The sequence below is a fragment of the Chelonoidis abingdonii genome, chromosome 19 (assembly GCF_003597395.2).
Source record: "Chelonoidis abingdonii isolate Lonesome George chromosome 19, CheloAbing_2.0, whole genome shotgun sequence".
Classification (NCBI taxonomy): Eukaryota; Metazoa; Chordata; order Testudines; family Testudinidae; genus Chelonoidis; species Chelonoidis abingdonii.
Genome location: NC_133787.1, coordinates 13228973 through 13373151, shown reverse-complemented (window position 1 = coordinate 13373151; position 144179 = coordinate 13228973). Strand labels below are relative to the sequence as shown.

Below are 144179 nucleotides of genomic sequence, written 5' to 3'. Positions count from 1 at the left end.
CAGAGCGGGTGCCCCCCCTCCCTCTGAGCGCAGGGCAGTCGGCCTCCCCCAGGCACAGGGCAGGCAGCCCCAGTGCCTCCTGCCCCGAGTGCTGGGTGGTGTGGCCCCAGTGCCGGGCAGCCTGAGCCCTCCCTCTCCTCCCCACCTCAAGTCCCAGCTGCCCTAGTCACAGCACACTGCCCTGAAAGAGGAGCAGCATGCCTGGGCTGGGGCCAAGGGAGAAGGGCAAGCCAGGAAGGGGTTCAAGGAGGAGTGTGGGTGGGGCCACACCGGGCTGTTTGGGGAGCCACAGCCTTCCCCAGTCTATGTGATATGCAGTCCATGGGCTTATAGATGGTAGTAATAAGCAATAAATTCAATGTCTCTGGTCAGTCCATCATTGTTAGTATGTAGCAAAGTTATGAATTTAAGCTTCCAAGTTCATCTTTTGAGGGTGTTCCTTCCACTCCCTCTTGAGTTTGAGGAGTTCCTGTTGCATGTAGTTCCCTCAAAGGGCCAGATGGGCCATTTGCTGGATGCTGGAGGGTTCTTGCAGGAGGCTTGTCCAGCCTAGCTCTTGTTCTCCCTGCTGCTCTGGCAGCTTCCGGTAGAGTGTATGACCGTGGTGCTGCTGCTGCTTTGCTATTGGCCTGGCTTTCTAGAATGTTATATGGGTGGGCTGCCAACATTTTTCCTGAGGAATGCAAGTGAGGGAAGGGAAATGGCAATTTTTAACAGTTTATAACTCAGCCAAACCTGAACAGAATTTCAGGGGACAAGAAGGCTAGAGACATGCCTTGACTTTCAAAGGCTTGTTGCAAAGAATGGAAGTCTTAGAGGTTCTCAGGTAAAGGTTGTACGAATCTTAAATGTTAGGCAGTCTAAATATAGGATCACTACCAGTTCCCCCTGTATTTCAGGAAAAAGCAACGTTGCAAAAAAACCAATAACTCGTTAATTTCACAAAAAAGCCTTCCAAACTTAAAGCTTGATAGAGTTCTAATGTCTATTTTTTATGTGTTTGTTTTTAGGGTCTTGCTTAGAGTACGAATGCTGTATTACTTAAAACAAGAAGTCATTGGTAATGAATGCCAGAAAGTGTTTGATGGAGTTGATGCCAGGTGAACTATACTGAAGTTTTTTTGCTTGTTTTTAAATGTAAACTATTAAGTAAAAATACCTCATAGGGAAAAACAAAAAATATTTACAATTTTTGCCCATGAAAATATTGTTTCTGTTGTATTTACCTTTTTATCATTACCAATTCTAAGTTTTAGGAAATATAAATATATTTAGGACAAATACAAATTCACCTGATTTTATACTCTGTCAGCAGGATTCCCATGCTTCTTAGTGATAGAATTCAGATAATGGGTCTCTTTTTACTCTCATTGAAGGTAATGACAAAAATTTCATTGGTTTCAGTGCTATGAAAAGCAATTTATATGCTTTAATTTAGCTGCAAATTACCAAAGCTCTCAGTCCTCAGTGGAAAAATTGTCATTTTCATTCATGTTGCACTATTTATGATTTATGTGTCTGTCAGTGCTTCTTTTTTTTTTTTAATTTCTTGGAATGCCAGCTTACAGATATTTTTGTAAAAGAGAGTGTGGCCTATGTACTCTGAGTCTTTTAACCAACATGAAAGCTGTGAATAAAATGATGTTTAGGTTTTTGATCAGAGGCTAGTTTTTGTATGTTTGGACATGTAATATTATTGCTGCTTTCTATTAAAAATTGAAGTATAAAATGTGGAATAACAAAGACAAATTAAATTTCATCCTTCCTTGTGTAGATTTATGTTTGTTTTATTGGTGAATTTTTCAGTGAAGTTGATGTTTGGGTACCTGAGCCAGAGCATTCTGAGGTCCCTGCAGAATGGTGGGATGCAGATGCAGATAAATCCCTCCTAATTGGAGTTTTTAAGCATGGTAAGTAATAAGGATGACTAAAAATATTTTTCCCCTGACACAAACCTTTCCTTTTGTTTCCTTTTATGCATTCTTTTAAAAATCACTTGTATGTTATTGCTTCTTCCCATTCAGGCTATGAAAAGTACAACACTATTAGAGCAGATCCTGTACTCTGTTTCTTGGAAAGGGTGGGCAAACCAGATGAGAAAGCAGTCGCTGCTGAACAAAGAGCAAACGATTACATTGATGGGTATGAATGTTTCAGTTTTGTTACAAGCTATTAGATGTAAACTGAACTAAACTTATACACTGGGCCTGATTCTCTTCTCACACTGTTTTTACACTAGTGTAAGTTGATTGATGTAAATGGCATTATTTCTGGTGTATTCCAGTGTAAGTGAAGAGAAAATCAGGCCCAGTGTATTTTATAGCCCAATATTTAGACAGGGGAGTTCACTGGTAACATAAAAACTTAGGTTATCCATGTAGCAGTGATAGTGCTTTGCATTGGTATATGAGAGATGTGACTTTGATTCCTCAGTACAAAAGCCAGCAGAAATTGGGAGTGCTACCACATTAGTCAGCTTTTCCTCTGGAGGCCAGAAATGTCCAGTGTTGCTAAACAGCAACCACTTCAAATCAATTTGAGTAGCACTGATAACTTCCAAAGAGTAGTAGTAGTTCATTTTTCATGAGACAGAGGGTAGATGGCCAAAATTTAGGGCCACAGATAGAAGACCTCTTGGAAAGAGGGAAAATGTTGAAGCCATAGTTCCTGTTGTAATGTTTTTTCCCCTCCAAAGTACAGTGACTGAGATTTCCCAGTAGAAAATTAACCAGAGAATAAATCCTTCTTGATTTAGAATTGCTTTGCGTAATATAAATAGAATAGGTCCTTTTAAAAAAGTATTGAAATAGATTATTTTGCTGTGTTGAACTTTTAACAGAGATGTAGAAGATCCAGAATATAAACCAGCCCCAGCAATGTTTAAAGATGATATGGAGGTATGGTATGCATCTGTTTTTAGTTCTTTCTATCATAATGAACAGTTACTTCTAACTTCATGGAGCTAGTTGTTTTAACATTTTTAATATTTCTTATAAGTCTCATAGAAGTCTTTTAAAAAGTATTTTTGTGTGATCCCTTCATATTAAAGATGCTTAATAGCCAATTGTCTGTAACATACTATTATTCTTATTTTACTTTTATTAGTTATCTACCTAAGGTGTGTGTTGTTTAACTACGTCTCTGATGGATTCATATTTTTGATTTATTTCAAATCTTGGGTTTTTTAGGATGATGCTTCATCACCAGGAGATCTAGTAATAGCTGACGGAGGTAAAGTACATTAAATTTAATATATGATTGTTGTTATTAATGTATAGTATTCTGTCATGCTGGACTACATTATATCTTGATGCAACCCTGCTTTGGGGGTAATGCAGAACCTGAGGCTCCATCAATACTTGACTTGTTTCTTTGATTTTGTTTGATTTTCTTTTAATGTAGATGGTCAGATAATGGAAGGAGACAAAATTTATTGGCCCACTCAGTCTGCTTTAACAACACGTCTGCGCCGCCTAATAACAGCCTACCAACGGACTAGTAAGAACAGGCAGGCCCAGCAAATCCAACCAGCGTTTCCAGTTCAGGCCACTGTGATGCAGCCTCCATATGAAGAAGCTGCTCTAAATCCAAAAATGGCAGCCAAGATTGAAAGGCAACAAAGGTTTGTGCAAAGTAAAAGTATTCAGTTTAAACGTGTGAGCCTATAGAAACTCAAAAAGACTTCAATTTTTTTAAAAGCTGTGGTCACTAATTGTCACAGGTGATAATATTAAGAACATTACTAAATGTCCAAACTTGATTGATGTGTTTTTTTTCTTTCTGTTACCAACCAAGATGGACAAGAAGAGAAGAAGCTGATTTTTACAGGGTTGTATCCACATTTGGAGTGGTGTTTGATCCTGACGGGGGTCGATTTGACTGGACAAAATTTAGAGCCATGGCTAGGCTACATAAGAAAACTGATGAGAGTTTAGAGAAGTACTTGTATGCATTTATGTCTATGTGCAGGAGAGTCTGTCGCCTTCCCTCAAAAGAAGGTATGTATCGTAGGAAAATAGAGTACAGTATGTTTTAACAATATTTTTTGTGTCATGTAGTCGATACTGATCAGACAAAATATTGTTTGTTTCCTCTTTCTGAAAAGCCACAACTCTGTCTGCTTCCCAAAATTTTATTAGAGGAGAAGAAAATAGGGAAAGTCTAATGTGGAACATGAGGTCAATGTTTTGTGGGACTTGGGTGTTAACTGGTTAGTGTCACCTGCTTCTAATCTGCACTACAAGGTTTTGTTTGCCAGATACTCCCATTTGTTTTATTTTTGTACAGAACTTGTAGACCCAACCATTTTTATCCAACCAATTACAGAGGAGCGTGCTTCTCGGACCTTATATCGCATTGAACTCCTGAGGAAGGTACGAGAACAGGCCCTCCGACATCCACAGCTGTTTGAACGCTTGAAACTTTGTCAGCCAAATCCAGACTTGCCAGTCTGGTGGGAGTGTGGGACTCATGACAGGGATTTACTTATTGGAGCTGCTAAACATGGGGTTAGCAGAACAGACTATCACATTCTTCGTGATCCTGAACTCTCGTTTATGTCTGCCCAGAGGAATTACAGTCAGAATAAAGTGGCACTATCAAGGAATTCTACTCCACTTTTACACCAGTATCAGATGGCATTGTCTGCGTCTCCTCTTACACCTCAGTCAAGATTGCCGGATACTAAAGGGAATGCTCTTGAGAATACAAAACTTAAAAATGAAAACCTTAAAGAGGACCCTCAGTCATCTGAAGAGGAATCTATGTCTACTGAGGAAACACGGACAATGATGAAATCTGAACCTTTGAGCCCCAAAAATGGCACACCATTACAGACTACAGACCACAAACCTGGTATGAAGAGTGAAAATGACAGGCGTATGGTTGCAGCAAGGACAGAGCCCCTTACACCAAACCCTGCTTCCAAAAAACAGAGAGTCAACGAAAGAGGGTCAGACTCTAGTTCCGATTCTGACTCTGATTCAGACAGATCATCCTGTTCTTCCAGGTCATCTTCATCGTCCTCTTCCTCTTCCTCTTCTTGTTCACGCTCCCGAACAGGATCCAGCTCTTCATCCTCCTCCTCTTGTTCTTCAGCATCCTCTTCCTCTTCATCATCATCATCTTCATCATCATCGTCATCGTCGTCATCTGAAGAGAGTGACAGTGATGATGAAGAGGCACAAAAGCGAGGTAAGTGGCAAAAGTCTTATTGCTACATCATAATTTAAAAAGTAAAAATACTGAATATTGAAAAACATATAAAAGACGTAGGAATAAGAGAATACGTAGTAAAAGCAAATACTCTACACTTCCCATCACTTCCTACCAAGGCCTCCATCGATTCAGTGAGTCATGTTGACTGATTCCATAGAAAACTATGTTCAGCATTCAACTCAGATGTAGGAGGAAGGATGAATTGTCAGAATTTCTGCAAAAATGTTTCTTTCCCTCTTTCCCATTTCTTTTCTTTCCTCCCATATTTAGGTTCTTTTGGTGCCTCTTCTCTTTTTCCCTCCTCATTCATCCCTTGTCCCACATTACTGCACCACTCCTAGGTATCTCTTGGAAACTCATAGACCTACAATCTGCCAAAGATCATTAAGAGTAATTTGAGGTACTGTCTCAGCACCCACCTACAGGCATGACGGGACCAGTCTTAGTTACCAAACTTAGATATCTAGAGCAACAGATCCTCCTTTTATAAAATCTCCCTTATGTTTCTGTGCCTCCTGTTCCTTCCTTTTGTTTCCCCAGCACTCTATTTGTCTCTTCTTTACCTCATCTTAAAGTATTTCCTGAAGCAGCAAAGTATCATGCCACATAGTGCTTTCCCAACCGCAGAAAGATTTGCGACAATAAGAACTGTATTCTGCCAAAGTGTTAGCTCAAAGATTGTCATGACAGGAATTAGACAATGCGGGGAGCATGATTCTCAACGTCTTGAACTCAATTCAACTGTTTTACTGTTAAGAATTTAACCCTCTGCTCTGTGTTCTGTGATGGAGAGAAAAATACATTAAAAGTGCTAATATTTAGATTGATTTCCACTATCAGTGGTGATCATTAATTTTCTGGCAGTAGAGTTGGGTTGTGTGGGTTAGGAGAGAGTTCCCACCACTAAAGGTAAGGTTTAGGCTGCAACATCAAGGGTCAGTTATGAAGTTAGGTGCAAATATGTGATTTGTTACTATGGGATATTAGCATATTATATAAGTGGTGTATGCTCATTCATTTCATAGATTCTAGGCCTGGAAGGGACCTCGGGAGGTCATCGTGTCCAGTCCCTTGCCCTCATGGCAGGACCAAATACTGTCTAGACCATCCCAGATAGACATTTATCTAACCTACTCTTAAATATCTCCAGAGATGGAGATTCCACAACCTCCCTGGGCAGGCTATTCTAGTATTTAACCACCCTGACAGTTAGGAACTTTTTCCTAATGTCCTACCTAAACCTCACTTACTGCAGTTTAAGTCCATTGCTTCTTGTTCTGTCCTTAGAGGCTAAGGTGAACAAGTTTTCTCCCTCCTCCTTATGACACCCTTTTAGATACCTGAAAACTGCTATCATGTCCCCTCTTAGTCTTCTCTTTTCCAAACTAAACAAACCCAATTCTTTCAGCCTTCCTTCATAGGTCATGTTCTCTAGACCTTTAATCATTCTTGTTGCTCTTCTCTGGACCCTCTCCAATTTCTCCACATCTTTCTTGAAATGCAGTGCCCAGAAATGGAGACACTATTCCAGTTGAGGCCTAACCAGCGCAGAGTAGAGTGAAAGAATGACTTCTTGTGTCTTGCTTACAACACACCTGTTAATGCATCCCAGAATCATGTTTGCGTTTTTCGCAAGAGTATCACACTGTTGACTCATGTTTAGCTTGTGGTCCACTATAACTCCTAGATCCCTTTCTGCCATACTCCTTCCTAGACAGTCTCTTCCCATTCTGTATGTATGAAACTGATTGTTCTTTCCTAAGTGGAGCACTTTGCATTTGTCTGTATTAAACTTCATCCTGTTCACATCAGACCATTTCTCCAATTTGTCCAGATCATTTTGAATTACCCTGTCCTCCAAAGCAGTTGCAATCCCTCCCAGTTTGGTATCATCTGCAAACTTAATAAGCGTACTTTCTATGGCAGTATCTAAGTCATTGATGAAGATATTGAACAGAGCTGGTCCCAAAACAGAACCCTACTTGTTACACCTTTCCAGCAGGATTGGGAACCATTTACCATACTCAGAGAGTACTTATTATCCAGCCAGTTATGCACCCACCTTATAGTAGCCCCATCTAAGTTGCCTAGTTTATTGATAAGAATATCATGCAAGACTGTATCAAATGCCTTACTAAAGTCTAGGTATACTACATCCACCGCTTCTCCTTTATCCACAAGACTCGTTACCCTATCAAAGAAAGCTATCAGATTAGTTTGACATGACTTGTTCTTTACAAATCCATGCTAGCTATTCCCTATCAGCTTACCACCTTCCAAGTGTTTGCAGATAATTTCCTTAATTACTTTCTCCATTGTCTTCTCTGGCACAGAAGTTAAACTAACTGGGTTGTAGTTTCCTGGGTTGTTTTTATTTCCTTTTTTATAAATGGGCACAATATTTGCCCTTTTCCAGTCTTCTCGAATATCTCCTATCTCCCATGATTTTCCAAAGATAATAGCTAGAGGCTCAGATACCTCCTCTATTAGCTCCTTGAGTATTCTAGGATGAATTTCGTCAGGCCCTGGTGACTTGCAGGCAGCTAACTTTTCTAAGTGATTTTTAGCTTGTTTTTTTTTTTTATTTTATCTTCCAAACCTTCCCCCTTCCCATTAGCATTCACTATGTTAGGCATTCCTTCAGACTTCTCGGTGAAGACAGAAACAACGAAGTCATGGAGCATCTCTGCCATCTCCAAGTTTCCTGTTACTTTTTCTCTCTCCTCACTGAGCAGTGGGCCTACCCTATCCTTGATCTTCCTCTTGCTTCTAATATATTGATACGGATGGGTTCTCTCAAAGCCGTATTGGAGGGAGGCCACGCCGCAGGGAACCAGGAATTTTCATGGTGTTATACAAACATCAGCCCACAGAAGCCACCTGGCTCACATGGCAGGAGTGCTGCATATTTGCTGTCTATTGCTCTGACCCAGAAACATGACCTGTACCTGCTGAAGCAATATTTTGAATGACAAAGATCGCAATCTCTTGGTCAGAACTTCCCCAGACTTTCCAAACATGAATCCCTGAGAAGGGAGAATGGGAAATAAAAGAGCTGAATTATATGTGCTGGGCTGTACAGTCATATTTAGAACAACATGATGTAAATGTGATGAGATTTCAACTGTTCAGCCACACAGTTTACAGAACCTACGCAGTGTTTTGGGATATGGTTTCACATGTTAGTTTAAAACTGGTGAAAGGTACTACACACATTCCTGGAAACTGAAGTTTCATCGTATTGCCCCACCCACATGCTTCCGCAGCCAGCTGCAGAGGTCGGTAGTGGAGTCACCTTCCCTGCTTACTCATTACTTAGCCACACTACTCACTCTACTATCTAATAGTGCCGACTGTGCCAGTGTTTTTTGTAACGTACACACCAGTGTAATGGAACTGGGCTGTGGCCAAACGCATTCTCCATAGGAGACAGAAAGGTCATCAGCACCTTTCTGGCATTGCTGCCCAGGACTGCTTTGTAACTGGCAATCTGGAAGGGTAAGGCTCCGTATTCCATACCAGCCACTTGAGTCATTCAGTGTCTTGGCTCTGGAAGAGTTTATAAGAAACATAGTGAATGCAACTTTGTATTATGTCCCCAATATAGCCTCTCAATGAGATCTGAAAATCTTAACCATAATGTGTGTGACCAGATATTCAGCTTTGACTTTTCAATGTAGTGAAGTTTACCTGGATTATGTGTGTTACTAAGCTGATCACTGCCAGTACAAGATATATTAGAGAAAGCAATGTGATGTTTTTGCCCCCTTTTTTTTTTTTGCATTCACTGACAAATTTTCAAGCATTTTTGCACCGCTATTCATACTTTAAAACTATTCAGAAAATATAAACAAGAATGTGGATTAGTGTAGGACCTAGGAACAAATAAGATAGAATTTTCAAAATCAGCTATGTGGCTTGGGAGCACTAGGTCCATGGTGGGTTTTTTCCATAGGATTTGTGTTTCTGTGTTGTTTAGGTACCTTTGAAAATCTCACCCATAGCAAATCTATTGATACATTTTATGTGGTAAAAATCTTGACTATGGTATGTATTTGACTTAGCAACCTGAGGCTTAACAGTCAACTAGATGGCATGTCTCTGAAGCATTGTAACATCAGAAGTAAATCAGCTAGTCATCACTCTCACCCTCCAGTTCATTTGCATACTCAATTCTGTTGGTCAAAATGAGTCAGCAAATGAAAGTGGCAGTCAGAACTAAGAGAGTTGGGGTGGCATAGGAGTTCAGGACTGGAATAGAGGGGCTGTTCTAGATCAATGGTTCTCAAACTTATTGCACACTCCTTCTTTGTGTCTGTAGCAGTTTATCTCCCCCCGGACCCCATCTCTCTCTAGCCACTCAGCTCTGAAGGCAGAGCAGAGAGCAGCAGCTGCTGGTCAGGCATCCAGCTCTGAAGGCAGCGCCCCCACCAGCAGCAGTGAAGACGTAAGGGTGGCATGGTATGATATTGTCATTGTTCTGCGCTGCTGCCTTCAGAACTGAGCCTTTAGTCAGCAGCCGCCCAGCTCTGAAGGAAGAGCTGCTGCCGGCAGCAGTGCAGAAGTAAGGATGGCATGGTATGATATTGTCATTCTTATTTCTCTGCTGTTGCTGGAGGCAGTGCTGCCTGGCAGGCATCCGCAGCTCTCTGGCCACCTAGCTCTGAATGAGTACAGTCATTCTCCCCGCCCCCCCCCCAGCTTCTCATGTTCCCTCCCACCCCGAATATATTCCATGCTCTCATCCCAGTTTGAAAACCTCTGTTCTAAATCAGGAGCTATATTGGCTGAGTAGGAATGAGATGAGGTTTGCACTGTGGTTCTCTCCACACTATGCCTAGCTCAGGCAAGATCATTTACCTTTGCCTACTTAAAACTGTCTTAGTAGAATCTCTCTGCCTTGGCTGTCAAGGAGGGAGATGACTAAAGTAAACAGGTTAGTGTTCAGGTTTAAGGCTAGAGTTAGAGTTACTGAGTGAGTAACCTCTGATGTTACAATGCTCCTGTGCCTGCAGGACCAAATAGGCATTGTCAAGGGGATGCTCTTGATAAGAAACTGATAAAGGAGACGAGGAGGAGTGGCGTAGACAATTTAACAATAAAATTTAGGTTTAGTGTCAGTACCCTGTAAAATTGCTGCAGGTTCAGGTAATAGGGACTGTGTTCCTGCCCTTTCCACCTCCTGCCAGTTTAGCCTATGTGACCAATGATGTGTATGACTTTCTAGTTGTAAAATGTTAGCGAGGGAGTGTAAATCAGTCTGTCTGACTTTCTGTTGCTGTTTAATTAGAAATTTCCATTTTAAAGATTTGGTAACTGCTGGAAAGTTCTCTTAACTTCAATGCGATTCATTATGCACCATCTCTTTAATATGTTTTTTTTTCATGCGTAGTACACCATTTATAGCACCTTTTGTGTAGCTGTCCTATATATTGCACACCTGACAGAAACTAGTATTTTAGACCTATCTATTGTGTTCAAACTGTTTTTGAGAAGACAATATTTGTAACAAATGCCTCACTATTTAGTGATTTTAATCTTGGTTACTAAACCATTTTTAATACTTCCATTATTTCTATAATCCCAGGATTTTCTTGCTTAGCAACTGCACCATTTTGCATGAAAACAATACTTCAGTTGATGGAAGGGATAGCCAAAACACTTCTACCTCCACGCTACTTACAGGGCTTTCTAGAGCAGTAAAAGCGGCAGAGAATCCTGTGGCACCTTATAGACTAACAGATGTTATGGAGCATGAGCTTTCATGGGTGAATACCCACTTCGTCAGATGCATGACATGCATCTGATGAAGTGGGTATTCACCCACGAAAGCTCATGCTCCAAAACGTCTGTTAGTCTATAAGGTGCCACAGGATTCTTTGCTGCTTTTACAGATCCAGACTAACACGGCTACCTCTCTGATACTCTAGAGCAGTGTTTCTCTCAACCTTTTTGATACCCGGGACCTTTCTGCTGCCTTCCTAAACTGTGTCAGGGAGATCTGAGTGACTGGTGCTGGTCCACAGACAGGTGATTGAGAAACACTGCTCTAGGGGAAGAAAGTGTTCAGCAGGCTCTACATTTTGGACCTGCATGGAAGGGACGGAGGGAATATAGGAAAAATGGGTTACATATCTGTTCGAAATAGAGAGGTTTTTGGTAGTCCCAAGCATTCAAAATCCATTTCAGTATTTTGAAGTATTAGTATTTTGAAGTATTAGTAGAGATGAGATTTGACATGGATGTTATGAGTTATCTTTTGTTATCTAGTGCATTTTCATCCTTGTATTGCGGCTGCTTGGTGCTGTGCCACAAGCAGATTCTGGGTGCAAAGCCAGTTTAGGCAACATGAGATGATATCCCCTCAGTCTTTCTTGCACAGAGGGATCGTGTGGTGTTGTGGAGCTAGGTTAGTCGTTAATTGTGTTTAGAGAAAGGAGACTTTGCTAGGACTGAACTACACCTGGTGGATTCCAAGCTACCTTGTCAGTCCATTGGTACTATTGGCAGGTGGTACAATTTACAGCGTCTTTCAGACTGTGCTGAATTATGCTTGGGACCATCCTGATGCACATCTGGCCCAGGATCAGGGAGTGACTGGGGGGAGGGCTCAGCGGAGAGGCAAACTGTGGCCCTCTACCACAGAAAACTTGTAATATTTTAGCAAATAAGTGGGGTAGCATTCTTTATCAATATTTTATTATTAGATTGATAATGGAAACACTTTTTTGTAGAAAGTAGTGTGTTGTGACACTCATGCTTTTTCTACAAAAATAAAAAACCACACCTATCCATCCTCCGTAACTTAAGCACGTAGTGCACAGCTAAAATATATGATATTAACTGATTTAAAGCAATGAAAATGTCCATCTTTCGCTTTCACTTATGTACATAATTGTAAACTTGCATTTTATGTTACACATAAGTTTTAGTCTTGCAGAATTATCTGACATTGCTCTCGCATCTGTACTCTTTCCTACGCAGCATTGGCTGTTAGTTTAAAAATATGTCTGGCCTTGCTACAAGGAAGTTTATACTGTGCAAACACAGAGACATCATATCCCTGATTTTCTTCTTCTGTTGGAGATGGTCTGGAAGAGGAAAGAAATGAAAAAATGGAGGTTGGAATGTGGGGAAAATAGGTGAGGGTCGGGGAGAAGAAGAAACAATGGAATGTTAGTTGAAAAGAAACTGATCTTAAAAATGCATGTTTAAAATGGTAATATTATGTAGACACATCATTTAAAAAAAATGTTGGGGAGGCAAATGGAGCCTTCTACAGCCCATCTAATAATTGAAATGGACCACATATAAAAAGTAATATCCCCTCAATAGATTTACCACACTCTGGTGACAACCGCTTTGCTGTCCTTGCTTACCTTTCTATTTAAAAATGAAATTGATTTATTGTCTTGAATTCACATTTCATTTCACTTCAAAATGAAATGTGTGTGTTCTAAAAAGTACACAAGGGATTTCATATTAGACTTTAGCAAGTAACCTGTTTTGAAATATCTGAATACTTCACATGTTAAGCTCTAGAAAAGAGAATAGGAATATAGTTATGTACAGAGTAATAGTAGTTCACAAGTCACATAGAAGAGCCTCAGCACTGCTAATTTAAAAATCAGCCTTCCATATTCTCAAAGTAAAAATTTCATTTTTTATTAGTATTCAAATTTTTCTTTCCAAACCTTTACATACTTTGTGGAGCATCCTAAAAAAAAATTAGCTATATTTTTCTATACAGCTTCAAGTTATATGTAATACTTTTATTTAGCAGAAGGAACCCCTCACATCAAAGCATATGATGAAGAGAGTGTAGCCTCTCTGAGCACCACACAAGATGAGACCCAGGACTGTTTCCAGTTGAACAACGGGACGCCAAATTCCAACTATCTTTTGCAAGGTGGATATATGTTGGCTGCATCATATTGGCCAAAGGTAAGTTTGTAATACCATTTTCAAGCGCAAATGTGATAGCTGGGTCATTTTTCTTGGGGGTTGATGAGTTAAAATAGCAAGCTGGGGGTAAATCCTATTGTGACTATGCCAATATGACATTTTGGGTTTTGACTCAGACCAGTCAGGTTATGTCACTGCCTGGTCTGGAACTCTGGATGTCTTAAATGCTATGCTGCTGTGACTTATAGCCCTGATGCCAACAACCGGCATACACAGGGTGACACCAAGACCCTCCCTGTCCTGTATTTTCTACAAAACGTCTGCCATGTAGTGCCCAGCCCTCTCACCAAAAACTTAGAGTAGTTAGTTTGCTGCTCCCTTCAAGAGACAGTACCCAAAAGCTTATTACCTTAACTGGGGTTAACACACTGAGTTGATGTATAGTATAAATAAAACAGGTTTATTAAACAAGTAAACAAAGTAAAAATATGCTTCTAAAATTAAAACTTAATTTCAACAAGTTGCAATCTTTGCTTAAGCAGTTTTCTTGTCTGTATTCAGTTCCCAGAGACTTCAGACTGCTTGGTTAAAGGATCTACCATGCTGTGATTTCAAGAGCTTTGGCCCTTTTAGTCTCTCATGTAACAGAAGGCAAAATGGCTTTCTCTCTTTATATCTTCCCAAAGTTCAGTGATGCTGCTTCAAGAGGCAGGAGGGCTTTGGGAGTGGGGGGTGCACTCTCCATACCCCATTGACATTAAGTGGTCATCTTTCCCCACTTGCTCTCCTAATAGCTTTGTTTACCATACATGTAAATGTGCTTTTCTTTATCTTTGGTCACAACTTGCTTAATTTACACCAGAAACACATTCAGGTTAAACACACTCAGTTAAAGCTCAGGCGCAACATCTGTAGCTTCCCTTAAAGGTATCCCTGTTACTGAAATCTGCAGAGCAGCACCCTGGCACGTTGTACACGCCTTCTCTAGATACTGTGTACAAGGTGTGAACAACTATGACTGATGCAAACCTACCCTGCCTAGAGAAGTGATAGGTTATGTCATAGGTTTCTAGGCACCTGCCTCCTTAGAGAGACAGCTTGTGAATCACCAGTTCTGCACTACACATAGGGACAATCCCTGGAAGAAGGAGGATGGGTAGTAACAGGAGTTCTTTGAGAGATCTTTTCCCTATATATAGTGCACTACCTGCCCTTTTTCCCCGCTCCCTAGTCTCCTACTGGGAACTGGCAGTAGAGAAGGAGCTGAGATGCTGGCAGTCTGGCAATCTCCCCCTTTTATTGTCTTGATGCGGTTCACAAGAAGAGCAGAGGCACATGGGTGGATCAGATGGACAGTTCTAGGTAAAAATCTATAGTTTTTGGAGTGCTTGCTCATGTCCATTCCATATTAGGGGTGTGTGCTTGCTAAATGCACCAGTGCCAGAAGTTTTTCCCTTAGCAGTATCTGTAGGGCACCGGCTCTGGTGCCCTCTGCTGTGGCACCCGCATAGCGTGGTATAAAGGGCACTGCTGGCTCCCCCCACCCTGAGTTCCTTCTTGCTGCCAGTCACGGTGCTGGAACTTCTCCTGCTTCAGCCAGCTTTCACTTAGTTCAGTGTGTCTCATGAACGTTTCTTTTTAAAATAGTTGTATATGGTTTAGTATTTACCCTTAGTATTAGTTCTCGTTAGTTGGTCCCGGATGGGACTCAGCCCAGGGACTGATCGCCAGGCTTAAAACCATGCGATCGTTGTAAGTGGGCTCATGCCCATCAGCGACCCACAGGTTAGCTGTTAAGGTGTCTAGGGAAAGGACACATAAGTGACAAGTGTTTCATCTGTAAGTCGTTCAAACCCAAAACGAAAAAGAGACAAATCCATCTCAGGTCACTGCTGATGGGGTCAGCACTGACCCCGGCACCGGAGCAGAGGTCCAACTTGGCCCGAGCACCACAGCATTAGTATGGAGCACCCTGTCAATGCCATCTACAAGCTGGCACCGATCCCTCTCTTCAGCCAAGAAGCCCAAGAGGTCTGCAAGAGGAAGATCTCCCACTTTCCGTAGAGAAAGGAGAGGGCTGGAGGAAAGCCAAGACATGCTGGGTGGCTCAAACCTCCATCAGGGAGTTGGGCCCCTGCTCATGTTGAGCGATCAAGCCCCTCCCATACTATGCCTGCCACACCGGATGGTGATGAGGGCCTCCACCAACTCGAAGTCCCATCAGCGCCCGAGTCCCTGCAGGCAGTGCAGGAATTCCTGATGCTACTGGTGCCGCCCACACCAGCTCTGACGGTACCCAAGCCCAGAAGTAAACCTGCCTCATTCTGAGTGTCCCAGCTTCAGCAGTTCCATTCCCCATTGCAGGGGACATCCCGCCAGCACTTGCCTGCACGGAGTCATCATGCCTTGGACTTAGGGCAGGCTCAGAGAAGCCCTCTTTGGTCTCTAGACCCTGGGCACTGACAGCAGGATTCGAGGCGTGCCTCACCAGTCAGCTGACACAGATCTGTGGAGACCCATGTCCCTTGGCATGAGTGTCAATACCGACCCATCGGGTCTCCCAACGACTCGGCCACCAGTCCTGCAACTGATCAGTGGAATGGGGTCACCGGTCACCCGCCCACTGGCACCTGTCACCAAGATGTGAATCTCCTCGACTGGGGAGATTCTATTGATGACCAGGCCACTCCAACTCCCGGTCCCGCTCTAGATCCCAGTACAGTCAAGTAGCGTGAGGCGTAGATCGCTGGTCTACCGACGCAGATCCGCCAAACAGCGAAGATCCCTGGGGTCCTGTGGGAGGAACTCATCCCGACTGAACAGGTCAGCGTTGAGGCACATAGCAGGCATGGTGAGGAGGAGGGCTAGCCAATCATGGTCACTCCGCAGTGTCATTACAACTCTGGTGCTGATCAGGAGTCCCTGGTAACACAGTCTTAGAGTAAAATTTCATTGTATTTGTTAAAGGCATGGACTATATTACAAAAAATAGCTATTGGTTTCTTAATATGCAGTGGTAAAGATCTCATTCACTGGAGGCAGGCATGGATTGGATTGAGGCTTGAAAATATGCAGCCAGATTGGAAGCTTCTGATCAAGGCATTGTTTTCAGTAGTCAGGCGGTTTAGGGAGAGCCTGAAAGGGAACTTCATGACAAAGGAAGAGACAAAAAGGATGGGGGAGCTCAAAAGATAGAGGTTAGTATTTGTATCTGAAATTCAGGACCTTTTAATCTCCACTACATTATCAGTTGGTCCAGAGACATTTATACCGAACACATCACCGGACACTGCCAATACCACACTGAGTAATTGAGACAGCCGACCAGGGAAATAACCCACTTCCTTTCCTGAGGGACCAAGGGACGGACCCCACCCATGTACCTATCCGCTCCACTGATACTGACTTGGACTCCTTATTCATTGCACTGACTGCAGGGACTCCTTATTCATTCCATGGGTGGCGAACTGGAGCCCACTTATTCACTGACATTTTAAAAACCCTTGCACCCCAATCTGGGTCTGTGCCAGTTATGCAATATGTATGTATCTTTTCATCCTTGCAAACGGTATCCTTAACCCCCCATAACCCAAGCCTGACCCCAGATGTACAGTACTTTCCCCCTCAACCTGTGTATATTTCATTTCAAACATTTACTTTAATAAAATTTTTAAATCCGTTATCAGTTTAATGTCTGATAAGTCCTCTATCTGAGGACTATATATTAAATGGATTTTTGGAACAGGGAGATGGAATAGGCGCTTGCTGCATCCACTCCACGAATATCATGAATATTTTTCTTAAAAACTTTGATTTCAATGTTCATGATTTTCAATTTTTAAGAGCACCTCTTGAACTCTTAAACGATCTAACTTTAATAGGGAAGGTGGAAGGCCCATTTATGGACACCCACAAATAGAGGCATAACAAAACAACCAATCATTTTTGAAAATGTAGGCCCTTGTTCTGAGTATAGTGGTGGAGAACACAATCAAGATTAGGAGAGAACTGTAAAGAGCATTTTATATATTGGGCAGTTTTAATGTTCACATATCTTGGACAAATATGTATGCGCTAACAGTATCCGCAAACTTTATGGATTTTATTTTTATATTAGAGAGCTTCTAAAAGTGCCCCCTACATTTTATTTGGGGAATTCAGCATGTATTGCTTAAGGTCTAAGTACATTCTTGACTTTGCAGTGGGACTGTTTGTGTGTTTAAAATTAAATATGTGCTTAGTGCTCTGCCGGCTTGGGACCTAAGGTATTTGAATCTGGAACAGAACAGATTCAAACATGACAAGAGGAACTGTGAATAAGAGCATGCACATTTATTTTTATATTTGTGGTTATTTATTATATTATTGTGGCATCTACATGCCACAGCCTAAATAGGATCCCATTAAGCTAGGCACTGCACAAATATATGTTAGGTGATAGCCCAAATGGTCATGGCCAAAAATCTGCAAACACTTCTGCACTGTTTCATTTTACTGTCCACAGTATTCCCATTAAAATTAATGGGACTACTTGTGTGAGTAAAGCAAAGCATGGGGTTAAGTATTTGCAGGAGCAGGACCTAAATAGACAAGATACACAGAGAGTGGAAGAAAGGAAGTATCATTGTCCACATTTTGCAAATGGTTATGTGAGGTATACAGAGATTATGTGATTTATCTAAAGTCACATAGGAAAATGTGTTGTAGAGCCAGGAATCGAACCAGATCTTGAGTACAAGTCCAATGACTTAACCATAAGATCATCCTTTCTCTTCTTTGTAGAAGAGGAAGATTTCTGAATGGCATAATGTATAGATTTGATAAGCAGTTCCTTTGTAAAAAAAAAAAAAAAAAAAAAATGTCTTGTTTTTTCTAGGATCGAGTTATGATTAATCGACTAGACAGCATTTGTCAAACAGTGTTGAAAGGTAAATGGCCTTCAGCAAGAAGAAGTTATGACAGCAATACAGTAGCATCTTTCTACACAACCAAACTTCTGGACAGCCCGGGTGCAGCTGCAGACTACAGTGAACCTAGTGCACCAACACCCCCACCTGCAGGTGTTAAGGAAGAACATGATCAATCGCCACAGATGCCAAAGGTGAAGAAGCATGTACGAGAAAAGGAGTTTACAGTGAAAATCAATGACGTATGTTTATTTTTATTGCCCTAGGACCTGATTGCGATTGCGGTGTGCGGCATGCTTTACCTGCAAGTGGCTGCCTGCTCTCACTCTTACTTTCTTTGCACATTAGTTTACGGGTATTTGGATATGTTTCTTTTGGGCATTGAGCAATTCTAAATTTGCATATCCTGCGAGAGGGATCGTTGCTGAATGTATGTCCCTCTTGAAACTTCTGAAATCCTGCTGTTCAGATGCTTCCTCAAATGGCATGTTTTATGCAGTTTCTAATAATCTGGTTAGTTGCATAAATAATAGGTGTTTCCAGTGAGTTCGGCTTTTTTTGAACGTTTTAGCATGCCCTACTCAAATTAGCACTTTATAATTTCGTGTACTTTTTAAAAAGATTACAGATAAATTCTGAGTTTCACATACATACTAGAGGTGTCTAAAATACCCATTTCCTATATTTGTAATTTGAGAGTTGTTGATAATAAACACAAATGGATGCGAACGCTGTTCTAGTAATTGGATTTGCATAGGATGAGATTAAGGAAGTAGATAGATGTTCAGTGTCTGAATTTTTCAGTTAAGATATTAATTTATTCACAATTTGTGTTCATAAAGGTGGTCCTGTAAAATTTCTGGTTAGATTGGTTACTTGGAAGAAAAGCAAGGCTTGATTAAAGTTTTGTGTGATCTCATTTTCTCTCAACTCTTCTGGAATAGATGCGTTTTATGCAAGAATCCTGAACTTCTAACTCTGGCATTTGTTTAACAGGAAGGTGGTTTGAAATTGACTTTTCAGAAGCAGGGGTTTTCTCAGAAAAGGCTATTTGAAAGTGAAGAAGGCACGTTAGGACAGCAGCAATACCTGGCTCGGCTATGTGAGCTCCAGAATGCTTCAGAGACCAGCCTTGTCAATTTTCCAAAATCCTTACCAGAATCAGGTAAACATTATGACTTATAATAGTGTCAATTTACATAATGCTCCCTGGTCACACAAATCTCTTTGTAGGGAAATAGACAAAGAGCCATTATATTTTGTCTGCCATTTTCTATCTGTGTTAATTTTCTGTGCATTCTTTGTAATCTGTCTCCTGTGTCTGAGGCATCAAACAGTCAAGTATAGTAATATACAGGTCTGTCTCATCTTACGCTGGGGTTACGTTCCACGGTCAGTGCGTAAAGCAAAAACTGCGTATAGTCAAAATGACCCTTGAAAATCCCTTAAATCATCCATAAAGTACAATTTTGTGTATACAACCCTGTACAGTACTATGTATTGTATACAGCAATGTACAGTACAGTATATAATAAAGACTACATATGCAAAATATAATTTTACAGTATTTTTAATAACAATAGAGAGTCAGAAGAATGACAGAATAAAAAATGAAAACAGTACAGTGCAGTATTGTAAACCTGAACAGTCACCAGTCATCCTGGATATCTTGCTAGTCTTGTATTGTACACACTCCAATGATTAGTCTTCCTCTTCCCCTGACAACACTATATTTGAGTCGTCAAGGCTTGATGTCGATCCAGGAGATGGTGGGCCAGGCTTGGTGATGGAGAGCGAGTCGTAGACGAAGTGGTTGGCTCTGGTTCAGCTTGAGAAGTTGATCATGTGGGCTCTGCTGCTGCTGGTTGTTTTTTCTTTAAAAACATGGTGATTGGCAACTATTGCTGTTGTCTCTTGAGCTCCTCAAACATTTCTTGGTACGGTCTCAGATCATCCGTAATACTACGTGTGATTTTGAGGCTTCGTTCCATAGAAGGATCTTATTCAGAAATGAAATCATTCAAAGTGTTTCGCTGTCTGGAAAATTTATGAAGATTCCAAGTTACTGGCACTTCCTGTTCATCATTATCTTTGTCTTCTGTAGACGATTTTATCAGTTCCTCTAACTCTTCGTTAGCCAATGTTTCTCTATTGCCCTCAATTAATTCCTCAATATCTTCCTTGAGGATGTTGATGAAGCCATCACCACCCGGTTTCCTGGACATCTGAACAATGAGTTGCACTTCTTTGTCAATGGTCGGGGAAACCCTTAAAATCATTCACGCAGTCTTCCCATAGGTTTCGCCAACACGCATTGACTGTTTCAGGCTTGATTGCATCCATTGCCTGTTTAATATAAGTGATGCAATCAGCAATGTTAAAGGACTTCCAACACTCCATCACATTAACATTGAGATCAGCATCCACAGCGGTAAGGATCCGTGAAAATGTAAATCTCGTGTACATGGCCTTGAAACAGCTAATGACACCTTGGTTGAGAGGATGGAGGTGGTATTGGGGGGGAGAAAGACAACTTCAACATCGTTATGCGCAAACTGGAGTGCCGCAGGGTGGCCAGAAGCATTGTGTATGATCAGCAAGACTTTAAAGTCAAGTCCTTTCTCTTCAAGGTACTGCTTGACCTCCAGAATGAAACACTTGTGGAACCAATCCAGAAATAATGCTGCCATCACCCAAGCCTTTTTATTTGATTGCCAGAACACAGGCAGGCGATTTTTGTTCTTGCTAGTTAGGGCATGGGGATTTGCAGCCCTGTAGAGCAGTGCCCAGCTAGATTGCCACAAAACAACACAGTCACACTGTCTTTAGTTGCTTTGAAGCCAGGGGCTTGTCTTTCTGATTTTGAAATGTAAGTGTGGGTGGGCATTTTTTCCAAGAGCCCAGTCTCGTCAGCATTAAAAACTTGTTCTGGAAGATAGCCCCTTTCCTCTATGATTTTCTTTAATTGTTTGGGGTAGGCTTTTGCTGTGTCCTCATTGGCAGATGTAGCTTCACCAGTAGTCTGCACATTTTTGAGGTTGAAGCAGTTCCTAAAACTGTTAAGCCAACCTTGGCTGGCTTTGAATTCCTTCTTATCAGAAGGCTGTCCCTCTTCGGCGGGAGGTTTGAACAGCACATAGATGCTAAGAGCCTTTTCTCGCAACATGTTGCCATTGATAGGCACACGATTATGATTCATGTCTTCCAGCCATAAGTTTAATGCCTTTTCAGTCTTCACTAAAGTCTTATCACGCACTCGGCTCGTCACCTTAGCAATTACTGGAGCATTTGATGCCATGGCTTGACGAATTTCTGTCCTCTCAAATCTTGATGGCACAGATGCTAGATTCGTTGCGGCCGTATTTGCATGCCACGTTGGCGATGGACATACCGTCTCTCTAAGTCCAGCATAACCAATTTTTCCTCCAGCGTTGGAACGAATCGCTGTTTCTTCGGTTGAGCACCAGATGAAGTAAGTGCCTTGCATTTAGGGGCCATGTTATACAGTACGAAAAATACGTACTGTCCCAGTACAGGCACTGTAGAATCTCACTGAGAACGGCGAGATGCACACAATATGAGAGGCACAGGGGGACTGAGTACTGTAGTGGGAACAGCAGATTCGTTTCTCCCATCTCACACTCATTCCGGGGCAGACACACTATTTAAACTGTTGTGGGTTTTTTGGATTTTTTTGCCAATTCTCCAGGGTTATTATAGGGGAAACCCTTATCACAGGCCTAAAGACGTGCTGTTGCTGTCAAGTCCCCCCATAAACTATTTTAGTGGGAACAGCAGATATGCGTCTCACGCTGGTGGAATCGCCCACACTTTTTCCCCCCCGACCGTGCAAAGCTGAAATCGCGCATGTTAAATGCGTGTAATATGTGACAGACCAGTAGAGACAGTTTTGTGCTGTATTACTGTGATCCTTAATAATATTCTGAACAAAACTGTATTATAGTTCAATCAGAAGTATGTATTACAGCTAGAAAGTAGCCTCTGATCTGGACCCTCGATTTTTTGTAACAAGGAATGTTTAGATTTAGGTATTTGTTTTGGATCTATTTCTAATTATAGCTATGAAAGTCATTAAGTTCCAGAGATTAATTACACCGGGGGGGGGGAGGGCATTCCTTTTATACTTTTGAAATTTACCTCTCCATTTCATTGGATGCCTTCTAGTTCTTGTGATGGTGTCATGATTTCTTTGGTGCCGCTATGGTCTCATTGTGGTAAACTGATGGATGTTTAGCCTAGTAATTGTCAATAGCTTTATTATATAAATATGTATTCAGAAAATGTCTAAAAGGGATATTATTTATCCTGTACATTACAATAGCTTCTTAAGAACTTAATGTAAGTGTGTGTGTGTGTGTGTGTAATAGTAACCCAGTAAGCCGTAATGTCTTATGAAGACATTATAATCTCTCATGTATACCTGAGTTATGCATGTGAGTAAACTTTATGAAAAATAATATCCGTAAACATGAAGTAGACACAATATTTAAGATGGTCATAATATTGACCAATTCTTTACAACATTTTTAAAATCTAAGCTTGAGTTACAGCAATTCCAAAATATATCTTTAAATTTATGTAGAATAGAAGTTTATTGAAATCATTTTGTTGAATACAAGCTACATAAAAATACAGAAGTAGAAACTTGGTATGTCAAATTTCAACTTAAAACAGGATAATACATCTAAGAGCCTTAAGCGTATTAAATATGTATGACAGTGTTGTCAACTTGTGCAATATTTGGGATCTTTAAGGGTTCTCATTAATGTCTTATTTTTTCTTCAATCTTGCAAATTTTTGCCCTCATCTAAAATGGCTGCCATATCCCATTACCATCTGGATCTGAAGGCAAAAGCTTCCCTTGGCAAGATGGATTATATATCCATTTGACCTTATCAGATGAAAGTGAGGCTGCCCTTAGCAAAGATAGATACCATCCTATTGGTTTCCAATGACTATGAAGCCAGGCTATGCTCAGGGAAGATAGTGTCCCATTAGTCACTGAGGGCCAGGCAAATATAGAGGTGTTAGGAATGGGACTGTAGGGACTATAAGGGAATGGAGTGTGTTAGGGAACTGGACAGGGCACTATGAATCAAAGGAGTGTGAGAAGCAGAATACAGATGGGATGGGCTACTAGGGAATGTTGGGATCAGGAGGCCATCTGAGGGGTGGCAGGAAGATATGAAGGCAAAATGAGAGGAGCTGAAAGAGTGCAGAGGAATGTGGTTTGAAAGAGAATGTGATGGGTAAGAAACTGAGGGAGGGAGAAATATGAGTGGGAGTGAATGTAGGTGACAGTAGATTGTGGGGAAACATGCAGAAAGAATGTGATTGGAGCAGCTGCCTATCCTGTTTAGTTAAGGACTGGATAGAATGGAATTGCCACATGCCCCCCAAGAGGTCAATAGAAGGTAAGCGGAGTTCCCTCTAATCAGTGAAAAAAGATGCTGCATTTTTGTGTGTATTTAAGGTTGCATTTTGATCCTAAGATGACCATATACACAGTGTGCATGGGCAGCTCCCCCGTAAAGGTGAAAAATCAAGACAGGTGAAAAACAGTGGTTTAAAACAAATACACACACACACAAAAAAAACCCCAAACCCACCATGTTTTTAAGTCAGTCTTAAGACATTATTTTGGAAGATGGTGTAGTCTCTCATATTTTGAATGTTGAGCTTGTCAATACCTTGATGGAGACTCTTAAATGGGTACAACTTTCTAGGAATTTAAGTCCAAAACATGTTACCTTAAAATTGGTTCAGTATGTTGGTGAATGATATTTATGTATAGAATACTTATTTAAGAACACTTGCTTTCCTTTTTTCAACATCACTAATTTGGGTGATACTTCACAAATGGTTGTGTCTTTCCTGCTGGCTTTGGAGCGGTTGTCTGCTAAAAACACTGTTCTGAGCTAATCATGGTCAGGGTAACAGCACTGAATAATGTTGGTTCACAAATAAAGAAATAAAATGCACCGACAGTTTCTTCTGTACTAGAAAATTAAATTTAATCATTTGGAGTTAAAAGATCTTTCCCTTATACAATGGAGATGGAAAAATAGTTGATAGTTTTATTTTAATAGTACTAGCAGCTGCAACTATGATGTATTGATCCTTTTTGTTTTTCTGTACTTGTTACAGGGTCTCTTCAGCAGTTAGATCAGTAGTCCCCAACATGGTGCCCGTGGGCGCCATGGCACCCACTGGGGCATTTATGTGTGCCCACCTAGTGCCCAGCAGGGGAGAGAAGCCGGGTCCCCGCACCTGCCAGGGACAAAGAACTCCGGGGCTGCAGGTTGCAGGCGCCGGTGTTCTCGGTCCCCAACAGGCACGGGGCCGCAACTTAAACCGGAGAGAAACCACGGCCCTGCGCCTGTCAGGGACAGAGAACTCTGGGGCTGCAGGCTTCATTCTATGTTAAAATAAGAATAATAAATATTTTTGGACCAGCAGTTCAACAACGTTTTACTTTTTAAAATAAGTAAGATGAAAACTATTTGATATGTATTTTGTGAAAACTCCTTAATTTTTCTTACAAGTAGATAAAAAAGAGCAAATTTACGTGGTAAGGTGAAAGTAATTGCCGAATAATTTAATTAATACCTTTTATATGTAAAATTACCCTTTTTATCTTATGGATTCATATATTATGTAATAGTAAATATGATGGGTTTTGTATTATTTAATGTACAAATACAAAATAAGCCTTGAAAAATTGTTGGTGCCCGCCACACTCTTCTGAAAACATGAATGTGCTACTGGCCACAAAAAGGTTGGGGACCACTGAGTTAGATGATTTTTTGTTTATATGTGGGAATTATCTTTAAACTACTCTATTTCAAATTATGGAACTTTTTTATTGAATGTGTTCCTGATTATAAACGGAACACACCTTTGACTCATTAATTATATTGAATTATTAATTTGATAGGTGCTTCCAATCAGTTAACAGCTAATGCTAATGGAGTCATAGTCGACAGCCAACCTGTAGTCAAAAAGAGGAGAGGAAGGAGGAAGAATGTAGAAGGAGTTGACATTCTCTTTATAAATAGAAATAAACCACCTAATCATGTAAGTAAATGTGATTCTGTATCCAAAATAAAAGATCCATTTTACTTCATTGAGCTTATTGTGCTGTGAGCAAATAATTGCTAAACTTTAGCATTCAAATTATTTAATCTGGAATTACTCAGTATAAGTTTATAATTAAGGTCCTTCTTAACTTGCAATATTGTGAAAATTGCAGATTCTGCAATATTACACTTCCACTGCAATTTTGACAGTGGGAACCCCAGCTCGTTCTGTCAGCCCCAGGCGGACGACAGCGGGAGCCACCACTCTAAGCCATGAGTGGCTGAAAGTGGAAAATCGTAGAAAAGTAATAATGGACTTTATTACTGCAAATAATAAGGTCCATTATTACTTTTCTGCAATTTTCCATGGCTTGTTCACAATTTTTTGATGATCATCTCACAATTCAAGTATTGCCTTACTTAGAATCTTTTAAATGTGAACTGGAAAGGTTTTTTATTAAAAACAAACAAAAAGCCACATCTATAATATTGCTTAATTACAATATGGAAAATTACATATAGCTCTTTTTCAGATTGTAATTGGCTGTGTGTTTAACTAAATTGGAGACCACCTACAAATTCTTTGTAACATTCATTTTCCAATGTATTGCATATTTCTCAGAACATTTTGTCTTTCTACAGGTTAGTCCAGGCATTAACACCTCGCAAATTGCTCCAGTAATAAACCCAACGCTTCCTTATGCTCAGTCCCAAGGTCTACTTGATGCAGAAAGCCCAGTTCCTGTTATTAACCTGAAAGATGGAACAAGACTTGCAGGGGATGATGCACCAAAAAGGAAGGATTTAGAAAAATGGCTTAAGGAACATCCTGGTTATGTTGAAGATTTGGGAGCTTTTATTCCTGTGAGTATTCTTTTGAACTCTGCTGTACCTAAATAGTGAGTCTCATTCTGCCTCTGCATACTGTATTTAAACTTATAATATATGCCACATGGGATTCCTTATTCTCTTCTCTTTTTTTTTTCTTCTTCTTCCCCTTCTTTATTTTCACTTTATTTGAAGAGGAGGTAGATCGGGATGGTCTCTTCATTTCTATCTTTCTTCTTCCCATCTCCATGCAATTTGTACACTAAGGCCAGTCCATGAATATAGCATTTAATCACTAATAAAAAATAATCAATAGCAAGATGCATTATCTGTTTGCCATTTTTTATATGGAGACTAACCAATTTCAAATATTTCTTTAATGAAAATTAGGAAAAAGTATTTTTGTGATGTTTCATTAGTTATAAATGACACTGGAAATAGATGTGTGTGCATTTTCACAATTATTCAAGAAGAGTAAGTTGGTTACAATGGGATAAATGTCATAGGGACCTATATTCTAAATGCTTAGTAGAGTCAAACGTGAAATGGATTTGCTATTCCCACTTTGATACTTCTGAGCTTCTGATCTACTGACCCATAAATCTGTACAGAACAGACATTTATGGGATTAAAACCAAAAATTTTCTGTTCTGTAAAAGTGTTTTAATATGCAGTAATATTGGGTAAACTGGTATACCCGGATGTAAAGTACTCCTGAAAATTGTAACTTTATCAGTACAAAAGGGGAAGCAAGAAATTATGAGCTTGAAATGGAATTGTTTGTGTACGTTTTGTCTTGCACTGGGTGTATATAAATTTAGTTACATTTTGAACTAAATTCTAATATTTCAGTTTAAGAATAATTTCAAATAACTATTAGAAGCTAAATAACTAAAAGGAAGCATCAGTATTCTCCAGCTACCGGTATCATAGCCTCTCAGCCACTTTTTCTCCTCTTCTTCGTGATTGGTTTGTGTCCGGCCTGTCCATTTTGTCCGTGCACTCTTGGTAAACCTGTCAGGGTATTAGGAGGTTGAGGGTGCTCTTTTTATTCAGAACGACTAAGTATATTAATACAGTCTATTGTAAATATTTCATTTTTATTCCAGTATCTTGCCTGTGCACGTTAAACAATGTGTTTTTTAACTAGCTTAATAGTCAAGTCTTCAGAATGCTGAATGCTGATTGGTTGATAAATAACAAAAGTGCCCCTTAATTATCTACATGCCCCTCAGGTGCAGACTCTTCAGGGAAAGTCATATCTAACAAATACTTTGTCTTACAAAGTTATGATCTTGACTAACTATGGCATTCTGTTGTTGTTGTTAATCCTGCTGTATTAGAATAAATATGTATTACATGTGCTTCTGTCATTATTGCTCTAGTCACGAGTCTAATCCAAATCTGACTTCAGCCAAATGCTATTTCCAGGTTTTTTGTTCAAATAGTAAAATTAAGCAGTCCATACACTCATAAATTAAACATCTTGGCTTATGTCATTTTTACGGTAATACTTAAAAACAGTCAGTGACTGTATGGGACAGCAAAGGTAGTAAAAACTCTGCAGCTGTGCCTCCTATTCTGGTCCCTATATGCTGCTCTGATGAAGTATTTGGACTGGGGAACAATTTCCCCAGCACAGGTGCATCAGAGGTCCAATATAAGTGTCACTAGTGGTCCCTTTAGCAACTTCCAGCTGGAGGGACATCTCAAGCAGGTTGGTGAGAGTCCATAGTGATGATCACTGCAGAGGTGTTGTGCTGTGGTGCAGTCTGTAGGCCATCTTGAGGAGTCTTCCACAAGTTAGTACAGAACTTACCATTCATCTTCAAGTGATGGTCTATGTGTATTCCACACATGGGTATGCATGTGCCTGAGTACAGAATATTTTGCAAGCATTGTCTGCTGGGCTGTATATGCTCTGTCGTTCTACTCGTGCTCTGAACTGGGGGCATGAAACAGCGTGGTCCAGTGCTTCCTCAGGTCCTTCTTACCACTGGATGGTCTAAGTAGAAATATTTGATATCTTCAGATCCTTCCTATTGTATCACTTCTGTAAATATATTTTAAATAGTTTTAGTATTTTTCTCATATAGTATAGTTAGTTATTTTCTGTTCCCCTCTACCCCTCCCAAGAAGGCTCACATCTCAGCCAAGTTTCCCCCTCGAACTCATGAGGGTTGGGAACTGAGACTTAGGAAACACCTGATGGAGAAGACTATGAGACGCCAATCAGATCCAGGTCAGAGACACCCATTCACCAACAATACATCAGTCTCATCAAGCATAAGTTCAGGAATGGAGGCGAAGACTTCTAAGCCGCTTCCTATGAGATTAAAGGGATAGGAAAAAATTGTCTTCTTTGAGGACTGCTTTGAAGAGAAAGGAGCCCTCCCTGACCCTGTCAAAGTCAGAAGAGCCTGCACACATAGGCATCAAGGACTTAAGCCCGAGTAAATCTCAGCAGGTGAAAGAGGCATACTGGGATCCGCTGATTCTAGCGTCAGTTCCTATGGCGAAGGCTCAAGACAAACAGAGCAGACATGGTGCCTAAAGCACATGATCCAGATGAGATCAGACTTCCACTGTAACTAGGGAAATTCCTGTTCCAGTGGCTCCATCAGTGAACACTCCCTACAACTCCTGATGGTCTGAGATCTTTTGTCTCCATGGAGGACATTTTTGCTCTCCCCTATCATCCACCCCTCCTGTTGAGATCATCTTTATCTCAGGACATTGTCACTCTAGAGGAAGAGACTATCCCAAGGATACAGAGTAATTCCCCCTTCCCAACCTGTCTGCCTTGGTGTGCAGCCATCAGTATTATCAGCAGTCCAGGATCCAATCTTTTTCTTACGCATACCCCTGATTGAGAACCACTGGTCTAGAGGAACACAGCCATTATTATGAGGAGAAATTTGTGGTTATGATCTTCAGATTTCCCTAGATAGGTACAGACTACCATCCAGGATCTGCCCTTTGATACGATCAGTCTGTTTCATGAGGAGATAGATAAATCTCTGTTTCCTCAAGGACTCCAAGACAACTCTTCACTCTCTGGCATCTCTGTACCCATGCCCCCAAGAGAGAACTTCACAGACAGAAGTATAAGGTGAGACTGCCTTCCCAGCTCTTTTATCATCAATGTCCTCAGGCCACTGAAAGACAGAAGATTTATAGGCCTAGGAATACAATCTCTACAACATCTCACTCTAACCCATAGTCCAAGAGTTTCTTTTGATGAGACTGTAGAGACTCCCACATACCTTTTATTGTTGCCACATCATTCCTCTCCTCAGATTTTTGGAGGCCACCTTACCCATTTTGCTGGCAACCGGAGGGCCCTAGATGCCAACAAATGCATACTGGAAATTATTCACAGCAACTATCTGATTGAGTTTCTAGCTACTCCTATGCACAAAGCCCCTTCACAGTTCCTTTTCAGGGACCATTCTCATGAGATGGTTTTCTGACAGGAAGTGGACTCAACTTCTCCTTTGGTGAGCCAAAGAAGAGGTTCCACCTAAATGTCAAGGGAGGGGACTCTACTCCCCTTACTTTTTGATCCCCAGAAAGAATGAGGGATGGAGGCCCATTCTCAACCTACGACGACTGAACTTATTCATCCGAAAGCTAAAATTCTTCTTCGAGTGCTTGCTCATATCCATTCCAGTTAGGTGTGCGCGCACCGCGTGCACGTTCGTCGGAGAAACTTTTACACTAGCAACACTCGGTGGGCCGGCAGGTCGCCCCCTAGAGTGGCGCCGCTATGGCGCCTGATATATACCCCTGCCGGCCCGTCCGCTCCTCAGTTCCTTCTTACCGCCCGTGTCGGTCGTTGGAACAGTGGAGCGCAGCTTAGCTGACCACCTCCCTAGCGATTTGCTCGTTGTATAGGTTTTTCGTGTACGTAGTTTTTTTTAACCTTATTACTGTATGACATAGTTATAGTTCGTGTATATAGTTAAAGAGGATCGGGGGTTCGCCCCTTCTCCTCCCCCGGCACCGGGGCCCATGCCCGGTTCACCAGGCTTCAAACCCTGCACGGCCTGCTGTCAGCCGATGCCCACAGGAGATCCGCACGACTCCTGTTTAAAAAGTGCCTCGGCGAGGCCCATCTTTCGGACAAGTGCCGTATTTGTAAGACGTTCAAGCCCTGGACTAAAAAAGAGCGGGACTTTCGCCTGAAGCAACTTTTGATGGAGGCAGTTCTAACTCCTCCATCCTCGGCACCGACTCCGGCACCGGGAACAAGTGCGTCTTCTGCTCCAGCACCAGTGAAGACTCCTTGGCACCACCCGTCACTGGCCCAATCCTCCGGCCGCGCCGCTCGCTCTCCCCGAGGAGCAAGAAGCACAAGGCTCCTGTGGTACCGCAGTCAGAGCGCAGCTCCACGTCGGACCGCCCGGCACCGCCAACTGCCGTGGCACCGCTTGTCTCTGCACTGTCGATTCCGGTCTCTCAGGAGCCGTTGAGTCTGGTGCCTACCAGCTCCCCAGCCCGTGCTGTGGTAGAGCTTGTCATACTGTCCACGCCGGAGACCTTCTCCATGGCGCGGGACCTCATTGCTCCCACAGAGCCTGAGTTTCCCTAACCCCCGGCACCACCGGTGCGGGTCATCCAGTCGCTGGGCAAACCTGCCATGGTGCAACCATCTTCTCCGGGCACCACGGAGCACCATCGGTCTCGATCAGGATCCTGTGATCGCTCTCGGCCCCGACACTGCTCCCGATCCCAGCGCCGCTCGCAGTCCTGGTACCATTCTCCATCCCGGTACCGGTCGCACTCGCGGCACCGCTCGAGATCCAGGTCCCCATCGTACCATCGGCACCACTCCAGATCTCGGCAACGCTGCACCTCTCGTAACCGATCCAGGCATGACGATGTTCGGCACCGGTCGACCTCCCGGCACCGTGCTGGTCGTAGGTCCCGGTCCCGCTCTCAACATCGCCACGGTTCCCAGTACCATTCCCGGTACCGCGCAGGGAGCAATGCTACGGACACATAGACCTGGGCCAGTGTACTTCAACCCCCCCTTGGCCATCCCATCATCCGTCCGCCTCTTCGTATGCGGACAGCGCCTCTTATGGGGGTTCGGACACTCAAGTCCATCAGGACCACAGACCACCCCAGTGGTCTTTTTGGACACCCTGGGTCTACCACCAAGCCCCAGGCGAACCAATGGGCCCATCATGCTCTGGTCATTCGGAGCACCGAGTACCTGAGGCCACTGTCAGCAGACCTCCCCCCGCTGATACGGAGGCAAGCGCTGCACAGGCTCCAGAACAACAGGATGTTCTGGAGATGGAGGCCTACGAGGACGAGGCATCAGTCCAGGACCTGCTCATCCCAGGGTTGTCGTCATCATCTTCCCCGGATGAGGCGGTAGCAGGCACATCGTCATCAGAGCCTCCCCCGATTGATCTGTGAGCGCACCAAGATCTTCTGCGGCGCGTTGCCCAAAATATCAGCCTTCCCATAGAGGAAGTCCCTGAGGTGGAGGACCCAGTGGTTAGCATCCTATCAGCGGAAACGCCTACCGGAGTGGCCCTCCCCTTTATCAGGTCGATCCAAGCCAGAGCAGACACCATCTGGCAGTCCCCGGCTTCCATTCCACTGACAGCCAGGGGTGTAGAAAGAAAATACATGGTGCCCTCTAAAGGGTACGAATACCTTTACGTGCACCCTGCCCCTTGCTCGTTGGTGGTACAATCGGTCAACGAAAGGGAGCGCCACGGCCAGCAAGCCCCTGCACCGAAATCTAGAGAGGCCAAGCGCACGGACTTGTTGGGCCGAAAAATCTACTCTGCCGGAGGGCTTCAGCTCCGCGTGGCGAGCCAGAAAACCCTCTTAAGCCGATACTCCTATAACACCTGGGAGGCGGTCGGCAAGTTTACTGAGTTGGTCCCTCAGGACTCCCGTCAGGAGTTCACAGCCCTACTAGAGGAGGGGAAAAGGGTTGCAAGAACCTCATTGCAAGCTTCACTAGATTCCGCAGATTCGGCGGCTAGAACTGTTGCCTCTGGCATAGCCATGCGGCGCATATCCTGGTTGCAGGTGTCCGGCCCACCGCCAGAACTGCAATATACCATACAGGACTTGCCATTCGATGGACAAGGTCTTTTCTCGCAGAAGATGGATCCCAGATTGAAGAATCTGAAGGACAACCGAGTTATCATGCGTTCACTCGGAATGCATACCCCTCAGACTCGGAGACGGTCATTCCGTTCCCAACCCCAGCGCCCTTACCCTCCACCTCGGCCGAGACAGGATTTTGCCCGTAGGAGAGGTCGTACCACCTGCAGACAGCAGTCGGGACCTCCAGCGGGCAACAATTCCGGTCCCGCAAAGCCATCATCGGGACCTAAAACAAATTTTTGAAGGTGCGCCCTAGAGCAGCGTACCAGTTCCCCCTTCAGATCCGTTCCAGTTTTCCAACCGCCTTTCCTCGTTCCTTCCGGCGTGGTCCCACTTGACTTTGGATCGTTGGGTCCTTTGTACGGTGGAACTTGGATACCGTCTTCAGTTTATTTCTCCGCCTCCCTCCCACCCTTCCTCCTCCCCGTCCCTCTTCAGGGACCCCTCTCACGAGCAACTCCTCATGCAAGAGGTTCACAAGCTCCTATCAATCGGGGCTATAGAGGAGGTACCAGAGGAGTTAAAGGGCAAGGGGGTTTATTCCCGATATTTCCTGATCCCCAAGGCAAAAGGGGGCTTCCGGCCCATCCTCGACCTATGCGGACTGAACAAGTTCATCAAGAAGTTCAAGTTTCGCATGGTGTCCCTGGGGACCATCATCCCCTCCCTGGATCCCGGCAATTGGTACGCCGCTCTCGACTTGAAGGACACACATTTCCATATTGCGATTTACTCCCCGCACGGGAGGTATCTGCGCTTTGTGGTGAATCGGGTTCACTACCAGTTTACCGTCCTTTGGTCTTTCGTCAGCCCCTCGGGTCTTCACAAAATGTATGGCAGTCGTCACCGCTTCACTACGCCGTCGTCGAATACGTGTTTTTCCTTACCTCGATGACTGGCTTATCAGAGGGACCTCTGAGGCTCAAGTCATCAGCCATGTCGAGACCATCAGGGAGCTATTTACACGTCTAGGCCTGATCATCAATCTGGACAAGTCCACCCTGGTGCCCACGCAAAAAATAGAATTTATCGGGGCAGTGCTGGACTCCAACCTTGCAACAGCCAGTTTGCCCCCGCACCGGTTTCAGGCCATAGTCTCCCTTGTCCAAAGTCTTCAGAGGTTTCCAACTACCTCGGCCCGTACTTGCCTCGCTCTCTTGGGCCACATGGCTGCATGTGTTTTCGTGAAAAAACATGCCAGACTGCGGATGCGCCTGCTTCAAACCTGGCTCGCTTCTGTCTATCGGCCGAACAGGGATGCCTTAGACATTATTCTGACGGTCACGCCGAAAGTTCTGAGCTCCCTCGATTGGTGGAAGAGATCGTCCCAAGTGTGTGCGCCCCCTCGATCTAGCTGGAAGAGATCAGTCCGTCGCCGTGTGCTGCCGGGCCGTCAGCCCTTTCATCCTTTAATCGTCCCAGCCCTCCCGCATCCCTAAGCACCGCCGAGTCTCGCGCTTGGCGCTCGGGCGCGCTCCACCATAGCGCCTAGCATACGTACCTCGAGGCTGTTGGTCAACCCGGGGATGCTGACGACTTCATATTCAGATGTCCTGAGAGGCTTGCAGAGCGGTGATTTCGCCTGGCGTGGGCAAGTATGCTCATCGACCGGTCTACGACGGACCGTTGTGGTTGCTAGTATTCACGGACAAACAGTCAACTGGCTATTGCTACATACATCAACAAGCAAAGGCGGAGAACGCAATGTCGTCTCCCTTGTGCTTGGAGTAATCCGCACTGTGGGACATCGTGTAGCCAATCCATAAGACCTGGTGGCCTCCTTTCTCACGGGGCATACGCACACACGCTCGCAGATCGCACGTCTGCAGAGGTCCTTCCTCTCACACGAATGGTCATACGCGGCGATCGGACGTTCTCCATTCGATCTTCCGGAGGTGAGGGTTTCCCCCAAATTGATCCTGTTTGTGATCGCAAGCACGAACCGAAAAGGCCAGGTGTTCTGTCCCATACAGGGTCAGCGTCCCCCGGGCTCCCTGTTGGACCGCGTTCAATGATTCCGTTGGATGGGACCAACCAGCTGTTATGCTTTTCCACCCGTTATTCCCTCGCTCACACAAGTCCTGCTCAAGATCCGCAGGGGACAAAAATCCGCCTTATCCTAGATAATGCGCCATGCTGGTCGTATGCAGCAGGGTACTCCATGCTGCTCGACCCTGTCCCTGTCGCGGGATCCATCCCCACTGGCTGGCTATGGGGCGACTTGGATCACTGCAGGACCTTCGGTCAGCGCTACATCACCCAGGACCTACAGTCCCCTCCACCTGACAGCATGCTCTTGTCTGGTTAGGCCAGTCAGAGTTGAGTCTGTTACCTGCCGCGAGTACAACAGGTGTTTCTAAGGAAGCAGAAACCCTCCACCAGCGCACTCGACATATCCTTGCATAATGGGAATGCGCTTCATGCCACTTGGTGTGCCCAACCACGGCCAACGTGTTCGGTTTTGTTATCATCTCTTTTTTTTTTCCAGGTCACTAATCCCTGGACTATCTATAAGTCTTCTCAAAGTAACAGGGTTGGCAATCTCCACTTGCGAAGTCCCACTTGGCGGCCATTATCCTTTGCACCTGGGTTAAGCCTGGCCAGATGCCATTATTCCCACTCTGTTTACCAGGTTCTTCAAGGCTCGTGGACGCGGTGGCTATACCCACTCAGGTCAACCACCTACCCCTACCTGGACCTGAGCTTGGTTTTTAAACAGGCGCATTGGGCCCCTCCTTTGAGGCCTTCTGGCCCGTATGTTCGCTACTGTACCTGTCCTTGGAAAACAGCTGTTCCTAGTCGCTGTTACCTCGGCTAGACGAGTCTACGGAACTTCATGCACTGACTGTGGATCCTTCCATATACTGGTTCCATATGACACGGTACAGCTGTGACCTCAGCCGGCCTTCCTGCCACATGTCTCTCCAGCCTTTCATGTGAACCAAGAACATTTTTCTGCAGTCTTCTTTCGCAAGAGGACGCGGACTCATCGGACTGACGGCAAGTAACCAGCTCCATGAGCGCTGGATGTCGGAGGGCTCCTCGCGATTCGTCCTTCGAGGAGGACCAAGCATTCCGACACTGCACTTGCAAGCTGTCTTTGACGTGCGGCGCAGAAATGAGAAAGGTGAGGCATTTCTCCGCACAGCGCAGTTGCGTCTTGGGTCATGTCGTGTATGTCGATCCTTGCTTGACTTGGCCCTCAAGATCCAGCTTGTCGTGCATCAACGCTCTACTGTGAGGCGGGCTAGAGCCTCATCTGCTGCCTGTCTTGGCCCATGTATCCTATACAGAGATTTCTGACGCTGACCACCTGGTCTTCTGCCCACGACTATTGCAACCGATTGACGCTATTGCAGTCCAACATATTCCAGAGAAGACGATGCCGCCTTCAAGCTCAGCGGATCTTACATCCCGCGACGTCCTCGCCTCTGACCCCACCCCTAGCAGTAAGGCCTTGGGAATCAACCTAACTGAGAATGGAGATAGAGCAAAGCGCACTCGAGGAAGAAAGAATTGGTCTACTCACCTATTGTAACTGTTCTTCGAAGGATGTGTTGCTCACCGGCCCTCCTTCCCACGTCGAGTAGCCGGCAAGAAGGGAACCTGAGGACGGAGGGCTGCAGGGTATATACAGGGCGCCACAAGAAGCGCACAGGGGGCGACCTGCCGGCCCACCGAGTGTTGCTAGGGTAAAAGTTTCTCCGACGAACATGCACGTGGCGCGCGCACACCTAACTGGAATGGATATGAGCAACACATCTCGAAGAACAACAGTTACAAAGGTGAGTAACCGTCTTTTCTGCAGAGTTGCCTTGGCATCAATAATTCCATCCCTGGAGGAGGGCACATGGTTTGTAGCTGTCCTATGCAAATGTATCAGTCTTCCATGAGATGTTCTCCCACCGCTCAGAAGGTTCCTAAGGTTCCTCTTTGATCAAAACCATTACCAATTCAGAGTCCTCCCCTTTGGGCTAGCCGTGCAGCACCCAGGGTGTTTATAAAGCTTTTCAGTAGTGGTGCTAGCTTGAATGAAGAGAAGGGGATTCACCATCTTTCCATACCTCGATAATTGGCTTCTGATGAGCAGATCTTATGAAGAAGTCTTGAGGGCAGCCTGAATCCTGCTCAGTCTACTGCCTTTCTTAGGTGTTTTCATTAACTACAAGAAATCCATATTAACCCCCCACAAGTTCCATAAATTTCATAGGGGTGACATTGTATTTGGCCAAAGCAAGAACTTATCTACTTCCGAAGAGGTTTCAGGCTGGAGGAGTTCTACACCAAGTCACTATCAAACCCCAGACCTCAATCAATTCAGAATTTGCCTTTCCCTCCTCAGCCACATGACACCGTGCACACACATGATGTCATTTGCCAGGCTTCATCTTTGTTATCTTCAAGCCTGGTTCCTCTCTGTGTACTCACCAGAGAGAGAGAATATCAACAAGGAGGTGGAAGTTCCATCCAAGGTTTTGGACTCTGTCATCTGGTGGACAAAGCCAAAGTTCAGGAGGAATCCCTTTCTTCACACTGACTCCCAAGGCAGTCATCTTCACTGATATGTGCCTCTTAGGTTGGGATGCTCATATGGGTGATCATACAGCACAGGGCCTCTGGATCCTTAGGGAGTCCAGAATGCATGAATTTACTAGAACTCAAGGAGTTCATTCAGCCCGCTATGCCTTCCTCCCACTTATCTGATCCTGGCATGTCCAAGTAATGTTGGACAATAGGATAACTATATTCTGTATTGTGATGGGGCAAGGCCAGATGACTATAGAAAAGTATTGGGAGATAGATATATTAGCCCCAGGTTAAACAAATCCCTGGTACCAGGATAAGTAAATGGCAGCTGTTCCAGGTCAATTAAGACATCTGGGGCCAATTAAGAGCTTTCTAGAAGGCAGGGAGGATGCTGGGTTAATTGGGATGCCTGAAGCCAATCAGGGGATGGCTGAAACTAGTTAAAAAGCCTCCTAGTTAGTCAGGTGGGCGCGCATGTCAGGAGCTGTGAGAAGTTCCGCTTTTGGAGAGACTGAACTGTACACACCATATCAAGCACAAGGAAGAAGGCTCTGAGATAAGGGTGAAGTGGAGACTGCTGTGGGGAAGTAGCCCAGGAAATTGTGTGTGTCCTGTTCCTAAAAGGTCAGCTACAATAGCTGATACTATTAGGGTCCCTGGGCTGGAGCCCGGAGTAGAGGATGGGCCTGGGCTCCCCCCCTTTGCCTCCCTGATTAATTACTGAGATTGGGAGACAACAGAGACTGTGCAAGGGAGGATAGCTTCTCCTAACCTCCCTCACTGGCTTATGATGAAAATGGCTCAGTAGACTGTGACCCTTGTCTCTAGAGAGAGAATGGTTAAGTGGAGTGTCACAGTGAGCCTCTGAGGCTAACGAAATCAGTCAGGAAATGCAGGACCCACGGAGACAAGGACAGAGCTTTGTCACAATATATAAAAGTAATGGGGAAACAAGATCCTCTTTCCACTTTGTATAGAGACACTCAATCTTTGGAACTGGTGCATTAGCCATTACGTACCCCAGTCAGGCGTATATTTACCAGGGGTGCAGAATTCCCTAGCAGACATCTCGGCAAACATTTTTCTGCTACTCTGAATGGGAAAGTCACAATTTGGTTCCCTTCACGCAATGGGAAGTGCCATCCTTGAACCTTTTTGCCTCACACGTGACCAAAAACATCCCCCAGAGTGGCCCTGGGCAAGGTCTCATTGGGAGCTTCTCAGCTGCTATTATGGAAGGATCTATGCCATTCCTCCCATTCCATTAATACCACAGGTTCTTTAGAAAATCTCTCAAGACAGAGCTCAAATCATCCTTATTGTGCCCAACTAGATGATCACAATGGTCCCTTTGGCCTGGGAATCTGTGAATCTATATAAAACTGGCTGAGACAGTTCTGGTTTACAGATCTACTGAAGTTCTCAGCTCAGCCACCATAAACATCTGCCCGTTTCCAGGCCTTCTAACACAACACAACAAGGGCATTTTCAGGCACCCTGGTCCAGAACCACTGCAGATCATAGCCTGGTATTTGAATGGGCATCAAATTTAGAGTGCTCACGTTCCAGAATGGTGCAATCTATCTTTTATGAAGCAGAAAAGACTCTACTAAGATGTGTTATTCAGCCTAATGGAAGCATTTCTCCATTTGGGCTCAGCAACACCAGAACTGGCTGGAATCCCTGCTATCCTGGAATATTTTCTTACTTATTAGTCTCCAGGTCTCACTTTCAGTTCCTTCTTGGAGCATTTAGCAGCAATCAGTGCTTTTCATCCTCTGGCAGATAACCACATGATCTTCACTCATTCTGTCACAACTCGCTTTTTGAAGGGGATTCTTAGATCCTTTCCACTGTTGGTGAAGTTTGCACCTCAGTGGGACCTCAATTTTGTTCTGTCATTTCTCATCAGCCTCCCCTCGAGCCTCTGGCCACATGCTCTATGATCCACCTGTCTATGAAGTTGGCCTTTCTAATCACTATAACTTCAGTCAGAAGATTCAGTGAGCTGTGGGACTTATGGTAGATCCGCCGTATACTGACCGCTCTAAAGAAAAAGTCTCATTGCATCCCACCCCAAATACATCTCTAAAGAAGTTTCTGAGTTTCGTTTGAGTCATACCACCCACTTATGGCTGTTTTCCCCCCAAACTACATGCCTCAGATGAAATGAGGAGGCTGCATTCTCTGGATGTCCGAAGGGCATTGGCCTTTTACCTACAAAGAACAAAAGACATTAGAAAGACATCTAAACTATTTGTTTCCACAGCAAAGAGATCATGGGGTCAAGCTGTATGTGTTTAGAGATTTTCTAAATGGATTTCTAATTGTATTATCCTTTGTGTTATCAACTAGCTCATATTTCCCCCTCTTCCCAGAGGGAGTGAGGGCTCATTGTACTAAAGCTCAAGGAAGCTCTGCTACATCTCTAAAACTGTCTCTACCCTGCCAGTAGGCTGATACCTAGTAGAGATATGTAGGGCAGTTACTGGGAGCTCCTTGCATACCTTCACTATGTATTATGCTTTGGTCCTGTCATGGTATAATTTCCCACTCTGAACCTTAGCATCCAAAAGATGGGGTACCAGCATGAATTCCTCTAAGCTTAATTACCAGCTTAGAACCTGTAGCGCTGCCACCAACCAGGAATTCCAGTGCCTGGTACACTCTGGTCCCCCCAAAAGCCTTGCCTGGGGAACCCAAGACCCAGACCTCTGGATCTAACACAAGAAAGAAAACCCTTTCCCCACATTGCCTCTCCCAGGCCCCCCCCCTGCCCCCGGGTTACCCTGGAAAATCACTGTGATTCAAACTCCTTGAATCTTAAACAGAGAGGAATGCACCTTCCCCTCCTTCTCTCCCCACCTCCAGGCTCTCCCTGAGAGAGGACAGTAATTAGCCTTTTCTCCCCTTCCCTCCTTTCTCCCCACCAATTCCCTGGTGATCAGACCCATCCCTTGGGGTTCACAGCAGAATAAAAAAAACCAATCGAATCTTAAACAAGAAACTTTTAATTAAAGAGAGAAAAACAGTAAAATATCTTTGTAAATTTAAAATGGATAGGTACAGGGTCTTTTCAGCTGTAGAACACTGGGAATACCCTCCCAGCCTAAGTATACAAGTACAAATTAAAATCCTTTCAGCAAAATACAAATTTGAACTCCTTCCAGCCAAATGCACAATTAAACTCCTTCCAGCCAAATGCACATTTGCAAATAAAGAAAACAGACATAAGTCTAACTCGCCTTATCTACTTAGTACTCACTATTCTGAACTTATAAGAGCCTGTATCGGAGAGTTTGGAGAGAAACCTGGTTGCACTTCTGGTCACTCTCAGAACCCAGAGGGAACAACCACCAAATTCTAACAGCACACACAGAAACTTCCCTCCCTCCAGATTTGAAAGTATCCTGTCCCCTGATTGGTCCTCTGGTCAGGTGACCGCCAGGTTTACTGAACTTGTTAAGCCTTTACAGTCAAAAGAGACATAAAGTACTTCTGTTCTATTAACTCTTACTTATCTGTTTATGACAGGTCCATCTTCTCTGGCAGATACAGCTGTGAGGATATCAGTATTACAGTCAGCTATCACTTCTTCCTCACACCCAACATCCATTTGAGTACTGCTTGTTAATCTCCCACCTGTGGAATACACATAGGGACCATCACTCGAAGAAGAAATGCATATTACTTATCTGTAACTGAAGTTCTTCAAAATGTGCGGTCCCTATCTGCATTCCACTCCCACTCTCTGTCCCTTCTGCTCTGGATATTTTGGATTTGAGGTAAGAGTAGGAACTGGAGAGGCATTGGTCCAGACCGCCCTTTATGCCCTCGGTTCGAAGCACAAGGAGAGACATCGCACATGTGCAGGTTAAAAGATGCTGCTTATGAAAAATTCTTGACTTAGGCATGTGGTGTGCATGTGTATCCATGTGTGGAACACAGATCACACATCTCAAAGAGCCTCCTGTTTCATTTAAGTCTCCTCAGTTTTCCTTTTCCTGTTGTCCTTTCCACCACTCTCCTCCCCCAGCAAACTAGCAACTGGGAGTGACCGGTTAGTGTTTCATACTCATTACATCCCAATGAATGCTGCTAATCTACTGTATGTTGACCAGCTGATAAGTAAATGTATAATTGGGAAGAATTAACTAAGTGTGTTGATACATTTTAAAAGAACGTAGTCTGATTGTCCAGAATTCTATACTGAGATTTTCAGAGTAGTGCAGGGGATTTGACCGTGCACTGCTTTGAGATGGTCTCAGTTTTTAAAATCAGGAGATAACAGCTGTACAGTAACTCCTCACTTAATGTTGTCCTGGTTAATGTTGTTTCATTGTTACATTGCTGATCAATTAGAGAACATGCTCGTTTAAAGTTGTGCAGTGCTCCCGTCATTTGGCAGCTGCCTGCTTTGTCCACTGCTTGGAGAAAAAGCAGCCTGTTGCAGCTGGCTTGTGGGAGCTTGGAACCAGGGTGGACTGGCAGCCCCTCCATCAGCTCCTCGCTCCTCTAAGTTCCCTGTGCAGCAGCCACCCAGCAGGCTATCAATTGCCGGGCAGTTCAGCTGTCCCTCCCCCCTCTGCCTTGGAGCTGTTCCCAGGAGCCTCCTGCTTGCTGTGCAAGGAGAAGGAAGAGGGGTGCTAATGTCAGGGTGTCCCTCTTGCCGCTCCTGCCCCGCACACCTTTACTCTATTTCCACAGAACGGGGAGGACATGACAGGGCTCAGGACAGAGGGAGCTGGCTGGCCACAGCTGCTGTCTCAACTTGCTGCTCTACTTTAAAAGGCAGTATACTTAGAGTGGGATCAGCATACTTAAAGGGACATTGTGCATGTCTCTCTCTCTCACACGCACACACACACACACACGGTGTGTGTGAGTGTGTGTGTCTCTCTCTGCCATGCTGTCTCCCTTCCCTCCATTCTTGCTGCCTTGTAGAGTGTGAAGCTACATTAACAACAATGCATTAACCCTTGAGGCTCAGCCGAGTGCTAGTTCATCGTTTAGCAGTAAGGTATTCCCTGGGAAATATCCAACCCTCTTCCACCCTCTAACTTCACCTCCTCAACCAAGCTTCATAATCATCATTGCTGTGTACAGTATTAAATTGTTTGTTTAAAACTTATACTGTGTGTGTGTCTTTTGTCTGGCGAAAAATTTTACCCTGGAACCTAACCCCCCCATTTACATTAATTCTTATGGGGAAATTGGATTCGCTTAACATTGTTTCGCTTAAAGTCGCATTTTTCAGGAGTTACTGTACAAGATAAGACTGCTTGTGATGTTGAAAATATGAAAAGATTGACCTTAAAATGAGCGGGTGGCTCATAAGAATAAATAAACAAGTCCACTTTCTCAGCACTTTTGTAAGTAGTTTTATTAGAAAACTAAGATTATTAATTCATTTTTAAATCCCTCTGAAACAGAGAATGCAGCTTCATGATGGGAGGCCCAAACAAAAAAGGCACCGTTGTCGAAACCCTAATAAACTGGATGTTAATAGTCTCACTGGTGAAGAACGTGTTCAGCTGATCAATAGAAGAAATGCTAGAAAGGTAATCCTATTACTGTGTCCACTCACATTCCTTAATGATCGTGTTGAGAATTACACTTTCAGCAAGTTTACTGTAACTTTCTTAATAAAGGGTTTGCTAACTTCTCCAAAGGAAACACTTGAAAAATGCCCCCTTGAAGTTTTTGCCTTGGTTTACGTACACTTCTTTGGATGACTCTAGTTAAATAGCCACAAACACCAGAAATACTAAACTTCACACATACCTTCTTTTACATCATCTACTTTCAAGGTTTTTAAAATTAATTCAGTAGGTTATCTTGCACTGAGACTGGCCAATAGACTTGCTCAGATTTGTCACCTATTTCTGTGTTCAGTCTGCCAACCTGCATTCTGATTCACCAACATACCCATTATGAGTCAGGTTGGCAGGTTTCGTAGCAGGGTAAAGGGAGCTGTTCTGGGGGAGAGATGTGGCTTGGGGTAGGGATGTGGAATCGCAGGCAGATGGATCAGGGTTTGGGAAGGGCATGAAGGAATTGAGCTGGGCTTTGGGGAAGGGTAATGTGCAGGGAAATAGAGTGAATAACACTTCTGCATGTCGGAGTGAGCTTGGGGTGGTGGGCATGAGTGTGGTTTTGAGTCTGAACAGTGTACCCAAAGCAGCATTGCTGTAGGGAGTCCTTTAAGTGCTGTTTCATCAATGCACAGACACTCAGCTCTTCTGGTACTTCAGCCTTGGCAGTCCAGCACACCAAACAGCAGTGCCAGGAAAATGGAGCTATGCTGCACATACATCAATATTTATCAGTCAAGGGCTCCTAGTGGCTCTGTGCTTCTGTGTAGGAGAATGAGGGAGCAGCACCAGGAAGACTTTCAAGCACCAATTCCTCAAAAGCACTGGTCTCTGAAGCCTCTTCTGTGGCCTGAGGACCCCCAGGCAAAACACTCTTGTGCACCTAAAATCCTCAAACCTCCTTGCCCTTGCTAGCCACTCACTTCCCCATGCCCAATTTTTAGGCCCTCTGATACTGCCAACTCATTCATAAAGCTGCCTGGATGGAGTGCAGGATTCAGGAAGGCCTGGGTATGTGATTTTTTTTGTGCAAGGAGGAAGGGGATATCTAAAATGAGGGAATCCCCACGTGTCCATACCAAGGCCTGTACCAGCATTGGAAGGACTCCCCTAAGCTCCCCAGTGCACTGAGGTAGCAGCCCCAGGAGGAGCCAGTGCCGGTGCTTTGACACAAATACACTATGTTCTCCCATGGTGGTATCCCAAGGAGCTGAGCCAACAGCACTAGGGAATCCTATCAAAGGTCGTTGTCCCAGTGCAGAGACATTTGAGCTCCCCCCGCCACAAGCTGCCTGTACAGTGATACTCCCTCTTTGCTGCAAGGAGATTCACCACTGTAAACTGCCTGCCCCATTACCTTCTGTGTTCCCAATCACTATCCTGCCCCAACATCCCCAATCAGCTGGCTCATTTCTTCTCTTCTCTTTTTTTGGTTCTCTCAGTTGTCCATGTGGCAGCCCCATGGGGAGCTAAGGAGCAGAGGCAGATTTCTGTTTTGTGGGGCCCTGGACCAGAACAAGTGCCCCCTTCTCTTCCCCCCTCCCCCCCCCCCCTCCAGCACTGTGGGAGAAAGAGTCGGAGCACAGGGGCTTGCCAGTCCCCCCACCCACCCACCCAGCACTCCTGCTGGGGAGCAGAGGAAGCCCCTGCATCCCAACCCCACTCCCCAGCAGGAGTGCTGGGTGGGCCAAGCAAGTTGGAGTGGAGGGACACTCCAATTGGCCGGGGCCCCTAGGCACAGGCCCCTTTGGCCCAGTGCCTAATCCACCACTGCTAAGGAGGGATGAAGAGCTGGTTAGAGAAGGTCTGGCAGTTAACAGAGATGTGGAGGACATGGAGAGTGTGAATTAAAAATGAGGCTTGAGCTGAAAGGAGCTTGAGTGGAGAAAAACAAAGAGGAAGCGCTCCTCTTCCCTCTCCTTCCTTTCATTCAGCTCTGTCCTAGGTCAAACCCTATTTCTCCCCTTCCATGTCATGATGAGGTGTAAAAAAGGGGAATTGATGACAGGGATTTTTAATGATTTACTGCTTATTTCCTTGCTTTTTATGGGTTGCATTGATGGTATATGCTGTTTAGAAACCTTAACTCAGAATTAAAGTTTGATTTTTGTGTGTGTGGGGAACTATAGGACAATAAATAAATTACCCTGTCAGACAGAGCAGCTCTTATTAGACAAAAAGGGTACCTCTTGAAAAGCAGATTCAGTGGTGATAGAGTAGAACTGATTCACCCACCAAAAGGTAAACAATTTTTAATAAACAAAAGGAGTATGAATTTTCCTTTTAAAACTTTGACACCTGTTTTCATATATTCATTATTAGTGTGACACCATCCCATTTCAGTACATTTGTAAAATGAACCCTGGCATTTATACTAAATCTTACATTAGTAAGGTTGTCAGATATTGAAAAAGTTGCTACGTATATGTGAGTTTAGTGGCTGCTGATGTCTGGAACAGATTTATAGAATGCCAATTCTATTCCATCCTGACAGAAACTAATGACAAATCTGGAGTGCTGTTTGGCTTTCTAATGCTGTCAGGTTATATCTGATTTTTTGAAAAAGACATAAATGAAACCAGAGTATCAAATCAGGAAAATCCAAAGCAATCTTTTTATTTTTTAGGTGGGAGGTGCTTTTGCTCCACCACTGAAAGACTTGTGCAGATTCTTGAAAGAAAATCCAGAGTATGGAGTAGCTCCTGAATGGGGAGATGTTGTGAAACAGTCTGTGAGTATTTATAGGATGAACAATGTCATGATCTATGATGTGAAGTCTGCTTGCCTTTTTTTTTTTTTTTTTTAAACGAGGCAGACTGATACTAGCATTGGTTTCAGGTACTAAAGTCAGGCAACTGTTGTTTAATGTACCTTTGGACGCTCTTAGGAAAATCTACCTGCCTACCCATGATATCTACTTATCTATCCTTTGCCACAATGATGAAGCTAATTACAAAATTAAAATTTTAATTGGCTATCAAAATAAAATTACTTGTCCTGGGAGAATGAGCAAGTAGAATTTTTGAGGATTGATTTAATTGTACTAGGTACCTAAATTAAGAGCCAACTATTTATTAAAATAGCTATTATGTTCTGCATTTTATTTTCTAGTAAAAGTTCAATTGTTTGGGGTGTCATACATCTGTCCTTGTAGAATAAAAAATGTGTTTAATATTTACAGCTCTACAGTGAGCAGGCTTTTAAAGTAGAGATCATAATCTAGACTTAGAGCAAAATTTTCTGAATTGCTTATGTCTCATGTTCAAACATGACTTGTCTCTTTTGAAAATCAGACTTAGGCTTCTGACTCAGTTGGCACTTCAGAAAATTGTACTCTAGTGTCTTGTGCCCTCTAATTCTCAGGAGCATAGTTTGTGCTGCTCTGGCATCACCTGTGCTGTTTCTTCTGTTTGGCTCTCCACTCTGTATGTGCTACTAGAATTGTGTGACAGAAGGAACATGCTCCCCACTGGCACGGGAGCAGATTAATGCCAATAGCAAGATGCATCTAATGTGTAGTTTTTCCCAGGTTAGGACTTAGGAATGTAGCTCTAAGAATATATATTTATTGCAGCCCCTTCTGCATTGTAAACCAGATTTTAATATACAGTTTGAAAAATTGAATTTGTAGTGATTTGTGGTCACACAGTTTGCATTCAGATTTGCAGATCAAATAATTGTGCATGTTCCAACCTGATTTGCTAAATGTAGACTTTTGTGCACACACAGGTGTACGCAAAAATTTGTGACCACAATTTCTGAGGCCACTTACAAATTTTCCCCTTTCTATAGAACTTGTAGGAAATAGCCAAATCTCATGGGGCATGTGGTACAGAAAAAGGAAACTACAAGGATGTTTTTATTTCTGTAATGAAAAAACAAACCCAAAAAACAAATCCTGTTATCTGTAAAAAGTGACAATCTGTTATGAGTGCAGTAGATCAGGATAACACAGATGGTTTTATTTGAGGTTTGTACCCCAGTAAGTTGAAAGGGAAAATTTCATTTAATTATTGATGCTGTTTTTTGACTGCAGGCTTAGCAAAACAGTATGCATATATTTTCATTGTGAAAACTGTATAACTGATTCATCTGTCCTTTGTTTTATTGGGATGAGTACTTTAAAAACAAAAAAAACAAAAAAAAAACCACCCCCACCATCCCCCCACCTATGGAGACACAGCTGTAAACCCATCCTCCTTTATCTCCATGCAAATAAAAGTGGCTAGAGGTCCAGGCCTCAAAATGTTAGATAATAAAATCCTGCTCTGGGGAACTTTTTTTCCCCATCCACTTCTCATGTCCACATAGAGATGAAGATAATTTCTGGTGGTAATCCTGTGAAGTCTGTATACCCACCTGCCAGAACTGATAGGGATTGTACAACATTTGCTGTACACAGTCAGCCTCAGGCAGAGGATTGCAGGTTTTTTATTTATTTATTTAACAACATTTTAGGCTTCTGCAGTTAATCATAAGTACTATAGTATTTAAAAATAGTATCTTCTTTCTTAACTCATCCTTATGTTTATTGAAAATTCTGAGCACTTGCTTTAGTGACAAAGTAATTTTTACTGGTTTTTTTTTTTTTTCTTGTTGATATAACAGGGCCAGTACAGCTAACAGTGAACTAGATTCTATTCTGGTTAATATGCCAACAGAATTGTAAAGTTCCAGTTGCAGGACTAGGTTCTTCCCTCTTTTATACCCAGGTACCTCTATGAAGGGCAGTGAAGTATCACAGCAGTAACGAGGAGCAGAACTGGTGACAATGGTTATGAAGATATAAATGAGAATAGAATTTGCCCTGTAGATATTTTTTTTTCATGATGATCCTGAAAGCAGAAAGAATAGAGCTTGATTTTCAAATCCTTGGTTGAATAGGAGGGCTGACAGTTTTAGTTTTTTTGTTTTTTTTTAATTAAGGGATCTTGTATACTGAGCAAATTTTAGATTGAGTTATAATAAAAATTGAATCCTGTGGTGCCATTTTTATAGTCAGTCTTCAAGACAGAACTGTACTTCAAAAAGAACACCAGAGCACAATTAGAGTCCTATCTTTACCACTAGATAGGATTTACATAGATAGTAGAACACCACTCCTAGGTCACAAGAGAAGATTTTAAGTGTCTTTATTTGGACTTTCAGTCTTTAGCAGCTTGTGTGAAATGTGAAGAAACATTAAAATGTTCACAGATCATGGCTCCACATGAAAATGCACAATTATTTTTCCTATTAAATTTGATAGCTCTGTTATCTTTTAGTCACAGTAACTAGGCATTTTTTAAAAAAATCAAATGAATGATTGGAATCTGGAAATTAAACTAAAATCTGTTGAAAGATCCTAAATCCATACTAGATTTTAAATCTTAAATTCAGATTGCTTAGCCCAAATCCTACAATAAACCCTGTTAGGATGATCCTCTGGGCCTGTGGAGAGCCTCATTAAAGGTAGTAGGGATCAGTGTGGGTACAGAGGACTATTCAGGGTTACAGGGCTCATTGCAGGATTGAGGCTTGAATGAGGTACCTTTGCGAAGTGACAGCGCAGATCGGTCACAAACTTTCAGGGAGTTGTCTGGTTAATCAAACTGCTGTGCTAAATTTAGTTAAACAATGGTTTTTGGAACTATTCTTGAGTATTTAATTTTTAATCAACATAGCTTTAACCTTATTTTCCTGTAGTGGCATTCATTTTCATATATTAATATAGAATGTATCTGTTTCAGGGATTTCTTCCTGAAGGTATGTTTGACCGTATTCTCACTGGGCCTGTTGTACGAGAAGAAGTAAGCAGGAGGGGGAGACGGCCTAAAAGTGAGATTGCCAAGGCAACAGCTGCAGCAGCAGCTGCAACAGCAGCAAATGTTTCGGTCAACCCTTTGCTAGCCAATGGAATACTTCCAGGAGTGGATCTATCGACTCTTCAGGCCTTACAACAAAATCTGCAAAACTTGCAATCGCTGCAAGTAACGGCAAGAGTAATGGGAATGCCTGCTGGACTAACTACTGGAGGAGAAGCTAAGAATATGGCTGCCATGTTCCCCATGCTACTGTCAGGAATGGCTGGATTACCAAACTTGCTGGGTATGGGGGGACTCCTAACAAAGTCTACAGAATCTGTTTCAGAGGAGAAAAAGGGAAATGACTCAAAAGAGCCAGATGTAAAGAAAGAAAGGACAGAAAACCAACATGCTAATAATGGTGGTGAAGACTCTGTGTCAAGTTCTCCCTCTACGTCCTCTGCTGCTGCCAACTCCTTAGCTCTTAACCCGTTACTTTTGTCTAATATACTTTATCCAGGGATGCTTCTCACTCCAGGCCTTAATCTTCATATCCCAGCATTGTCCCAATCCAATATTTTCGATGTACAGAACACTGAAAACAATGAGACAGGCTCAGCCAAGCCTATAGAAGAAAAGGAGGAAAATTCTAGGATTAGAGATCAGGAAGACAAAGGGGGAACAGAGCCAAGTTCTCATAATGAAAACAGCACAGATGAGAGTTCAGAGAAAGCAGATGCTTCATCTGGATCTGACAGTACATCCTCTTCATCTGAGGATTCAGATTCTAGTGATGAAGACTGACCCCAGACTATGTACTTAAATTATGAACTGATTTTGATTTTATTCTTTAATTATTTCATTGTAAATAACCCAGTGTTGAGCGCATCAAATGATTTATTGACTGAACTTTCAGTATTTGTTTAGAAGTGCAAACTGCTTTCAGAGATGTTTTGCATGTAATATTTCTTGAAGTTCATAAGTTTCTGAACTTGTATGTACTATCAATACACAATGGTGTAAAATTACAACAAATGGCATAATTTTGTTGGGAGGTTATTTTATGAAAATAATGCTCAGTAAGAGCTGTATATTTAATATATTTGCAGTGAACACAGAATATTTTAGGCATATTATTGATTTAATTTGAATATAGTTTTACAGCCTCCTTGACACTTATAATTTACAGATCAAAACTCAGCAATAATTTGGGCAGCTAATGAATGTCATGAAAGCTGTAGAATCTACATCACCATCCATTGCTTTAATTACATGAAAATGCTGTAGTGTTGCGATGCACTGCTGATGTTTCCAATTCAGGTACAAGTGTGTTTAGAAGGAGGAAAAAAGTTTCCCAATCAGTCAGTTAAACTGGCTATCTGTTACCTCAGCTGAGTTAGTTTAGGAAGTTTACATTGGTTTCTATACTTGTTTTCAGGTTTTGTTTTGTTTTTAAACACACCCTCTATGATATCATGTTAATCTGGCAAGAGATAGGACTGTTTTTTCTCATCAGAAGCATTCTCTTTGGTAACAGTAAAGGGAGGTTGGCTCAAAATAGTCCTATCTCATTCTACTTTGGCACCGCAGAGACCTATTTAGTTTAAAGCTTAAAAAGTTTTGGGCTCCCTCCACAGAAATACAGTGTCCTGATTGAGGAGTAGTATCCCCAAAACTCAGAAAAGGCAAACTCTCATGAAGTGCCACTGAAAAGACCTTTCAACACTGCATACTTCATGTAAAAAAATGTTTGTTTGCTTTGTTTGTGTAGATTTTTATTTGTGTTTTATGTAACAAAGCCTCCTGGGATTACCCGATAATAACGGTAAAGAAGAATATTGATAGTTTAAACTCATTTTGAGTTTAGACTTCTCTACAGGTTTAAATATGACTAATTGTTATGATGAAATGTTACCCAAAATCATTCTTGAGGATTTAGTTTATATATTATGCTGAGTTGCCCAATTTAAAATTTAAAAAAGCACTTTGAATAGTAAAGACAGATAAGTTATTCCTGTAAACAACAACAGGGCATAAGACATCTGTTCAAATCCAAATCCTTAGAACCCTTTACTGTATAAAATCAGTCTAATATTTGATGGGTGATATGATTCCTCTTTCTGCTGAAGCTGCTATTACTCTGACATGGTAGAGGCCCAGATTCACACTTACATGTTTGAACTGAGATTTCGATTGACTTTAGTTATCTCATTTGTGGTCCAAGAATAGAGAAGTGCTCAGAGAGAATAGATACAGGTACTAGTAGAAGTCATTGAAAAAGCTTTTCAAAGGGTAAATTTAAAAAAATTGTATATTTTGATATAGTTCTGTTGCTCGCTTGTATAGTAAACAAGACTGTTTTTTACCAAGAACTTTTCCAATACATTATACGTTTCTATGTGCAAAATAATTAACCCCATGATTAGAAGCAGTATTACATGTAATTACACAATTATATAAGTACCATTTGGATTGTGCTGGTTACTGTATTTTCCCACAATAATATTCTGATTTTTGGCCTTTCATTACAGTGTCTTAGCAATAGTGAAAATTAAAACCTGCCAAGAGAAGGGTGTAGCAATTCTTCATCATGAAGGGATGTATTGCATATTTAATATTTTTGCCCTTTGTAATGTAGCACTTCTGTTTAACTAGGATGCATCTATGAAATAGCCAAAGTTTTTCAAACACAGTTATTAACTTAGTTTGCTGATGGCGTATTTCAACAACATCCTCATCCCACAAAAGAAATACTAAATCTTGTGGCTAAAACCTAATTTATATCAAATTTATTAAATAAAGTATTTTCCTAATTATGGTCAAGTGAGTTTGCTTACCGTTCTAGTGATTCTCTTTCTATGTAATAAGGCAATTACAGTTTAAAATAATTAAGGCTGATAAAGACTTCAACATAATGTATTGGATTTATTTTTAATCATTATCAATTGGAAGAGGAAAAATATGTCCCACTATCAGCTAAACAATATGCAAATATGGTTGTATAAAGTTAAGGGTTGTAAGGAAACTTCAGTAGATTTACACTAATACTGAGGTTACAGTTAAAAGGATATCCAAGGTGATGATAAAGTGTGTGTTGGTAGTTACTAAAAGAACTTTAGCTATTACTGCCTTGTATTTCTATCCCTTGTTTCAGGCTTCATGATACAAGTCTTAGTCCAGTTTTTCTTTTGGACATTTGCAATATTTGCCAGTTGTGTTCTGTGTAGTCTGAATTTGCTTTCTGTAGTTGAACAAGCGTCTTAAAAAGTCATTTGTAATTTATTGAATTACTTTCTATGATGTTCTATAGAGGAAATGGAAGTTTAATTATTTTTTATTAAACATATTCTTTGACTACCCATGATGTCAGCCTTGATACATGAAAATAATTTTTAACATGAATACAGATTAAATTTATACCTGTGAGCAGTGTAGGTGAAGCTATTAGTAAAATTCCAAGGTGTTAAAACACACACTAAGATGTGTTACAAAATACAAAACTTGAAGATATTCAAAGTTAAGAATTCAGGTCAAGGTCATGTATCTGTTTTGATATAACTACATACAAATTCAGTGAATTAGTTAATGGAACTTCCTGGTGTTCTTCCTGGGTTTCGGAGAGAATCCATTCCAGCCTATTTCCTGTAGCATTTATATGGGTATTGTGCTGCTTTTACCAGTGTTATTCAGATACAGTATTATAACAAGATAACTTGCTAAACCAAAGAACAATTAAATTAAAAAACAAGGTTATTTTACACAAAATAAGGTTATTTTAAAACATGACATCCTGCACAGCCAGGAGAGGGCACTAGATAACTTTATGAATCTTAATCTCTAATTTTTATGAAAATCTGAAGGGAAAATAACAGCCAATTATACTGAAAATAAATCTCTGATCCTATAAACAAAATAAACCATTACTTGCCACACAATCTTTGAAATATGCCACCTGATAGCTATTGCTAGGAAAGAGGAGATTGTCAAGGTTTAGGCCCAAAATTTGATTTGCTTTAAAGTAATTTATTTCTAGTATTTTATCATAGTAAAACATTGGGTCAGAAGGTGGATATGGCTGGGAGTGCCATAATGCCCATCGAAATCCGTTCATCAATCTGTTTTGCTTTTTATATCCTGTTACCTTTTAAGTGCTTGTCTAAATCTTTTGATTACATTGGCAGCTGCAAATATTATTGCTACTTTTAGTTGAAGCCACTTAGGATAAATATATTTTTCCTGTACGCTCCCTGGTTGTCTGCGCCTTCTTGTTTCAGTCTGCCTCCCACTGTTAGGTCAGTGGCATCCATCTTATCTATTCTCATCTGAATCTTACCTTCAGGTCTTGAGTGTGCTTTCTGTTACTCCTTTTTCAGATGAATGTATACTAGATTCACTTAGCCTGTCATTGTCCTATTTTAAATTTGGAGATCCGGCAGAATCTCTGATAGCTTTGTTTTTATTTCAGAGGGCTCGTTTGAGAAGAAATGGTCATACATTTCAAAGCAGCAGATTACAAAGCATATATATAATTTTCTTTGCCATATCATCTTTGGATGTAATCCTTTCAGATCTCTCACAAGGTAAACTGTAAATGGATCAGTATTTGAAAGAGATTTCAAAGGAATATACAGATTTTGTAGCCCTGGGGTTCTCAAACTGGGGATTGGGACCCCTCAGGGGGTTGCGAGGTTATTACATGGGGGGTGGGTCACGAGCTGTCAGCCTCCACGCCAAACCCTGATTTGCCTCCAACATTTATAACGGTGTTAAATGTATGAAAAAGTGTTTTTAATGTACAAGGAGGGGGGTCGCACTCAGAGGCTTGCTATGTGAAAGGGGTCACCAGTACAGAAGTTTGAGAACCACTGGTGTTAAGCAATGGTGTTGATGACTCAGTGAATACCTCTGCACTGCAGCTAGGACCATGCTTCCCAGACATGTGCTAGCTCTACTTGATCTAGCACAATAAAAATAGCAGTGTAGTCAGGGGTAGCACATGCAGTTGCTTGGGCTAGTTGCCCAAGTATGTACCCAGGAGTTCTGGGTGGTTTTGCACTCGGGTGGCTAGTCTGAACTGCCACCTATGCTGCTGCACTGCTATTCTTAGCCTGCTAGCTTGAGCAGAGATAGCACGTGTCTATTCAAGCTGGGAAGCATGCTCCCAGCTGCAGTGTATACGTACAGATGAAGTGACAGTCTTGTAAACTGATACTGAACCAATATCCTAGCATGGAGTTAGCACCTCAGGAAGCAAAGTGCACCTGATTAGCAAGTCATGAATATCAGTGGTCATTCAAGACCCATAGTGTTTGGTATACCAGGTGAGATTTTAAATCTGATGTTTTGAGCAAATTCCAGCCCAAGATGTGAATTCTACCTAAACTCTCCCTGCAATTTCAACTGAATATGTTATTCTTCACTTCCTCCCCTAAATTATTACACCATCACTACACTGCCAAAAAGATGTTTCACTTTAGTATTGACTGCATTCAAGATGTAGATTAAATGATCTCTGTGTATGGCTTGTATATCTGTGATATTTTATAAAGCAGTTTGGGATGTAATGCATAATACATACTTTGCATTGTAAATATTTTTAAGATCTGTCCACACTAGGAATTTTTGCACTGTTTAGCTATACCAGTATTAGTGTAGAGAATCTGCATTGGTGTAAAGTGGGATTTGCACCACTGCAGTTTACCCCGTTTTCAACTTATATCCCAGTGACATGCATGTACTTGGAGAGGGGGAGGGGTTGCATTTGTGTAGCTACACCAGTGCAATAATTCCTAATGTAGATGGTGGTGCACTGCAGCAAATAGCTTTCTGACTTACTAACATGATCATGTTATTTTAGTAAGCCCAGAACCATTCTTTGTAGCCACCTCAGAGGAAAGGAAAATAACAAAGTTTTGATTTGCTGAATTGAGTGGTAGCTGCTTAAAATGCATTGTCTGCATTCTGATTCTAGAATGTAATCCGATAATTTTGCTTTAACCACAGGTTTGAAATGCAAATAATCTAATTCTAGTAAAATTGAGACATCATAGATAACATTTAATCATTAGAAATCATTTTTCTTCTGAAATTAAAGTTTCAATTAAAATTTCCTTGAGGAAGTAAAAATTGTATATTGCAATTAAGTACTCACCATATTTCAAATAAACACAGCTACAGGTGTAATTTATGCTTACTTTTAAGTACTAAAAGATGTTCTAATGCTAAAAGCCTTCAATGGAAATGTAAGAATTACAAGGACAAAACATCAGAAAGGCTTGCAAAGGTTTTTGTTTGGTTGGTTTTTTCCCCCAGAGGAAAGTCTTGGGGTTTAGCACAAGATTTTTGAGTCAGAAGGAGATCATTCAGATTAGACCAAGTAAACAATTGGGCCAGATTCCAGGGGTAGGTGCAAAGGCAGACAGGTAACTAGTTACCTAAGAACAATATATCAGTTGGAGATTACCAGAGTGCATTGTGCTCTAGACGCACTCTCGCTTCACTGCATGTTGCTGGTTCAGATGGGAGGGAATTGGCTCTGTCAACATTGTGCCTTCTGAGAAGACTCCTGTGTGGAGGTATCCCCTGCTGGATATGTGTGGGAAATTTCAACTCAGATGGAGTAAAATGATCCAAGTGAAACAGAGAATCTGGCTTAATAACTTCATGTTTCTTCACTGGATCCTGTTTCAGTGTGTGAACAAAGGTGGTGGTCTACTCTCTAAAGACAAAATCCTGCTCCATTTGTGATGATGAAACATCTGGTGAAGCACTTAAGAGGTTGATAAAATGAACAAGAACACAGGTGCAGCTCCTCAACTGAGGTAAATTGTCCTAGCTCTGATTGAAGTCAGTGAGTTATGACAGTTTACTCCAACTGAGGATCTGCTCCCTGTGGAATAATTTTAAATGGTTGCTTTTTAATTTACAAAATTAAAATACACCTGCAGGGAAGAAAAGAGTATTTCCATCAAGAGTTAAAAGTGAACAATTAAGGGTTTGATTGAGATGATGTGGGTGACCAACAAGGAGAATGGGGAGATGGATGTCTACATTCTGAATAATTTCTCTTCCCTGCAAATGCTGTGTTATTTCTGTAGTATTAATTTTGGATAAAATTCAATATTATGGACTCTAAAACAATTTAGAAGATAACTGAAAACAAAATTACCACTGTACAAGAGCCTCCTCCTACAAGACTTAAAATGAATCCGAGACTATGGAATGTCCACCTATCAACAAGAAAATTAATTTAAATAAGGCAGATTGAAACTAATCTCTCCTTGTGTCTTTTTGTAATTGTCCTGGAATCAGGTAGCCTGTGCTTAATCTCTCTGCTTTTCTTCTTCCAGTTCCCCCAGACAGAAGGATGATGGATAAGGAATATAAGAAGGAACAGAAAAAAAGTATAAGAAACTCCAGGTGAAAGGGTCGTCCTGAGATTCCTCTGTGAGAGACAAACTTGCGTCCCTGCCTGCTCTCCAACTCATCTCTGAGCATGTGCTAAGAGTGCAAAACCCCGTGTGAGTGCCCCAGGTAAGATCTGCTTTGGGTATCCCTTTTGCTGGCACCTTTATGCATGAGAGATACTTTGGCTGTTCCTTTCCTCACTTCAGTCTATCCCTGTCTTGTGTCTAAGCTGATGGGGGACACTTCACCCTGCAACCTCTGCAACTCTTCTTTGGGATGTAGGAGATGACACCCTGTTACCTACTCTATTTCCAACAGTTGGGAGTCCTGTTGGATAGGGGCTCTCTTCTACCATGTCTTCCTTACAGTGGCAGCCTCTCCTCAGACTCTGTCTTGCAGTTCAGCTGTGGCTGCTGCTCTGCCATCTTAGGTGTTTCCTGCTGCTTTGATCACAATTGTGTCTGTTCTGACAAAATGAGTGGCTAGAGCTCAGCTCTGCACTTTTGCAATGGAGGGAGCCTTTCACTGTAGGGAGGAAAGGCTCTAGCAAGGGAGAGGCAGCGGGACACTATACTGCTAAAATCAGTAGTGTAGGTGTGGGAATCACTGCTTAGACATGTAAAGAGAGATGTAGTGTATATACCCTTGTGTTCTGACATACCCTAATCCAGTGGTTTTCAAACTGTGGGTTGAGACCCAGTACTGGGTTGCAGAAAGTAAAGCATTGTGTTGCAGCAGCAGCTCTGGTCAGCACCGCCGACAGGGCCATTAAAAGTCCCGTTGGTGGTGCTGCTCAGCTAAGGCAGGCTAGTCCCTACCTGTTCTGACACAGCGCTGGCCTCCAGCAGCAGGTCTAGCTGGGGGGCTACAGGGCTCTGCTTGCTGCCCCCACTCTGAGCACTGGCTCCGCACTCCCATTGGCTGGTTTCTGGCCAATGGGAGCTGGGGGTGGGGGGACGGTGCCTGCGGGCAAGAGCCATGTGGAGCTGCTTGTGCGCCTTCGCCTAGGAGCGGGACCTGCTGCTGGCCACTTCCAGGATGCAGCGCGGTCCGCGGTGCCAGGCCAGGCAGGAAGCCTGCCTCTGCACCCCTGCTGCACTGCTGCCCAGGAGCCGCCCGAGGTAATCCCATGCCCCAATCCCCTGCTCCAGCCCTGAGCCATCCCAAACCCAGAGCCCCTTCCTGCACCCCAAACCGCTCATGCCCAGCTGCACCCCAGAGCCTGCACCCCTACCCTGCAGCCCTCAACCCTCTGCCCCAGTCCTGAGCCCCTCCCACACCCCAAACCCAGCTCCATTGGGTCACAGGCATCAACAATTTTCTTCAACTGGGTTGCCAGAAAAAAGTTTGAAAACTATTGCTCTAATCTACTTGCATAAGCCATGCCTCAAATCTACACTGCTAGCTGGGCATATAGCCTCTGTACTCTGCACATGGCCATAAAGTATAGACATAACTTTGGTTTACCCCCCACTTCACCCAACACACATCTTCTAGACCAGAGGTCAGCAACCTACGGCACACGTGCCAAAGGTGGCACGCAAACCAATTTTTAATGGCACACTGCTGCTAGCCAAGGTCCCAGCCGCCGGCCCCACTCAGCCCACTGCCAGCCTGGGTGAAAGAAACCCCAGGCTGGCAGCGGGCTAAGCAGGGCCAGTGGCCGGGACCCCAGAACAGCTGAGCGGCTCAGCCCATTGCTGGCCTGGGTTCCCGGCCACTGGCCCACTCAGCCCGCTGCTCTCCAACAGAGACTTCCTCCAGGAAGGGAAGGCAGCCGCTGGCCAGGGATTCTTCCCTGTGGGGCAGCGAAAAGGCCCCTCGGTTATCTTGGATGTGAGTTCTGAAGCTCCTGCCCATAGGGCTCGGGGAGCACTGAGGTGACGGGGCTCGGGAAAGCAGCTATGTTAGAGCTCCCAGATGCTGCATGAGCGGCTTGTGCAACTCTCTCCTGGCCCCTGGACTTTAAAGGGCAGCGTGGACTAGTGCAAGGCGACCCAAGTTGCAACTGGGCCCCCTCTTTGCATGGCCCTGCTGCTGTGTCATGCTCCCACTCTCCTTTCCCCTTCTCGGGCACTGCATCAACCCAGGAGAAGCTGAAACTCCCTTGGGCACTGTCAATAAGAGTATTCGGTGCACAGGTTCATTTGAAAGAACCTCCTAATGCTCCTTTATGTGGTAGCAGTGTCGTCCTCCACCCCGGCCCTGTTGCTGGTATAGTCGCTGCTTTTCCTCTTAAATGCACATGCTACTGTTTTCTGAACTTGAAAAGTATCTGGGGTGTTTGCTTGGATCAATATTGCAGGGAGAGATGGGAGCCAGAAAGGGCGAAATCTATATGGACAGTCCATTTCGATCAGTGGTAGGCAACCTATGGCACACATGCCAAAGGCAGCACATGAGCTAATTTTCAGTGGCACTTGCACTGCCTGGGTCCTGGCCACCAGTCTGGGGGGCTCTGCATTTTAATTTAATTTTAAATAAAGCTTCTTAAACACTTTTAAAACCTTCTTTACTTTACATACAACAATAGTATAGTTATATATTATAGACTTATAGAAAAAGACCTTGTTAAAAAGTATTACTGGCTCACGAAACCTTAAATTAGAGTGAATAAATGAAGACTCGGCACAGCACTTCTGAAAGGTTGCTGACCCATGTTCTAGACTGAAGTAAGGAATTGCCTGTTCTTCCCAAACACCCAGAAACCCTTACAGTCATAGTATTGCCAGCCCTGAATATTCAAAAATCATGAGTCAGGCCCCAAGAAATCATGATTGGCTTAAAAAAAGGTGATGATTTTTTTTAAAGTTTTTTACTTGCATTCTGTTTTTTGAGCCTTCAGGGTGCACACTGATCACATTTTTCAAGCTTTTCTCAGCAAACACAAGGGCTAGTAACTTAGTGCTTTTAAAAAAAAAGCTGAAATACTCTTATACTCACGTATGTATGGGAGCTGAGGCTTTAAGTAAAACATCTATTGCAAAACTCATGATAAAACTGTGAGAGTTGGCAACACTGCAGTAAGAGCACTGGCTACCTTGATGATGCAAATCCACATTGGAAAGGCTAAGAATAATATTTGGGAGAAAAAATTCCTAGGTATGCACTATTTTCCTCATGCACAAATCTCTCCAAGAGTTGGTTGACTTGGACTAGCCTAATCTGGACCAAGCTATGACTGATAAGTGTCCTGTTTCCTTTGAGAAGTACTTCTTAGTCTGCAAGGTAGCAGCCATTACTTCAAAATCTGCCCCCTAAATTGATTCTCATGCTACTTTGATGAACAGATTGGGCTCAGTCATCTGCCAGTGCAAAGATTTTGACTTTGTTATCTTGGCCCTCAAGATTGCAACCCATTTGGCTTACATAGCTAGGTCACTGCAATCGCTCAACTAGGTCACCAACCTGGCAGTAGCTAACGTAGAAGAGAATCACAAAGCAGTGCCATGCATGAAGGATTTTTGAGCTAGCTGCCTTACTTCTCTGCCACACAACTTCTGGTAGAATCACCAGTGAGGTTAGGTGCACTGGTTGCTCTACAGTATTAGACACTTTTGGCTTTGAGGTTTAAAATGCCATTTTATGAGGGGAAATTTCAATTTATAACTATTGCATTCAAAGAGGTTAAGCTGTTTCAGGAAGTGAAACCCAGGAACAACGTGATACACCACTACACCGTTATAACGCTGTCCTTAGGAGCCAAAAAATCTTACCACGTTATAGGTGAAACCGCGTTATATCAAACTTGCTTTGATCCGCCGGAGTGTGCAGCCCCACTCTCCCGGAGCACTGCTTTACTCTGTTATATCCGAATTTGTGTTATATCGGGTTGCGTTATATCGGGGTAGAGGTGTACATGTAAAAACCAGGTCAGCTCCCAAAGCTCCCTGCACCCACCTGGTGGTCTTGTAAGAAATGTCATTCCCAATCTTTCCCATGGCCCTTTCCAGGCTGAAAAGTCTATGGGCTGGTCTAGACTACAGGGGAAAATCGATCTTAGAAACGCAACTTCAGTTACATGAATCACGTAGCTGAAGTCAGATATCTAAGATCGGATTACTCACCCGTCCTCACCGCGCGGGATCGATGTCCGCAGCTCCCCCGCAACTCCGTTGGGGTTGGTGGAGTTCCGGAATCGATATATCGCGTCTAGATGAGACGCGATATATCGATCCCTGAGCAATCGATTGCAACCTGCCGATACGGCGGGTAGTGTAGACGTAGCCTAAGATTATTTATATTGCAGTAGCATCTAGGAGCCCTAATCATGGACCAGAACTCCATTGACATAATCAGGGTCTACATTAGGGGGTTGCATCAGTACAGTAGTACTGGTGGCTGAAAATTTCATGTAGACAAGGCCTTAGATGGCACTGAGAAGTGAGTGAGAGGGACACAATGAGTTGAGTTAAACAATTAAAATGAGGTTTGTTTTTCCTAATGTTTTTAAGGTGTGTTGATCTGGTTTTGCACAACTGAGCTTTGTTCATATTAGCAGATTAGCTTGCTTTTGCAAGAGCAACAAAATTTCAGTACGTAATTTGAAATATCGATAGAAAAGGTAGATTACGGTTGCTAAGTGAAAACAATGTAGTTATTGCATCATTTACAAAACCCAGGCACATAAAAAGATAGGGAAATATGCATATTTCATCACCACACAACAACCTTACTTCTGACCCATGGCTTATAGACTTTTTTGTGTGCGTTATTTTTGTTATCTTGATTTCTGTCTCTAAATATTTTCTCTTCAGGGAGACTCTTCAGTGGAAATGATCACTTAGTATATTTATCACTAGATAATAAAACGTGATAAAATATTTATAATTGCTTTTTTCTTGAGTAATATTCTATATGTAGCTTAATAGAAAAGCCATAAAACAATTGCCCCAGCATACACCTTTCTGGCTGGCATAGAGCTAGCTATATAGACTGTGCCTCTCTTAAAATTGCCCCCACACTGGGAGAATGGCTCTGTTTTTAAGTGCTTTTAACTTTCTAACTCTGGTTTGTTTTTATTATTTTTGTAAATAGTTATTGGGTAACTTTCAGTGAGGATTTAGTCATTCTGAACATCTAGGCCTTAATCCTGAAAAGAATTATTAATGTGCTTCACTTTATGCATTGTGTGAGTAATCCCATTGACTTCAGTGGGACTGCTCACAGACCCTGATCTTCAACTTGTGTAAGATGCTATAGCTCAGCTGAAATCAACTGAACTATTGTAATTAACATCAGCTGAGGATCTGCAAGATCAGGACCTTAAATTGAAAAAGTTTAGCCATTTTGAGTGATCAGAGCAGAAATGTGTTTTTAAACACACACACCCACCCCTCACGTCAGCTTGCTCAAATGGGGGAGGGAGAAGAGTCACCCCAGACTAAAATCAAGCATGGAAAATCTCAGTTAGAAAGGAGAATTTTTCACGTTGTGAACATGTGAATATAAGGCCATATGAAAATCTTACCATTCTCTTTTAAAAGGCACTGTTCTTTTCCCATTAGTCATATTTTAAGGTAAATTTAATTTGTGCTCCTAACTAGTTTACTAACAATGAGCATATTAGAGCCCAGTCTTCCAGTCCCATGGGTTCATCTAACTCCCATGGAAATGAATGGGACTTTGTCCCTTGACTTCAGGGGGAATTGGGCCCTAAAGTACTATTGACTTAAATGAAAATGTTGTTACATTAGGGACTGTAGGTTTGACTCACAGTAACTGTTAGCAAAAGTTATGTAATCTTTCATGCTCTTTAGATTAATTTTCTGGCGCCATCTAGTATTTTTAGAGTAGACTAAAAATGTCAAATCCTAGTTCTAGGAAAATAGTTTTGGGCAGTCACCCTTCACTGCTTTTCAGTTTCCTTTTATGTATAAAATCATCCCAGCTGTTCTTAATATTTGTGATTTAGACATGAAACTTGACTAATGCAAAACCAAATAGACCTAGTTAAAACACTTTTCACAGCAAAGGTCTAAAATGTTCTTGACTTTCCCTGATTTTCGGTATTAAAACTTCATCGGTACATATGTTTGAGAGGATTGTTCAATTTCCCCTCCTATTCTTGGTGAAAAGAGCCAATAGTAGTGGGTTTACTTTTTTATGTAACCACTTATCCTCTGAAAATGGAGATCTAGGGTTCATTTCAGGTTGACTGACAGATAGTAATGACTTTTGATCACTATCAACAAGTAGTGGGATTGAAACCAGAAAGGAAAGACTTCATGTTCCATTAACAATTACTGCCCATAATTGTAGAACCTATTCTTCATAAAAGTCTAAAACTTCTTTGGGGCACTGAATTCCACTGTCTTATTTCATTTGGTATTAGATATTTGGGGAGGGGGTCGATTTTATATAAAGTGGCTTTTTATCTAATTGAATGCCTCACTGAGTCAGAGGAAAAATGATTAGTAATTGTATTGTGCCTTCTGTCTGCAGACCTCAAAGCATCTAGTGAGCGTTCATTAACTTCACCTAAACCTGCAACAAAGTATGTGAATATTAGTTTCCTCGCTGGTAAAAATGAGATTAAGGAGTCTGTGAATTGTCCAAGGTTACAGAGCAAGGCAGTGACAGAGCCACGTGTAAAACCCAGCAGTTCTGATTCCCAAGTCCCTGTTCTAATCGCGTCACGGGACTGTGCCCTCCCTCTCACAAGGAACTGGGGCTGAAAGCAAATGGAAATCCAACCCTTTCATTCCCGGCTGAGCATCGCGCCGAGATGACAGAGGGCGGGGATTAAAAGCCCGTTAGGTGACTCGGGGGTTGTCTGGCTGTAGATCTGCCCTAAGTTTTGATGCATGTTAAAGTCAGCGGCGCTGCCACTGGCTAGTTCAGGGCAGAGCTCCCGGGGGCGGCTGCTGGCTGTGGCAGGGAGGTGCTGCGGGCCGCCCTACTGGAGCCAGCGCGTGAAGCTACCACCTTCCCGCAGCGCGGCAAGGGGCCTGGCCCGCCGCCTGAGCCATGGCAGTGCATGCTGGGCCGGGTAGTTCTTGCTGCCTGGCTGTGGGACGCGATAGAGGGGGTGGGGTTTGGTACGGCTTGCTGGGATAGGTCACCTAGGCGCCGTCGCAGGCGGGTGCGTAGAGTGAAGCGTACTGCGCCTGCCTGCAAGGAGCCCGTTGATTGGTAGGTGCTCCCCGCCGGACCAATGAGGGTGCAGGGTGGGGCAGAGCTCGGCGCCGGGGTGTTTGGATTCGAACGGAACTCCTGGCCGGCGCAGGCGCAGTTTGAGGCAGGCCGACCAGTGTTGCCATCTAGTGACGGGGTAGGGGATGCCGGGCGAAGAGGAGGAGGAGGCCGAAGCAGGGGTCGCGGGCGGCGCCTCCTCCCCGCCGGCGGAGGAGTGGGGCACTCGGCAGCGCTATGAGGAGCTCTGCAGCAGCCTCAACATGGACGAGCGCGCCCGGGCCGAGGCCTGGCTCAGCTACCAGGGCATGAAGCGTAACTACACCCTGGAGGTGAGGGGGGGCCCAGAGGGGGTGTTCGGTAAGGGAGGGCGGGGTTGACAGACTAGCTGCGGGGATGCAGAGGGGGGGGCCTGAGGGGGTGTCCGGTAGGGGATGGGGCGAGACGGCGCGGGGAGGGGGTTGCTATGCGACTAGGCGGAGGTGATGGGCGACCCAGGGTAGGGTTTCTGGTACGGGAGGGGCGGGCGGTACATAGGGTAGCTGCGCGAGGAGAGGGTCGTGGCCTGGGGGGTCGGTTAGGGAGATGGCAGAGGGGTTGATCGGGACTAGCTGAGGGGGGGGGTGCAGGGGGCGGTCGGAGTGGGCGGTTCGGTAAGGGGGGAGGGGGCGGGGGGTTTGCATCGGACTAGCTTGCGGAGGGGGTGAGGGGGCGGGTCCGGGAGTGGGTTCGGTAAGGGAGGACGGGGCGGGGGGTGCACTTCGGACTAGCTGCGGGGGGGAGAGGGGGGCGGTCCGGGAGGGGGGTTTCGGTAAGGGGAGGTGCATAGGACTAGCTGCAGGGAGGTGAGGCGGGGCGGTCCGGAGGGGTTATCGGTAAGGGGAGGTGCAGGGGGGGGGTGCATAAGACTAGCTGCGGGGAGGTGAGGAGGGCGGCCGGGAGGGGGGGTTTGGTAAGGGGAGCTGCGGGGGGAGTGCATAGGACTAGCTGCGGGAGCTGTGTGGCGGGATGCTCTCTCTGTGACAGGCACAGTCCGGACCAGGAACGCTGTGGGAACAGCATCCCTTATTGCTGCCTCAGAGACTCTCCTCCCCAATGTCAGGAAATGGCTCAGTATTGCTGCTCTCTGTGCAGGAGTCCTAAGCCGCCTCCCCCCTGCACAAAAAAAGGATGTTAGTAGTTGTCTCCTAAGGGAAGGAGTGTTGGATTCCCTGACCTATGATGTGTTAACCTGAGGATCTAACTTTTTCCTAATCGAGACAAAACCAAACTGTCCTGCTGCCTGAGATAGTTTCAAACCAGGATATTTCTCTCCAGTTTGTTTAAAATTGCTGTGTCCCCATTTCTGCAACATTCCTGAGACCCAAAAATGTGTTAAACCAAGTGTAATCAAATTTCTTTTTCTCTATTAAACCTTTGTTAAAAAGTGGGAAGTTTAAATGAAGTCTACTATTTCTAAAGCTTTGCTGCTTTTATAAAATATAATCAGGAATATTTGCTGGTGGTATGAAGTGTTTTTTATAAATTAACATAATACATTTTGTGATGCAGTATTCTCAAGTCTTTCTGTTGGTTCTTTGGCTTGCTGTTTTCAGAATTCAGTAGTTCCCAATGTATGTTCCCATTTGGACTATAGGTCTGTCTCATCTTACACTGGGTTACGTTCTGCGGTCAGCGCATAAAGCGAAAACCACATATAGTCAAAATTACATTGAGTTGAATGACGGGCAGAATCACCCGCACTACAGGAACAGTATTTAAATTGTTGTTTTTCTTTTTTTGTTTTTGCCAACCACGTAAAGCTGAATTTGTGCATGTTAAATGCGCATAAGATGCGACAGACCTGTAATGGGGTTCTACCGTAATGTACTTACTAATAATTTGCGCAAAGATGTTTTTCAGTTATCGTGTATTATATCTAGATAAAGTATTATTTTGTATTGGTGTTTTACCAAATGTTGAACTAGGTTTTTTTCACATATTACACTAGTTTCTTGATTTAACAACAGAAAAAAAAATTCAGAACTCAAGGACACAGATAATAAAAGAAAGAACATTCAAAATTTAAGTAATAAAATTGATTGTTCTCCCAGCCAGTTTTAAAAGTGTGGTTTGCAAACAGTTGTCTAGCTGTAATGGAAAACAAATACAGTCAAACCTCGCAATAATGCGCTGCGCGATAACGCGAGTTCAGATATAATGCGATCGTAAGTTAGCTCCCATTTAAGGCTGTAATACAGTTCACGTTTTGCCGGAATACTGTACTTTTTTATGACATTTATAAATAAACACATTCTTCTGGTCTTATAGGATAAAATGACTTGTGGCTATTGCAGCCCCATTGCACTTATTTCTCAGGTTGTACATGTGTATGGTGTTTGCCTATGAACTTGTTATTAATTTCCTATATTTTAAAAAATATTTTACCATTATGGTCAAGAGAAATTGTATGTCCTGGATCAACTAAAGAAGGGAAAACAACAAACTCAGCTTGCTAAAGATCTAGGAATTAGTGAGTCCACTCTGCGAGGGTGGAAGAAAGAAGAAAAGCTCCATAGCCTACCCTGCATTCTTGAAGAGGAAACTGGTTTACAGCGTAAAGAGGTCAAGTTTGCTAATGATGAAAGCCTAGATTAAGCCTTGTACCAATGGTTTGTCCAAACTCGCTCAGAAGGAGTTCCCATTTCTGGCCCTATTGTGAAAGCTCAAGCAGAGAAATTTGATCGCCTTATCAATGGAAATGTATCCAAATTTAAGGCAAGTAACGGCTGGCTGGACAGATTCAAGAAAAGGCACACTATAAGCCAAGTTCTTGTGTCTGGGGAAATCCTCTCAGCTGATAAAGAGGCTGCAGATTCCTACCCAGTTGAGCTTAAAAAGTTGCTGGAGGAAGGTTGCTACACAGTCGATCAAGTTTACAACTGCAACAAGACTGGTTTACGCTTTACAATGTTACCTGATCGCACCCTCGCAACCAGGACTGATAGTCACAAACGAGAAGGCTTTAAAGCAGAGGAAGGACTGAGTGACTCTCTTGTTTTGCGTCAACAAGTCTGGCAGCCACAAAGTCAGACCTCTGGATGATCGGAAAAGCGAGGTCTCCTAGATGTTTTCATCATGTTAATATGAAGGCCCTTCCCTTTGAATACACCAACAGCAAGGATGCATGGATGAATAGCTCCATATTTCAAGTCTGGTTCCATAAAACTTTTTCTGCCAGCTGTTCGGGCTCATTTGTGAAAACTAAAACAGGAGGAAAAAGCTCTCCTCCTGCTGGATAATTGCCCCGCTCACCCCCCCAGGTGGAAAACCTTGTCTGTCGTGACGGCAGGATTAAAGTCCCTTATTTCCCGAAGAACACTATGTCAGAAATCCAGCCACTGGAGCAAGGCATCATATTGGCATTTTTAAGCAAAATTATCGTTGCGAAATGATCAAGTGGATGGTAGCGGAAAACAACTCCTCTGTTGACACATCACTGGCGTCACTCAACTTGAAAGAAGTCTGTCACCTCAGCGGGAAAGCCTGGGATGCTATCTCTGCACGTTGCATTGAACGGTGCTAGGTGAAAGGTCTTGGTCCAGCTTTTCTGTCATCTACACATGATGACGGTAACGACAATGAGCCTGAGTTTACAAGAGTCATTGAAGAGGACGTACGCTTAGCCAAAGAAGCTCTCAGAGAATATGAGCTCAGTCATCATGACATCCTCAACTGGTTTTCAGCAGATGACATCTGCCCCATATATGAGCACATCTCAAATGTTGCAGAAGTCAGCTGGAAGAATGAAGCTACACCACCAGATGACGACAATGATGGCACCTCAACTCCCCCACCAAAAGTTTCTGAGGCAGTAAAGCACCTAGAAGCCAGTTTGGGGTCGCTGGAAAATCAAGATGTGGACAGCGTCAAAATCCTCCGACTCAGAAGCATTCTTGACTTTGCTAGAAGCCAACAGTCCGCAGCAAATAAGCAGACCACACTAGATAGCTTTTTTTTTAAGAAGTGATGAAATTTAAAATTATGGAGTCATGCAACCAGATTGACTCTGCACTCTGCACAATGATTAGTATAGTCGATTTCACATTTTTCATGTACATGTAATTAAATTACTACTTTTGTGTTTAAAACAAGCTGGAATAACCGTTCTTGTTTTTGCAAGACTGAAACTGACTGTCTTGAAATGGTAAATTTTCATAACCCTGCTATAAAGCGATCCCGCATTTATCATGATCGAATTTTTTGGACCCCAAGTATCACATTATAGCAGGGTTTCACAGTAATATGTGCCGGATTTCCAAAATATACACATCCAGTTTGCTTGCACAGCTACTGTGATTGAATGAAAATCTGATATATGCACACATAAATATTGCTACATGAATAGGTACCTATTGTGCATACAAATATCTGCAGTACCATAACCACCACAGTTTCTATGTGTGATCTAGCACAAAGTTGTGCACATACTTACTTCTTTGTGGTCAGTTTTTGGAAACTCAGCTTTTAAATTTAATCCCCCGAAGCTGAGATTCAAATTTATTTGAAAAATATTTCTACCTGATAACTTTCTTAGAAAAATAAATATGGTAGTAAAGTGTTAATATGTATATCTTCTGAATACTGTGGGATGGCAATTAAATAGAATTTACTGTGCAAATACAACTTTTTTTATTCATATGCAAAAATATATTTAAAGTAGAATTAAGATACAGCAAGCACTCAGTCATCACCCTGTGCTGCTTGTGCCCTACCAGCATATGATGATTTAATTCCCAAACTCAAAGGATGCAATATTAGCTTCTGTTACATACTTCTTATAAGAAAGTTGTTTAAAAAAATAATCACCAAACCACAAAGGTTAAAAAAAACAAGAAAAGCTTAGTTAGTGGGATATTTTCCACATAATACAATCTTAACTCTGCCTCCTTTTGAGACGTTTTATGTATGTCCTCTTACGTGCATCAAAAGCCTGATTTATTTGGAAAGGAACAGTGAGGTGAAAGCACCAAATTTAAAATCAACTTTTTGGTAATTTAGAAAATTGTTACCTCAGTTCCAGATTTTGAATATTAACTCAGTGTCGGACACACAAGGTGTGTTTTGGGTGGTTTTTTTTTTTTTTTTTTTTTTTTTTTTTTTTTTTTTAATGAACCAACTTCTGTTGGTGGAAGGTAGAAGTTTTCAGACATCTCCCTGAAAAAGAAATCTCTGTGGCTTGTAAGCTTGTCTCTTTCACCAAACAAAATTTGTTCAATAAAAGATACTACCTCACCCACCTTGTCTCCGTAATATCCTGGGACTAACCCAGCTACAATGACACTGCAGACAATTCATTGTCAGTAGAAAAAGTAGCTTACAGCATAACACATTTTATTCATTGATGTCTGCTGTATGCAGTTAGGATTTCCCTGAATCGTACTTTGTCAATCGAGGTCTTATGATTTTATTTAACTTGCTACCAAGTTTTGATTTTATTTAATCAATTTATTTATTTTGGTACTGACTGTTTATCAGGAATAGATTTATCTGGTCTTAATACATCTACTTTCTGAAGGCCAGGAAAATTATGACTCTGATAGAGAGGCATCCACCAGAGTAAATATTGGCAGTTGGAACATTGAGAGTGACATGCTAGACTTGCCAATAAGATATTCCCTGACAGGACACTAGGATATATGTGCCCCCTGCTAGAAAATGCCTTGAGTCTCATCTTTATGACACTTTGTTACCTTGATGAAGTAGACATATGAAACCAGACCAAGTGTATAAGTTTCTAACTGTATTGATTGTGGGTGCAGCCAGACTGGGGAGCCCAAACTTGAAAACTTTCTTAGCCTTTGAAGAAAAATGAACAAGTATCCTTAGGAACATTTGGGGAACAAGAATGTTCTTGCAGCCAGGAGCAGTTGCTTTCATATCCACAAGGTGATAGAATATTTAAAATAATCTCTCTTGTTAGAAGTAAAAAAAGCATGCTAAATACCCCATGTAAAATTTGACTTAAACATGAAATTGGTAAGTGTACGTTAATTGATTCTTTAGTAATTTTGATATTACCTAATTTTAGCATTTTTTTAAATTCATTAACTAGAAGGAGCTTTTGAATAATTGAGTTAAGCTTTACAATCTTTCCCTTGAAATGTACTGGATCATTTTTTTTGCTTTTTTTCTCTATATTGTATGCATAGCTGAAGTAAAAGAAACACTTGTCAGTGTATCCTTTAAATGGCGCAATGTTTAATTTCATAGGGGAATGATCTACACTGGCTAGCATGTGCCTTATATGTGGCTTGCAGAAAAGCAGTCCCAACTGTGAGCAGAGGGACAGTCGAGGGAAACTATGTATCCTTAACAAGAATATTGCGCTGTTCAGAACAGAGGTAATTTCTCTTTCAAAAGTGCAACTATGTTGTTAAAATGTAAAAGACTGCATTTCCCCTGCAAATGTCTGGAAATTGAAAGTGAAGGGTGAAAATTATCTTTAACTCACTGATTTCCTGCATTTTGACACACAGTGCCTAAGAATAAAGGTCTTGCAATATAACAACACTATCATGAGGTAAAGATAGTTTGTCTTTAATAAAAACTTTCCATCATTCTGAATGAGGATGTTTAACTCAGAAGGTTAAAATCATTTTAACAGACTTCGTTGTGATTTTGTATCTAGTCACAATTCACCTGAATCGTTAGCATGTTGTAACCACAGTATTATTTTTCTCTCTCTCAGGCTGGGTTTTCAACCTCAGGAACCATAAGCAGGCCCATAAAAAGTAGAAGTGTGTGTGGGGGGGGTGTTTTGGGGGGTTTATTTGGTGAAATCAAGTAAAAGCTTAGCTGCCTGTTTAATACGTAATATTCATATTCTCGTCTTGATTTTTTCTCAAGTACTTAGTGGTAATAACCAAATGAAAGTGAGAATTTATTAAGTTGTGCTAGTCACATGAGACATTTTCTTGAAATTTACACACACTTTCTCCTTCAAACAGTGGAGAGATGTCATCTTTGAGTTCTGGTCCCTGTGTGTATTCCACGCACTCCAGGCACCTGAGACTGGAGATTTCTACCAAGTAGTGTCTGTTGTTTTGTGGCTGTGCAGTTATTGTCTGTGTGCTCCAAGCTGAGGACATAAGGAGTGGGGCAGATTGATGCCTCTCCTGTTCCTTCTTACTGCTTCATGGCCTGATTCAGAATCCTCTGAGTCCAAAGCAATCTTCACATTGTTTTTTCTGAATCTGTAAATATATTTGTATGTAGTTTTTAGTATTCTTAGTGTGTTAAAGTTTTTATAGTTTAGTTAGTATAGTTTTCCCAGTCAGATCCAGGCACCTTTCTGAGCACAAGTTCTGGAGCAGAGGCCAAAACCTCTAAGCCTCAGAAACCATTGCCTCTTGCAAGAGTAAGGGGCATACTCATGGGCATCCCCTTCCTGATCTGCCTCTAAGAGAAAGGATCTCCAATTCATTCCAGGTCTTGTGAATCCTTGTGCACGGGTCTTAAGGACTTAGGTCGTCTTAAATCTTCCGCCCAAGAGGGAAAGGCACAAAGCAGGAGGGATCCATTGGTCTGGCTCCAACTTAGAGGCTGAAGGATCATTTGCCAAATACTGACTGGGAGCTCCATGTTGGACTCCTCATTGAGAGTACTGACCCACTCCACCAGGAATCTGCTGATGATAGTGCCCTTGGATGCCTGGGATCTGTTAGTCCTGACACCCGAGACTCCGCAAACTCCATGATGGATTGAAACATTTACCTTACCAGAGGATATTTTCACTTCGCCCTAACAACGTCCTTTCCTGTCTGGTCTGGTCCTCCTCTGACACATTTCATTATCAGAAGAAACTACTTTGAGAAGAGAGGATTCTCCCCTCCCCCCTGCACAAGCCAGAACATTCTTTCACTGGTAAAACATGAGCCTACCTTCTTGTTGGCTATGTCTGTTACTCTAGATGAGCCTTTGCTTCCTTACAGGAGGGAAGCCCAGATGGAATCTCTAAAAGGTGTTGGAGCCATCCTTTTTCAACATACAACTATCCAGGGGATTGATGACAGACAGTGTCTTGGTGTCTCCCCAGCCAGTCGATCCTAGAATCAGCAGATATTCCTGCTATTTCCTGACCCTGAAGATTTCAGGGCTTTCTGTTAATTTGCTGTGGATCCACCCAGCAGTAGTTGGTGCCTTCTATTTGGTAGAAGACCACTCCATTTTTACATACCCAACAACAATCAGATTCCTGAAACATCTCATTTACCACTGGTGGTGAAACCAATACCTTAGTGGGATCTCAAGCCTTATACTATCAGTACTACCAGACCACCCTTTGAATCATTGATGACATGTTCAGTGTCCCACTCTCTGTGAAGGTCCCCTGCCTATTTGCCATCATATCAGTCAGAAGCATAAGTGAACTAGGAGCTCTCATGGCTTATGCCATACGCCATACTAGAGGTTTCCCTTCAACTTCATCCAAAATTCATCCCCAAGGTAATTTCCAAGTTTCATATGAATCAGCATATTCACTTACCAGTAGTATCCTTTTCAAAATCTCATACTTTCAAAGAGAAGAGGAGACTTTACTCTCTTGATGTCAGATGGGCTTTGCTTTGCCTTCTTTGCAGATAGAAAGACAATCAGGAAATCACCAAGATTATTTATTGCTGTAGCAAAGTAATCATGAGAACAAGCATTATGTGCTCAGAGACTCTATGTGGCTCTCTGGCTGCATCGTTCTATCATCAATTGGCACATATTTCTCTCTCAGATGAAATGGGAGGCCATTCCAGTAGAGCACAAACCAATCTCAAAGGCATCTCTGAGAGAAGAACCTGTGCTGGACATTTGTAGGATGACTATCTGGAGCTCCATCCAGACCTTCACAAAATATTGCACCTTAGTCTAGTCCTCTTCTGCAAATAAATCTGTTGGGACGGTACTTTTACAGACATTTATACCAGCTTATCCTCAAACCCTCTCCTGTTTGAAGACTGCTTAACAATTACCCATGTGTGGAATACACATAGGGCCCTGCATTCGAAAAGAAATGGAAGATCTTTACATATAACTGGAGGTTCTTCAAGATGTGTAATCCCTGTCTGTATTCTGTTACACACTCTCATTCCTCTCTGCTTCAAGCTTGTCTGGGTTGCAATGAGAAGAGGGATTGATGAGTCATTGGTCTGCCCCGCCCTTATATCATCAGTTCAGAACACAAGGAGAATAACTGCACAGGGACGAACCTACAGATGAGGATTGCTAGAAATGTCTAGTTTCAGGTGCATGGTGCACTTGTGTATCTACTTGCAGGATACAGATAGGGATCATGCATCTCAAAGAACCTTCAGTTACAGATATGTAACCTCCATTTCACCTCCACACTTCAGCCTGTAACATGCCTTTCTTGATAAGATCTGTACCAAAGTTTGAAAAATCCCTTTTTACCACATGTTTAAAATCCATAAAAGCAATAAAATAAATTATTTCCTAAAGCTATTGACTCAGCTGAGTCACTGTTAATCAGTAACGCAATTGTGTTTTGTGGTGATCAAGCAGCCTAACATACAAATGATTATAGCAGGAAACCGTAGATATATAATAATAATTAATAAAGTATATTGTTGGACATTTTTAAATAAAATGCAGAAAAGTTTTGTAAAAAAAAGGAAAAAGAAATAGAGGAAGGTAAAAACGCAGGATATACATTTAGGTGAATCCAGCTATAAAAGACAAGTGGGGGGCGGGGGAGGGAGATTAGAAGTCGAGGAAGAAAGGGCAATAAAACCATAAGGCAAATGAAAAATATAGTGTAGCCCAGTGGTTCACAAACTATTGGTTGGGCCTCCAAAGTGAGTTGTGGCCCGATTTTAATCAGGTTGCCAGGGCTGGTGTTAGACTTTGAGGTCTGAGACCCAAGCCTGAACCCCACCCTGGGGGCTAAATCCCAAGTCCCACCACTCAGGTTGAAGCTCAAGTGCTTCAGCCCCGGGTGGCAGGGTCAGGTTACAGACCTCCCACCTGGGGCTGAAGCCCTTGGGCTTAAGCCCTTGGGCTTTGGGCCCCCTGCCGGGGCGCTGGGGCTTGTGCTTTGGCTTTGTCCCTCCCTGCCTGGGGCGGCAGGGTTGGTGTGGTGGGCTCAGGCTTTGTCTCCCATTCCTGGGGTTGGGTAATATTTTTTGTTGTCAGAAGGGGATCGAGGTGTAATGAAGTTTGAGAGCCCCTGGTGTCATGTTCTGTCTTTTCCCTCTGTGGCTGTAGATTTTCCTTAGTATTGTGAAGAGTGCAGGGTATTTTTTTTTTCTGTCAAAGTAGATAAAGTGGTTCAGGGAAATGGAGGAAGCTTAATATGCACACTAGTCTGAGCCACTGCAACTGATGGTGCATATGTGGAAAAAAGCCACTAAACTGCAGTGTAAAGTCACTGTGAGCACCAGCGAATAATGGTACAATGTTCTTGTTAGGTGTCTGAACTCAACCTTGTTCATGAACAAAGAATGCTCTGAGTTTTAATTGTCTTTGCCTGCTTGTAATCATACAATGTTATCAAACTGTGTACATCATTGTCAGCAGTTGATGAAGTGTAAACCGTGTTGCGTTTTGTTGTAAAATGTTTTTTATAGTTTGTTTTTCATAAAAATAAATTCCTCTTCCACATTTTTCAAATGTTCTCAGCTTGATTGAGTTTTTTAACAAGATGAAGAAATGGGAAGACATGGCAAATCTACCCTTGCAATTCAGAGAACGTACGGAGAGACTGGAGAGAAACTTCACTGTTTCTGCTGTAATTTTTAAGAAGTATGAACCCATTTTCCAGGACGTTTTCACATATCCTCAAGATGATCAGCCTCGTCAACAAAGAGGAAGAAAACAGAGGTGTGTGTTTGTTACTTTTTCTGACTGATTTTCGAGCAATTATCATTGATAATTTCTTGGTGCTTTAGTTTTACATTTTTTAATTCACTATATCTCCGACTAATTCCTGCAGTTTCGTTAATAGGTCATTCTTCTTTCTTCTGGGATTCTCTTTACGGTAGTAAATTTCTATTCCATTGCCTTGTTGAAAGACTAAATAGATTTTATGTGCTTGGTGTAACTCCTCTTTTTCTGATTCTGTACTTGTCAAAATTTCATGTGCCTGAGTTTGTTAATGTTGAGCATGGCTTCCCTTGATTTCCTTTGACTGGTTAACCAAGATGGAAACGTACCTGTTCATTAGTGCTTCCATCTGTGCAGCTGATTCATTCTTCATGTCTATGGTGCACAGCCTTTTTTTTCCCTTTCTAACACTTACAGTTAAATTTTTTCTCAGTTCTTATATTTAATGCATGTTTCTGTGAGCACGTTAGTGCCATATTTAAAACTGGGCTTATTTAAACCTTACTCATTTGGGACTGTCCAAATACTGGTTTTGAGTTATTGAAGATCAAAAAATTGAATGTTCTGTAACATAGAGTTAAAACACTTGAAACAAAACCAGTCATTAAAATGAATTAGTTGATTATAACATGGAAGTAGAAAATTATAGTAAATCCAATATATAATTCTGTAATAAGAAGAGTAAATCTTGGAAATTGTTAGTATGGATAATACCAAGAGAAGATCTAATATGATTCTGGAGATTTAACTGGAAAATCACACTCAGGAGCATCCACACAAAAAAATGGTTTGGAAATCTTTTAAGATGATTCCATGTATAGGCATATGGTGCTAACAGAACAAAAACTGATTAAGACTTCTTGACAAATTACATTTTAACAAACTAGCAGAATTTGAAAAAGAACTTAATAGAGAGGGAAATAGAGGAAATGGACAAAGGAGAATTTTGAGGTTAACTGGATTCCTCGTTGATTTATTTTAAAAAGTAAATAAATAGAATTACTTAAGGGAGCATTTAACTAATTTACTCTTTCAAAATAGAAGTACTGTCAGAAATAAAGAGGCACTAATGAGGCCTCTTGAAGTCATACGAAGATCCCTTGTATGTAAGGCTAATAGACCTATTGTACAAACCAACTTAGGCAACTTTTTAAAAGTGTAAGGACAAGAAAACTTGGGTAACATGGACTTTATTACTTTTTGTCTAAATTTCATAGCAAAATTCTATCCTGGGGATGAGGTGTGGCACAGGACGTGTTAGTTGGGGTGGTTTATTTTCAGAGATGCAAGGACTGGTGATGTGGAGTTTAAAATATCAGTCTTTATAAAGCAAGGGTAGTTCTGCCCTAATGTGGAAGTACTAGCATCCTTTCAAATCATTCAGTAAATCAGATATTAGGATTTTAGGTATCATTGCTGTAATCGGTTTAAGGGAAAAATAATAGAATTATTCTACCTGGATTGATCAAGATTTATGCCAGATCAAACACAACATATGAAGATTGTTCGGTATAAAACCTGAATGGGGGAATTGGAGATACTAGACGAAAAGAACTTTTTGAGTGGAGATTTTGTTTTGACACCAAAGCATTTTTCATTTGGGATGAGTTGGCTGATTGTACTATTGTTAATACCGTGTGTAAAATTGCTGTATAACTAATGTGTAACCCTCAGCAGGGTTCAGACCCCTTCCTAGAAAAGGAGGGAGAGGTACCAAAAATAGTAAAAGCACAATTGTCTTTTTTATACATCAGAGTTGGTCTTACATTTGGCATTGTTATTACTGATGATAGAAGAGGCCCTCTGAAAATATTTGGATTCTTTCAAACGCTCGATGAGGGGTTCATAATGTCTGGAAACTCAGATCTCCAAAGACTACAGTTAGGATTGTTTGAATATGGAAAGATTTATTACATTTACCAATATCCCTCTTTTTAGAGGTCTGGTATTAGGGAGGCAGAATAGTTTGGCCTAATGAAAAACTGGAGAAAAGGAATGCTTTTCTCTCCCACACTTCTTGCTTAGGCTTTATAGAAGTAGGGTTGCCAACTTTCTAATTGCACAAAACCGAACACCTCTGCCCCACCCTTCCTCTGAGGCCCTGCTCCAAACCCCCTCTACCCCCCCCATCACTCACTCTCCCCCACCCTCACTCACTTTCACTGGGATGGGGACTCTGGGCTAGGGGTGTGGGTTCCAGATAGGGCCAGAAATCGGGTTCAGGGTGTAGTAAGGGGCCCCAGGCTGGGGCAGGGGGTTGGGTTGCAGTGGCAGGGTTACGGGCTCTGGGGTGGAGCCAGGGATGATTGATTTGGGATACGGAGGGGTCCTTGGGCTGGGGTCAAGGGGTTTGGGGTGTGGGAGGAGGTGTGTGCTCTGGCTGGGGGTGAAGGCTCTGGTGTGGGGGAGGATGCAGGAGGGGCAGGGAGTTGGGGTGTAGGAGGGGGCTCAGGGCTGGGGCAGGGGGTTGGGTTGGAGCGAGGTGTGGGGTGCAGGCTCTGGTTGGGAGTTTTGGGTGCAGGAGGGGACTCTGGGCTAGGGTAAGGGGTTGGGGTGTGGGGTCCCAGCGGCGCTTGCCATGGCTCCCAATAAGCAGCCGCCAGGTCTCTGCGCCCCGTAAGTGCATGGGCGGCCACTCAGTGAGGCTCCACACTGTGCCCTCACATCAGCATGCACCGCCCCCACAGCTCCCATTGGTTGCAGTTTCCGGCCAATGGGGGGAGCTGCTTAGCCGGCACTCAGGGCACTGGCAGCACCTTGAGCCGCCCGTGCTCCTAGGGACTTCAGGGACCTGGCAGCCGCTTCTGAGAGCTGCACAGGGCTAGGGCAGGCAGGGAGCCTACCTTAGCTCTGTCCTCCCGCTCTGCCACTGACTGAACTTTTAATGGACCAGTCGGTGGTGCTGACCGTAGCTGCCAGGGTACTTTTTCAACTGGGAGTTCCGGTTGAAAACCGGATGCCTGGCAACCCTAGTGTGCACGTGCATTCATGTGATATCCCCCTCCTTCCCCCAAAATGTGTGTGCCGAGGATCTTCTGTTTGTTCCATTAGGGAATGAATCTAATGACAGTTGTTTGCAAAATCCTAATATAGGGCTTGTCTAGAGGGGAATATTTGTGCACAGTAAGCCAGGGTGTGAACTTAAAGTATACTACTTACTCCCCATGTGGATGCTCTTACTGTGCACTAAGAGTCCCCCCTCAGGCAGTTTAGTACAGTACAATTCCAAAGTGCATTAAGCCAGTGGTCCCCAACCTTTTTGTGGCCAGTAGCACATTCATGTTTTCAGAAGAGTGTGGCGGGCGCCAGCAATTTTTCAAGGCTTATTTTGTATTTGTACATTAAATAATATGAAAAACATCATATTTAATATTACATAATGTATGTATCGCTAAGATAAAAAGGGTAATTTTACATGTAAAAGATATTGAATTCAATTATTCGACAATTACTCTTTCACCTTACCATGTGAATTTGCTCTTTTTTATCTGCCTGTAAGAAAAATTAAGGAGTTTTTACAAAATAAATATCATAAACAGTTTTCACCTTTTAAAAAAAGTAAAAACATTGTTGAACTGCTAGTCCAAATATTTTTATTATTCTTACTTTAACATAGAGTGATACCTGCAGCCCCGGAGTTCTCTGTCCCTGGCAGGAGCAGGACCGTTTCTTCTCTCCGGCTTCGAAGCCGGAGAGAAGGGCCCGGTGCCTGCTGGGGTCCGACAACACTGGCGCCCGCAGCCCCGGAGAAGCCGGAGAGAAGCTGCAGCCCCATGCCTACCAGGGACAGAGAAAGCTGGTGCCTGCAGCTCTGGAGTACTCTGTCACCAGCAGGCGTGGGATCCCCGCTTCTCTCTCCTGCTGGGCACTAGGCAGGCACGCATAAATGCCCCGGGGGGCGCCTTGGCGCCCATGGGCATCGCGTTGGGGATCACTTCATTAAGCTAATGTGCACAAAGACACTCTGAGTGCACAGTAAGAATGTCCAGTCAGGAAATCAATGCATTTTAAATTCATACCCTCACTTCCTGTGTACTGATTTACCTATGTAGACAAGTCATTAGATTAATCTATAACAGTAGCAGTTTAACATTTCCCAATTCATCAAATGTATTATTGATGCATTGTATAGTGGGGGTAGACTCTCTCTTTTGGTCACCTGCCTGGTAGGTGTTAACGCACATTGAAGTATGAGTTAAATTGATTTTGTGTATGTGTAGTGTTTTTGTATCTTGGAGGTGAAAGGGAGTTCCCTGCAGAGATGGAGTATTGGTGCGAGTGACTAATGTGATATGTGGGTGTTAAGGGAACCTTCTTTACCTTTCCTCAACTTGTTATTCTTCGAGTGATTGCTCATGTGTATTCTGCAATAGGTGTCCGTGGTCGCCACGTGCACTGGTGTCGGAAGTTTTCCCCTAGCAGTACTCGTAGGGGAGTGCCCCTAGCAACCCCTGGAGTGGCGCCTCCAGGGCGTGGTATATGGGATGCTGCACGCTCCCTCAGTTCCTTCTTGCTGCCAGTGAACGTGCTTTGGAACTGCTTTGCTGTAGCTTGTCCCCAGAACTCTTGTTCGTTAAGTGTATGTGACCTGTAGTTAGTACTCAATAAGATTAGTTTAATTTAGCTAGTGCAACCTGGGTTGGGTTTTAAGTCATGCGACACTTGTAGGCACCCGATGCTAGTGAGTGATTTGCACGTGGACTGTCTACGCTGTTTGGGTGAAACTCATCTCAGTGATCGCTGTAAAATTTGCAAGTTGTTTAAGCCTCAGACTGAGAGAGAGAGATATTAGGCTCCAAGGTATACTCATGGAGTTGGTCTTGACCCTGACTCCAACGCGCCACTCCGAGTTGGCACCAGGCACCGCGATGTCAGTGTGCAGTGACCCCCTGGTGCCATTTACTAGTGGGCACTGCTCCCTGTCTGTGAGGCACGCCAGGAAGGCTTAGAGGCCTTTGCCGCAGAGGCACTGGAGTAAATCGGGAGCAGAAACTATACCCCTGTTGGCAGTCCTCGGTCCCCATTGGCCTCTAGGCCTCCAACTCAAGTCGAGCGGAGTAGCCCGGCCCAGTCACAGCAGGCTTCCCCGGATGTCCAGATGCCCTCCACGCCAGAGGTCCTGGCCATGGACATTATGTCCGTGTCAGTACCAGGAGCACTGCCAGTGTTGGCCCCGTGCTCCAGAGGCAAGCCACCGCTGGGATCTCTGCAGTCGCCCCGACTCGATACTGATCTCGGTCAAGGGAACATTCCCAACGCCATTCGCCGCTCAGCAACCGTTCCATGCGTAGTCCACGTGGGTCGCCGTCAGCTCCCACCAGGTTGTCTGGCTGGGTTCCATATGACCAAAACTCCAGGCACCGCTCTGCCTCGAGGAGTGAAAATCAACAGGACCAAGGGAGATGACGCTGAAGGTCCTCGTCTCGCAGGGGCTATTGTAGCCAGTCGCAACACGAACGTCCATGCCATTCTCATTTGTTGTCCCACTCCAGGACCCCGCCATGGCACCATTCCTGCAACCAGCCATGGGTGTTGATCGCCGGCAAGTCACCATCACAGTTTCGTCCATCAGAACTAATCACTGAGCAGTTGTTACTGACGGTACTGGTCCTCCCAATCGACGTTGCGGTTTCAGGGTCAGCATCACTCCTCCAGGGACAGTGAGGCATGTCGTACATCAGGCCAGTGTCCCTTCGTAGTCGTCCATTGATGGGTCAGGCCAGCCAAGCCAAACAGCCCGCTCCCCTAGTGCCACAGAATGTGCAGTTGCACTAGGCCCCATGGCTGGCGCAGTGGTACCAGTGGGCACTGTGGCCCCCAACGTGGGTTCGTTCAGTGGCTGGAGCCTCAGAAGTGCCGTTGGCCTCCCTCTCCCAGCATCTGGGGAAGGAGTTGGTGGGACGTACATCCTTGGCACCGTGCCTGGAGACCAACCAGGTGGTGGATCCTTTGGTGCCAGTGGACATGCAAAGTACGGTGCCAGCCTCCTTGCCCTCGCCGATGAGGTGATTATGATCCCACCTCCCTCCATCTCGCAGGAAGACTCTAACGCCCACAAAGAACTATTAAAAAGGGTGGCATCAAGCCTCAACTTCCAGGCAGAGGAGGTGGAGGAGCCCTTGGACTCCTTGTTTAACATACTGTCCACCTTGGTACCAGGCAGGGTGGCTTTGCCTCTCTACGAAGGGGCAGCAGAAATTTCAGATGCCCTGTGGCAAACCCCAGCCTCATTGGCCCCCATCTCTAAGAGTGGAACACAAGTATTTTGTGCCTGCCAAGGGGCATGAATACCTATACACCCACCCTGCCCCTAACTCCCTGGTTGTCAAGTCGGTCAACCACAGGGAGCAGCAGGGCCAACCAGCCCCTACTTTGAAAAATAATGATTCAAGGAGGCTGGGCTCATTTGGAAGAAAAACTTCTTCATCCTCGAGCTTCCAGTTCCAGGTGGCAAACCATCAGGTGTTCTTGGGCTGGTATGAGTTCAACCTGTGGGGCTCTTTGCCCAAGTTCAAGAACTCCTTGCAGAGGCGTGACAGAAAGGAGTTCAACGTGCTGGTGGAGGAGGGTACAGCAGCTGCCACGGCAACCCTGCAGGCAGCAGCAGATGCAGCGGATATGGCCGCATGGTGTCCATGAGAAGGACATCATGGCTCCTGCTTTCTGGTCTGTCCAGTGAGGTGCAGACCTTCTTGCAGGACCTCTCATTTGATAGCAAAGCTTGGTTCACGGAACAAACAGATATAAAACTGCATGGCCTGAAAGACTCACGCACGATTCTTCAGACTCTGGGCCTCTATATTCTGGCTCCAGCTAAACCTAAGTTTACGCCGCAGCAGGCTTCCGCCCAGCCCACCCACTCTAAATATGAGCCCACTTATAAAAAGTGGCGGGACTATAAGAAACTCCTGAAGAGGCAGTCTCAGCCTACCCCACAGCCTGGGTCCTTCAAGGGCAAACAGGCAGGGAAACGGTGGTTTTGACCAGATGCCCGGGGGCGCCCTGCCAGTTCTCATCAGGGATCCACCCACAATAAAGCTTCCCTTCTCCGAATGATTTGTGCTTTCCTCCTGAACTGTTTGCAGCTAACCAATGGGTCCTCAACACCATCTCCCAGGGTTACATCCTCCAGTTTTCCTCCTCCTCGTCCTTCCTGGGGGACCCCTCTCATGAGGCTCTGCTTGAGCAGGAGGTAGGGTGGCTCCTTGGCCTAGGAGTGGTGGAAGTGGTGCCAGTGCAGTTCAAATGCAAGGTATATTACTCCTGCCATTTCCTTATTCCGAAGGCCAAAGACGGGCTCAGTCCCATCCTGGACCTGCGAGGCCTGAACCACTACATGATGAAGCTCAAGTTTCACGTGATCTCCCTGGCCTCCATCATTCTCTCCCTGGATTCCAGGGACTGGTACACTGCCCTGGGAGGACATGTACTTCCACATTCATATAATCAAGGGGCACAGATGCCTCCTCTGTTTCACGGTTGAGCAGGAACAATAGCAATTCACGGTCCTCCCATTTGGTCTGTCCACTGCCCCCAAGTATTTGCAAAGTGTATGTCTGTGGTGGCGGCCTACCTCAGGCGCCATGGGGTCCAGATCTTCCCCTATCTGGATGACTGGCTGGTCAAGGGCAGCTCCCGGTCGCAGGTACGGGGCCATGTGGCGCTTCTTCTGTCCACGTGCACCACTTTGGGCGTGTTGGTAAATGACACCAAGTCCATGTTAGTCCCGATACAACGCAGTCCTGGATGCTGCGTCGGGCAGAACCTCACTCCCACCGAACAGGGCTCATCGACACGGTCACAAGGTTTCCAGTGACAACAGCCAGAGTGTGCCACCAGCTCTTGGGTCACATGTCGGCATGCACATATGTGGTCCACCATGCCAGACTCACGATGAGGCCCCTCCAGGTGTGTTTGGCCTCAGCGTTCTCTCAGGCCAGAGACAGGATGGACAAAGTCCTCACTGTGCCCAAACCGGTGATCGCCTCCCTATGATGGCGGTCCTCCTCAGGGAACATGCTCCACGGGGTCCCGTTCAGGGGCAGGGTCCCATCAATGGAACTGGTGTCTGATGCATTGGACCTGGGGTGGGGAGCCCATGTGGGGGACATTCAGACCCAAGTGGTCTGCGCAGGACCTGGCCCTTCACATAAACGTCAAGGAGCTCAGGGCGGTGCAGCTGGCATGCATGGCCTTCCCCTCACACCTGGACGGCCAGGTGGTCAGGGTTCTCTCAGACAACACAGCCTTGATGTTTTACATCAACGGGCAAGGTGGGGCTTGATCCTCTGCCCACTGCCAGGAAGCCTTGAGGCTGTGGGACATGTGCCTACAGGCCTATCATCTACCGGGCACCCGGAATTTGCAGGCAGATCACTGGAGCAGGGACTTCTCCTCTCAGCATGAGTGGTCCCTTCAACCAGAGATGGTGTACAGACTTGTCCAAGAGTAGGGAACTCCCCAGGTGCATCTGATTGGGACCCAGCAGAACCATCACCGTCCCTGGTTCTGCTCCGGGGAGGGAGAGCTGGGATGGGACACTATCTCTGATGCTTTCCTCCTGTCCTGATCGGGCCATTTTCTCTATGCCTTGCCCCTCTCCACCCACCCCCCCCCCCCCAGTTCCCACTGATAGGCAAGGTCCTGGAAAAGATAAAGACAGATAGGGCCTGGGTTCTACTGATTGCTCTGGCACAGCCCAGACAGCATTGATACAGGACCCTCACAGGTCTGGTGGTTACCCCGCTGTGGCTGTTGCCGTCCTGCCCAGACCTGCTCTCCCAGGCCCTCCTCCTCCACCCCAGCCTAGCGGTGCTCCACCTCACGGCGTGCTGCTCAGTGGTTCAGCCAGGAGGAGAGGACATGCTTGGAAGGGGTTCAGCATGTCCTCTTGGAAAGCAGGTGACCCTCCACACGCCGAGCCTACTTGGCAAAGTGGTCTTGGTTCTCCCGATGGGCGGATGAGTGGGACGTATTCCCCATGGCTGTCCCAATCCAGCTCATTCTGGACTACCTTCTTCACCTTAGAGCCCAGGGCCTGGCGCCCTCATCCATCAAGGTGCACTTTGGTGACTATATCGGCCTTCCACTCGCCAGTGCAGGGGCACACAGTGTTCTCCCATGCTAAGACTGGCCGATTCCTTATGGGATTGGATCATCTCTTCCCGTTTGTCAGGCCCCCAGTCCCACAGTGGGACCTGAACCTGGTGCTTGCCTGCCTCACGGACACTCCCCTGTTTGAGTCGCTAGCGACATGCTCCTGGTCGCACCTCTCGTGGAAGGTAGCCTTCCTGGTAGTGATCAGATCAGCTAGGCGGGTCTTGGAACTCAGGGCTCTGACCTCTGAGCCCCGTACATGGTGTTCCATAAGGATACGGTCCAGCTCCGCCTACATCCTTCGTTTCTTCTAAAGATGGTCTCTGCCTACCACATGAGTTAGGACATTTTCCTGCCGGTCCTCTGCCCCAAGCATCTAGCGAGGAGCGCCGCCTCCACACACTGGATGTGCAGTGGGCTCTGGTTTTCTACCTGGAGCGGACAAAATCGTTCAGAAAGTCCTTGCAGCTGTTCATCATCTCAGCTGAATGCATGAAGGGTTGGCTGATCTCAACTCAGTGGCTCTCCAATTTGATCACATCATGCATCCGCACCTGTTATGACCTGATGGGAATCTGCCTGCTGTCAATTGTGAGGGCACACTCAACTAGGGCACAGGCCTCGGTGCCTTTTTGGCCCATATCCCCATCCAGGACATTTGTAGGGCTGCTACATGGTCTTCAGTTCACACATTTACCTCGCATTATGTGATCATCTCCCAAACCAGGGAGGACGCTGGGTTTGGCAGGGCTGTGGTCCATCCCAAGAATTTGTGAACTCCTGCCCACCTCCAACAGATATAGCTTGGAATCACCTAATGTAGAATAGACACGAGCAATCACTTGAAGAAGAAAAGACAGTAACCTTTTCTGTAACTGGCGTTCTTTGAGATGTTGCTCAGGTCTATTCCACATCCCGCCCTCCTTCCTCTCTGTCGGAGTGGTCTGGCAAGAAGGAACTGAGGGTGGGGGGAGCATGCAGCGCCCCTTATACCATGCCATGGAGGCGCCACTCCAGGGCTTGCTAGGGGCGCTCCCCTGCCGGTACTGCTAGGGGAATAACTTCCGACACCAGTGCACGTGGTGAACACGCACACCTGTTGTGGAATAGACATGAGCAACACATCTCAAAGAACACCAGTTATGGAAAAGGTAACACTCTTTTCCTTGTTACAAGGGTTTGCAGGGGTTGTAAAATGGCCCTTAAGCAACCATGGCCCATTATAATCTGTGCTCTTTACATCCCTGGAACTCGTGCTTGGTAATTCTGGGCTGTGGAATGATCCACTGGCATCTGGATAAAGCTGTTGTAAGTTAGGGCTGCTTTATCTCACATCAGGGGCTGCGCTGGCTCCAGAGCATCGCAGAATATGGCACTTCAACTGTTTTTTATCTCATTTTCTTATGGCGCATTCAATAAACCTAATTACTATAGCACCTCACAGCCTGGTGGCTGTCTCCGTTCTTAGGAAGACTAGAAACTTTTTTAAAGGAAAATTTATGCCCATTAGAAAATGTTGCAACTTCCTATTAAAAAAAAAACAACAAAAAACTCTCACCATGCTAAGACTGAGAACTGCTCTTTTACAGCACTCAGAGTATTTGTTTTTATTTAAGTAGCAGTGATGATTATTAGAGATGCTGAGATAAAATGGATATGACAGTGCTAAAAACAGAGGTTTCTGAATTTAAATTATGAATTGTTCATTATCTCAGGTTGCAAAAATGAAAAACATAACATTGGGAAACAGGTATTCACAAATAATAGAATACTATCTGGGTCTAAAAGCAAAACAAAAAATGCTGATATGTTAGTGTTAAACAAAATAGTAGCAGCAGTAGATAAGCTGTTTGTTTACATGAGGGCCATATTGAAGATCTATGTTTTATTAGGGTAGATTTTGTCTAGTCACTAACTGAAGTAAGACACGAGGAACACTGCAAATACATTGCCTGATTTGTAGAACTGTGTATGCACAAATGCATGCCACAGTTTTTGTGAGTGCACAATTCTAAAAATCTGGCTTTCACTAAATGCACTTGATTAAATACCACCCAACCCACTGATTAAACACAGTGTTTGTAAGCCATTTGTACTTTAACTCTCAGAACACATTTCTAATCATTATGATCTTCAGTAATTTTGCAACACTTGGTATATGTATGAAGATAATTTTTAAATGTACAATAAAAAATATTATTGATTCTGCTCAACTTATAGTTAACTTTTATTGAAACAGGCTCTTTCTGTGCTACAGACAGAAACAAGCAAATACTCACTCAATACAAGCAAATCTGTCCATTTTATTTTTTTTAAAAATGAATGAATTATTTTCACTCACATTTTTTAATTGAGAACCCTGTGAAGGATTAGTAATACCCAATGAAAGTGCTGTGCAGGAGAGCAGGCACTGTGGAAACTTCCCTGTACAGTTGTGCCCATCCTTTGGATTATCTGTAGAAGTCTACTGTCCCATCAAGTATTGAGGACACTTTAAGGCACGCTGTTTTGTCAGTGTGAATGCATTGAGTTTGTTGCTATGTTCTTACAATATTTTTCTTTCCAAAAGACGACAGCCTTGCACAGTCTCTGAAGTTTTCCAGTTTTGTTGGGTGCTGTTTGTTCATGCAAAAGGTAAGAGATTTGTTAAGAATGACATTTGCTGCAAACTTCCTTGGTTAGCCTCCAGCTGTCATGGTACAATTCCCCACTCTGAACCTTAGTGTCCAAAAGATGGGGTACCAGCATGAATTCATCTAAGCTTAATTACCAGCTTAGAACCTGTAGCGCTGCCACCAACCAGGAATTCCAGTGCCTGGTACACTCTGGTCCCCCCAAAACCTTGCCCAGGGACTCCCCAAGACCCAGGCCCTCTGGATCTTAACACAAGGAAAGTAAACCCTTTCCCCCACCGTGGTCTCTCCCGGGTTTCCCCTCCCTGGGTTACCCTGGAAGATCACTGTGATTCAACCCTTTGATCTTAACGGAGAAGAAAATTCACTCCCCACCAGACTCTTCCTGTGAGAGGAAAGTAATCCTGACAAAGAGAAAATTTAACCTTTCTCTCCCCTTCCTCCTTTCCCCAACCAGTCCCTGGTGAATCCAGACCCAGTCTTCTGGGGTCTCACCAGAAAAAACAATCGGGTTCTTAAACGAGAAAAGCTTTTAATTAAAGAGACAAACAGTAAAATTATTTTGTAAATTTAAGATAGATTAGGTACAGGGTTTTTTAGCTATAGACACTGGGAATACCCTCCCAGCCTAAGTATACCAGTACAAATTAAAATCCTTTCAGCAAAATGCAATTTTGAACTCCTTCCAGCCAAATGCACATTGGCAAATAAAGAAAACAAACATAAGCCTAACTTGCCTTATCTACCTAGTACTCACTATTTTTAACTGATAAGAGCCTAGATTGGAGAGAAACCTGGTTGCACGTCTGGTCACTCTCAGAATCCAGAGAAAACAACAACCAAAAACTAACAGCACACACACACACTTCCCTCCCTCAAGATTTGAAAGTATCCTGTCCCCTGATTGGTTCTCTGGTCAGGTGACAGCCAGGCTTACTGAACTTGTTAACCCTTTACAGTCAAAAGAGATATAAAGTACTTCTGTTCTATTAACTCCTACTATCTGTTTATGACACCAGCATAGCTTATATATGAATAAAAAGGAGTGATCCTCGAACATCAGATAAGCATAAAAAATTTTAGCATATCTTAACCCAGTGAATTTCCTCAGAGAAGCCATTCCACAACAGACCTCGTGACCCTCTTTTTCCCTGCCTTTACTTCTTCAGCTTTATCTTTCCACACATTTTAAAGATCAATGATGAGCTCACTTAATCTTGTAACTTTCATGTTGGCTGCATTTTCAGCTTTCCCAGCATTTTGTCTCTCTAAAAGGGGGAAGCCTCTTGAAACATTTGTGGATTCATGTTAAGATGTTCATGTTGTGGATTTTCATGTCCATTGGTGACCAAGATAAGACCAAACTTTTCTTGTATTTCTAGCTACACTTACAGTATTTAATAGTATTTTATTCTTTTTTCAATAAGCTTAGAAGGGTAAATAATGAAACTGTATAATGTGGATGTTCTTCTTTCAACAATTATCACAAATAATATTCTCATCCTTTTGGTTGCCCTCTTTTAGTATTTTATTTATTGATTTATTTTTAAATGAACAGACCAGAAATGTGGGCAGTATTCAGATAGCCCTATAACATCATATAAGTAGGGCCCTACCAAATTCATGGTCCATTTTGGTCAATTCATGGTCACAGGATTTTAAAAATCATAAATTTCATCATTTCAGCTATTTGAAATTTCACAGTGTTGTAATTGTAGGGGTCCTGATCAAAAAAGGAGGGGTGTGCGTGTCAATGTCACAAGGTTATTGTAGGAGGGGATGCGGTACTGCTACCTTCTATGTTGCTGCTGGCGGCGGTGCTGCCTTCAGAGGTGGGCAGCTGGAGAGTGGCGGCTGCTGGCTGGGAACCCAGCTCTGAAGGCAGAGCCGCTGCCAGCAGCAGTACAGAAGTAAGGATGGCATGGTATGGTATTGCCACCTTTACTTCTGCACTGCTGCCTGCAGAGTTTGACCCTCAGTCAGCAGCCATCACTCTCCATCCACCCAGCTGTGAAGGCAGCAGAGCAGAAGTCAGAGTGGCAATACTATGACAGCCCTAAAATAATCTTGTAAACCCCCTGCAACTCCCTTTTGCATCAGGGCCCTCAGTATGAGAAGTGCTGGTATCCCTTGTGAAATCTATAATAGTATAGAGTAAAAGCACACACAAGACCACATTTCATGATCCATGACACATCTTTCATGGCTGTGAATTTTGTAGAGCTCTACATATAAGAGAACCTTCTGTATACTTGCACCACCTCATCCCAGAAAACAAATGAGTGCCTTGGCAACTCACATGATCTCCTGCTCAGTTTGTCCACTGACCCCAAATCTGTCTGCAGTAGATTTGGAGTTTCATTTTTCTCTCTTAATTTTTAAATACACAATCAGTTCTACACACATCAGTTTGCATATGTTTATATTCAATCTCTTCATGTTGGTCCACCCACTATCTTATATTCAGTCTTCTCTGTATTTTTAACATCTTTCTGCTTGTATTATCTTTATACAGTAGGCATTATTTTTGTGTTGAAAATGTTCTTATTGGCTCCATTTGCAAATAATATATCTATTAAAAGAGAAATTTCAGTGCTTATACAGCAGGCCTTTCTCTGTGTGTGTTCTTAACCTGTTGCTATTGTAGTGACTAAAGCTATCTGTATCTAATGTGACTAGCTGCATTTTGTACAGGCAAATCTGTTTCCTTTAAAGAATTGAATCAAAACTTCTCTGTAGACCAAAATACATTTTGTCTTGTCTTTGTTCAAAATCCTCTCTGTCAATGTACTTCCAAAGAAACAACTACAAAGACATGTCTCTTTTTTTTTTTTTAATTTCCTATGGAGAGTAACCCTGTGCTGTCACTAATTCCTATGTTGACAAAAATATAGACTATTACACTGTTTAATTACAAGTTGGATGTGACTTTGAAGGTCAGACTAGATGATCATTAAGGTCACTTCTGACCTTAAAATCTGTGGGACTTGTAACTGAGCTATCTTAAACCCATTGTGAAGGGAGGTGGTTTACCTTGATATGGCTCAGTCTTTTTCTCTCTCAAATCTGGATGTTATGGTGCTTTTGCTTACTCAGTGCCTACTTGAAATAGGGTTTGGTTGAGAATGAGCTCACTGAAACAAGTAAGACAGAGGTGAAGCTTTTTGTCTGGAGAAAGCATCTAAAGAGAATGGCAGGGATGATGCTTACCTATCTGACTGAGGGGATTTACTCACAGATTAATAATTTAGGAAGTTTTTTTGAATCTGATAGATCATGGCATGAGCCTTGGTGAGCAGAAGTACTGTCTTTTTTTATACAGTTGATGCAATAATTGCAACTTTTTCTTTGATGTGGACTTTGCCAAGGTTGTTCATGCCTCTGTCACCTTATTATTGGATGCAGCTGCTTCCAAGGAGCCTTTTACACCAGCATGTCAAAAGCTGTACTGACTTCTTATTTGTTTCACATGCTATGCAGGGGATTTATGTTAATATTTAAAACCGAGTCTTTGTTCTAGCTGTATGAGAAACTTCACCACTTCCCTTGGAACCCTCATAACTGATTAGTGGCTGAGTTATCTTGGTTCCTGAAATTGAACATCCAGAGTCTGCATGCAGAGCATTTTCAATGGAAGGGCTTTGACTCTGGAATTTGGTTCTTCCACTAGTATAACCAAACCAAAGTTTATTGACTTTCAGTCACAGTATAAAACCATCTGTTTTACTCCAGCTTTTGTCTGAGTTCATTCTGGGTTACAGTTCTGTTTATATGGCATCTCGGGGAAGTGAGAGTGTCACTCTAGGTTTCATTTAAGTTTGATAGTCAGCTAATTTTGTACTATTGTGCATGTGCCCGTAGCCATTGTGTTGGGCCCATTTTATAAAAGTAATGATCATTAAATCCATTTTGATGTCTTAAAGGGCACTGGCATCATTGAATAGATTGTTCAGGAGGCAGCTGCTAGTTAAGAAAGCTAAAGGGTTTTTTCTTTTCTCACATACATTTTGGTATCTGCCAGAGAGCGGGTGTGGGGGAGGAAGGTAGGATGCAGAAACTTTGATGGTTCTTGAAACTTTGAGACAATCATTTTTAAGTTTACTTGAGTGTGGGTGTGTGTCTCCTAATATCCTACACATGAAGTTGTTGTAGCTTGCAACTGGAAGTTGGTAAGGATAACCTTAGTCATTTAGTTTGCTCAAGCATAATAAATGCTGGGTTACTGGTTCTTATTCCTTACTTTTATAACTATCAGAGTTTTCCCTGGTCCTGGACGCCACGGAAAGAAAAACAAGACAATGTGAATATGGTTTAGCTAGGCCACAGTTTTATTTAGTAACACATCTGAGAACTACTCAGCACTAACTTGTCTGGTGCAGATCATCCTTTGTAATCTATTCCACATGGTGGAAGGCTGCAACCATGGGGTTATGGTTGGGGGTTGTCTCCTTGCTGTACCAGACAGTGTTGTACCCATTTCTCTCCTTTAGCAGTTGCTTTTTCCTAATCTGCTTTGATTCTGATTTATCAGGGAACCGGACTCTGCATTTAATAATTACCTGCATTGGGTAGCTGCCATGTTGCAACAAAATGAATTTAATCTAACGTACCCCACCATGCCTGGGTTGCTGAGAACAAAAACAAAAAAACACATACCCCACAAACCTCTCTCCAGGCCAGTCTGGCAGTGAGAGGGGACAAAATTATGTCCTCGCACCAAAAAGGTGGTAATGCCCATAAGTCCCCAAAACCTGGTTTGTCCCTCACATCTCCAATTTGGATTAGAATTTCTTCCCAGTGCAGAATAGTCCCCCGGACAGGGTGAAGGGTTTATCAGACCTTCTCTTGGGTGCATTGGAGAACAGGCTTATGCTGGTTACTCTCATATCTAGCAAGTCTGCCACAACCCTCATTCCTCAAGTCCACAAGAAGTCTGAGTTTCCAGAAGGATGGGAGGAAACAGGGAAAGGAGGGCAATCCTTAAAGAGGCCAAGAGTTTTCTTTTTTCTTCTGCTGGCCCAGACAAAGCTTTGCCACCCCTGAAGCTGCTGAGGAATGGGGGGTAGGTGTTTTGTCCTTTGCTTCTGCTGGATTTATAATTAATATTTTTCACTAGCTATGGATTTTTGAGATGGTGCTCTCAGTGATGAGAGCAAGTTCTGATTCACAGCTTAACTTGGCTGCCTAGAACAGAAGAGATCAGGATGGATAAAAGTTGACTTTTTAAAAATAAAAAAATTGGGTTGTTTTAGTTTAAATTAAAATGCATTTTCTTTTAAAAATAATCCTTTTTAAAATTGAATTTTATATTATGACAACCTGTGTTTAAGCCTATACTCTAATATCATTTAAATACAAAAAATTAACATTTGGGGAGGGCTTACTCATGCAAGATGAGTAAAGGGAGCTGCTTTTAAAATATATGTAGAATATGGGGTAATGTCTCTGAATTTGGGGTCAAATCAACCTTCGTATTGCAGAGTCATATTGCATTAAGTATATAGGTATATTTCATTCTTTACAATAGAAAAACACTGTTATTTACCGGTACATTTTCTGAATGTCAGTACTTTCCGTTTCTGTTGTGCAGAAATGATTTTGCTTTAATTATTTTTGGTTTCAGTTTAGCGAGTAGGGCAGAGAGAATATTTTATCCATTTGAACTAATTCATTCAAACTTGAGTAACTTTTTCTTATGTTTTCAACACAATTTAAGGTAGTTATGTATATTAAGCTGTATAATTGCTTAAATAAATGTGTAGATACAGTGTATGTTCCTGGTTAGCAAAAAGCACCAAATTTAGTGTTAAAGCTGAAGTCAGTTTCAAATCTGCATGTTTTTATGGTTATACTAACGTATGAGATTATACCTTGCTTGGTCTTTGAAATCATGATAAAATTGTTGATTTAAATCAATCTGGTCTGGCATAGGTGCCATATAACCTATAGCATCCTACAAAGAAAGGGAACGTTTTATAATATTTGCAAGTCTAAAACACAGAATTAGTAGTGATATAAAAGTGGGGCAACAAAGATCATTACATTAAATTGACCTTCAGGGATATTAAAGGCACTTTTTTGCTTTGAAAGTTGCTTATTTTGTTTTGAGGGTTGACCATTATCCTTATCATGGCAACCACATATCGATGACAAGTTGGGGCTTGTCTGTGCAACAAGCTTCCCAGGCTGAAGAGCAGTGTGTGCAACTTCCTTTTCCAGTGTAGGAAATATAGCAGATTTGCTTGTTAAATCCCTTTTTGTCTGGGAGCAAAGTAAGTCAGCGACTGGTTTTATTTGATTTGTAAGATTAGTACTAATATTGTAATCTAGTGTCATTGCTGTTTGTGTTGCTCTCTATCTTGCTTGTCAAAGAATCACTCTTTAAACTATCTTGCTTGGTTTGTTTGCAGTTAAAATGGAAATAAAGTGTTTCTCTTACGGGATTGAGCAGAATGTAATTGGTTTTTGATTTGGGAAGGGGAAAATAGTAGACCATTGTTTGAAATGCTATGGATCGAGGAAATATAGCTTGGAATAATCTTTTGGTGCCCTTAAAATTAGATTTATTCTTGACTGTGGTGCTGTCAGTGATTATTGTTTTACTTAACTGAGGCTTTCATTTTACTGCTGCGACATAGCACCTATTAATTAATAAAAAGTAAACAGTATCATTTCTAGAGCTTGCCTTGTTCTGACATTTGCTTAATTGCTTGCAAATAGATATGTAAATAAAGAGTGTAACACTTAAATAAAAGAACATTCAGGATACACAGAATTAGAAGAGTTTGATTCAGTTTGTTTTAATTAGCCTAATTAGCCTAATGATTTTTATATCAAAGGAAACGTATTCTAATTTACATGTATTTGCCTTATATATCTTTATCTTACACAATCTACAATTTTTATTACAGAACTTTAAGCATCAATAACTGGCAGAAAAGACAGTTAATGAATAGCTTAGAGGAATCACCAATTCTAAACTCTTTTATTTTAATAAAGGAAATGAAAGTAATTGGTGAATTTAGCTTTTCAAGTCCATATTGATTGATTTTATTTTATTTTATTTTTTAGAGTTCCATTGATGAAATTGGAGGTTTTTATTGTTAGACTCTTCAATTTGGGAGGGATAAATAAAAAACTACATAATAGTGTATAAAATAAGGAAAGCCTCTCTGCACTGTGCATTGTCTGTCTCTTGTGATGCACTCCCTGCATCCTCATGCTGGGTGCAGAGGGGTTTTGGTGCAGGAGGTGGCAGAGCCAGGCAGTGGAGCTGGTATAGGCAGCAGTAAAGCCACATTTGTCAGCTTTCTATTAGTGGAGATTCCTGTTTCATGGGCAAATTCACTAGGGACATTCTTGACCCACTTTAAGTTCCTTTTGCTCTGCTTCACTGCCACAAAGTGAACTTGTTCGGCTGAAGATGGGACTCGGGGCAGTGCTACCTTCTCTTCCCTGGTCTCTACAGAAAACAGTAACAAAGAACATAGAAATAATTATTAGTTACATTCCAGTTGTTTCCCTTCCTTTAGTGTAGTTACATAGTTAGTTACTTAGTTTAAAAAAAAAAAAAAAATCCCTCAGGCTTGTCTCCCGTTGAGACACTCTCCTCGGCCTCTAATTCATCATGCCAGGAGCTTCAGGATTCAAAAGGCGTATTTCCTGTCAGGAATCCATGTCATGGACAGATGGGCACTCATACTGTGTGAAGTGCCTCAGGGACACCCACATCCCTGTGAAGTGCCTCCCTTGCGCGAGCCTCAAGTCAAGAGCTCGTTGCGACAGGGATCTGCGGCTCAAAATGCTGATGATGGGGGGGGGAAAATCCTTACAGCCGCTTTCGGAGATAGGAAAGGTCAAATCCACTCCCACATGCGCCCCAGCTAGATCAGAACCAGTGGGCAGTGTTGCTTCACCCTCCCTGGAGCGGAGGCAAGAAGCTGAACAGTCTCACAGGAGAGACTTTAACAAGGGTAGGGGGTCTCCCACGAGATCCCTACCATCTGTGCTGACAGCACCAAAGGCAGGTGCCTCAGCTTTTTCTAATGCCTCAGCCGCAGCTCTGACAGAGCACAGAGCCAGGGATCCGACCTCTCGTGTCAGGAAGGTCCTTGTGACTCCGGTCCCCTCGGCACCGCAATCCTCCCCTGCGGGGAGAAGAACAACGTTGGCACCGAGACTATCTTCCACCCAGGCACCAGTAGCAGACCCCTGCAGGGCACCTCCAAGCAGTCTGCAGCACTACTGTCACTTGCACTTTCTCCTGCTAATGAGCTAGAGCAGAGAGCAGGCTCAGCTCAGCCCAGGGAGCAGGAGCAACAGTTTCTCACTCAATGTGAGCTTTCAGTGCCACCTGAGCCTCACTCTCTGTTCCTATGTACACAGGGCTCATTTTTTGAACTGCCGCTATCTCTACCTGAACTGGTTTTCACTGACGGTGAACTTGATTTACAGCAGCAAGCGGAGTTCTCCCCTCCTGCTTCTCCTCCACAGGCACCTCTGCCACCTCAGGTCACGGCTCAAGGCCACCAGCCTCAGCTTCCCTACTTCGACCCCCCATGGGCAACACCTGTGTTCTCTTAGCCTATGCCTTGGCCTCAGTGGTACCCATGGCAACATCCTCCTACTAGTAATCCTCCTTCTGTGCATCAGTCTCCTGCTCTGTCCACTTCTAAGGTGCCTGAGTCCCCTCCTGAGTATGCAAGTTATGCCATATCCTTAACTTTCCATTAGCCCTGGAAGGAGCCCTCCTCCCTCTGCCTCCACGGGCCGTGGATGACTGTAAACAATTTCAAGAACTTTTCAGCACTCAGTCAAGATATCCCCTTTCAAGAAGTTCAGGAGATGCAACACAGACTCCTCAGAATTCTTCAACTGTCTGCACCCTCAAAAATCACGCTCCCTATAAACGAAGCACTCCTGGAGCTGGCTGACACACACTGGCAAACCCCAGCATCTTTAGTACCAGCTTGCAAAAAGGCCAAACGTAGGTACTATGTCCCTGCTGAGGACGCTGACTTGCTATTTTTTCATCCACCGCCAAACTCCCTTGTCATGGATGCAGTTGCACAGAGTAAGAAACAGTCACAATATCGACCCACCCCACAAGACAAGGACCGTAGATGCCTTGACGTCTTGGGCTGCAAGGTTTATATGTCCTCCACACTACAATTCAGAATTGCAAACTATTCTGCTCCCCTCGCCAGTTACGACTTTGATAATTACACTAAACTTTTGAATTTGCCTCCTACATTCCAGAGGATATGAGAGCAGACTTCAAATCAATCCTGACTGAGGGCCAACTGATTTCCAGAACAGCCCTACAGGCATCTCTAGACACGGCAGACACAGCAGCCTATACAACTGCAACTGCTGTGGTTATGCGCATATCCTCATGGCTGTCTACATCTGGCATCCCCAAAGAACTGCAGACCAAAGTGGAAGATCTCCCTTTTGATAAGGACAAACTTTCTCCTACCTTTCCCTGTCCCTCTTCAGGAACCCTTCTCACGACCACTTACTTCGCACAGAAGTGGCGCATCTTCTACAACTAGGTGCAGTGGATTCTGTGCCAACGCAAAATCAAGGGACAGGTTTCTACTCCCATTACTTTCTAACGCAGGAAAAAACTGGAGGATGGAGGCCTATACTAGATCTACACCAACTGAACAAATTCGTGAGGATACAAAGATTCAAGGTGGTCACACTGGGCACAATAATACCTGCACTGGATCAAGGGGACTGGTTCAAAGCCCTCGACCTACAGCATACTTACTTTCATATATCAATTCACAGACGCTACCTACGATTCACAATCGGTCATGACCATTTTCAATACAGAGTTCTTCCTTTCGGACCCGCCACAGCACCGAGAGTTTTTTTCCAAGACTCTAGCCGTGGTCGTGGCTCACCTCCACAAACATGGGGTCACGCTGTTCCCGTATCTGGACGATTGCTTTATCAAGGGCAACTCCTGTGGCGAGACACTTCAAGCTACCCGTTTCGCCATCTCCCTCTTTCACAGCCTAGGCCTCCAAATAAACATCCAAAAAAATCCACTCTGACACCTAAACAATAGATCGAGTTCATCAGAGCTCATCTCAACTCAATCCAGAGCAGGGCCTCGCTCCCATATCACAGATTCCTCGCCAGCACGCAGCTCAAACGTGCACTCTCTATTCGTCCCAGGACACAGGCAAGACTTTGCCTACAGCTCCTTGATCACATGGCAGCCACCGCCTTCGTGGTTCATCACGCCAGGCTACACATGAGATGTCTCCAGGGTTGGGTCAATTCCAATTTCAAACCCAACAGACACACCGTAGGGATGCTGCTAACTCCTCCTCCCAATGTTATAGCTTCCCAGCATTGGTAAACAAGTCCAGAAAACCTCTGCACAGGGGTTTCCTTCCAGCAATGTTCCCCAACACTCATGCTCACCACGGACGCTTCCCTAATCGGTTGGGGAGCGCACCTAGGGCGGCACGGGGCCCAAGGCTGGTAGTCCGCATCAGAGACGCACCTACACATAAATCTCTTAGAGCTCAGAGCCGTGAGGCAAGCATTCCTCACTTTCTTCCCCTCAGAAAGAACAAATCTCTTTGGGCCTTAAAAGACAACATAGCATGTATGTACTACATCAACAGACAAGGGGGAGCCTGATCACATTCCCTTTCCATGGAAGCCATTCAACTATGGAATTGGTGCATACGACATCAAATACACATCATCACTTCCTACCTACCAGGCTGACACAACACTACTGCCGACGCACTCACAGGCACTTCCTGACACAACGCGAATGGGAACTGCACCCCGCAGTACTCCAACAGCTCTTCTCCCTCTGGGGCAGCTCGTCAATAAATCTCTTTGCCACAACCTAGAATCGCAAATGTTCCGTTTTGCTCCAGAGCGGGACTGCATCCCTAGGAGATGCATTCTTCATCCCATGGAACAATTCCCTCCTGTACACCTTCCACCAATCCCTCCGTTACACAGGGTTCTTTGGAAGATTGCAGACGGCAAGGCCTGGATCATCCTTATTGCCCCAGCTTGGCCACAACAGATGTGGTATCCCTACCTATTCTGCATATCCTCCTGTCACCCACAGGCTCTCCCCAACAGGCCAGACCACGTTTCCCAGGATAACGGACAGGTTCTTCACCCCAGCTCCAAAAGCTCCACCTCACAGCCTGGTTCCTTCATGGTTCCAAACCCATGAACTAGCCTGTTCTGAGCAAGTCCAATATGTCCTCCTGCACAGTAGGAAAGACTCCACTTGTAAAACCTACCTGCAGAAGTGGAAGCATTTCGCCCCCCTGGTGCTCATGTAATCACTTAGCACTCAATAACGTGACCCTCCTTAACATTCCAGACTACCTCCTGGAACTAAAACAGGAAGGACTTTCGCTCATCACCATCAAAGTGCACCTGGCGGTGTTTACCACCTTCCATGACCTATTAGACAGTTATTCATTCTTTACCCACTCCACCATAAAACACTTTCTCACGGGCCTGCAAAATCTCCACCCTGAAATTTACCCAACAGCGGCTGCATGGAATCTTAACCTTGTTCTTCATGCTCTCATGAAACCTCCATTTGAGGCCTTGGCTACCTCCTCTCATCTTCATATGTCCGTGAAGGTTGCTTTCTTAGTTGCCATAACATCAGCAGGGAGAGTTGGTGAAATGAGCACCCTGATGGCCCACTCTCCCTACACAATCTTCTCCAAAGACAAAGTCACTTTGAGACCACATCCTAAATTTCTTCCTAAGGTGGTATCTTCCTTAGGACCTTCCACCTTCCACCTCAACCAACCTATATACTTACCTACTTTCTATCCCAAACCTCACAAGGCTCCGCAAGAGGCAGCCCTGCATACTCTCGACATCAGGCGAGCAATCGCCTTTTATTTAGACAGGACCAAACCATTTCATAAGTCCCCACGACTCTTTGTTTCCATTACCGAAAGATCGAAAGATATGGCTATCTCTAAACAACGTCTATCCAACTGGATCTCTGACTGCATCAGATCCTGTTACCATGCGCAAAATCTTCAACCGCCCAAAGGCATTAGAACTCATTCCACTTGAGCCATGTTGACATCCGTTGCCTTCCTGCACAACGTTCCCATTCCTGACATCTGCAGAGCGGCTATGGGGTCATCTGAACACAAGTTTGCAAAACGCTATGCTCTCATGCAAGACACCACGGCAGACACCATAGTAGACCATACAGTACTATCTACAGTACTCACTGCTGCATCTCCAAAGTCCCACCAACCATAGTGGGTACTGCTACACATTCACCTAGAGTGGAGCACCCACAGGGACAGCACTCGAAGAAGAAGAGAAAGTTACTCACCTTGCAGTAACTGAGGTTCTTAGAGATGTGTGTCCCTGTGGGTGCTCCACTCACCGCCCTCCTCCCCTCTACTTTGGAGTACTAGTATGATGCTCCACGGTAGAGAAGGAACTGAGAAGGGTGTGGGGCGCACGCACTCAGGAAGATTCCAACTAGACGGAAGATACCATCTGGGTGTGTGCACCCCAACCATGCACTGCTACCGAAAATCTCCGATCGACAGCACCGGGACGCACCGTCACCTAGAGTGGAACACCCACAGGGACACACATCTTGAAGAACCTCATATACTGCAAGGTGAGTAACTTTCTCTTGGTTTTGTTTTCAAAACAGAATGTAATAATAACCAGTAAAGTTAACGCTATTCCTAAACACACACAATGTTTATCTGTTTATCGCTCCCTTTTTCTATCAGATATTTATTACAGTCAACAAAGAGAGAGATCTTGAGATATTATTCGGCATTATGATTATTGAACAAATCTGAAGAGTGAATTGTTTTCCGAATTCTGAAGCTGACATTATTGTAAATTAACTGTGTGTATATTTCTAATCACATAGGAAATTTTCCCATGATCAGTGATGACTTAGTCAATTCCTACCATCTCTTGCTATGTGCTTTGGATCTAGTATATGGAAATGCTCTACAGTGTCCTAATCGTAGGGAACTTCTCAACCCTACCTTTAAAGGTATGTAAAAGAAAAGTTTTCTTCAATCCAAAACAATGAAAACTGCTAAAACTAAATCCTTTTTTTGAGACTGTGTAGGGCAGAGTCTAAATAATAAAATATTGGCTTGATCCATGAAAAGGACTAAACATCTTGAAGGTATTAATTCTTTGCTCTAAGTGGCTGTACAATTTAACAGGTTTCTATTATACAGTGTACTCTGAAATAAACAATTGGAATTCATTAATGGTGCATAGAAAAGCCAGGAATATCATTTACACAGAAAGCACCATCGAAGGAAGCTAGCAAATCAACCACTGCTTTCTCGTTAAAGACAATAGACAGTGACAAAATGTAAATTGACATGATAAACACGTACAAATAATTAAATAGTGCAATGTTTCCATTGAGTCAGTAATATAATTTTTTTCTTCAGACCTAAACTTTTGTTTTCAGTGCAGGGAGGTGGGGAGGCATAGCTCAGTGGTTTGAGCATTGGCCTACTAAACCCAAGGTTGTGAGTTCAATCCTTGAGGGGGCCTTTTAGGGATCTGGGACAAAAATCTGTCTGGGGATTGGCCCTGCCTTGAGCAGGGGATTGGACTAGATGACCTCCCAAGGTCCCTTCCAACCCTGGTATTCTATGATTTAGTTTATTTGCCTCTAACATTTTCCTACATTTAGCTTAGTTTAAGCGTTAGTGAGGATGGGAGCCTGTGAGCCCCTTAGGACCACTTCTTTGGCTATATTTTACTAATTCATACAGTTCATAAGTATTTGATCAATTTTCCATTAGGAAAAAAAATGGTTTTACATGTTTGTGATTATTTTTCTCTGTCACAAATTAAAAATGTTTATAAATAGTGTTTGATAATATTGTCAAATTAAGTTGACATTCTAAGATTCATTAGTGCTTTTCAAGGTGGCTAGTTATTTTAGTCTTGCAGTATTTTAGTTCTTTATATAGATATATTTGGTTCGCAGGACAGGAATTTACGTAACTAAATATCACATTTTTCTGTTTAATCTGTAGGCCTTCCTGAGGACTTTCACAGTAAGGATTATAAACCGTCTTCTGACCTTCCCTGCATCATTGAAAACCTCTGTTCCTTACATGATGGTTTGGTTTTGGATGCCAAAGGCATAAAGGAACATTTTTGGAAGCCATATATTAGGAAACTTTTTGACAAGAAGGTTTGTCTAATAGATTTAAAAGATTTCTTGCAGAGGGAGAAGAAATCTGCTTAATGACTGGCTTTAGAATGTCACAGTACTGAAATATTCACCATTTGTACTAAATTTTCTTACAGATTTTAAAAGGCAAGGAAGAAAATCTGACTGGATTTTTAGATCCTGGGAGCTTTGGAGACAGCTTGTGAGTGTTTTGCATAAAAATTCCTTCCAAATTTCAAAACAAAAACAGCTGTATTGGCATTGTATGTTTTTATGTTTTGTACCTTTTAGTGGTAATAAAATATTAACTAGTTGATTTATGTAACTGCTTGGACTCCTGAATTAAATGTAATTTTCAGATTCCTATTTTGACGTATCTCAGTTTCAAGCATATTTCAGGGCTCATATTTCTTGAGGAAGAAATTTATTTGCTGTGTTCCATTATTTTAGTATCCCTTATGTAGAGATCAGAGTACCAGAAAGAGAGAGAGAGAGATTTATTTTAATTGTGTTGTCTAATAGAGAGATGTGGAGCCACAGACAGTTATTTTCATATTGAGAACATGAATTAGGATATATGGAGGGAGGATTTCTTGATGAAAAACAAATATTTTCAGAAATATTCTTTGTTTTTCCTCGTTTATCTGAAAGTGTTTGGAAATGGAGGAAATTATTTAGAACAAACTGGTCTCAGACATTTGTTCTAATGAACTTGCTGAATGAAAGTCTGAAATAAAATCTATTCATGTGTTTTTTTTAAAAAAAAAAAGCTGTTTGCGAGCTAAATAATATTTGAACTGTGAAATGCATTTGACAGTAAAAGTACTGTATATTGAAAAGCCTTGGCATGAACTTTGTTCCCCTCAGATCATCAGAAATTATTACAGATATCTGTTACACTTCTCTTCTCCATTCAATGTTTGGTATGCCTCCTGGCAGTTGTCTCAGACCCATGAGAAGGTTGTATTAGATCAAAAGTTCTACCTTAGTGCTGCCCCCATTTTCTCCAGCTGAAAAGCCCATGTTTGTCCAGAAATCCCTGGAATTGGGAGGTGGTTCTGGATCCAGAGGTATGCAGGACACTGATAGGCCATTTTGAAGAATGGCAGGTGAGCATGAGCGTGTTATTTCCAATTACGAAGAGGAGTTTTCTAAAAATTAGGCACATGATTTCAAAATCATTTGAGTAAAGGTTCACAGTATTATGTAAGGGAGAAGAGGACTATGAAGGCGGTCTCTCATGAACAGTATCGAGGATCAGAGTTATTTCATTTTAGTATGTGTTTGATGAGAGAAAAGAGAATTTTATACTCTTAAGGAAAGAAAATGTGTACATCATGGATGAATTATTAACAAATGTTTGTGTTAACTTATCAAATGTGTATTATCCACATACTTTGAGACATATAGTAAAAATATTTTAAAATCCCCTTTACAGAGCCAAACCATCCCTTAATTCTTCCACCAAAGAAAAAAATAATTAACTTTTTTAAAAAAATCTTGTTATAGGCATATAAGGAGTTTTTTAAAAGGTGAGACATTCACAAGGGTCTAAGTAATCGGATCACCTAGATGCTTTTGAAAATTTCACTCAGAAGAAAAGCAGTTTTACACCAGCATATCATGGTCCTAATGGCCGTGTCTTCCCTACAAAAAAAAGTCTGTTCTTAACTTGAGTTAGCTACTATGAGGTAAAATCCTAGTGAAGACAGGGAAGTTTCTAAGATTGTGTTAAAGGCTAGGCTCCCTCATGGTCTTTAACTCAACCTGCTAACTTGTGTGAAAATTACAAACTTCCCTGACTTCACTGGGATTTTACCTTGCATTAGCCAACTTGAGTTAAGAACAGACTTTTTTGTAGGGAAGACAAAACCAGTGAAAGAGTGCTCCTATGGTTCTGTTCTCTTGGTGTAGTAAAAGCCTTGCCCCTTTGTCATGAAACAGTCAAAGGTATTCTTTAATGTGAAGGGGGCAGGGAGAGTGTGTGTATCTGATGCCTCCTTAAGAAAGGCAGGAGTTTGTGGAAACTGACCCTATCTTGTAGCACACATGCCTATGTGAGGTAACATCCCCTTTTCACACAGTGGGAGACCTAGACACACAGGCATGAAAACACACACAGCCAGATCTTTTGCATTTGGCCTAATTGTAAAAGAAGAAGGGCTCAGCACAAAAGTGTATTTTCCTCACCTTTAGGCATGGATTATGTCCCAGTGCAATTTAGAGCAGTTCAGACTGTTCTGTTTTGCTCAGCTGCAATGAGCCGCCAGGGACTGTTGGGGGATCATTGGAATGCAGCAGCTCTCTAGCCATGTTTCATTCACCAGAAGCCCCAAGGTGAGGTGACATGGGTCTGGTATGCGAGCTCTTCGGTACCCAAAGGTTTTCCTTACACAAGAGGAATCCTCAGCTAGCCACATACAGTGTGTAAGTAACTCAGACATTGTTTTGCCTTCTCTGTGTACTGGCAGTGAGGAGTTCTACTCATTTTGTTTTCTCATGAGGGACAGCTGCTTGCTAATTTAATATACTCTGACCCTAAAAACTATTCACTTATAGACTTTTTCATATTGCCCACTTCCAATTTATTTTTAATTCTTATTTGCCTTATATGCTTCTGCTAAATCATATTCACAAATAATTTTAAGGTAACATTCTGTACCTAAAATTTTAGTTAACCTTTCTTATAATGGGGGGAAAAAAACATGCTTAAACTTGCATAACATCCTTTAGGATTTTTTAAAATGATTTATTGGTCACGCATGTGCCTTCAAACCCAGAATCACTTCTTGATTGATTCTAAGAGGCACTGTCAGTTAGGAGGAACTTCCAGATAAATATAGATTTCTCAGTACTATGGAAAGCTAGAGGAGCTAAGGTAGATCTAATACTACTTTCAGTTAGCTCTGTGGCTTTTACTAAATGGCATAGCCATTTTTCAGATTGGATAGGAAAGACAGTTATATGTTCTTGCTGTTATCATACTAGTGATATTATGGCCCATGACATAAATCTCAAATATTAAATTAGGATTAAAAATATCTTCAGTAAATTTCCAACAGGCAGAAGTACTAGATAAATGTATACAATAAGTAGATAAAACAGCAACCCATCAGTTGTTGCAGATACTCAAAACAAAAGCTGTATAAATATCTGATGCTTTTCCCCCCCTGCTGTAGCAAAGCCATCAACAAAGCCTATGAAGAGTATGTTTTGTCAGTTGGAAATCTGGACGAGCGGATATTTCTGGGGGAGGATGCAGATGAGGAAATTGGAACTCTGAGAAGATGCCTAAACACAGCTTCAGGAATGGAAACAGCTGAAAGAGTGCAAGTGAAGTATAATCTGCAGCAGCACTTTGACAGAGTGAGTATGACGTGGTCGGTGTTACATACTGGCTGTTTTTATGTTTCGTCTAGTGGATGATTTGAGTAGGGCTGTGTCAAAGAAAGATGCAGCTGCTTAATAGCTACTACTTTTTGTTCTGCTCTGTTTCATTTGCCTATGGCAGACAGCACAGTTGTTACAATCACTGATTATAGATTAATATTTTAATTTTGTTCAGAGTATGCATTTTAGATTTACCTTTTTTTTTTAAATTTATTTAGCAGGCAGTGTTTTCAGGGCTGCCAATTATATCAGCATTTATACTTTTTATTCACACTGCCAGTTCTTCTTAGACTGACACTGTTGAGACTTTTCAAAAGCTTGTTGCTAATAAATCTTTGTGTAAAACAATCTTAAATTTACCTTACTTGGCTTGTTGATGACAGAAGTGCAAAAGGAGAGTGTGCTTTACAGTAAGATAACATTCTGAAGTGATTCAGTCCTGGAAAGAAAGTTAGGAGGGATATCTTATTTTACTCAAAAAAATGATTGTTTTAGAGTTCAAGTCTGATTTAAAGAGCTGAAAGAAAACTTTGCTTCAGTAATGAAGACCACTGATAGGAAAATGTCCATGGTTTTAGGCCTAGGGTTTTTTTTGTTTTGTTGTGTGTTTTTACAATCTATCTGCTCCTCTGTAGTTGAGCTGTTTACTTGTTAGACTGCAGCTATGTTTTTTATTTTTTTCAGTTGGGTATATACTGAGCCCAACTGAACAACACTCTGATTCCTTTCAAACTTTGGATGGCTAGTCGAGCGTTTGGGGGTCACTTTGGCAAATACCCAGTGTCAATTCCTGCCTCAGGCTGCACATGCCTGTCATGCAGCTTTCTTATTTCTGGTGGTATAAGAGAGATGAGCAATGCAGACAGAAGGCTTGGGCCCTGATTCTGTACCCCACACCATTGATGTCATTGTGCATCTTCCCAAGAGAGATAAGTGTAGGCCTTTTAATTCTCATCTCAGTAGCTGTATATAGATGAATATTGTCTTCTTGACATCTGCTATATAGGGCATATATAAGCATCATAGCTGACTTCATAGAAAATGCAGTAGTATTTGACAGTATGCAATCCTCAGACAAGTATGAGAGAGTCTTTGAAGGGGGAGCTGGAAAGCCTCTTCTACATGGGTTTGTCAGAATAATTATTTCAAAAGGGATATATCCCTGTCCTGGCCTCTACAGAAGGTTTTAACTGGGGCCAAAAAAATAAAGGACACTTCCACTGTGCATGAATAGGTTACTGACCCACTTTTTAATGTTATATTTATTTCCCTTCTCTCTTGTAGACAGTGTAAAAGGACATACATTGAGATTTTCTAAGTGAAACTAATGGTAGATGTGTCTATATTCCCTTATGTGGCTTTGAAAATCTCAACTACAGTATATTCATGGTGATTGTTCAGATATTAGAACATGTGCATGTTTTACACAAGGATGAGGCAAACTCATTGTTAAATTGTCAATTAAAAAAAAACACCTCAGTCTTTGTGGCTCTGACATTACATCCACATGTAACAAACTTCAGTCACTGTTTTTATACATTGTTCTTTGAGTTTAGAACATGTTCAACTGCCAATTAATTAATACCTTTTTAAAATGTTATACCAAATTTATAAACTTGCTGCTTCTGCTTTTGGTAGTACGTAGCCACAGCTGTGCTGTGTTAGGACTTTGTGTCTTCTTTGAGATCTTCTTCAGGTCGATTCCAGCCTAGGTGTGTGCGCCTATGTGCATAGCCAGAGATTTTTGCCTTAGTGGTATCTGTAGGGTTGGCTGTGGCGCCTCTTGTGGGCTGTGCTAGTGCACTGGTATATTAGGCACCACCACCCTCTCAGTTCCTTTTTACTGCCCATGATGGTTGGTTGGTGTGCCTCGCCTTGCATTGCAAGAGCGTTAGCAGTTCTTTGCAACCCATTGTCTATCTTCTTTGTATATGGTTTGTAGGTAGTTAGCCAGCCATTAAGGTAAGTGTTGGATTAATTTGGTAGTTAGTCCCGGTTGGGATTTTGCCCTGCAGTGGGGCATGCCTTGTTCCCACTGGCTTCAAACCACACTCGTCAAGCAACAGCCCAATGCCTATTAGTGACCCCCACAACAGCTGCTTGAAGTGCTTGGAGGAGTCCTATAGAAAGTACCAGTGCAAAAACTGTAAAAAAAAAAAAAAAAAAAAAAAAAAAAAAAAAAAAAACTTTTGCCCTAGAGCCCAAAAGGAGCAGGGTATCCGCTTGAGGGCCCTTCTAATGAAGATGCCAAAGAAGAGCCTGTCAGCACTGGAAGGGAGAGGGGCTTCGGGCAAAGGACCTATGTCATGCCCATACCCACCCCAGAGCTTCACAGGGATACTGAATTACATTCTGCATCTCAAACTCTTTCCATCTCTCAAGGTCCACTTGGATGCTAATTTGGCCATCCAGCTGCCGCTCGAGGTGGGTCGTTTTTCACCCAGGACATGACTGCCAGGTTCCTCAAGGGCCTCGAGCGCCTCTACCCGCACATCAGGGACCCGGTCCCTCAGTGGGACCTGAACCTTGTGCAGTCACAGCCCACGGGACCCCCTTTCAAGCCTCTGGCTTCCTGCTCTCTCCTCCTCCTCTCCTGGAAGGTTGCGTTTGTGGTTGCAATAACATCTGCCCACAGGATCTCTGAGATTAGGATGCTTACCTTAGAACTTCCCTATACGATCTTTTACAAAGACAGGGTCCAGCTGCGGCCACATCCAGCTTTCCTGCCTAACGTACTCTCACAGTTTCATAGGGGCCAGGATGTTTACTTACCTGTCTTTTTTCCAAAGCCGCATGAGTCAGAAGAGGAGTATAGGTTGCATTCTCTAGAGGTCAGGAGGGCACTGGCCTTCTACATTGAAAGGGCCAAGCCATTCCGCAAGTCAGTGCAATTGTTCATCGCAATGGCTGGTAGGATAAAAGGTCATCCAGTGTCTGTTCAAGAATTTCTTCTTGGATCTCTGCCAGCATTCGCTGCTGCTACAATCAGACAAAAGTTTCCCCTCCACTGATCATAATAGTCCATTCAGTCAGGACGCAGGCCTCTTTGGCAGCTTTCCTAGCCCAAGTGCCTATCCAGGACAGCTGTAGGGTGGTCATCTGTCCACACGTTCACGTCCCATTATGCGCTTACTCAGCAGGCCTAGAATGATGCTGGCTTCAGTAGAGCAGTTCTGCAAGCCGCAAGACCGTGAACTCCAAGCCTACTTCCCAGGATACTGCTTGTGAGTCACCTAGAATGGAATAAACATGAGCAAGCCCTTGAAGAAACAGTTACCTACCTTTTCGTAACTGTTGTTCTTTGAGATGTGTTGCCTGTGTCCATTCCATTACCCTCCTACCCCTCTGTCGGAGTTGCCAGCAAGAAAGAACTGAGAGGGTGTAGGGCCGGCGGTGCCTAATATACCAGTGCATGAATGCAGGACTCAAGGGGTGACACCGCTGACACTGTGGATACTGTTAAGGAAAAATCTCCAACGACTGCACGTGGGTGCGCACAAACCTAGAATGGAATGGACATAAGCAACACATCTTGAAGCACAACAGTTATGAAAAGGAAGGTAACCATTTTCTGGTGCTTTTTGGTGACCCCACCCGAAAAAAAAAAAATACTGTTCATGCTTGTCTGTCATTTTGCCAAGGGAAGTTGGGAGATATAGAACAGAGGCGGCAGAAAAGCAGCAGAGATAGGGACATTGAGAGGTGGCTTATCTTCATTTTATTGGATTTAAAAAAATATATATATCTATAATAAAGCTGAGAACCAAGTTTGATCACTCTTTGGGGCTGGAACTGTCTTTTTGTCCTGTAGTTGTACAGTGGCAGCACAGTGGGAAGATGGTCTATGACTAGGGCTCCTAAGCTCTGTAATAATGAAAATATCTTCTTCAAAAATGATTTACCAAAGACAAAATATGGTTAGGATTTTCCTGGGTAGAAAATCCATGGAAAGGGCTTTAGAGCCTAGATATGTTCGTGTATTTTGTTTCAATTCACACCTTGTTGTGAAAATGCTAGTGAGAGTGTAGGCAAAAATGTATTAGGTATATTAAACAGAGCATGTTAAAAGTATAAGAAGAAATATCTGACCACCCTGCATCAAGTGGAAAAGTACACATGAATGGAGAGAGATTTAACAATTCTGCCCCTCCAACTCCATGCAACTTTAGCTGTAAGCAGGTATACTCAAATAAATTTGATGTCTGAAATGTGCTTGGATTCTTGCTGACGCAAGGCCAGTAAGAGAAACCATATTTCTTATCTGCCTTGGTCACTTTGAAAGCAACTTGTGGGATCATTTGTTGAAGTAAAAGGCCTTAACTAGGAGAAGTACTTTAGAAATTGTTACTTGGGGGTGAATTTAATGCATGATGAAGTATGCAGTGCAAGAAAAAAAACTCTTCTGACGTGAAATTTTAGTTTTCCCTTCTCCTGTCATGCTGTTCTCTAGCATTTCTTGGGTAGATAGTGCAGTTTTATAACAAACTGATACACAATCTTGCAATTTTTGTCTTTTAGTCTAAATCACTTAGAATTACGACACCTCTTACTGGCCGCAAGTATATTAAAGAGAGCAACCCCAATGTGACCCCTGTTTCCATAGCAACATACAACTTGAGCCGCCTTCATACAATGCTGACAGGACTAAAAAATGCCCCCAGTGAAAATCTGGAGCAAATACTGAGGTTAGTGTGATCACATGAGTTTTCTGGCCAACTAATACAGTTTTAAAAATAGAGAAATGTTTTGTATTACAACTGTCATTGGTAAATCGTATTTGCTGTGTTGGTCCAAGGATATTAGAGATACAAGGTGGGTAGGTAATATCTTTTATTGGAGCAGCTCTTTTGTGAGAGAGGCCACGTCTATACGACGCGCCATTTCGGCGCGTTAAAATCGAAAGCTCTGGGTTCGATATATCGCGTCTCGTCTAGACGGGGATATATCGAACCCAGAGCGCGCTTACATCGATTCCGGAACTCCACCAAAACAAACGGAGTTCCGGATTCGACTTTGCGAGCCGCGCACATCGATTCGGCGCGGTGAAGACGGGTGAGTAACTCGATTTTAGATATTCGATTTCAGCTACGCTATTCCCGTAGCTGAAATTGCGTATCTAAAATCGAATTTCACGCGTCGTGTAGATGGGGCCAGAGACATGCTTACATGATTTTACCTGAAGAGCTCTGTGTATCTTGAAATTTTTATCAAATAAATGAGTAGGGGAAGCTGCTGGCAGGTAGCTCTAGAAGGGCATAGAAGTCCTACAGAGAAGTCTTAAAATCCCCAGGTCCTGGTCCTGTAATTTTATTCACGTTTGTCCTTGAAGTCAATAGAAATATTTTCATGGATAAGTACTATTCATATGACTGCAGGATCAAACCCCTTTTAAACAGGAAAATAGTAAGAACAGTATCTTCGTCTGTTTCCCCCTACTACTTTTTATTTAAAGCTAAAGAATTAAAACCATTACACACTGAGAATATTAAATATAAAATACCATGTGTTTATAATTTGTTAATCAATATATTCTAATACCCTTTTATAAACTATGAACTGGAAAGATGCTATTAAATTATAATTTTAGGCCTTGCAAAGATGTGCTTCTGCTTATCTTTAAATTTAATAGATATTAAGCAGTATATGTTTGCTGCCAAAATTTTAAAGGAAGTCAAAGCACCTAGAACCAACGTTTGTTGAAGTCAAACCAGCTTTGACGGCAGTAGCTGTTTCTAAGGATGCAGAGAGAATATTTTCTTCATTTCAGTTCAATAACTAGTTTGTTCTAAGTTAAGCAACCCGATTAGTAGTAGAAAAAGCAGGAAAGCTTATTTTCTTTTCCAGTCTATGAATAAAACTAAGTGTGAGAGGATGAGTTCTTCTCGTTCTAAAGATTGAGTAGTGGAAAGTGGAAAGAGTACTGTTAACTAGCTACAGGTAATATTTTTTTGTTTAATTCATTGGTTTTAAATGCAAGACATGTTTGTATATACTTATGTAACCAACACATTTAAGGTAACTGAATTTAGTAATTTTAAAATGGTTTGTGCATTTAATTGGGTTCCAGTTTCAATTTAAATAGAGCCTGACACAATTTTTAAAAAGATAGTAAATATGCATCATGCACTATTTTCTAGCAATCAGAATTAAATGTGAATAAATGTGTTATTCATTGCTTAAATAAATTTATATAGATAGTGTATCATCCTGGTTAGCAAACAGAAGTGCTATATTTAGTTGTAAATCAATATGATTTAATAGTTACTAATGAGAATCACTTTTTGTTTAGGAAATAGCTAAAAAGTACAAATGGAAAACTAGATTACAATCTATTTAAATCAAATCCAGGATTTCTGTTTGCCGACTTAAATTAATGATGTAAATCACTAAGTCAGTCCACCTTGAGTGGGTTTAATCACAGTGCATAAAGTTAAGCACATGGTGTTTGCACAGTAGAAGTAGTCCTAGATAATCATCAGTTTTACTGCTTTAAAACTACTATGCTGAAGATTTAGAAAAAGTAGATAAGGCTCTATCTGACTTGCTGCTTGGTAAAGCATTTTCAAAAAAATATTTATTTTGCCAGGGCATGTTCCAGGGATCCTTCTCAATCTATTGCAAAGAGAGTGAAAGAAATGTATGAAGTATATTGTCAGTGCACACAATCTGAGGGAGAATTCAGTAATTTCTCCAAGGGTGAGACATTTTATTTCTAAAACGTAAGAATTAAGAATATCTTTAAAATACTGTGCTCTTTTAAAAGTAATTTATAGTTTGAGACTTTCATTTTGGTTCAACAAATCTAAGATTTCTGCACAACATATCCTTTCTGTGGAATTCTGCTATGCCTTTTATGTTTTCCCCTGGGTCCATACTGAAAATTTACCTCCACATAAGATTTAATAGGTACTTCAATGGGAGACCTCCAGGAAGGGAGGCAGGTGGGAGAAATAGGAGCTGCAGGTGCCACTTTTCTCTGTCAGCACTGAAGAAACGCCCAGCATGGCTTTATGGTGCACAGTGCTTTTGGATGCCACAGTCTTCTGAATTCGAAATGAAACAGATGATGCAGACCACTTGTGCTCTTTAAAAATCCCATAGCAATTTTAGCTCACCTATGGAAATTCTCCAGGAAATAGGAAACAATACTTAAGAGAAAGAGTTAGGCTTTGTTTTTGTTTGTATCCATTTAAATTTTCATAGCTGTGGGAAATTAGGGTAAGCAGGAATCAGACAAATTATTTAGTGAGAGTAAAAAAACAACTTGTCAACATCACGTCAAAATATACAAAGTAAATATCCTTAAATCAAAAACTCTACATTCTTTGCCTATCTGTAAACTTGTTATTGTCAGTGTAAATATATTCACATGGCTTGTGCATATGGTGAAATAGACATTTGACATTTACTGATCTACCCAACCTATAAATTATGTTTAGAATTAGTACAAGAAAAATCTGATTGAAGAGCAAAAGCTATTCACTGTATTGAAAATTTTGGCAGATATATTGGAAGCTTATGAGCACAACAACACAACCAAAAGAGCAAGTTGTTTGCAAAATTATCAGAATACTGGAAGTCAGATTTCCCTATGAAAAAATTCAGCTACTGAAGGACAAAACATGGGGGACAATTTCCCTGTATCAATATGGGACATTTTGCATCTACGAGTTCTTAAAGCTGCTTTGTTTTTTTGTACTCACAATACAAATTTGAAGGAATAGCTGTACCTTGAGGTACTGATGCACATCTTCTGTAATTATAGTAAAATTCCCCAAAAGTTGGTGTTAAACAGTAAGATTAAGGATGATTGTTAGCTCTGCTGTCCTGGTCAAGTTCCAGCTTCTGTTGCAGTTACATTCTGCCTTCCTAAACTTCCCCCGAGGCTTCAGTACTAAAAGCTATTCTTCACCCCTCCTTACCATCACCACCCCATCATAAAAGATTTTGGGATCTCCCAAGCTGAAAAGCTATATAAATGTAATCACAACATTTGTTACTTACGCTTAATAAAGTAATTTTTATCCTCACTTCTATGGAAAAAAAAGTGATGGCAATAGGTGGACCTTAAATCAGATATATAGAGTGTTTGTTTAATATTTTTCATTATCTTTTTCTTCTTGCAGATAATGCTGGCAAGCATTTTCGTCTTGCTGAGGTTCTTTACTACAAGGTATTAGAGTCTGTCATTGAGCAGGAGAGGAGAAGATTAGGAGACACCGATTTATCAGTAAGTAAAATCGGTCAGATAATTCACTTTTAAACTTGTTTTGTTCAGAAAGAATTAGTTGTACAGCATGACAAATGCTGTTGAGCCAATCAAAATTAGTAGGGAAGATAGCTCCATAGTGAATTTATTCTCTTAGCAATTTCCATATTAGATTGTTCGGTTTTCAAGTGCAAAGATTATGATATTTTTAACTGGCACGGCACACTGACTCTGGGTTCAATTCTGGCAGCAGAAGTTAGGTCACAATTTTGCTGATAATGCAAAGGCAGAATAGAATGCAGATTGCGCAGCTGTATTTAGAGTTGTTAATGCATGTGAGTGTGTAAATTCAAACAATGTTAGATATTTTTAAAAACATATTGTATAAACTTTGTAATACAATAAAGTTCAAACCAAAGACTATTTGTTTACCTTTTTTCTTTAATGTAGACATCTTTTTCTAAACTAAACTGAAGTTGATTTTAATATTTATTTTGCAGGCAATACTGGAGCAGGATGTGTTTCATAGGTCTCTCCTGGCATGTTGCCTTGAGATAATTACTTTTTCATACAAGCCTCCTGGAACTTTCCCATTTATTACTGAAATCTTTGATGTACCTGTTTATCACTTTTATAAGGTAAATGGCTTTAAGTGATGATTACCAGTCATGATGAAGTTACTTCTATTTATATAAAAACGTTTTTTCTTGAAGCAAGATACTTTCCCCTCAAATGGATGTGTAATGGCATAAAAATCTAAGTTATGAAAATGGTCATATTGGGGTGGGTTTTTTTGTTCGAGAAATTTAAGCTGGGAAAAAAACAAATTTTCCTACCTTAAACTGCAGGCTGCAAATGCCACTCGTATTTAAAATCATGTACTGTGGCGTCCAAATTGTCTAGTTAAAAAATAATGGCACTGGACCACAACATTTACATGAAAAGAACAGGAGTACTTGTGGCACCTTAGAGACTAACATTTATTTGAGCATAAGCTTTCGTGAGCTACAGCCCACTTCATCAGATGTAGCCCATGAAAGCTTATGCTCAAATAAATTTGTTAAGTCTCTAAGGTGCCACAAGGACTCCTGTTCTTTTTGCGGATACAGACTAACACGGCTGGTACTCTGAAACCTAACATTTACGTGGGATAATGGGCACTTTCTATTTTACTTCCTGACTTACTGAAAATGTTTATTTTCAATTGTAACTTTGATCTGACAAAGTTGTAATTATAGTGACTGATGTAGATTGTATCTAGCTGTTGGGGAACTAGTATGACACCTGTTTTTTCTGGGTTAGAACAGACCTTTTTCTATCAGGATTAATGTGATGCTTCACAAAGTCAATATAAACCCATTTGACAGGGAATACATGAAAGGTATGATGCTCTCACTTATTATAAGTATTGGTCACACAGTGTTCTGGTTTAATATTGTAATAAGTGGGTTTCATATTTACTCACTTTGCAGGTAATAGAGATTTTTATTAGAGCAGAAGATGGCCTTTGTAGAGAGGTGGTAAAACACCTTAATCATATTGAAGAGCAAATCTTGGAGAGTATGGCATGGAAATGTGAATCTCCATTGTGGGACAGAATCCGAGATAATGAGAACAAAGTTCCTACCTGTGCGGAGGTAAGTGTGAGAAGTAACAGCTATTTTATTTTTTTAATCCTTGTTATAAGTTTCAAGAGGCCTTGTTCAGTTTAGATGGCACTCCTTAGTAGTTCAGACATTGGGCATTTGGGATATGAAGGCCTCATAGGGAACCTTTCCCAACATGTGAATATTGAGATGAAGTAGCATCATGATTAAAATGATGGAAAACAGAAGTAAGTTGTCAAATGTTCTAAAATAATACGTATTTAAAATTAAACAAGGTAATAACAGTTGCACACCTAAAGGTTGCTTTGGCGAGCATAGCAGTGTTTGGCATTCTCTACAAAATTGATATATGCAGTTACAAAGCACGAGTCGTGCTTCTCTCCTCCCCCTGGTAAATAAGATGGATAAAATCCTGGTCCTCTTGACTTTACTGAGAATTTTATCACTGAATTCAGTGAAGCTAGGATTTCTCTCACTCACTTGTTTGGTTCATTCCCCTCTCCAGTAACTTGTTCTTTGAAATTGGACACAGTGATAAAATGTGCTGCTTAAACGGGCCTGATTTTTAGAGTGCATCAGTATCTAAACAGGGCTAGAAACCAGTTGGATTATTCAATTAATTTATTTAATAATTAAACAAACATGCTGAAATTAACTGTTACATGAATATTATTTTAGGTAATGCCACCTCACTATTTTGAAAGATCTAATGGGAACAGTCTGGTAGGCTCTCCTTTGACTCCAAGAAGGATCAATGAAGTTCGTGCCGAAACTGGAGGGCTTGGAAAAGGTGAGGTGTTAAAAATAAAATGTATAGCCTGCATTTTAAAAGCGATACATGCTGTGTGGTAGAAAGTTTGCACTCAGTTCCATACAAGCTATAGAATATTGCTACATATTTAAAATAACTCACGTGTGTTCCGAATTGCATCAAGGAAGGTTGCAGCTATGCATTGACTAGAGCTAAACGAATAGATTTTTTTCAGTTCAGAGGACTATCATCATTCCAGTCTGAAACAGCAGGTCCTTACTTGATTTTCCCCTGTGCCAAGATAACAAGTACAGATAGACGCTAAAGAGCACCTCCTGGTGGAGGATCTCATTTATTAACAGAAAGGTTAATGCAGAATATAAAACTTTCACCTGAACATCCCCACCAGGGTGATTAGGTTGTTCATAGTCCATGTCTCGCACCTGAGTTCAAGGCTTATCTCTACACCCCTGGTTTTAGGCCTCTTGCCCCTTCTGGACTACTGTCCTTCTCAGAAGTCAAGGGTGCAGGGTGGTCTGTTGACAACATCTGTTCTCCAGGGACAGCAGGTGATCCTTGCTAGGCTAGACTTCTGGCCACTGCAAGGGAGACCAGGCCCTCTTGGATGCCTGCGTATTGCACTCCTGGAGGTTCTCCAATCTGATGGGCTCCCTGCTCAGCCCTCTGGCTCAAGCTTCTCCTGGGAACTCCCCTCCCCAGGAGCATTCCCCAAGCTCAGTGAGAGGGGACCACTTCAGTAGGTCCAGGTGCTCAAGTAAGCAGCTACCCTCAGGTGAGGCCTTCATAAGGCAGAGTGGGCCTTAAGTCCCCATAAAGAGCAGCTGCTTGGTGATAAGGCCAAATTGAAAAATAATCTAGTTCAGTTGTAATTGAATCAGAAAAAGAAATATTTTGCATCAAGTGAAACATTTTGGTCAACTCAGCAAAAAAAAACGTTGATTTCAGTGTTGCTGTTTCACCCCTCTGGTGTATTAACAAAAATGTGGTCAAATATGAATTCAAAACTTTGTCAAAATGAAGTCATAAAACATTTAACTGTTTTTAAATTGCATTTCCTAGGCCCAGGCTATTCATCCAATTTGACCTGAATTCATTAAGTTTCAGAACACAGGGGGTGGGAGGACATTAGAGCAAATGAGATGCATTAAAAACCTGTAATATTTCATTTGAAATCTATGAAATGACAGTGCAGATTTTCTATTATAGAATACAGTAAGAGTTTATGGCTCACATAAGTTCTTGCTCAGTGATTAAGCATTTTACCAAAATGGAGCAATTTTAAGAGTTTATTGAGTTTTATATATATGAGTGAATATCAACAGCCTTAAGGTAGCACTCAATAGTATAACTTGGGAATAAGAGCAAGAAAAACATCAGAGCAAGTAAACTTAAGGTCTGTTGTAGTGTTCACTAATTGTAATTAGTGCCACAAAGAATAGGATCTTGCATATAAATCCTCCACTTACTGGATATAGTAATCAAGGAACAAAAAGTAGCAATCTGAGATTTTCTGCTACCCTTTTCCCTGCCCACAAACTATTGTACGTTTGACTATTCAAGAATAATCATTTAAAAGAAGACACCTTGGCTATTGTTTCTAGGAATCATTTACAAAAACCAAGTAAATTTTCTAACATTTATTCATGTATGAGACTGTCAAAATTTCTTTACTCATGGCCTTAACAGTTTGCTTTCTTAGTAATATACTGAAATGGCAGCCTTATTTAGTCAGTTGCATATGACATGGGCATCTTGTTCATATAATAATTAATTTGGCTCTTAAAAGTTGCTTCTGCTAAAGTTGTGTTATATTATAGCCAACCTGATTGTCAGATGGGAAGCTAGTTTTAGAAGTTGTGGTCCTGTGATAACAACAGTATTTAGGAATTAAGTGTATGAATAGGAGACATCCTTAAAATATCCTGTAAGATGGGCCATTCACCAATGTGGCTTCAGAGAGATTTAAAGACACCTAGCTGGGAACAGTGCTAGAGGACATTGCTGTAAAAATTCATCTAATCAAAACATTGGGGCAATGATAAGGCTTAAGCATTACTGAGGTGTAAAGCTCAAGTTAAATGCTTGTTGTTTTGTTTGTTTTTTTTTTTTTTTTTTTTTTTAACTATCTTCAGGCCTTTCGTCTTCTCCAACCACATTGTATGACAGATACAGTTCTCCTACAACCAACCCTACTAGGAGAAGGTTATTTGTGGATAATGATAATCCTCCTGACAGTGGAACTCCTGTAAGAGTTTCACAGCAGCCTGTAGTAAATACTGTGCCAGTGCAGAATGTGACATCTGAAACTATGTCAGTTACTCCAGTGCCTGGACAGACTTTGGTTACTGTGGCAACTGCCACTGTCACAGCCAACAACGGACAAACTGTTACAATACCGGTACAAGGTAAGGGGGAAGTTCTGGGAGAATGGATTGCATTGATTATCACCAGAAACACTGAATTGCATATGAGTAGACAGACATGTGGGAGTGGAAGGAAATGAGAAACAAAGGCCTGTGGGCTGTAAAACAGGAAAGTAATGAATGGGAAAAGACATGGATACTATTTAGCTGTTGAACACTGGAGCAAATGTACATTTGCTTCCCAACTGCCTTGTACAGAAGTCATCTGTTTAACTAGTCTCCTCTTCATTTATTGAAAGTAACTAAGGTTAGCCAGTTTTCTTTTGGTCCATTTATGATCAGGCTTCCTGTTTTCTTTCCTGAACATTTTCAGTTACCTGCCACTACATACTTATTTAATAACTGTCCATCACTAGAAAGGTTACTGGTGCTCAGGAAGCATGCATGGCTAGGGTTTTGAAGACATTCTTTACTGAATTCATTTTTGTTTAATTACAGGCATTGCCAATGAAAATGGAGGAATAACTTTCTTCCCAGTTCAGGTAAATGTAGGTGGCCAGCCTCAAGCTGTCTCTGGCTCCATCCAGCCACTCAGTGCCCAGACCCTTGCTGGTGGTACCCTTAACACTCAGATGAGTGGGACGACCCTTCAGTTACCAGGCCAAGTTGCAGTTCAACAGATCTCTCCTCCTGGAGACCAACAGAGACAAAACCAGCAGTTCTCTACCACCACCACCAGCAAACCCCGAAAGACTGGCTCTCTGTGTCTTTTCTTTAGAAAGGTACCTTCCACTGTGAAATGTCATGTCACTGCAGTATGGGCTTTACTGGAAACATACAGAACAATGTAGCATTAAGATTTCTAATTAGTTACAGGCTGTTTACATTATATATTAAAACCAAGTTTTTGAAAACCATTTACTTGCCTACCAGGACTTGGAATCCAGAGTCATGTTTCTCCTGTGAGCGTTAGTATCATAAAACAGCATGTTCCTTCATTGGTTTCAAATAGACATTTTATTGTACATATACGTGCTGCCTATTGATTTGAGGTCTTTAGCAACAGGGAAAGCTCAGCATGTCTTTTTAATATGAGCTGTTTATCAGCATAGTGGATAAAGTTTTACGTTTAGAAAACCATGTAAGTTTAAAGAGCTTGAGTTTTGTCTTAATCGATGCTCTGTGTATGGGTCCTTCCTTCCAAAAGGTTTATCACTTAGCAAGTGTTCGGCTGCGGGATCTCTGTGTCAAACTGGATATTTCTGATGAGTTGAGGAAGAAAATCTGGACATGTTTTGAGTTTTCCTTGGTACAGTGCCCTGAGCTCATGATGGACAGACATTTAGACCAGCTGTTAATGTGTGCCATTTATGTAATGGCTAAGGTAAGATGAATAAAATACACAAATGCTTTTTATTCATAACAGTAGAATAAAATTTATCAGGATTACTAGTAATGTAAGGCAGCTGCACTTCCCCACCAAATAAAAAAAACCTCATTGTCTCTTTTAGGTGACGAAGGAAGATAAGTCATTTCAGAACATCATGCGCTGCTATAGGACCCAACCACAAGCAAGGAGTCATGTAAATATAATTAATACTGAAGTAATGGGGTTTATATTTTTACTGAGCTTCAGTTACTTATAGTAGCACCATCTTCAGGTATATTCCCTGAATGGGTATCTAGAGTTACTTTAATCTTCACTAATGGAATTTGACACTGAAATGGTATAGATTCCTTTGTTCCAACAGGATTCCATTTACTGCCCAAAAATGTTAACTTCATAAACCCTGCTTGGTGCAGTGCAGATTGACCAATACCTTTTAGTAGTTTTTGAAGAAGAGGATGGCTAAATCCAAAATTTTTAGCTAACTACATGGTGTTTGACAAAATTTGGTTTAGATTCTAAATGTCATCATTTAAAACATAAGGTACAGTGTCCTCAATGATGATCTTGTAAACAGGAAGATGCTTTTAAAGGATGTATATTGGGATAGTCAATATTTTTTCAGTAGTTTCTCTTGCAATAAAAACACTCTTAAACTTTCATCCAAACCCTTTGCTGCTTGCATATATGGCTGCCTTGTTAACGATCCTTCTTTCATCTCTGGCTTTTTGCAGGTATATCGGACTGTCCGGATAAAGGGCAGAAGACAACGCCGTCGTTCTGGCAGTAGTGATAGCAGTATCCAACAGAATTCCCCAAGAGAGAGAAGTAAAGAGAGAAGTAAGTGATTCCAAACCATTGTATGTGTATGTGAACTAGACAGCTCACTTAAGTGGGGAACATCTTAATGTTAATCATGGGGAAAGGAAGTGTTATCTAGCTCCAAAGATAATTTGAACAACCACTTCTCATCTATGGATTTCACTACCTCAAAATGGAGTACTAACAGTCAAATTCAAATGGCTTAAGTATCTGGTTGCCCAAGAATTTAAATTTAGACAGGTATGGTAATAATTCAGTAACAAAACAGATGCAGAATTTAACTCCAAGTAAATTTGCTCGATACTGGTGCTGCCCTTGACAATTGTCTCTACAGCTGAGTATAACATCAATTAAACCCCCATCATCCATGGTTACTACTCAGGAGAATTTACATCAGACAAGTAGAGGCTTTTTGATAGTTGCTGTCCCTAACCCAGCTAGTCTCCCTCAGGTTTGGCTTAGGCTTTTATAGCAATCGCCCCCTGCTCTTGTCTGAAGTTGTGTGTGTGCGCTGACAGACACATAAGCCAATAGCCGATACACCAGTTAGTGCTGTTCTGCATAAGACTCCCCTGTAAAAAACTGTTCCCAGACAAAATGAATGCCAGCACATATCAAAAGTGGTTACTTGTGTTTAGGCCTCTTTTATAAGTAGTTGGAGTTAAATGGAAGCGCAGCAGCCTCTTCTTTCTTTTCCAGGTCTAGAGACAAGAACTAGAGATTAATTGCAGGATGGCCTTAGCAAGAACTGAGGCAGGCCAGCACCATCTCTAAGAGAACTGAAAAGAAAACAGTCCATTTGCCCTTGAATGCCTCCCAAGCATGCATTCTCACTGCAGACACTCCCATGACCCTTCACTTTCTCTTTGAACATAGGAGTACCTCATTTACATTAGCATCACAAAAGGAAGAATTCTCCATCCACATGTCAGGGATTCTCTCTCAAGGCCCCTTGCTTTGGCCTAATCTGAATGTCCATTCCTTGAGTGCAGGTACCGCTTCTTCTAAAGTGCACAGAAAGTGCTGCTTACCTGCTCAGACTTAACGCCCTACACTGCCCCTTTGAAATCTCTATAAAGGGTGGTGGCTGTAATCCCTAGATTCATGTTGCCTGACATGTCCATTTTAAAGGATGCTTATGACTATAAGTAGTTCATGCTTCCAAGTTTCATCAGTGAGGGAGTGGAAGAGAGCTGAGTTCTTCCACCTTTTTCCCCTGGCCTGAGGGGTGGCGGGGGAGATAAGAACAAGTCTGGGCCTGTGGCCTACCAGCCACCCTAGGGCTCACTGGTCCATTCCTCCTGCTCCCCCCGCCCCTTCTGCTGCTTCCAGCTGATATCTGCCCTGGAGCTTCAGTGGTCAAGCCTTGTTTAATGAAGCATCTGTGGGAAGGTGGGGCTTGATATGGTTCCAAATTTTTTTGGAGTTTAAAAAAAATTTGAAAAAGGTAATTTCCACGTTAAAAGAATATTTAGGTTGCAGTATCAAGCACTCATTGTTAGGAAATGCCAGATTTATAGTGCATATAGTGCTATCCCCTTGTGGTGGGTATGCAGTATTTCCCCACAGGCTGAATGCACAGCCAGCTACAGAGCCAGCATGTTTTTACTTTGAGTAGAGCTTAAACAATTTTAATGTGGTTTTATAAGAGCAACAACTGGAGCTGAAGTGACTCTGAAATGCATTTGGTTGTAATGCTACTCTTACCTTTCCAGCTAGCAGAGACTCTAGTCCTGTCATGAGATCTAGCAGCACTCTGCCAGTACCGCAGCCAAACAGTGCACCCCCTACTCCCACACGACTGACAGGTGCAAACAGTGATATTGAGGAGGAGGAGCGAGGGGACCTTATTCGGTTCTATAACAACATCTATATTGAACAAATGAAAGAATTTGCCCTGAAGTACTCTTCCACAAATGCTGTAAGTGCTCTTAATTACTTTTATTAGTAAATAAAAGCTAGAGCAAGAAGGTGGGTGAGGTAACATCTTTTATTGGACCAACTGCTGTTGGTGTGTTGATCTTACACAGTAAAGTGCTCCTGCCACCTGATCTGTGTTGCAATCGGCAACCACAAGAGGGGTGTTCATTCACTTTTAAAAAAAAAAAGTTACCGTAGCTGCAGAGAATAAGCATTTGTACTTACTCTGCCTTCCAGGATGAGGGAGCTTTAATTGTTCATAAAAGTATTTTGAGATCCTTGGTGGCATATCCATACAAAACTGTATTTTTAGTACTTAAGAGGAAGAAAGTGCCCTCTTCCTTCAGTGAAGTATGCATCTCTGGATGCCCATGAAGAATAATAGTGTTGTGCTTTATAAACATTGCAGTATCTGTATGTTTTACCATGGATAGGGATAGGGATAGCATAAATTGGATCATCCAGTTGTATTAAGTCAAAAGGGGCTTAATGCCTGCACTAGTCTCTGTTGGAAAAGTGGTATAACCAATTTGTTGTTTTACCTTAACAGACTGATGCTCCTCCACTATCTCCTTATCCATTTGTAAGAATTGGCTCCCCCCGCAGAATACAGCTGTCCCAGAATCACTCAGTCTACATCTCACCACACAAAAATGAGTCTACACTTTCTCCACGGGAAAAAATATTCTACTACTTCAGCAGTAGCCCCTCTAAGGTAAGAGTAAACTGTTAATATTCCAAGAACTGTGAGGTGGTGATTAAAAAAAAAACACATGCAGAGATGTGAGATTTGTGGGTGCATTCACAGAGCTCACTCAACTGCTGCTGTTTTTGCCTATAAATAACTGCATGTGCAACATTGCAGGTGCACTATTTAGGTGTAACAGAAAAGGCAGTTTTAAAAAAATAAAGCTCTGACTTAAGCTCCTAAGTCACTTTTGAAAATGAGACTTAGTATATGGCAAGCTCGGGTGTAACTCTACAGTGCTTCAGTGTGCTAACTATGTGTTTCAAACGGGAGTACATCCAATGTTCTAAGAGAACACGGAGCTGCTGCACATGAAATATGAGTATTTTTGTTCATAGATTTCACCCAGTGTAATTGAAAACCCTAGCACAACAGTTCTGGAGAGAACATTCTCCTTTGACATTTCAGTCCAGCAAGTTCCATAGAAACAGAAAAGCGATGATAAAGGGGAAAAAACCCAGAAGAAATGATGTAGTGGTAGAAATGCCATTAGTCACACAGGTTAGTTACAGTTGTGGGAACTTAGGTCAGTACAGTAACGGAAGGGGAAATATTAGGAATAGGGTTACAACAAAGGGAGAAAATAATGTTGGAATAAATAGTCTATTGAGCATTGTTAGGTCTGACTCAAAACTACAGCAGTGGAGGGTAACTCACTGCTTCCTTCAAAACTTATCTGTGGTCATGCTTTGGTGCACATGGGAGTAACAAACCAGTTTGGAATCCTTGTTAAGGCTACTCAGTCTGTAGTGCATGACATTCTCCTCCTGTGCAGGGTTTTGCTTGACTCAACCTGTGAATATCCACATTTCTTGTTCTTTGTGATTTGTTTCAGAGGCTGAGCGAGATTAACAGCATGATTAGAACTGGAGAGACCCCCACGAAGAAAAGAGGCATTCTCTTGGAAGATGGTACTGAATCCCCAGCCAAACGGATCTGTCAGGAGAATCACACTGCTCTACTAAGACGATTACAAGATGTAGCAAATGATAGAGGTTCTCACTGAGTTTAATTACTTGTTTGTGTTCCAGAGCAGATATTCCCTTTCTTCATCTGTCCAGAGTGTGAATGCTAAGCATTTTCTGTGGATTCATGAAGCCTTTGTGAGCATCTTCCTAGCTAACCTGTGGCTGAGAGTGGTAGTATTTCACTTGTCCCATTGTGGTCAAGCACATTGCTAAGTGATACTTCCACCTCTGAGGCTAACCCTGGGCATTCAGATTTCACACTTGGCTTATATGCTGTGCTCTACTATGAGGACATGTGCAAGTTTTTATATGCTTTCTAAACTATTTTGATATTTATTGCTGAGACAATGTACCCAATAGTTTCCTAGCTTGTGATAGGAATTGTGTGTACAGGGTTTAGCTGCCAGCTGCATACACAGTTTTTCTTGGTGCTTTGATTCTTTTTGCCTAGCAAGTCACTATAACAATGTACTGGTCAGAGCCAGGAGTATTGCACCAAGGTATTCAAATTACACATGGGTGAGTTTGTGTTTTGGTGGTAGGGATGACCCATAATCTCTAGTGCTACAACTAGAAATGCTGACAGCCCAGGCTGGGAAGATTTCCTCCCTCACCCCATACAAGGAGGTAGGGAAAGAATACCTTATGGAATTACCTAAGGTGAGTCTCTTCAGGCTTGAACTATTAGATTGTTTTGTTTTAATGGTGGGGCACTTGGCTGTGGAGGCAATTCTGTTAATGCATTTTTTTAGCTGTGCAATGTTTTAAAGAACTCAAGTTCAAGGGGAGGCACTTTTGATAGGGCTGTGAAGCATAAATTGCAAGTTAGTTTTGCTGTATATTTGCAATGGCACTTTCTGAATGTAAATATTTTTCAAATGGCTGAGGCTAAAGATGTGTTTCTGTATTAAAATATTTATTTTCAAATATGACATCCCCTTGATACCCTGTCAGTAAATGATGTTAAACTAATTTTGTGCATATGCAAGTACTAATATGGGAAGTTTGCTTCTTCCAGTGCTTTTTCAGAGGTAGCCATCTTGTTGCCTCATGAGAAACAACTGCCATCCTCTATCTTCCTTTTAAGGTTTATTTTTAAATGGCACCTTCATGGAACTAGACTTAATCAGAATGCCCAGGAAACATTTCTTCTCCTCACAAACAGAAAACTGGTACATACAATAAATCTGGAAAATGTACTCTAAAGACATCAGCATGAGGCAGGATACAATGAAGCGCCTCCCCCCCAAAACCCAAACCCTGTACAGCAGTGTCACTGTGAAAAGTGAGACAAATTTCATTGATCCCCTTACTTATACTTGAGGCATAAGTGATTATAGACAGGTGGAGGGGAGGGATCAAATGTTTCACATGGAGATTAATTGTAGAAGAGTATTGGTGACCACTAATACAGTATTTATCACTTTCAAGATTTGTGAAACAGCTACTTATATTTCATGTTTTCAGTCATTCCTGTGCAGATAACTATTAGAATGGAAAAATTATGGAAACTATTAGGATTTAATTGTTTGAATTAAAATAAAAGTTACTGGTTAACTTTAATTTCAGTATCTTTATTATGCATGTTAAAATAAACAGCAGTTTCGAGTGTTTCTGTAAATATTTATGAACCATCAGATTCTTATTACAATACTGTAACCTTACTTTGACTGAAGTGTATTTTTCAATAAAGACCATTATGAACATCTGCCAAGTACTGTATGTTTGCACACAAGAAGTTACATCAGCTAGGTGAAGGAGCACTGGTTTGCATTAATGCTGTCAAGGCTGAATCCCAACTCACACCCAAAATCCTTGTGGGCCCCACTTCTGCACTTGAAAAATGAATACATGCATTAAACTCCCAAGCGTTACAGCTTTTCTCTGACCTTGGCTTGGTAAACACTACCACTACCACTACCACTACCCAAATGTAACAAACAAGACCCCCTTCGAACCCAGGGAGGAATTCCTGCGCCAAGAAAGGAAATTACAACATGCACAAACCTCATAACACCAAAAATGCAATCCTGTTCTTAAGAGGTAATTTTTATTAAAAAAAAACACAGAAAGAAAAGACATCTGAAACTTAGAGCAATTCCAAAAATCTAGCACCCCAAAATAGCTTTCTTAGGGGTTCAGCTTAAAGATTACAAGCATCTGGAGTTAGTACAGAGGAGTCCAGGAGCCAGTAAGAAATAACCCTAATCACCTCTAGCTAAACACTCTGATCTACTTACACATTTGGAGTTCAGGTAAGTAGTTCTAGGCATGGCTGCTCTGACCCTCCAGCCCAGAGAGACCAGACAAAGGCAAAGTTTCTTTCCCAATTTTAGAAAGTTCTACCTTCCCATTGTCTCTCTTGGTTAGGTGCCCACTTAGTAACCCTTTACAGTTAAAGCAAGAAAAGAACTGCTGCCAAGAGGATTTTACAGCTAACTGGCTGGGTGTCCCTCCAAGGGAGCTAATCACAAATGCTGAGTCCTAAACATCTTTGCACATACAGTTCTGAACAGGCATGAAGAAAGCTAAACAGTCATCCAAGCCCCAATTGGTGGCTTGTTCTGAGCTGAGACAAGCCGCATAGATTGTTATGGGACTATTATGAATACATTAGAGAGCCACAGATTGCCACAGCCTCCTGGTATTAATGTTGCAGCTATTTATTAAGGATGAAATCTTGATTGTACCTCCACAAATGCCAGTGTTTGGCTGCTAGGGTATCAGTCTACAATAACAAGTCTACTTAGCAGTGGCCAGTAAAAACCTTTCACCTTTAAAATGTGAATCTGTGTAATGTTCCTCAGCTCCTGTGGCTTTTGTTACTTAGCAACCTAGTAAAACTAGCATTTCTGTTCAGATTCACTACTGTTACTCAAATCCAGATCATTTCACTATTACCAGTTCAGATTTGATACTCAGCATTCTACCATTTAAGAGTAACAGCAGAGACTGTTCAAGTGAGACCCAGAGTCCTTCCCTGTACCACCCAAAGAAAGAAAAAAAAAAAAAGATGGTAGACTAGGAGAGGCATCATGCAACAGGGGAAATAGAGCTGCTGCTCCACCCTTTCAGCCACAGGAGATTAGGGGCCAGACCTCACTACTGATGCAACAATGGTTGGTTAAAAATGGCAATTTATGGTAGGTTACATAGAATCTTGCCTTCACCTTTAGTTGTAAGTAAGTCTCTCTGAAAGTTTAGTAATTTCATGCACCAGATGCTTGGAAAATGATAGCTCATATTTTGGTTGCTTTTTTATTGAAGTGCACAATTTAAGGAAATCTGTCAACAAGGGGACACCTTTACCAATAAGACTATTTATTACCTCCAACATAGGTTTACATCGACTGTGGAATGCAGAGCTTTTAACACTGCCTTTCAAAACGTCATTAAGTATTGCTATGATTTGTCCCTTATACAGAATATTTGACAGGAACCTTGAATTGCAGACTGTAAATCTAGGAACCATTAGGTCAAAAGGCAAGCCACCACCAACAGGGCACATTCCTGGTACAAGACAGAGTGGTACAGACCTGATCTTTATCTTAAAAAAATAAACTTACTTAGGATTTGTTTTAGAAAGAGACCTGCTTGTATAAAGGTGGGAGGATAGTCTTTATTGGTTTATATCTCCGATAATGCATCTTAAGCCATGAAAGTTAGGTCTCTGTAAAAAAGAGAAAAACCTTAAGTTGTAAGCCCGCAGAAGGAATTCTAGAAATATCTTTGATTTTGTTCATAGGCTCTTCAATGGTTGAAAGCCTTTTTGTCCCTCCAGTGCTAAAGAGAAACATCTGAAAGGAAGCTTATTTACACATTGTATCTAAACACAAGCTCTTCCTAGAATAGCTGCATGATACCTTGTTTGCTGAAGGGTAAGATGTTTTATATACAAATACAGTAAAGGCATATGATACAGTGATTATATAAAGCTGTTTGAATATAAAATATTGCTGTTAATGGGCATGATTAGCTATCTGGCAATGCTTAAGCAACTCTTTACCAAACTCAAAAAGACAAGAACGAACTGAAGATTATTAAGAAACAGCAAGACCATGCCTTATTTGATGAGCATTTAGGTTTAAATGACTAATAATAATTTTAAAGTAGACACAGGAAGGAGGAGTGTTTGGATTCCTCACACTTTCAATACCCATGAAACCCTGAGGGAACTAAAGGGATCTCAGAAAATGAACTGAATAACTAAAACAAAAAGTTAAACTATCTTTTAAAAGGTCCTGAAAATTTCCCTACCACAAAGACAAGAACAATAAAAGTAGAAGTATTATGACCCTGCTGCATATTAAGCAGAAGATGCTAGCATGTGTGCTAATGAGGTGACAGCAGCTGATAAATTAATTCAAATATCTGCTAAATCTCTAGAAGAGGTGGGTCTTATACACTAGTCTATTAAACTCAGACTCTTGCACACAGTCTTGGTCACACGAAAGCTCATGCGCCAATACGACTGTTAGTCTATAAGGTGCCACAGGACGCTTTATTGGTTCAGACAGTTATTTAATCTCAACACCTTTACAAATAAGCCAACAGCAGCAGCAAGACAATCAAACAGCAGAAGCTTTCTAGCCAAGCATGGCTTCTGCAACATGACATCACTGAGACTTCAACAAAACTGGGGAGCTGGAATTCACACAAGCACTGCCAAGGGATTTAACACATTTCCAGAAAGATATTTAAATGCTATCATTTAAGGTGCTTCCAGCTTCTCCCATCAAATACCGGATAGTGTATTCTAGGCACATCTGGCAGGGGGACATCAGCTAACCTTGGTGAACAGAAATCTGGGACAGTTTAAATGCAAGATTCCAGTCATCTAATGCAGAAGCTGATTTAAATGATAGGTTACATAACCAGTTAGTAGTTCTGCAATTTAATATTTAAGTTCCTTCAGAATTCTTGGATGAATACTGTCTGGTCCTGGTGACTTATTACTGTTAAATTTATCAGTTTGTTCCAAAAATCTCCTCTACTGACACCTTAATCGGGACAGTTCCCCAGATTTGGCATGTAAAAAGAATGGCTCAGGTTTGGGAATCTCCCTCATCCTCAGAGACCAATGCAAAGAATTTATTAAGAATATTTATTATTCTGCTTGTTTCTAATCCTGGTGTTCCTTATAGCATAGCAAGAACCCCATGTGACTAGTAGTGTGGGTGGGGGCGTCACATCCTAAACTGGCACTGTTTTGATTTATCCCCAACATTGCTAAAAATGTACTGTCTATAGAAAGTCAGTTGGCACTCATCATCCCTTTCTACCTCATAGGGGGCTGGGCCTGGGGCTTCAAACTGCTCATGGAGGTGCTGATGAAAGAGCATCCAAAGCAGAGGCCAGAGAGGGCAACTTGGTTAGAACCCCCCGGTTGGCAGCAGCTGGGAGTGGGATTTTAAGCGGGGAGACTAATGGTGGACCCCTCACTTGAGCTTCTGTAATAAGTGCAAGTCTTCCATCTATTGGGCTGGAGAGATTTACCTTGGCTACGTGACTCACAATCCACCTAATGCTTTGTAATTGTTTAGAAGTCTCAAATTTGGAATCTGTACATTCCAGTTCCAATTTAATGAAATGGTCCAGTCTCCCCAAGAAATCTGTACAACATTGTGTGTTTGGTCAAGAGCATTCCAGATCCATTTTTACCTCCATACACAATCTAAGTCGTGAAAAACTGCCTTTCTGAAATTGGTGAGTCTTACAGGCCTGGACGAAACTGCAAACACCAGTAAAGAATGAGGCACTGTTCTCAAAACCTGGATAAGCTATACCTTGGGCCAGTAAATTAAGACACTAGAAACATCACAGCACCCTTCCCCTTCAGTCCCCCAATAAACCAAAAACAAAACACCAACTCTTTTCTGGGCACGTCTCAATAAAATTGCATTTGGCCCTGTTCAGTTTAAAGCTTTTAGTACAGGATAACTGGAATCCACACCAATTACTTCATTTCTATTTACAGAAGAGGATATAGACTTTGGTCACTAGTCAAAGTTCATAAGCCCAAATTTTGGCAAATCCTAATATGACTGCAATGTAAAGCTTGCAAAGCACCTCTTAATTTGAGAGTTGTCACAATCACCACTGAGAACAACAGGCAAAAAGAGGCTGCCATAACCTATGTAGGACAAATTGTTGAATGCCAAATCTTTTTGTAAAAAAAAAGATTACTGAAAATGTACACTCTAGAGAAACAAGACATGGTAAGAGCCATCTCTCTCTGAATGCCAATTCAGGGATTGACACCCACCATTTTAGTTACACGGAGTTCATTACCACACTAATTAAAAGGTATGCAAAATAATCAATTAAGTATAACTTATCTTAAGGAAAAAGTACCCCGCAAAACAACAAGAAAAAACAATGGTCACTTCAGTATGGCTTGCTGCAGCAAGCTTTGAGTGGCCCACCTCTGACAAGGAGAGTCTTGTCTTTGGTACAAGACAACCAAAATTAAGTAGTGAGTACCATCTTAGTGTCTCTCAGATAAGTCTATAGATGGGGGAAATAATTTCATTTAAGGGCACAGGAGTCCTGTTTGGTTTATCCTGGATAACCTAGACAGTTTAAGATTATAACTAGATAAAGATGAGTAAATACTTAATTTGATTTCATAGGGTTTAGTTAAGTCAAACTTAAAAGATAGTCAAGTAGCTTTCTTGTAACAGGCAAATTAACTAAAAACTAGAAGAATCTTATATCAGAATTAAATCCCACTATTTCTCTGCTTACCCCTGGTTAGCCGCCATCTTCCCATCAAGTACAAATCAGCTAAGGAATTTGGTGATAGATTAATATCCCAAATTACAGTAAACTTTTCTTGTAATATTTTAATGGAATATTGAAATGTTACTACTTTGTCAGTGCTTTGGCTAACTTCCATCTTACCAATTCTTGTTGAAGTCTAAGGTTGATGCATCTTAAAGATGCAGTATGACTATCTTCTCCTTAGCTGTCTTGCTTGTAGGAACAGGCGAGAGGCTGCTGCTCATCTGACATCCCTCAGCTCCATGCAAGAGCTGCTGGCTGTCTGAATTCAGAGACCTTATATCCTTCTCTTTCCTAAAATTTCATGAAAGGTGGTGAGCACCATTTTTTTCCAGGGGTGTGTCTAGAGTTAACTACTCTCATCCTTTTACTGGCCCAATGCCTTTGTGGGTTAGACTTAGTAAGATCATCTCATGATTATCTAGTCTGTTTAATACATATGCAATATGATCCTTATTGCTTTTGTTTCTTGTGGTTCGAAACTGAGAATACCTTTAGAAATTAGAGTTTTAGCTCATTAATCATTTTGAGATATTTCTTCAGTTCAGAGTTTAAGGGGAGTTGAAATTCTGCTTCAATTAAGTCCACATCATTCTCAAGTCAGATTGTGTATGCAGCTCTCAAAACAGTCCTTTAAGACAAATCAGAGTCTTTTAAACTCAAGTAGTCAGTAAGGAAGTCACTGTCCTTAGATCTTTGGAGAGCAAACTCTGAGTTGGGTGAAGAAATTGCTTAAAGTATTGCCAGGTTAATATGAACATTGACTATTTGTATTAATACCTAGTCTTCTCAAATTACATTTATACATATGCATCTGTTCACAACATTATGAAGTTATAACATCAGATGGTTGCATTTAAATAACATGTATATTTACATTTTCAGAGGATTGTCATTTTTAAGCAGCTAAAGAATTATAATGTTTGCACTGAGAGAAGTAGGAGTTTGTTAAGAGTAACCAGTGTCTTCTGTAAAACATTTGCCAATCAAGGTTTTCTAGACATTTGAAGGCTTACAAAGTGCTTACAAAACAAGTTAGTTACTTTCAGCAAGAATTCTGCAGAGGTTTAACTAGAGGTTTTTCCTTGTAGGATTGGGGGAGGATACAGAAAAGCTCAATTTTACAGCTTCCCATGTGTCACTGCTTTCCTGCATCATTGCATGCTTCTAAAGTTAGGAATTCCTAAAAAAACCAAAAATCTTGAAAGTTCAGATTTTGAGCTAAGATATCTACACCAACTTTAGACGAGAACCGTGTCCTGTTCTTTGAGAGAGAATGTGTTGTCCATTTGCCTTAAGAGCCTTAGATTTATGACCTGTCATTTATAACTAGCAATTAAAAGCTGAATTTTAGGGTTTGTGTAAGACACTTGAGTGTAATAAACATGTTTTTATGGCTAAAGCGCTGTTATCTTCCCTGACACTTGGCTTGTCACTAGTTAACAAAACAGTAAGTATTGTTATATTCTCCAAGCATCATGGGTCTAAACATAATTGTAGTTATCTTTTAAAGTTCAGTAAGGGCACTAGCAAGTTTGTAATGACCCATTATTACAAAACATAAGTTATAATTGTATTAACCATTTTTGTATCAGTACTGAGATCTATCCCCTACACGTACTAGCTGGCTAACAGTGTAGTCTGACATACAAGGGCAATGCCAAATGGAATAGAAGAGAGACCAAACCATGTTAAGGGACAAAGGGTGACTGTGTAATTCAATATAAAAGAAAACGAGAGCCAGAATTACTCGACCCTATCTTTACAAGTGCAACACTGCACACAGTTCTGGGGATTCCCCTAACAGCAGGCTATCAATCAGCTGTGTCTTTCAGTTTAGGAGAGAATGACATGAAAAGATGAAAAGCACTAAATATATATACACACAATAGACTTTGCATTAAATCGCTTTGACAAAGTGTTTGAAGGTCAGGATACCAAGGAGTATGGAATGAAACTAAGCAAATGCAAAGTTATACTCATCAGGAAATATTTCCTTAATGTGTTAGGCAGACTCATTTCCTTAAGAAAATGGAGAAAACCTGAGAGAGACTGGGCTAGGCATGCCAAAAAAAAAAAGAATCTGAAGAGCAATGAGCAAAAGAGAATAAAAACAGCAAATTTTATTATTTTAAAAAAGTACATATGAAACAGGAAACCAGCCATACAATCAGTGGGGCCACTGCATGATTAAGGTGCTGAAGGAGCACTCAAGGAAGACAAGGCCACTACAGAGAAGCTAAATAAACGTTTTGCATCAATCTTCACTGCAGAGGATATGGGGGAGATTTCTACCCCTCAGCAATTCTTTATGGGATCACTCCACCACCCACCCCAAGATTTATTCAGGGATATATAGTGAAAGTCATGGGACAAGTCACAGGCCGTGAATTTTTGTTTACTGCCCATGACTTTTACTAAAAATAACCATGATTAAAACATAGCCTTACTAATAACCCTCTGTTTCCTAAGATAGTCAAGGATACAACCCCCCATGCTCTGGGTGTCCCTAAACCTCTAACTGCCAGAAGCTGGGAGTGGATAAGGGCTGGATCACTTGATAATTGCCCTGTTCTGTTCATTCCCTCTGAAGCACCAGAAAACAGGATACTAGGGTAGACGGACCATTATTCTGTACTAATTGGCCCATTCTCATGCTCTAGGAAGTATATTTTTGTAGCTAAGGCAACGGACTAGAAATCATGATGGTCCACCCACAACTTCCCTAGTTCTGGAAAAAGTAGAGTGAACAGAAGAGAAACTACACTTAGAGGTTTTAAGCTTAAAGACAGGTAGTTACTCATGCACACCACACACATTAAATATTTCTGGGAACATAACCAAAATATTTTCAATATACATTCAGTGTTTAATACAAAGATCGTTGCTACTTTGTTTACAACACTGCTCAACAGCTTATCTCAAAAGAGTAAATGTAAGGCTTAGCATATCCATTTCATCTGCTATTAGAACTAGGCTGAGACACTAGTTTTGCTGTTCATTATGATCCTAGGCTAGGTATAAGTATAGGCTTATCTGCTTCCAAAAGTCATATCTACCTCGTGCAACATGTGACAGTCTGTTATACTAAACAGAGGAAGAAAGGAGAAGACACTTATTAAAGCACATGAGGAGTTGGACAGCAATGATAGAGTTTCACAGTTTAAAACTGAGCTGGAAAGGACAGCTTTGCCATTAGTCCAAACTAAAATTTACCACTTGTAAGTCTCATAAGGAAAAGGCTCTACTCCAAAGACCCTGCACTTTCTACATAGACTAAGCCTCTTTTGAGCAAGAAAAGCTGGTTAGGATAGTAGGTTCATCCCTAATACATATTTTAGTCTATAGACACTTAATCCAGTCATGGCATCTCCAGAGCCTCTTTCCATTTAAAATAAGTTGAAGATGGATGAAGAAAAACTCTTACTCTGTGCAACCTAAGAACTTTTTTCCTTCCTCCCTCCCCCTGGTCTTTAGCCAAGGAGAACACTCAAAATTGAAATAGAGCAAAATATGGAGTTACAATGCTGTTCTAACCAAAAACAGTAGCCTTTCCCTCTTTAACAAACTGATTACCAGTAAAATTACTTACCCCCCTTCCTCAAGGAATCAGAAGTAGCTTTGTCTTGTCTTTTCCAACAGAAATAGAGAGGCAGGCAGTCCTTAAGACTTTGTTGATAGAGTACAAAGCAGGCAACCTTTTCATGAAGACTGTGGGCTAAACCTGAGCCACTTTCTGCTGTGTTCTGGTGACCAGAAAGAGCCCAGCTGATGCAGATTTCCCATTTAGAAAACCAATCACCAGGGCTGAGCCTGATCCTTTGATGGAGAACACCTGGAAAACAACTGTCTGCAAGCCCTTGCAGCACTGACAGGAGTGTGTGTGCTCTGTAACTCATGGAAACTCATTTCACTCCTGTTATAAGCATAAGTCCCAATTTTGAACCTTAGCGTCCAAAAAGTGGGTGCCTGCATGAACCCTCCAAGCTTAATTACCAGCTTGGATCTGATAGTGCTGCCACCAGACAGGAATCAGTGCCTGCCTCACTCTGGTCTCCCCCAAACCTTCCCTGGGGGACCTCAAGACTCAGATGCCCTGAGTCTACAACAAAGGGAAATACCTCCCTCCCCTTGTCTCGCTCTTTATTGCTCCCCGTTCCCTCACCTGGATGGCCTATAGGACGATCACCCATTTCAATTCCTTGAAATGCAAACACGAGAGATCCAGTTCTTTCACCCTCAGTTCAAGTCCCGCAAAGGGTAAGACTTTGCAACTGGACAAAGAGATTCCCCCCCAGTGTTTCCCTGAGAGAGACCGGAACTCGGCCACAGAATGTCCTAATCCCGCGAGGCCTCAATAAGAAAAGAAATCGCAACAAGTTTAAAAAGAGAAGCCTTAGTATAAAAGAAAGAAAGAAAAAGACATATAAACGGTCCTGTTCAAGAGTTACAAATACAGGGTCAGTTGCTAAAAGAAAAATTGAATAAAACAAACAGCCTTACCAAAAAGATATACATATTTAAAACAATTCCAGCAACGACACACATGTAAATACAAAAACAACATAGAAAACCTATTGTCCTTCTACTTTGTACTTAACACTTGGAAACAGAAGGATGAAAATCTGAAGGTAAGAGAGATCCTCTCTCAGTACCGAGAGAGCACTAAGAGCAAGACACAGACAAAAGACAGACGCAAAATTCCCTCCCTGAGCTTTGAAAAATCCGGTTTCCTGATTGGTCCTCTGGTCAGGTGTTTGGTTCCCTTTGTTAACCCTTTACAGGTAAAAGAAACATTAATCCTTAGCTATCTGTTTATGACAACTCCCCAACTTGCTAAGCGATCAAGGGGGCTCATTGCACTTGTCTCCCCATCCCTGCTACACAGAGGATGTAAATCCATGTTTTTGGGGATCCTGGACAGCAAGTAGGGATTTTGAGGGGTGATTGGGAACTAGGAATCCATTCTTACCCTAATTTATAGTTTGAGGCAATGGCTTACTCAAGGACACTGTCAGTGTAACCTATCTATTAAATATTCCCTTCTCCCCTAACTCCTACAGCTGGAAGCCAAACACAATCAAGTCGCGATAGTTACACATTAGCTTCCCTGGCAACAGTTGTGGCATTGAGCTGCTGGTCTAGAAGGATTTGACTGAATTGGGGCATGGCAGGAAGTCCCCCCATATCCCAGGAAGGGAGAGGAAGACATCTCTGCTGCATTTTTCAGACTAGCACTGGACATGGAAACAGGAACATGTTCAAAGGGGGGCAGGGAGGGTGGAGAAGGAATTTCTGCAGGCTTCTTTCTCCACATAGCCAAAATGTCAAGGACTTAAGTCCCATTTTCAAAAAAGTGGCTGAGCCACTTGACTTACATGAAAGTTTTTTACTCATAGCCTTTATTGAATACTCTTCTGCATCCTTATTTATCCTGTACCCACTTCACCCCTAAGCAGAAGCACAGTACAAATGTGGCAGAAAGGGTTAAGGATTGTTATTGAGTCCAAGAAATTAGATCAGGGGTCGACAAACTTTCTGGCCTGAGTGCCACATCTGGGTCTGGAAATTGTATGGCGGGCCATGAATGCTCACAAAATTAGGGATTGGGGGTGAAGGAGAGTCTCTGGGCTGGGACTGAGGGGTTCAGAGCACGAGAGGGGGACAGGCTCTGGGCAGTGCTTACCTCAAGCAGCTCCCAGAAACAGCGACATGTCTCCTCTCTGGCTCCTACATGGAGGTGCAGCCACGTGGTTCCAAGCACTGTCCCTGCCGCTCCCATTGGCTGCAGTTCCTGGCTGCTCCTGTGCATTGGAGCTGGAGGGGGGGGGACATGCCAATGCTTCTGGGAGCCATGTGGAGTAAGGCAAGACCCCAACTCTGCTCCCCAGCTGGAGTGAAGAAAGCCCCCAACACCACTTCCCAGTGAGAGCTCAAGGGCCTGATTAAAATGTTTGGAGGGCCGCATGTGGTGCCTGGGCCATAGTTTGCCTACCCCTGGATTAGAGGCAAAAGTGTTTTTATTTTTCAGTTTATTAATGTAGCTGAAACACATGCCAAAAAAAAAAAAAAAAAAAGATATAGTAAAAAAGGCAAGCCCTGTCCATAGTTAGGGCCCTACCAAATTCATGGCCATGAAAAACATGTCATGGATTGTGAAATCTGGTCTCCCTCCATGAAATCCAGTCTTCTGGGTGCTTTTACCCTATATTATACAGCAGGGGGTGGCAACCTTTCAGAAGTGCTGTGCCACCTCTTCATTTATTCACTCGGATTTAAGATTTCATGTACCAGTAATATATTTTAATGTTTTTAGAAGGTCTCTTCCTACAAGTCTATAATATGTAACTAAACTATTGTTATATGTAAAGTAAATAAGATTTTTTAAATGTTTATAAAGCTTCATTTAAAATTAAATTAAAATGCAGAGGCCTCTGGACCAGTGACCAGGACCCGGGCAGTGAGAGTGCCACTGAAAATCAGCTCATGTGCTGCCTTCGGCACACATGCCAGAGGTTGCCTACTTGTTATACAGATTTAACAGGGGAGACCAGTGTTTCTCAAACTGGGGGCCTTGACCCAAGAGGCAGGTGGGGGGGGACGTGTCACAGTTATTTTAGGGGGTGGGTCACGGTATTGCCACCCTTACTTCTGCACTCCTGCTTTCAGAGCGGGGTGACTAGGGAGTGGCAGCTGCTGGCCAAGGGCCCAACTCTGAAGGTGGTGCCCAACCAGCAGCAGTGCAGAAGTAAGGGTGGTAATGCCATCCTATGCCACTACCACCCTTACTTCTGCGCTGCTTCCCATCAGAGCTGGGCAGCTGAAGAGTGGTGGCTGCTGACTAAGGGCCCCTTTCTTCAAGCAGCAGCGCAGAAGTAAAGGTGACAATACGAGACCATGCCATCCTTACTTATGCATTGCTGCTGGCAGCAGCTCTGCCTTCAAAGCTGGGCTCCTGGCCAACAGTCGCTGCTCTCCAGCTGCCCAGCTCTAAAGGCAGCACCACCACCACCACCAGCTGCAGCTCAGAAGTAAAGGTAGCAGTACCACATCCCCCTTACAATAATATTATGACCCACCCCAACTCCTTTTTGGGTCAGGACCCCTACAATTACAACACTCTGAAATTTCAGATTTAAATAGCTGAAATCATGACATTTACTATTTTTTAAATCCTATGACTGTAAAGTTGACCAAAATGGATCCTGAATATGGTAGGGCCTTATCCATAGTACAGCTTCCAGCTGCTACTATAGCTGGGGATACACATATAGGGATTATGAATTTTCCCAGCATAGAGAAGGAAGGGTATAAGGCCTAATCTTGCAAACACATGTACACAAGGAACAATCAACAACCATTCCCTTGAGTCAAGTTACTGATGTGTCTGCCTGATCAGGCATCTAGTTTTTGCAGGTCATTCCCACAGCAGAGGGAGGAGGAAGAGAGCCTGGTTAAAATAGGAAAGTGTGACCACCACAGTACTACCAAGTTTGTAAGAGCACTTTTCGTAACTGAACCTTTGACTCTGTCTCTTTACAGATGGGGAGGGTGAGATACACGACCACCATTATGTGTTGCAGCAGGAGCCAACAGTTACTTAGCCCTTGTTAAATCAGGCCATTGATTGAGAACTCCCTATTTGGGTTTAATCAGTCTAACTTTAGGCATCCACTACTGATTTCCTCTCCACTAGGACAGGGATGGTTTAAGTGGCAGCACACATCTAGTTTTAAACACTTCTTTAGATTCACACTGACTTTGGAAAAGTGCTGTATTTATTTTGAAGGCAGAAGAGGCTGAATTTACTTTACGTGTTGCAGAAATGGACTTCTAAGTTTGGGTCCTATCTATTCTGATTTGAAGTAGACTCATTTGTTAGCCTCAAAACTGAAACAGGCTTATCTTCTACTCCTGGGGTAATTCTGCACAAAAACATTAAAAATTCTCCACACAATATTCTAAAATTCTGCATATTTGTAAAAACACTCTATAATCACAAGTTTCAATTATTTTGGTAATTTATTACAAAATACCTGTAAGGAAATATGTTTAACTGCAGACCCAAAAAAATTGCTCCAGGAGTAGAGTTAAAGAAACTCCTATGATAACCCAGTTCCTGCTTCTCTGCCCCCTCCCCTCCAGAGCCCAGCCATGGGGTGCTCACTCCAGACCCCTGCACCCCCTCTCCCTAGAGCCCAGCTGCAGGGTGCTCCCCCAGCCCAGGCACCCACATGCCCTCCTTCCCAGAGGGAGAAACAGCATGATGCTGGCTCTGAGGGCTCGTATGAAGTTTCCTGTATGCCACCTCCTTCCTTCAGGGCATGCTGAGAACTTCAACTGCCAGGAACCCTCCAGCTCTCCCCCAAACAGTGTCTTCCATTTGCAAGCTGTGCTCTGCCAGGTCCTGGAGTCCCTAGTAGTTGCCAGAAGCCCATACTTTTCAAATTCTGCATTGTGCAGTGGTGCAGCAGTAACTTTCAACTGTACAATAAAGAAGAATAGTTTGGGAAGCTTGTGCACTGACTACAGATGAAGACTGCTCACTAATGCTACTACCTGGACCCTGCTCTTGCTTGTGTCAGGTTATCCATTAACAGAAAATTGCTGCTTTAAGTATGTTTTACTCTGACAATTTCAGCACAGTCACCTTAAACTTTGTTCTTCCCTCAGTAATGTATTTTGAGTCACTGTCTCAATGCAAACACACTTCTTGAAATAACTTGGTTTATAGATACACCTATTCTGCTACTGAACAAAAGCAAATCCAGCTCGTTGGTTCACCATAAATTGATACACTAGATCTACACCCTTTGAGAAACAAATTACTTTTCCAAAAAAATTGTCAATTAACATCTCTTACAAAGTACTGCTTAGGAAGTGGGGGCAAGATCTTTACTTTGCTCTAGCTCCTTTACAAGGCACACACAGACCCTAGAAGCCCCAGTGCTGCCAAAGTTAGCTTTTCCCACACTGCAGGAACTGAGGGGGAAAAAAAAAAAAAAGAAGAAAAAAGAAAAAAGAAAAAAAAAAGGACAGCTGTTAAACTGCTGTCTGGGACCAGTCTTCCAAGCCCTGGTGTAGGGGGCATGCCAGGGCTTGGGCACTCCTGAAACCCCAGGCAGACCCATGAGACTAATGTAATTCAGGCTGGCCCCTGGGGCATGTCTATTTACTTCAGCAAGCCCCCATAACCCAGCATTAGAAGGGCCCTTAAAAATCTCACCCAATATGTATTTGCCACCTAGCTACCAAGATAAAAAGCTTCAATACATCTGTCAGAGTTAAAGTTGTGTTGGGACGGAACAGGCACTTTTGTCTATTAGATACATTCCTACTGGAGCAACTCTTCAGAAGTTGTGTAGTCTCTCCCTGATTAGAGCTTGAAGTCAAGAGTGGATGTTTTATTTTATATAATATATAAATAAAATGCTCTACTTCAGAGTAGAATTCAGGCAAGTCTTTCTAGTCCGTGTTATACAGGAGGTTATGCTCTCGCTGATCAGTGGTCTGTTCTTGCTTTAATCTATAAATCTAGTGTATGATTTGTGATGCCTTTAAACTATTTGTTTCCTTGCTTTTAAGCAGGTGTTTGGGATTTTTAGAATGGAGAACTTGTCATTTAGCAACTTTAAAAAAAATTAAAATACAATTAAAGAATTCTATGATACAGGAAGCCACTACTTGTTCTAGCCTGGTAACATGCTTTGCATTAAAACCTTACTACTATGAGAAATTAAGAAAGGTAGAGTCCCTTAAAAAAAAAAGCAAAGCAGGAGTACTGGCTGTGGAGTCTGAAACTGGAACTGAAGCAGTTACATCAGTGCATGAGAAAAGGATAAAAACAGACCATGTCAGACTGGCCCACATTAAAGGATTAGTGTCAAAGGTAAAAATCTCCTATCTGAAACCTTGGTGTGCACAAAAGGCTAAGGATTCCTTTTAGTACCCTGGACAAAGCACGTAGGTAAGACTAATTTATGTACAAAGAGGATATATCTAATATCTGATGTCTTCATACCAACAACTCCTATATTTGTTTCAAGACTACTGTGTAGTTAACAAAGGAACAATGCAGCAAGGTTAACATGTTTTTTTTATTTTTTAAGATGTCACTATTAACACACATTAGTCAAACTAGCCTAGTAATCCCTGCAGTCTTAACACATAGAAAGTCTAACATCGTCTAAGATTTTATTAATTAGATCAAAACCACCAATAAAAGCTTTGATTTTTAGTGTTTATGTAATAAAAGCCTTGTAAACCTAACACTCTGCTCTCATCTTTTCAGACTAATGTGCGCTTTAGTGATAACATCTATTTGCAAGTCAGTAATATATATCATATGCTGAGTGCCAATCTCAGCTCTGCCTTTCTTGAAAGTGCTAGTTGGAGTCACTGAACCCGCTATTTACAATTTAAAATCCTAATGTATTTACAATAGAAACCAATGTATTTAAAAATCGTTAAATATAGTGTTTAACTCTGCTATATTAGTTTATAGGAACACAGCTTACCTCTGGCATCAGTTTTTCCTGCTAATACTTCTGCCAGTTCCTTAAGATTCAAAATTGCTATTCCTGAAAGGAAAATAAAAGCTTAGACAAACCCTCCAGGCATTTTAGAGCCCTGGGAGTTACCATCCTAGGCAGTCCTTCATTAATAGAATTACTGCAATGTTTAGAGATACTTCCATCCTCCAGGCCGCTGTTAAAACTTAATGCATATGTAAAACACTGAGAAGAGAGTCCACAAAAATCCATTGAGCAGGTTTACTTGAGTCACTGCTATCGTTCAGTTTTTACTAATCCATTGTCAAGAAGGAAACTGCTAGTTTGCCGTTTCTCTGTCCGTTACATTCCCTTCACCTACAGAAAGTATTTTGTGCATCATGGTCCTGAAGAGTTAGGTAGGCATGGTCTTCTCTTCTTTACTGAAAGGCTGCACTGAACCAGGCTTTACCCATGACAGCCCAGACACCTGCATGCTTTTGCAGTGCTGATCTTCTGGTTTCTTCTAGGAAGAACAAAGTTAGAGTCAGAACCCACTAAACAGTGTGGTTTTTTTTGTTTGTTTGTTTTTTTTACATTTGGCAGATCTTTATACCTGTCCCTGCCTCTCAGACAGGGACACTATTATAAATGAATGCACTGGGAGCTAGCTATTATTTTTAAGATATGTTGCTAGCCTGGCAATCTGAAAGCCACTACACATCGCTAATGCTGTAGACATGCAAAGTATGACATTAGGAATCTCAATGCTGCAGTACATTTTTGCTACTCTACTCTGCACCTAAAGCTAGAAGCTGGGTTTTTTTGATTTTTTCTTTAATATTTTTATTCTGTTCTGTTGAGGCCCATTCCCAACACCCTATCATAGCAAGCATACACAACTCTGGTAGGGAAAGTGGCAGTCACAAGTAGAGTAAATCCCGTTTACAGCTAAACAGAAGGTACACTAACAGTAAGAAGGTTTGTTCTGTTTTTACTTCAAGTTGGTCCTATTATAGTATACTCATCCACGAGTTTAGTGGCACTACTGTGTAGGATCCATGGTTTGAAGATGGTAACAGCTTTCTTGAAGGTTTCTGAACACCACAGCATCCTAGTGTGCTAGAGGCAGAGGGCACCCTCCCAAACCCAGAGAGGATTCCAGGGTCCTAAATAAATCTAAAGTGATAAAGAATGCCAATCTTGTAGTAAGGGGTCCTCTAAACTAATGCACGAGTAGAACACAAGATGCACCACTCCAAAACCTTATCTAACTAAGAAGTTCGATGTAGAAGTGAGAATGAGCAAGCAGAAGAAAGAACTGGAATTGAGGGAGATGGTAGATTAGCAAATTGCAGCTGGCAACAGGCAAGGGGCTAAGGCATCTTCTGAAGATTCCATATTCACTTTAGCATCTAGCAAAGGATCAAAGGGGGGATCAGGTTTCAGATTTCTGTATAGACAGAATGCATCTCTCTATCCACCATGTTGCTGTGGATTGTGCAGTAGACTCCTCTTAGGCTTTTAGTATCGAGAGGCCTATGTGTACGCCCACTGTGTCACATTTAGACAAGGCACCAGTTCTGCAAGATGACATACCCCACTGGATGGGAGAGCAATGGAAGTTTCACATGCTGATAGCATTGTCAGACAGAAAGCTTAACTGATCCACATGGGTACAGGAAGTACCCCAACAGTAAAGCAGATACTTGGAGGTACGCCAGTGGTTTCCTAGTTCCTCACAAAGTTAATCTTGAAGTGTCAGCATGCTGGCAGAATCCCACAGAGTCTCCAGGAGGAAGGCAGCCCTGAAAAAAGTCTGTCAGGCAGTGACAACAAGGGTTTCTGGTAATGGTAGCAGCCAGTTCAAAACACCAAGAAATGGGGGAGGTGCTAGGAACCCCCTCACACACAAAAAATGTACACACCTGAAATCAGCTGCTGGGTTGCTGGCTGCAATGTGGATTTCAGTTTGAGAGCAAGAGATCCTAGGTGAAGTCCTCCCTCCTATGTGCTTTAAAATTCAATATGCCTGACCCTGTTTCCAAGCTTTTTGGGCACAGACAAACATCTCCTGTTTTGAAGTAAGCTATTTAGCTCGCTCTAAAATCCACTAAGTCTTAATCTCATTAGTAGTAGGATTTAAGTAAACTTGAAATATTGTATATCAATTTAATTGGCCAAGAGGTGGCAGAATAACACTAAAGATTGAGATCTCAGAGCTCTTTTTTTGCTATTGGCATTTAATCAACTAAATGCTGTTAGCAATGTTTCTACAGAAAGCATACTCTGATAAGATTAGTAGGAGGGATCAAATGAAGGCTCAAGACCTAGGCATCCACTTTAAAAGAATGAAGACTCTCACTCTTTGCTGCAGACCAACTTCAAGGTGTAAGCCAGTTATTAGAGAGGCTTGTTGTGAAGTTCAGATGTGGCCCTGATGTACCTCAGTGGTGGTGGTGGCAGCAAGTCCCACCTCTACCACCAGCACAACCCCAAGCCTCCCTAGGCAGTCTTCTCTCCTGCAAATTTCAGTTGTTCCATGGAGTAAAACTTCCTAATCTCTTTCCCAGAACCCTAGGAGTAGATGAACAAAGGGGAAAAAAGTCAAACCAGAGAACTACAATGCATTTCTCAAGTTATTCTCCTGCAGCCTCAGAACCCGCAGAAGAGCAGTCTCACTCCAGCATCTGTTATATGTTGCAAAGAATACTGCCACATAGCATGTAGAACCAGCATACCATTGAGGCCTATTAGAGAAGATTATGTTCAGGCCAGAGAACATGAGCACAAGAGCTGAGACTTTATGCATGGAGAGGAAGCAGCAGGGCCTGCCATCAGAGGCTTCTCAGAAGAACAGCAGTCAGCAGCTGGTGAAGGGTTTTCCCCAAGTCAGTAATCCTGCAAATCTGCAATGCATGTCAGAAAAAAGATACCACCAACATAGGAATCCCATGCTCTGCAGGCAGATAAAGCTCTGTAATGCTGCACTTCAGAGTGCCGTGTTAGGTTTTCACAGTTGGTTCCCATGCACGGATGTGCTTTAGTTTCAATAGACGTTTCTGATTGAGGGGGCTAGGGGAGGGTGGAAGAGCACCATTGAAGATCCCCACCTTGGAAAAAGGACTTGTCCTCACAGTAAATAAAACTGAAAAAGGACAGCAAGCTTCCTCCATTTCCTGCCTTTCACAGCAAGGTGTCCTCATGCTCAAAAGCTACCAGTGTAGCTACCCCTGATCTCCAAAGTCCAGAGTTTACCCAGTAGTCCAGCTGGATGGGTGTAATTAGACTAGTGTTATGGTAGGAGTCCAAAGATATCACAACAGTAACATACTTTTGCAAGTACATGGTATAGGGAGTGACAGCAGCATCCTAGTGACCAGAAAACACCATGGCTTGTGCTTTATATTTTGTATAACATGAAGCAACCATGGCATTGACCAAATTGTTTAGGGAAGTTATTTCTAGTGTTCTAGAAGTGTTCTTTGCTCTGCTGTTGAGCTGACACTTTCCCCAGGGGAATAGCAGCAGCATCCAAGCTTTAGTAAATAATTCCTCTCCTACCAGCAGAGTTCCTACATGTAATGAACTTAGAAAGTTCTGGAGTTTTGATTCATGTGTCATTAGGTAACAAGACTCCTCAAATGAAGAAAATGACTGGGTTGATGCTAAGTAGTCACCTGTTCAAGCAACAGGAGCACAATACTGAATATATCCAACCTCGGACAAGTTACCAGACAGTAGCTAGTGTTAGTCATTAACAGTCACTTCCAGCACTTGATGTCTCTTAGAAATAAAGCACATGAACCTTTAACAGTACTCCCAGGCAGCAAAGAACCGTGTAGCCAAGATTATTTTGTAAATGAGCTGCTGGGTGCTCTGTGCTTTTGAAACGCAAGACATTTACTTAACTGCCCAACTTTTGACACCCACTTATAAAAATCTTATAGGTATATGCAAGATTTTATATAGACTACAAGTGCTTTACAAAATAAATGAATGAAGACGATCCCTGCTCTACAGTGCCCAATACACTGTTACTGTAGTATAAATAAGTTGAATTTTGTCTACATACTTTCTGAGTCAACATCTTCTCTCTAGCTTCATCATGTATAGCTGGATTCCATGGAGAAAAGCTACAGAAGAAAGTAGAAGTGTTATGAACTTCATTTTGCTTTAAATGTTCCCTCACCCAACTACCCACTTCAGAAAAAGTTACAGCAATGAGCGTGGGACGATTTCTAACGTTACTCTGAGCTTTCAGTGAGCTGCAAAACCTTGTTTCCCCCTCAACATCGAGAGAAAAAACACCTAATCCACAAAGTGGCTCATCACAGATCTCATCCAACATGTACATGCTCAGTGTTAAGCACCAAAATACTAATTTCAGCTGATATCAACACCAAAAATCAGGAATTCACCACCAAATGCTAAATACACGAACAGTGACTAGTTGAAAGTTCTAACTCCTAGTACCAAAGCTAAGTTTCAGAGCTATATTGCCACTTCAACAGTTCAAACTGAGCATGCAAGTTCAACTTGTAAATATCTGAACACCAGATTTGTTCCATAGGTGCCCTTAAAGTGACCAGATCCTTTAGTTATTCACTAAAGCCAATATCTAATGGATAATTGGTAAGGAAATTTACATATTAGTTTAGCAGTGTTGTAATTATGTCTCTCTGGTATCCCGGGACCAAAAAGGCAGATAAGGTAATATCTTTTATTGGTCCAACTTTTGTTGGAGAGAGATGCTTCAAGCTTGCATAGAGCTTTTCTTCAGGTCTGGGAAATATGCTCTGAGTGTCACAGCTAAATAAAAGGTGGAATAGATGGCTTAGCATAAGTATGTTAACATTTCATGAGGGACAATTCCCAGGTGAAGTACCTAAACAAACAAATCTCAGATATTAGGAGGATAAGCGGGGGGGGGGGGGGGCGGGGGGGGAGAAGGGGAGCTGGGGGGTTTAAGTGAGTTCTAGATTGTAGAAAGCCATAAATCCAGTGTACCTATTCAATCCAAGATGTTTAGTATAGAGTAATGTTAAATTCATAACATCCCATGTATGTCTTTTACAGATGTTGGGCAGATTTCCTTTGAGAATGAGGACTGAGGTCAGATTGAGAGTCACTGACTTGTGAAAAGTGTTAATCCATAGGTGATATTCTGTGGGTTTGTCTTACCGTTTTTCTGTCAGAGTTCATTCGAGTGTAGTGATTGACTGGTTTCACCCACACAGTGGTTACTGGGGGACTTAGCACAGTGGATGAGGTCCACCACATGTGACAGGCATGTGTAGGATGTGTGGATTTTGACAGGTGTGTTGTGGGGGAGGCAGGGTGTTGATCATCACAGCAGTGGAAATGTGTCTA

The 144179-nt window shown here is 42.3% G+C and overlaps 3 protein-coding genes, 1 long non-coding RNA gene and 1 pseudogene across 23 annotated transcripts in view; 3 read left to right on the top strand and 2 right to left on the bottom strand.

Moving 5' to 3' along the window:
• Positions 1-51358, top strand: part of CHD9 (chromodomain helicase DNA binding protein 9) — a 217122-nt gene extending 165764 nt beyond the window's left edge. For 10 of the 14 annotated variants that reach the window (XM_032805367.2, XM_032805363.2, XM_075073782.1 and 7 more), the window contains 16 exons: positions 1011-1100; positions 1807-1910; positions 2025-2142; positions 2840-2897; positions 3189-3231; positions 3403-3622; positions 3796-3998; positions 4288-5193; positions 12998-13161; positions 17999-18271; positions 19026-19194; positions 24988-25127; positions 25772-25993; positions 42055-42183; positions 44843-44947; positions 47946-51358. In XM_032805367.2, coding sequence (XP_032661258.1) covers positions 1011-1100; positions 1807-1910; positions 2025-2142; positions 2840-2897; positions 3189-3231; positions 3403-3622; positions 3796-3998; positions 4288-5193; positions 12998-13161; positions 17999-18271; positions 19026-19194; positions 24988-25127; positions 25772-25993; positions 42055-42183; positions 44843-44947; positions 47946-48803 — 3802 coding nt within the window. In that variant the 3' untranslated portion in view covers positions 48804-51358. The remainder of the gene's footprint in view (positions 1-1010; positions 1101-1806; positions 1911-2024; positions 2143-2839; positions 2898-3188; positions 3232-3402; positions 3623-3795; positions 3999-4287; positions 5194-12997; positions 13162-17998; positions 18272-19025; positions 19195-24987; positions 25128-25771; positions 25994-42054; positions 42184-44842; positions 44948-47945) is intronic. The other 4 variants (XM_032805365.2, XM_032805369.2, XM_032805366.2 and 1 more) reach the window with 3 other exon arrangements.
• LOC116839449 (U2 spliceosomal RNA) lies at positions 16775-16953 on the top strand (annotated as a pseudogene).
• Positions 51359-62491: 11133 nt separating the features above from the next.
• RBL2 (RB transcriptional corepressor like 2) lies at positions 62492-123239 on the top strand. Of its 4 annotated transcripts, none has more exons than XM_032805381.2 (23): positions 62492-62872; positions 68793-68923; positions 73209-73409; positions 73534-73566; positions 85078-85142; positions 98067-98195; positions 99208-99368; positions 99485-99549; positions 102527-102713; positions 107256-107422; positions 109324-109433; positions 110864-110967; positions 111447-111584; positions 112419-112583; positions 113232-113343; positions 115458-115730; positions 116187-116230; positions 116896-117072; positions 117200-117271; positions 117810-117915; positions 119613-119818; positions 120368-120532; positions 121401-123239. In XM_032805381.2, exons 1-23 carry the CDS (start codon positions 62687-62689, stop codon positions 121569-121571), a joined length of 3168 nt encoding a protein of 1055 aa, XP_032661272.1. In that variant the 5' UTR covers positions 62492-62686; the 3' UTR covers positions 121572-123239. The 4 variants fall into 4 exon arrangements, with proteins under 4 accessions (XP_032661272.1, XP_074929884.1, XP_032661269.1 ...); XM_032805378.2 differs by having other exon boundaries at positions 62494-62872; positions 116187-116470; XM_075073783.1 differs by lacking the exon at positions 73534-73566 and having other exon boundaries at positions 62493-62872.
• On the bottom strand, positions 88661-106201 carry LOC116839445 (uncharacterized). Its single transcript, XR_004377147.2, has 3 exons — positions 105510-106201; positions 103098-103176; positions 88661-90325 (listed from the first exon to the last, which is right to left on the bottom strand). It is a non-coding gene; the product is annotated as an uncharacterized LOC116839445 (long non-coding RNA).
• A 9457-nt stretch (positions 123240-132696) lies between the features above and the next one.
• Positions 132697-144179, bottom strand: part of AKTIP (AKT interacting protein) — a 25541-nt gene continuing 14058 nt past the window's right edge. For 2 of the 4 annotated variants that reach the window (XM_032805357.2, XM_032805355.2), the window contains 2 exons: positions 142882-142942; positions 138395-139332 (listed from right to left, as the gene is read on the bottom strand). In XM_032805357.2, coding sequence (XP_032661248.1) covers positions 139222-139332; positions 142882-142942 — 172 coding nt within the window. In that variant the 3' untranslated portion in view covers positions 138395-139221. Of the gene's footprint in view, positions 139333-142881; positions 142943-144179 lie in introns of all 4 variants that reach the window. The other 2 variants (XM_032805354.2, XM_032805356.2) reach the window with 2 other exon arrangements.

Excerpts from the sequence above, each read along its gene's own strand:
- RBL2 (XM_032805378.2), top strand. The coding sequence starts at position 62,687 with ATGCCGGGCGAAGAGGAGGAGGAGGCCGAAGCAGGGGTCGCGGGCGGC. Across the intron at positions 62,873-68,792 it reads AGCGTAACTACACCCTGGAG|GGGAATGATCTACACTGGCT; the intron begins GTGAGGGGGGGC and ends TTAATTTCATAG. Across the intron at positions 99,550-102,526 it reads GGGAGCTTTGGAGACAGCTT|CAAAGCCATCAACAAAGCCT; the intron begins GTGAGTGTTTTG and ends CCCCTGCTGTAG.